Source organism: Paramormyrops kingsleyae, chromosome 20 (genome assembly GCF_048594095.1).
Source record: "Paramormyrops kingsleyae isolate MSU_618 chromosome 20, PKINGS_0.4, whole genome shotgun sequence".
NCBI classification, from domain to species: Eukaryota; Metazoa; Chordata; class Actinopteri; order Osteoglossiformes; family Mormyridae; genus Paramormyrops; species Paramormyrops kingsleyae.
Genome location: NC_132816.1, coordinates 8,221,197 through 8,365,007, shown reverse-complemented (window position 1 = coordinate 8,365,007; position 143,811 = coordinate 8,221,197). Strand labels below are relative to the sequence as shown.

Genomic DNA, 143,811 nt, shown 5'->3' with positions numbered 1-143,811 from the left:
TATACTTTTCTTTACTTTTCCAGTTATGCAAGTTAAACAAATTGGCCCATAGTTTGCAGGATTACTTCTATCCCCTTTTTTGAATATGGGGGTTAAATTAGCATGCTTCCTGTCAGAAGGTACCACAGCAGCAGATAAGCATTTCTGAAATAGTTTAGTTAAAGGTTAGCTAATAATCTCCCTTATCTCCTTTAAAACTATAGGTAAGATGCCATCAGGGCCCTGCGGTTTATTTATTTTGAGCTTAGCTAGGCTTTGTACCACATCAGCCTGAGTTATACGTATATTGGTCATAGACAACGCTGTATATGTACTAAATGGTGGTAAGTTACTTGTGTAAAATAATCATTAAACTCATTTACTCCAGGAAATTAGTGATTTCAGCTTTTAGAGCTCTTTTGGAGTTAAAATATTGGAAGAAACTTTTATTGTCATCCTTAGCCTCCAATGCAATTTTTCTTTCTACATTCCCCTTGGAGAGTCTGATGTTATTTTTTTAACTCAACCTGTAGACTTAGATACTCCTGCTTAATTTTGAAATCATTAGTTTTTTTCCATTTGTGGGAGGGAGCCCTTTTCCTCCTGACCGTATTAACTCTCTCCTCTTTAATTTTAACCAGCTGAAGTTTATGTAAGGATCCAGACGGGCAACCAGAAAGGAGGGCATTACAGTAGTCCAGTCTGGAAGTTATAAAGGCATGTATTAATTTTTCTGCATCATTAAGGGAGACCATCTTCCAAAGCTTGGCTATGTTCTGTAGATGATAAAACGCAGTTCTAGTAATGCTTCTTATGTGAGCATCGAAACATAGATTTTAATCAACTAGAAGACCAAGATTTCTGACCACTGTGTTAAGTTGTGTAGGAAGGCCACCGATGTTGAGGTGGTGAAACGTATTTCGTGCATCCTTGGGACCAATTACCAGAACTTCTGTTATAATTTTACAGTGCACACTTTTAATATTAATTGGAGCTCCTCCCACCTATATTCTTCATTAACCTCCCTGCCCCCCCCAGTCCCTAGTTTAAACATTCCTCAGCTACTCTACACATACGCCTCCCCAATAAACTGGTTCCCCTCTGGTTCAGATGCAGCCTGTCTGGCTTGAACTGGTCCCACCTGTTCCAGAAGGTCTTCCAGTGCCCCATAAACCTAAACCCCAACATGCACCACGACCACTGGATCCACCCCATCGCTCAGGGCCAAAAACCTGTGCACATGATTCAGAAGGTCCCCTACCTGGGCACCAGGCAGGCAAGACACCGTACGGGACCCTCTATCACAGGTGCACACATAACTGTCTACACCTCTACTACCACAAACTCCCTCTTCCTGGGGGGAGGGGCCTCCTCATTGCCTAAGAGTCCACCTGCCTCCCCAGTCTCTTCCGGCTCTAAAGCTGGAAGCACCTGAAAGCGGTTAGACACAGTCACTTCAGGTGATGCCGCCTCTGTAAACTGTGTACGCCCCTTTTCTACGTCTATGACCTACGTTCACCCAGCTCTCTTGACCTATCTGTTCATCATTCTCCCCCCTCCCCGCTTGTGACGTACACAGTCTCCCTAGAAGCCGTAGTAACTCTGTCCTCTAACTCAGTGTTTTGTCGGATGAGAGCCTTGACGACGATTGAGTCCACTAACTTATATTGCTGGCAGATGAAGTCCGAAAGCAGAGCAGAGTTTAGCAGAGACCGCTGGGCTTTAGCATTAAAGTGTTTAAGTGCTCCGGCTTACAACAATATTTCTTGCTGGAGATAATGAAGTGTACATCGCTCAGGCACACCCACACTGCCTGGTAAGGGATGGTGGTCTTCAGTGTGTGGTTTATGCACATTTTAGCACTGACAACCAGCTCACATTGGTGATTTTGTCATATTAAGTATGTTCAGTGTTTTTTTTTGTAGAATACATAGTAGGCCAATTTGTTCCAATAGTCTGGAAACACAGAAATATTTTCTTATTTTTCCTTTTTCTATAATTATCCACACTTGGGAAAACACAAAAATCAAATTCCATACTTTTCCCATACTAAGTAGGAACCCTGTCCTTGGTTAAAAAAAAAAAAAAATCCCATTATGCTTAGTATTATATAAAAATTTAAATTCATATATTTGTATAACTGGCCAGTTGTCCAGTATGTTCATTACCATGACAACCAGACCTTTGAGAATAGGGAGGGGCTTCAGCGATGAAGATTTCTTAAGCTGATAACATTTTAGAAGGACCAGGCTCCGTGACATTTTCATCATCAACTTTGGGTAAATGTGGAATTACATATTCTGCAATGATCATCTCCATAAATCGGTCTTAACTGAAATGGGTCAATTCTGAAACTTGAGCAGAACAAAAAAAAATTCTTATTCATTATGAAGTGTTACTTTGTAACAAAAGCGAACACAAATGATTGTGTACTGGACAGCGGGGGAAGTGCATGAAGCAAGTGTAGGCTTTGTTAGTCTTATGGGGTGCTGGTATAGCTTTGGTTCATGTCCGGTGAGGGACTATATCTCACCCAAGGTCCTCAGACAGGCCGCAGACTCATAACAACCGTGCCTTGGATAACCAGTAATGGAAAATGGATGGGCAAGGTAAATGCCAATAGCCATTATGATTTGCCAAGTTTATTTATAAATGTCTGTGGTGAAGGACTTCTGCCTGATCTAGAATCCCCCAGCATGACAGCAGATAATGGGGCATTTCCATAACCATTAATTCAGTACAGGGTTACAGTAAACATGGTACCTATGCCAAGAATCACAGGGCGCACAATGTACTCTCGATAATTTCAAAACACTGATTCATCTAGTGGTATATTTTTGAACTATGAGAGGGAATGGGAAGCACCCAAAGGCAGGAGTGCCACTACAGATTTTGGGCCCCCAACCTAGATCAATATAATTATATTCCAAATATTTTAGGGCCCCTGTCATTCAAAGATGCTTGAACTGTACTAACTTTCCCACCATTTCTGGAGCCCCTGTCAAATATTTTCTATTTATGTTTTATACAACTTTTACACAGCTTTTTTTTCCAATAGTTTATTTTTATCATTCATTATGTCAGTTTATTCAACAGCAATCTGAAATGTAAACTGTAGGGTGGTTCATTGTATAATAGTGATTATCATTTGTATATAATAAAAAAATATAAAATACATGTCACAAAGCATATGCTCAATAAACAGTACAAAATTTAAAACTGGAAGGGTTTAAGTTTTATGGTGTTTACAAGGTTATGAGAAAACAGTACTTGTTAGATTACTACAGTAACTTACCTAATTAAACACTGAATATAATTGAAATTAGTAAAAAGATGTTGCTTACAAATATTACCTAGACTAAATAATACAAGAGAAAATAAGTCTGACGGAAAATAAGTCTGATCCGCTTGTTCAAATTTTATTTGTGTTATAATAGAAATTACTGTCACAACTATTACTGCAACTAATACAGCAAAACAAGAAAACATAAAACACAAACATCTCGTTCTCCTAATCCTGTTGGTTCATCTATAAGTTTTGTTTTGAGTAACATGGAAAAGTCACTAGATCTGTACATTTTAACATGGTGAACTAAGAATGAGCAATTTTTGGTGTGACATGACATTAAGTCCCTAAATATACCATGCAGGCATACAAGGCAGGAGTTTTGTGCAAATGAGGCATCTGTGTTTGCATTTGTTGCTTTACATCCTCTGTGGTAAATGACTACATAGTCACATTTTTAAACCCATAGACACCTCCTCTTGTCCATCTCTGAATATATCATTCTAGGGTTCAGCAGTGTCACTGGACATGTTTACATTGGCAATGGATGTGACAGTATCACAGGATATAGCATGAGATGGGCTTGGTTTGGGAGGTAGGATGTGTGTGTGCTGGAGCGCATGGCGTTCCAGTAGGGTTCGGTGAGTGAAGGCTCGATGGCAGACATCGCAGGAGAAGGTGCGCTCTACCCGATGCGTACGCATGTGAACGTTAAGCGAACTTTTCTGAGTAAAACGCTTCCCACAGACCGAGCACTGGAATGCCCGAACGCCAGTGTGCACCACCATGTGCTTGAGCAGGTAGTCTCGAAGGGAGAACGAACGCCAGCAAATGCTGCACTGGTGAGGCTTCTGACCTGCAACAGAAACAGAGAGATGCAATCTCACTAATAAATTGTAACAATTACAAAAACAATCCCATTCTGGCATTCATAAGTCACTTGCATCCAAGTTCATTACTCCATTGTAAATATTACCACTTATATACAAAGAAATAGTGTGAAAAAAAGTTGAGTACACAGATGAAACATGAGCCTATGTATCTGTGAAACCAGCTGAAGTGTTTCAGTTCTCAAGCTTGAAACCCCCAAATCAGATGAGCACTCATTTATTTCACCTCATTCCCTTTCATTAGATACTGAGCTTTACTCTTTGCTGCCCTAAGTAAACCCACATGGCCCATGATGCCCAACACCACGCCCAGTTCCAGCAGTTACACACCCTGATTTTTTTTCTCTTTGCATGCAAAGTCCCTTATTCCTTCCTCTGTTCCCCACATAATATCCTCTGTTCACATTCACACTTGATGCATGAACAGGCCTCTGACGACTGCCCGTCAGGATTACACAATACACTGCATAACTATCTCCAACCTTTTACTAAAACATCTTGCCCCTTCATCATTCTCATCAGTAAATTAATGACAGAATTTTGACCGGGGCGCCCTTCAAGGGCCACTTTCATTTTTGGGGTGGCTGCACCACACTATGCCACGTATTTACACCCAACACCCCCAAGATGCACCCCTGAGTACATAAGCTGTAATACATCATACTATTATAATATTGCAACAGATATATGTAGCACATTTTTCACACATTTATCTGCAAGAAGTTTGCTTGAAGTTGTAGTCAATTTTTTTAAGTATTTCAATGACTGGTGAAAAATATGGAGAGAGATGATAATATGTCTACACATTACTCATCTCATTTCATTGAGAAAATATGGGATCAGCAAAAGTCTTGTTTCTCACACAAACATACAATTTAAAGTAAGAGACACATCCTGAGAGAACTATGCTGAAAATATTTCTGAACCTATGTTCACCCATAATGACCCCCATGCTGTAATTGGTGCAGTGGTGGCCTAACGGTTAGGGATGTGCATTTGTAATTGAAAGATTGCTGGTTCAAATCCCTGACCAGCAAGGCACCGCCCCCAAGCACTGGTCCCCAGGTGCTGAATTAGCTGCCCCCCCCTGCTATGCCAGATATGGGTTAAATGCAGAGGACACAATTCGTCGTGGTGCACAGTGTGCTGTGCTGTCAACACTGATCATCTAATTCTAATAATTCCATATATAATAAGTATATCAAATCTACTATGAAAAACTATCAATATAGCTGCATTCACACCATATTCAAGAATAACACATACTATAGTGATCAGAGAACAAAAGATATTCATACCAATATTTTGCAATATACAGTACATGTCAAAATATCTCATGTAGAGAGACGGGGACAGGAAACAGGCACCGGTGACCCAGCCTCAACAAGCAGTAAACATCTTCACAAAACTGCAATTTATAGCATTTAGAGCATTCTTAAACCACATGCATCTAAGCTTAACCCATTCATAACCTAGTGAAATAAGCACAACACCTGAAACCCTGAACAACAGAAAAAGTAATATAATCTCAAGAGTCACTCTTTTTCCCACATCCAGACAGGTTTCCATGTGACGCCTAAAACCCACAGTGTCTGTTGGATTGGGAAGCCATCCTGGCATTAGGTCTGATGATGCTCTCTAAGTTTGTTTTATGGCTTAGGGTCATTTTTCAGGACCTATTCCCTGACACTAAGAAAATAAAGCCCCTTATATTCTGCTAAACAAATTCAAGAGTGCTTTCATGAAAACCAGGATGAAGTAAAATGTTGAATGAAGAATGTTCCAGTATTCCACTATGCAGTTTAGGGTTGGTATATGACAACATTTCAAGGTCTGAAGCAGTACTGCAGGGTGGCTGTACTCTACATCAGATCTGAGATATTAATATATTAAGTGCTTCTGTTACATTGCATCTTATACAATTATCCATACAGTGGGTGAACACTGTAGATGCCCAATAAAATAGACACACTGGCAGATCCAGTAAACACAAACAGGATGGTAAATAGGCATGCATACCAGAGTGTATGAACATATGTTTGCTGTAATTTTTTCTGGAACGTAAACTCTTCCCACAATGAGAGCAATCGAAAGATGTTTCAGAGCCTTGAGAGGACGGGGAGGGGCCTGTTGCACAGGAAGAGGATGCCAATGTAGCAGGAGTAATTGGAGTTGTTGATGGAATTTGCAGGTTTGGTTCTGCCTTGCTGTCAATCATCATAGGTCCACGCACAAAGTATGTTGGTGATTGAGGCTGGCCCATTTGGTACTGGAAAAGCATCTGAAATTGAGATTTAAAACTGAATTAGTAAAAGGTGATAAAACCAGCACATAAAGTTCAAGGTCAAGGTCACCAGGGCTTGTTATTCAAAGGCAATCTGATCGGATTTGGGATAATGGATTGGATCAAATCTTGAAAAAGGGTTGTTCAAAAGTAAAAAATGGATTCTGAAATATTGTGTGCAGGTTTGGTCACCATACCTTAAAAAGGACATTGCTGCCTTGGAAAGGGTGCAACATAGGGCTACAAGAATGATTCCTGGTCTTAGACGAATGTCTTATGAGGAGAGGTTAGCTGAGCTGAATCTGTTTAGCCTCAAGCAAAGGAGACTAAGGGGGGACATGATCCAGGTATATAAGTTCTAACAGGTCTGGATGCTGTTCAGCCAAATGGCTACTTCAATATTAGTTTAAATACTAGAACTCGTGGTTATATGTGGAAATTAGTGGAAAAACATTTTTAAATAGATCTGAGAAAGCACTTCTTTACACAGCGTGTAGTTAGAGTATGCAATAGTTCCTTTAAATCAGAGCTAGGTAAGATTTTAACAACTCTGAGCTATTAGTTAAGTTCTCCCCAAACGAGTTTGATGGGCCTCCTCTTGTTTGTAAATTCCTTATGTTCTTATGAATTGTCATTCATCACTGCATGTAAATAAATGACACAATCATCAGAACAACCAGTCACACGTAGTCTACGATAACATGATTTCTTATTGTTAACTATTAGGCACACTGGCTATTCTGCCTGTTGTTTGTTACATAGTAGGTAGCCTACATTGGGATATATAGTCCAATTTAAAACACTGGTAGTTTAACATCCAGATTTGGTAATCTTGAAAAGCTGGTATCAGCTTCCGCGTAATCCAGTCCAATTTTGCTTTGAAAAACCAGGACAAAAGTAAGATAGATTACATGATCCCGGATGCCAAATTAAGGGATTACAAAATTTGAATCTTTTGGAACAACCAGGCCCAAGTGATCATTTTGGGCCACTATTAGGCCACTGCTCCAGGGACCACAGATAAATAGCTGACCCACAATTGCCACAGTTTCCTCTTATCTAAGGCTTCTTCAGACCCAGGGCACTCAATTTCAGAGGCCTAGAGGGCCATGGCAAATGCAAAAGGCCCCTGGTTTGCTGACAATAAAATTTGCTGGGGGGAGGTTCCATATTGCGGGGTTTTCTTATTCAGAACCATGGCATTTTCAGAACTTTGTCTGTAAGTAACACGATTCATATATCATTTTACACTATGTAAGACAAGAATTTAGTTTTGAAATAATCGGATGTAAGCTGTAAGTTCTGAATGTTAAGTTGTTCTGAATAAATTTATGAGATTTTCAGTTTCACAACAAAATTAAAACGGTAAAAATCAAGAAGACTTAAGCCTTGCTTTATATTAGAGACTGACTAGTTGTTTACTAGCTGTCTAGATTTGCGCCAAAAAAGATGCAGGACATGCATCTCTGTCAATAAGTTTACTTTTGTCAAGGTATTAGATGAGGAAAAAAATTAAAGGCGCACAACCAGTTTTCACACAGCTGGGTACAGGGTATAGACTAATAATAAAATATTCAGGATCAGGCATGTTGGGGACCACAAAATAAACCCTCGCAGGCCACATTTGAGTACCAAGGCCTTATATATCTGCCACGTATGAGTGCAAACTGAGCAGGTTTACAGTACAACCCAAACACTTCTTTATAGATCTGACTGTTTAATGGGTTAACTTATAACCCAGTTACTTACTCATTTGAATCTACCTCCAAAATTAAGAGTTAAAGAGTATGGAGCGTTTTAATAGCGATACTGCAAACATTTACATTATTAAAATGAACTGAAGATCCAACTAACCTGATTGTTAATTGGTTGTGTAGAGGATGAGGGAGACACTGTCTTGCATACTCTGGAGTTAAATGGTATATTTTCGGAAGGATACTCAGACTCCTGCTCTGTTTGTGGCCAGAAATGCTCAGAAAACATGGACCCCTCTTCATAGTATGGTCCTTCCTGCCAAGTCCAAAGAAAATGACAGATATGCTTTATTACACTGAATACTTATCACACTCAGCAGAAAATCCAAAATAAGAAAGATTATCATCAGTGCAACACATGACATGAAAAAACCAAAAAATTTAAATAACTAGATGAATCTTGAGTGGACTGTATGTTACCATAGGCTCTTGTGTAGCCTCATGCCCTTTCCTTTCCTCCTCATATGTAAGCACTCCTCCATTACTCTCTACCCATCCTTCATCTTTCACCATTACATCCTCTCCTCCGATAACCTGAGAAAGAAAGAGTTTGCTGAGGCTGAAACAACTGTAGGGGCCATTCACATACTATTCTATGAAAATATGTTTGATTTAAACATTTACTGCAGCAACAGCTGATAGAATTAAGAAAGAACAACATGTATGGTTAAGAAAAGGTCATGAAAAGGTCACAATTGCAATTGACAGGAAGTGACTGGAGAAGTACAAAAATCACAGACACATCAAATATGAGACCCTAGATGTTCATAACAAGCATCGATCTGAATTAATGCAGTAGTGGATTTCCAACTGCGCAGTTCCTCCTTTAGCCATCTGTCCTTAAATCTGTATTTTTAAGGTCTATTACTAAGTGTAACTCTTCTGCATAAACAGACACAGGCACAGAATCTCAGAGAAAACTAGTGCAGGCAGTGTTTAATAAGAATACCGTAGACATTAAGCTACATTAAATGCAAACTGACAAGCGAATTACTGTATGTTCCATTTCTAGTGATAAGACTAAAGGATCAGAGCATATAACAACATTAAGTGCTTTCAAAACGAGACAAATATTTCTTAATGAATCTGGCAAACTCACAGAATGCAGAATACTACCAAAGTACAGACGCTCCTCTACTTACGACTGAAATGTTCGTAAGTCGTTATTCAACACCATTTTAAGGGTATACGCAAGTACAAAGAACTAGGATGCTGGGAGTACGCACGCTACGCTGCTGCACGGCGGGAGTAGCGGGCAGAAGTCGTACAAGGCGGAATTGGTGCTCAGAAATAAAAAAAATGATGTTGCGGACAGGAAACGGGAGCCCAAGGAACACAATTTGGACTTACAGTCCTGTTCATTTGTATGTCTGAAAGTTCGTAAGTAGAAAGTTCTTAAGTAGAGGAGCGTCTGTATGTGTAAAGTATGTGTGCATTAATAAATTCTAAATTAACTGGGATTTGTTGTCCATGTTTTCAAACTGGGAAGTCTACTGTTCCTCTGACATTTTTACATTCCAACATCCAGGCCTTTGGGTTAGGAACAGGCTATTCTTTTACATTCTTCTACTAGTCAAGTGCAATATCTGTGAAATTTCAGATAATTCTTATGTTTATAATAAAAATCTGTCAGTATCTTTTGTAATCCAGAATAGTTTGATCATTTAGAACGTGCACCATATACCCAAAAGGACAATTCAGATGACATATCTGAGCAAAGGCCAATTTTCATTTGTTCGGCAGAGGCCTAAGGTCCCAGCTCATTAATATTCATGACAAAGCCACACCCCCCAACAAAGAAATTTCCCCTCTTCTTACCTGTAACCTCAGCGGTTGTCTCTGCTTGCGACTGTGCCCTCCACCACGTTCTTTATCCCGATCTCGCTCTCTCTCTCTTCCTTCCACGTCCTCCTCATTGTATTTCTCCATTCCTGGGACAGTTTCCTCATTGTCTACTTCCAAAAGGGTCCCCTGCATATTTTCTCCACTAATTTCATCACTGTTAGAACCAGTGTTGACATGTACACTGCTATTACTGTTGTTAATCTCTAAAAAGTCTCTTAATTTGTATCTGACATCTTGAGCACAACCAGATTCTGGTTTCAACTGAGCTGGACTGGCTTCAGAGCTCAAATTTCCTGATTCGCACACAGAATTAAGTTGAATTTCTCCAAACTGTCTAGCCTGTTCAAGATTACTGGCCCCATTCTTGTTCACATTAACATTGTGACTGTTGCTTATGGTGAGGTTTCCTGATGCGGAGTCTTCAGTTCCGTAATTTGAGAAATTTTGGAAACCTCCTCCTTTTTCCCTAACTTTTGATCTTTTTTCCTCATGCTTAGGTAGAACCCCTGCAGCACCAGACACAATCCCCCCAGCTTTCTGGGAAATAATCTGGGTGCACTCGTCAATGACTGTTTTAATTTGCAAAATACTTGCAGCAGTTAGTATGCAGAGTGCTTGAGACTGCAGTACCACCAGTGAACCACTGTACATAAAATCCACAAGCTGCTTAATGGTTTCTGCTGGCACCAGGGGGGGCACTGAGATCTCTGAGTGACCTAAAAGCAGTTTGTCTTGGAAAAAGGGACTCCCAGCTGCCAGAACACAAGCATGTGCCCGTAGAGATGCATCATGGATACGTACTGTTACATCACAGAAAAGACCTTCCTGGCGCTGTGACCGTAAAGCCTCTAAAACAGACTGGCTTGAGTTATGTAAGTGAATGTAATGCACGGCTTCTGTACTGGAAGACATGGCAGGACTGGTGATATGAGTCTGTCTCTCTTTCTCTCTCTCACTCACTCTAGCTACGGTACAGTATAATCACATAGTGTTAAGCACTGTGAAGGTACTACTAAAGAAATTCTTTCCTTACTCTTGCCGTTTCAAATTTCTTATTTTCCTGTAAGAGATACAAAAAGGTAAACAATATTCAATATTTATTTAAACAAATAATTCCAGATGCCAAAAACTGTACATAGCTCAATTCAATAAAAAGTTGAGCTAAATAATTTTGTGTACTTAAACACAACAAACTGGAGACACAGACTTTATTTGTCACCTCAATCTACAGCCACATGGTGCTTCTCTGGGTGGGGACTCTGTGCCTGTGGGCAATTTCAGTACAAAAAAATTGAATTGTTACTCCACGCCCTTCACCGTTTAATGTAGCAAAAAAATGCAATTTGCAAAATTAACCTTGAACTTGAAAAAAGAAACAGACTTATGTAAAAGTTGAACCTGACACCTCATAATAAAAATTCTGAAGTATCATTTTTTGCTACCCACACTGTAGAAAGGTGCTACATCTTAAAGTAAATGTTTAAAATACAAATAACATCTCTGAGCTCTGGATAGCATATACATCTGTATGTGTAATTCATATGCCACATTTAATCAAAATCAAAAATGATGATGCAAAAACTTTTTTTGCTAATTATTTTAATTAAAACGGAATAACTCCTGTACTGTTCAGTATATATATATTTATTTGTTTACAATTTACACTAGGTGTTTTAATAATAACAATAAAAAATTAATGTTCTGAGATTATATTTTCTTTGTATTCCATTAATTGTGTGCAATTAAGATTCCTGATTGTCATATTTGTCATTTCCATTTTAGGTGAAGTTCAAAGTTTGCATTTAAGTTCTAAATAATGGATTGATCAAATGGACTTGTGGTAGAAATTCAAGATTTCTGATGCATCAAATCGTTCCCTAAATAATCGTAATTAAGCCAACCAATTACACCCCTACCCTGTTACCAATACAAAAGCCAAATCATAAACTTCCTAAGAAAATGTGGTTTATATGATCCCATATCATAAAATTGTGTTTTTATGCTCTTTAGACTGGATGCTTAAATGACAACTTCAGATCCTGTCAAGTACCACTGAACAATTCTCAAACAATTCAATTTTGATTAAAAAGGTATTTTTTAAAGCCGTTATGGATTGAAGCAATCAAGATATGATGCATTTATGCATAAGGGAAAGAATCATTTTGTCAAGTACTGATATGGGTATTAAATGTATAATCAGATTGCAATGTGAGAAATGCTTAAAGAAATACAGACCATAGGGTCAGTTTGCATTGTAAAATTCATCACTTGGAATCTTTTAAAAGGATTATGTACAACTACATGACAATATTTTTCATTGTAAAATGTGTCACAATGTTTTTCCATTGCTCCTTCATCCTTTGAGGGATATAAAAAGCACGATTTTCATTGCTCCGTCCTTGATACGCAACATTTTTTCATTCCTATTGTCTATTGGCTAAAACGTCAGAATCCCTTTCATTTGGGAGTGAGTGCAGTACTATATAATAATGTACAGTGTACTTTATTATTACTGAATTTGATGGTGGTAATTACTTACTGTGCATAATTAATCAAATTAAACTTTACTATATGTACTGAAAAATCACATTACACATGGGGTGCGTGGATAGTTTGCTATTATCTGCGGTTTTTCAGCCATCTGTGGAAAGTCTTGGGATGTATCACCTGCGCATACAGGGCGATTACTGTATCTTCTTGTAGCAGTACAATATGCTGTCTGCGCATTTCTGCACAGATTCTGTCGGACTCACGCAATATCCACGTATAAATATAACCCACTTTGTAATATTCATAAGGCCCAATGCATAATACGGATGTACAAGATAACATTTACTGTGTCATAAGTCTTTTTTTCCTCCATTACAAATAACATCGCACAATTGTAAATAACTGTACACATCAGCTCTAAACTGTTAATATTCTTTTTCGGTACCTATTTATATTATTTCATACATTTTTATACCTCTTTCCTTGTTGTAATTGTTTTTAATGCTCTTTATACCTGCTGCTGGTCCAAACAAATTAATGTTTGGACAATGAAGTCAATTCTGAAGTTCCTATTTGTGATGATAAGGGTGCTTACATTGTTTTAGATTTATTTTGTAAAGTAGTTTCAGAAATGCGTTTTTTTTCACGGTCCTTGGACACATTTTTCATTGGACAGCGATGAAATGTACAGATAGTGTCGTATCCCGATTCTTGAGATACCTCCAAAATATGTATCATGGATAGAATTGTGACTAGCCATGATTATGTATAATTCTTTGTAAATAGTTAGAGTTGAAGAGCATTTCAGGTCTACATTTAAAGTAAGAGCAAGAGCTGTAACGGTATACGTATTCATTGTGTGCTGTTCAATGCAGCCAATGAATACATTTCTTGACCAGAGAAACATAAATTCACAAGCAGTTATTCAACATGGAAATCATTACACTAATTGTGGCTGAGTTGGTTACAGCTAGTGCTGGAGAGGTCAAAGACCCCCCCCCCCCACACACACACCCCATCACTTAAATCAGAGTAGTTTGGGAAAATTTTGGTTTCCAAGTAAATTACACCATCACTAGAGAGTTAGTAGCTGTTAAGACCGGACGGACTGACTTTTCTAGGGGCCCTAGCCTGACATGGGTAGGGGGCCATGTTTGCTCGCGCCATAAGAGAAACAAAAGGGAAGTAAAAACAATGGAACATTAATAATATGCTAATCAAAGTGCAGAGTACCAGTGGAAAAACTTACCAATCAGGGTATGAGCAGGAGTACTGCTGGTTAAATTCACCGATCAGGGTGTGTGAGAGGGGGATTGATCAGCCAAATTGAATAGGTTCCTCTCCCTCTTTTGCCATGGCCCTATGCTGTACCCTAGGATAGCCCATGCCTTACTCTCCCCCTGGGACTTTTTATTGTGCTCTCTCCTCCTCAGTTCACATTCTGTCTGCCACTCTACCGGGACAGCGCCAAAGGTAAAGGAGATGTAATGTCAATCTTCTATCTTTGTGCCATTTTGCTTGGCAGTGAAACAACTGGTAGCTCACCACTAGACTCCAGTGTCTAAAGAAAGCTGGGTAGCGTGGACTCTCTCTACAATCGCCTTATGGAAAGTCCAGCCCTGGATAAGACCAAGACTGTCTGCCGGCTGTGTCATACCGAACTCGCATATGTTGCCGGCAAGACATCCAACATGCTAACTTATTTGAGATGTAAGGAAAAGTCGTAAAGTCGTAAGAGGTTCTTGGTTGATCATTTGGATACAGACAGTGTTAGCAATTTATGATCATGGGGGAAGTCAGGGAGAGAATGGGGGTTCTGGTCGGCACCACTAGGGTGATAAGGAAGTGACTGAATTACAATGATCATAAAAGTCTCCATCCTGTCCTGCCCCATCCCTGCCCCAGGCTCCTCACAGGCCAGGGGGGGTCACTCTTTATATGTAAATTCACTCACAACACCAACACACAGCACCTTGGCGGGGAGGGTCTTTTGGGGTATAAAGGGGGGTGAAGAGCTGCCCTTAATTTGTATTTGAGCTGCCTTTCAGTACCCGGTGTATGTCTACACTGTATTACATTATATTATTTTTACTGTTCAATAAACCACCATTTTGCTGAAACTGCGGAGACTCTGCAAGTGGATTCCTTACAGAGACATCATTTGAGTGTGTGTACAATCGGAAGTTAGTCTCCCTGTGGCATTTAATGTGCTTTTGCCAGGAAATTCTAACCAGGCTAAAATAAATAACTAAGGCTACAGGATATTTATCACCACAGTTATGTAACCATACTTAGTAGTACAGGACACAGGATTTGGTTCAATATGATTGTCCAGTAAAATCCCGTTATAATGGACTTCTAGGGACCTGGCAAAAAAGTCCGTTACATCCAAAGTCCGTTATATCCAGAGTTGCTGTATGCCCAGAACACAACTACAGGACACCATTTACTCATGCCACACCCCAGCAGACACACGTGTGGTATAGATTATTATATTGTACATGTAGTAATCCAATGTTACCTGATCAGATGCGTGACTATTAATAATCCCGACTACGTACGTATCTGCGCTGGATATCACCGACACGCCACACGCCTTGTAGGCGTAACTGCGCATGTTCGTTGTAGCCGAACAAAACTACAGCTAAAAGCGGCCCTGGGGATCAAATTGTTTGTCTGTTATAAGCGAAATTCCGTTATAAGTCCGCTATATCCAATTTATATTATTTGCGATTAATTTAATCAATGGCAAATTTAATACTAATTATTTGATGTGTATTAATATTTGTATCTACCTAAGAAAAAGCTGATGTACTAAACTTTTCAAATAAGGGGAAATGTAATGGTCTACAAATAATGATTCTTTTTTGCACATTGGCTATGTTAATACTTGCTTATCGATGTCTTTGTCAGTCTTGAAATGTTAAATGAAATTCAAAGTTGCCATCATTGTGTCAGGTCATTTCTGCTCGGTGTTTTGCAGACTGCTGTCTTTCTGTCACCTACCTAAAATTTGTGTCACCAAAGTTTCACATTTTTGGGGCTGGGTTACGCACTGATATGTGCATACTGTGGCGTGTTGTGGCTTCTGTTACACAGCATTTTTGATGTTCTAATCAGATCAGCCAGAGTTACAATTGTGGAGCTGGTGGCGATAGGGGGAAAACCAGATTGGAAAGTAATATTAATTGTAGTGCTACAATGTGTGACTTTACAAGTCATTTATAATAAGACTAAGTCAAGTCGAGTCTTTTTCATAAATTATTAAGCAAGTCTCAAGTCATCCAACTCGAGTCACCAACCTCTGACAAACGGGTACATATTAATTCATATACAGTCAGACCTCGGACATTCGCGAGGTTAGGTTCCAGAACCCATCACAAATGAGGAGGATTCGCGGATGTTTGGTAGAGTCATTAAAAATGGTAATATGTGCTTATTTATATAGTTTAAATCCTAAATATGACCCAAGTCATGCTCCCAAAACACTTCAATTTCATTTAAAAGTTAGCTTAATACATTACCTTTTAAAAAAAAACAAATGTTTGATGTAAAAATAGAGTACAGTATCGCCTAACAGATATTTGTCACACTAGCACATTTACAGTACAGTATACTAATGTTACCCCTACTAATTCATAGAACACGGCATTGGCTGCCGTTTTCTTTTGCATTCACGGTAAGGTAAAATGAGTAAATGAACAGGACTGTAAAGTTATTGACAGAGGTCATATACGTAACCAAGGTACAATTCAATAAAATACGTAAAGGAAACATGTACAGGGTACAAGTATTCAATCAATTAAAAATTATGTAAAGACGTACAGAAATAATAAGTTGTAAAAAAACTGTGCGCTAACCACGAAAAAGAGAGAGAACAAAAATACATACATGCATTAAAAAAAATGAATAAAAATCAGTAGAATGATATTTTCGCGGATCTGTGAATACGCAAATCACGAAGTGCGAATGCACGAGGGCTGACTGTACCAAAATCTGAAAAATGTCATTCAAAATTTCAGTGAAATCTAATGAAATTTCCATCTGCTGACCATTATGCTTATTAGTATTTATAAAACAGAGCCACAGGTAACGTAAGCTTTTTCCTGAAAATTATTCAAATATTATCGGAATTTAGTTATGCGGTTTTAAAAATTAGCATTCTGTTTTTAGCATTCTAGAATTATATCAATTTACATTGGGATTAACATAATAAGATATATCTTACTGAATACAAATGAAGTTAATGTTAATTGGTTACTACTTTAACAAAAAAAAACATATTGCTTACGAGGTATGGCCTCACAATAATCAAAATGATATATTCCAGGTACTCTGGCTTCCTTCCACAGACTAATTGGTGTCAGCAAATTTCCCACATTGTATGAGTGTGCGTGAGTGTTACTATGCCGAGTTTCCATCTCGGCTGCACCCGTGCCTTTGCCCTCTCTGCATGGGACATGTTCCAGGCCACCCTGTGGATGGATGGATGGATGGATGGATGGAAGGAAGGAAGAGTGCAAGAATGGAATGGTGGTCCTAGCAGTGGGTTAGATGAGAAATAAGTTTGAAATATATCTGATTTGTCTGTCTAGGTCCACATACAGGTAAACACTGTATTTTGTTAAAAGTGTGGATTTTTGGAAGCATCATATGATTATGAAGATTATTGTATTATATTATCATATTTATATTATATTATATTATAAAGTCATATTAATAAAGTTATTGTAGAAAAAAACTTACTGAAATTAAGATTACTGATGGAATTGATAATCAAAAATGAAAAACAGATGCTGCACACACCCACTATAAATCATCCATCCAGCCATCCATCCATCCATCCATTCATCCATCCATCCATCCATCCATCTTCCAACCATCTTTATCCTGATCTGGATTACAAAGAGCCACTATAAGTTTCAATCATAAACACCACAAGGTGGTAAACATGAAACTTTCAGTTAAACATGTTAGTTAACAAGCAATAGTAGCAGAATGCTCAATGCTTTCAATGAATAAAAAGAGCAGCACATTCCTCGATCATCATAACCATAAAATAATAAATATCACTATTTATTCCTATTAAGTTTAATTATCAGGTTAGCGCATTTTTCCTAAAAAAATAAAATAAAAACCTAAAAACGACATTTAAAAAAATTGTCTACAGAATTTAATTATGCTATACGCAGTTAAGCAGATACTTAAAGCAGTCATAAAATCCGCAACAACTGAAGGACAATTATAGATTTCATTATTTCAATACGTTTTCCATACTCACATCACTGGTCACCAGTTAAGTGGGTGGACGTTTCTCTCAACTGCACACGACGCAACATACTATTCTGTGTCACAGAACATAAGCAGGCACTACCAGATTAACTGAGTAATGAGAATTATTGATATATGTACTTGTTAATTATTTATTGCATACACAACAAGGTGATCCTAAGTGAAATCGTATCGGAACTAAGATCGAAATCCGACTCTTACAGAAGCCATTTTGGGGGTTCATAAAGCGAAGATGTAAATACAACTAGAGGCCAGTAGCGTCCCAATAGAAACTACTTCCTTTCTGTGCTATAGCGAGACAGTCGATGCATATCCGGGATATGTCATAAGCGCTCATAGATATCATTATACATATAGATGCCGCACTGGGGTTGTCGGCATGCGTAAATTCCATCGCCATCTTGTGACGGGGTTATAACCAGTACTAGTATACACCACAAACGGAAGATGCCGGACATTTTCGTTGCTTATGGATGTTCTAATGAAGGTAATGATCAAACTAAACAGGGAATAACATTTCACTTCATTTTTTATTACATACAAATTATAAACAAAACTACACCATGGTTTTACATGCAGAAACAAAATATAATTTCCTTAGAAAAAAATAGTAAGTTCATGTGGAATAGAAGTACACACATCTACATTAGATTATAAATATGAAAAATATGCATTTTTATTTGACCAAGTATTCTAATTATTTGACATTCGTAACAAACCAAGCCGCTTCAAAATCGGTTGAAACGTCGACGATTTATGATGATTTTAATTGTGGATAAACCTTTTATCCACAATTACAGACGAACGTGCATTAAGAAGGAGCGGCTACCCCGTATCAAGATGGCAGCCGCATTTACGCATCGCTCCAATGAACAGCACTGACCAAGGCGGCATCTATTCTGTGTATGATATCTATGATAAGCGTTGAGGTCCACTTTTACATTACGAAGCTTCCGGTTTCAAATTTTCATAATAAAGGTCCAGATAATATGGTAACAGTAAAATCCCATTGTCTGTATTAGACGTTGGTTAGGGAAGTGCAGTTGTAATTAAAAGATTGCTGATTTTAATCCCCGACCAGCACGGCACCACTGAGGTACCCTGAGCAAGGTAGCGCCCCCAAGCACTGCTCCCTGCTATGTCACGATGTGACATATTGGTTAAATGCAGAGGACACGTTTCGTTGTTATGGGCTGTGGTGTTTCAACAATGACCACTGATCTCTAAAGTCTAAATTCATCAATCCGTCTTCCAGCCGCTTATCTAGTACAGGTCGCTGTTTCTTCGCCCAAAGTGCATATTTAGCCTAAGTGCACGTAAAACTCAGATTTAAGTCAATGGGAGAATGCGTTTAAGTGAAAAAAGCGCGCCGCTATGAACATTTTTTTTAAACTAAGCCATTGGAAGCTAGAATCTACCACATTATGCATTATTACAAATATTTTAGAAAATGCATTTACCGTTTATCGGTCAACGTTCTTACTGTTATGTCACAGAAAATGATGGTCATACTACAAAAGAGAAATAAAATATAAATATATTAACATTAAAAAAATACAAATAATATAAATGATATTCAAACATGGACATTAAAACAAAGATTCTGCAAATTGTCATATAGATGGAATGTGTAATCAATGAATAAGTATTCTTTCTGGCCTACACATTGGAGGCCTGGCACGTGTCAGCATATCCTGGCAGGCTCACCGGCAATGTAAATAGCCCCTGTCTGTAATTGTAAGTAACCTTTGTATTGTTGTTATGGTTATAGTTGCCTTCCTGATTGTGGCATCCTCGCATGTTCTTAGCTTGTAGAACTCTCCCACCATGTGTGCACCTTACAGTTCGTCATCTGACCACCTTGTGTTTCTGCTGTGTGTATTCATGGGTTCAGCCTCATTGGGTGCCTGTTACAGTCTTGTTCAATGCCTCGCTTTGCTCTGCGCTACATTACAGTGGCCCTGAAAGCCCAGAACACGTCAACATTAACACAACGCAAAAATATGAAGGCACAAAAACATGTTATGTGTTCTTAATGTGTTGTGTTCTCTTAATGTATTTTCTTAATGTGTTGTTTTCTTAATGTGTTGTGTTCTCTTAATGCAGGTGTGTCAACCTCGACTCCTGGAGGGCCGGAGCCCGTTGTAGCTTAGTTCTTTCCTTGTTCTACCACAAATGATTCAGTTCAGGAGCTGTGAGGTAATTAGCACAAGGAGGTGCAAGGACTCATTTTGTTAAATGAGGGGAAACCCAAAAATGTGCAGGGATCTGGCATACCTTTGACACCCCTGTCTTAATGTATTTGTAATTGCATTTTCTTAATGTGTTGCGGTTTTCAAAACGAAAGTGCTCTGTGCCAATAGGGGCAGCATTCGACCCACTGATCAAGGTTGTATTCAGCTAGAGAATACAAGACAGACTGTTAGGTCCCAGTGGTATATTGATACATTTTCAAAACAAGATCTAGAATGTGGCATGGTGGTGTAGAGCTTGCATGTTCTCCCCATGTTGTTGTGGTGTTTCCTCTGGGTACTCCACTATTCCCCCCACAAAAAAAAACTTACTGAGGCCTATTGGAGTTACCGAATTGCCTGTAGGTCTGCAAGTGAGTGAATGGCATGTGAGTGTGCTCTGCGGTGGGTTGGTGCCCCATCCTGGGTTGCTTACTTCCTTGTGCCCATAGGCTCCAGACCCCCTGCAACCCTGAATAAAAAATGGTTGGATGGATGCAATGCTATGGATATTTCTACAATTTGGCAATTAACCTTTTGTGATTTTAAGAGGTGATACATTGAAACATGAAAATATTTTCTTTCTCATCAAAGAATGTTTTTGAGTTTGCTATCATGATAAATGAGATAAGTAATAACTAATTAATGTTAACAAATGTCCTGTATTAACTTCTTTTTCTCTCATTGTTAAAAATCATTATACACTATATTTCCATAAGTATCAGGACACCTGCCTTTACACACATGAACTTTAATGACGTCCCATTCTTAATACATAGGCTTTAATATGGAGTTGGCCCACCTTTTGCAGCTATAACAGCTTCAACTCTTCTGGGAAGACTGTCCACAACATTTAGGAGTGTGTTTATGGGAATTTTTGACCATTCTTCCAGGAGAGCATTTGTGAGATCAGGCACTGATGTTCGATGAGAAGGCCTGGCTCGCAGTCTCCGCACTAATCCATCCCAAACAGGTGGAGGTCAGGACTCGCTCATCCATGCCCTTATGGGCCTTGCTATGTGCACTGGTGTGCAGTCATGTTGGAACAGGAAGGGGCCATCCCCAAACTGTTCCCACAAAGTTGGGAGCATGAAATTGTCCAAAATGGCTCTGAATGCTGCAGCATTAAGAGTTCCTTTCACTGGAACTAAGGGGCCAAGCCCAACCCCTGAAAAACAACCCACACCATAATCCCCCCTCCATAAAACTGTACACTTGGCACAATGCAGTCGCCTGACTGCAGTACCGTTCTCCTGGCAACCGCCAAACCCAGAGTCATCCATTGGATTGCGAGACAGAGAAGCGTGATTCGTCACTCACAAGAACATGTCTCCACTGCTCTAGAGTCCAGTGGCCGAGTGCTTTACAACACTGCATCCGACGCTTTGCATTGCACTAGGTGATGTAAGGCTTGGATGCCTATTCTATCAAGTTCTCTACGCACTGTGCTTGAGCTAATCTGAAGGCCACACGAAGTTTGGAGGTCTGTAGCTATTGACAGTTTGTGACTTCAGCACACTGTGCACCTCAGCATCTGTTGTGCTCGCTATGTGATTTTATGTAGCCTACCACTTCGTGCCTGAGTTGCAGTTGTTCCCAATTGCTTCCACTTTGTTATAATATCACTAACAGTTTACCGTGGAATATTTAGTAGCGAGGAAATTTCACGAATGGATTTATTGCACAGGTAGCATCCTATCACGGTACCACACTTGAATTCACTGAGCTCCTGAGAGTGACCCATTCTTTCTCAAATGTTTGTAGAAGCAGTCTGCATGCCTAGGTGCTTATTTTATACACCTGTGGCTATAGAAGTGATTGGAACACCTAAATTCAATGATGAATAGTGGGTGCTACACCACTGTGCATATATATCCAAGGGCCGCCTTGGCGAATTCAGCTGAAATATCCTTATATCTTTTAAAACCTTCAAAGAATTGTCACCTTTCTCTTCAACTGAGCCAATGTTTTGAATTGCCTTTCACTTTGCTGCCATTTGACTCATAGAAAATGATCAGATTTCATTTATATTTCAGCCTGTGCATAATGCAGTATTTTGAATGTTTTAATAAACTGGCCAGTAGGTGGAGTCAGTGCTCTATTTCATTAATGCCATTCAATACCTTAAGACCTCCTCCAGATTGCCTGTTTGTTTTACAGTTACTTATGTATATGTTACATGGTGTTTAAAATAATTATTAAATAATAATCACAACTTCCTCAGAATGTACCTGTTGTGTACCATGTTTTCCATGAAGTCCTTCAAAATGTACACAGCACAGCTGCTCCTGAGGATTGGGTTTTATACTTTTTACTTCTAGTGGTAATTTCCCACATCACAGTATTTACTAGTATTACTAAATGTAGGACTACAAATGCATACATTGGCTGCTTTGGCTAATGGAAATAGTCAACCTGCAACACCGGCTGAATGCATATAGCAGGCTAGTATTTAATCAGCTATTTACTTCATGGTCAACTATCATTACATTCCAAAGGGTCTTTTTCATAGATGTTTGTCATGGCATTGAGATGCTTGTCATCCATGCAATATTTCACTGCCTGCTGGACCAGCCATGGTTGACAATTACTCCCAATTTTATAGGTATGCTCATCATTGTTAACCATAACAACAATAATACTAATCATCATCATCTTTATTATTATTGATGAGAGGCAAACCAGAAAACACATTATAGACAGCTGAAAAATGGAACAGATTATATTTGTCTTGCAGAGACATTTACGCTTGTCATTGTCTGAGGCTCATGAAGTACGTCTGAGTGACAACAGTTATGACAGAATAACTGACATACTATTTCAAATGAGGGGCTAAAATCATGTCTAGATGAACAGTCTACAAGAGGGGTGCCCAACTCCAGTCCTGGAGCCCTGTGTAACTTAGTTCTTTCCCAGTTCCACCATAAATGATTCAGCTTAAGAGCTGTGTGGTAATTAACACACAGAGTTTAATCAGGTGTGTTAAATGAGGGGAAACCCAAAAATGTGTAGGGCTATGGCCCTCCAGGACTGGAGTTGGGCACCCCTGGTCTACAAGAAGAACAAAGTATGACTGTTGTGCTGTTTTATGGAGCACTCCCCCAACAGAGCAATGCTGTTCTGAATATGCAACAAATTCTAAGTTTACACACCCAGCAGAGGTGGAAATTTCAGGTCCAGAAAGTACAAATCCAGACCATGATTTAGTTTCAACCAACCAGTTGAGCATAAAGAGTCATAGTTACAGAGTACTCCACTGGTTGGTTGAAACAAAATCCTGGTCTGGATTCGTACTTTCTGGACCTGAAATTTCCACCTCTGACACCCAGCATAAACAAAACTTAATCTATAAGATCTAGACCTACCACATTAGGTAGGAAGCTGTTTATTTCTTCATACTTCTCAGACTATCTGACCCAAGCCAGACATTCAATGGAGGGGAGGCCCTACAACACAGGTTTCTATATACTGTCCTATATCTCCTGACCTGTTAGGCCTAGACTTGAAAATCTCCATCCTGTCCCAGGAATATTTACTACTGCCTGACTTTTTAAAACACTGGCCACCAGTGAGAGTTAGTATTCCATTTTCCATCAGTCCTCATATACTGTTTCTATGCCGCATATGACATTCTGACGCTTTGTTCCCTTGAGTCACTGCTTGCAGTTACTAGCTGTTATTAGTTCTATTGCTGGTTCATTGGGCCAATTCTCACCTGCCATGTGGAAAACTGGGTTACCTTTCCCTTGTTGTAAAATGCTTTGGATAAAAGCATCTGCCAAATGAATAAATGCATATTATTGTATTCATATTATTTATCATTATTGTACCAGCCAGGTTTGCATTGCTCTAAACATCTGTCATGCAGCTATAACACATCTACCCTTCCGGCCATTTTCCGTACCCATTTGTTCTATTCAGGGTTGCAGGGGGCCTGGAGCCTATTGCAGAAGCTACGGGCACAGGGCCCATCATAATAGTTTATAGAAAAGACATAAAAACTACAAAATACATATACTGTAAGTAAACCGAAATACTTAATATTTTTAATACTATATTTAGCATAACACAATCAAACCGTGCTGTCATACCAGCAACATTATTCATTTAATGCAAACGCAGAGACTTCATTCTCAGATTGCTCAAAGCAAGACTAGAACCCACTAGGTGTCTCCCTATGCTTGAAATAAGAGGTTCAAAGAAGAGAAACACATTCTGAAAAATACGAGGAGCATCTCAAAAGCTTCATGAAGCTTCATCAACCCAGCACTACTAGTCATTTCTGCCTTCAGTAGAATTAAACACTCCTACTATTGAGGCATAATGGCACCTAACACCCTCCAGCATTGCATGGAAACATCTGCAACAGTGAAATTAGGCCCAGTCGAGTCCAAGGTTAAACCTATTTGGTATGGTGAACATGGAGTTTATAGGCCTTTGGGCATGACTGATTTAACTGGACACAAGGCAAAGGACATCAGCTAATTGGGTGTGTGTTTGAATAGATGAATTAGTCCTTATTCAGCCTTTCTTGGGGGACTTAAAGGGTGGCAGGAATTACACATTGCCACCACTGGTTTGGTAGGAGAGGATCGAAGGGTGTACATTGAACGTAAAAACCTGCTGTATTTGTAGTTGGGTAAGAGTGATTTGTACCTATGCCCTGTGTTTTGGTTTCTCCTTTAAGAAGTCACTTGTAGGCTGGATAGTAAAATACGTGATTTCCAAATCGGGATTGTTTTGATACAGATTAAACTTTTTCTGTTTGCAGGAGAAGGGTGTATTCAAGGCGGATATATGTAATAAAACTGCCTGGGCAAAAAGGCTGCATTTTAATATTTTGTAGGACTGCCTTTAGCTTTGATTATACTGCACATTCATCAGTGCATTGTTTCCATGTGCGCATGCAACATCTGAACATTTATTTTCGTCCACATTTGCGTTCATTTCTCATTGAGATTTTGTATTGATGATAGGTGAATTATTTTTTTAATTGATAATTTATTGATTCCCATGGGGATATTTTTTATGCCCCCTCCCCCCCAGCTTGCCCTGTAGGCGAGAGCAAGCTGTCCACAAAGGGGAGCCACCTGTTGCGGCATCTGGGGAGCTGGGGGTTAGAGGCCTTGAGGTCATGTCTACTTTATCACTGAAATGGTTCAAGTGCCAAATATAAATGAATTTGTATTACAATACAAATGTTTTATTTTTTGACCAATTTTGAAGTCTTATTACATTTTCTTCCTGAAATCCATCCTTCAGCTGGGATCAGGGTAATGCTATTTTTTTTTCATATCCTACTAAAATTTTTTTTGAACAAACAGAAATGGTTTGACCCAGATCAAAACAAAGACTGCATTACATGATCTAATCTGATTTCATTTTTTTTCTTTTGAACAAGCCATTTCCAAAAATATATCCAATCTGTTACCCGAAACCTGATCAGATTACTTCTGAATCAGCCCGTACAGATTTTACCTGGATCAGGAGGGGGTTCTAATCCAGTGCTGCTCAGAAAAACAGACAAGATAGCAAGATACATTACCTGATCCTGGATAGCAAAGCATGGCATTTCCAAATCCGGTTAAATCTGATGCAGATCAAATTACCAGTTACTTTACCCTTCCAGAAAGTGACAGGAACTGCATAATTCATTTTCTAATCATTACCTATTTGCATTCATTCAAAATATAACTGGAGCATAGGGCTATGATTTAAGAGTATGAAGCCTGCAACAGACAGGTATTCTGTCCAGGGTGTGCCCAGAATCAGATGCGGTCAGGGAACAGATGCATTCGCAGTGGGTGCTACTGTGGCATCACATACCCCTGCTGTATATTCTCTGCAGTCGGCACATCAAGTATGTTTTCACCGGTGACCTAAAGGCACACAGGCTAAGCAGTGTCTTCATTCTCAACAGAATGACTGTGTAAGTGCTCAATGTGACACACTGGCATCGCTTTTACAGAACTCCGGCCGCACCGGAGACAAGCTCCAGGGCCCTTCGCAACACTTCTCAGGGTCCGGTGTTAGAGGTTGGCTGGATAGATGCATTAGCACTAAGGCTATATCTACTGAATGCTATTTAATAATAAAAAAAAAAATCAGTTAAAAGGTAAAGAATATTTTAAAAGCATGTTGAAGCATTTGGTAACCGTTCACTTATATAGCCCAACAGTACCTCAAAGCAGTCACACCTGTGTGAAATTATCCACCATCTTTGCTGGGTCGACTGAAAATGGGTGTGACCAGATAATACAGTATACCGTGATAGTCTGGGTATACCGCCAAATTTTCATCAATGAATATACTGTTGCTTTTGAAAATACCACATGGCATGACAAGAAAAAAGCTACTTAGCAATATGTTAAACAGGGAATTACTGGTACATAAGTATATATTAGCAGTATAAATGAATGAATGAAGTGGTAATTTCTTGTAACAATTTCTGGTGGTCTCACAGGTTATTAAACAATAAACCACCATAATGCAGATAAAAGAAATATCCTCCTCCACTACACTTCTGTGAAACTGAGGGGTGAATCCCATCCATGCCACGCCGGATTAGTTTAGCAACACAAAATCACAAGTCAATGTTCATTTATATGGACTCGGTGAAAATGGACCAGTAAGTCACTACGCTGCTGGAAGCAAATTTTCTGCCTATCATGAATCGAACTAAATGAGGCAAATATTTCTTCAGGCTAGTGTGAAGACACCTTAAGGTACCATTGTAACATGTAAACTCAAGTCAGTAGGCCAAAGGGGAGAATGCCTTGAAAGTAACAGGTGCTTTTTATTGGAATCTTAAATCAGACTGTCCAGGGAAAATATTGTAATTATGCAATACTGCCAGCATTGGAGGCAATTCTGGGCCAAAGGTCAGCACACTCCTTGGCAACAGGCCCTGTGATGGCTGAACCTAAAGAGAGGGAGAAACGTTAAATAAATGAGACAGGGCATCATTTTCCAAAAATGCACTGCAGTGCAACTTCACCTGGAAAGTAACCCAGAAATGAAACCATGTTCAATCCCTATCCACAGATCCCCCAAAATCTGAGTTTGTACATTTCAGCACTGGGAAAGTTTTATGCTGTATTCCAGCAGCTTACTTGTGGCCACTCAAGTTCTACAGTCTAACAGCAGCACACACACACAGACGCACACAAAAATACTTAAGAGTCTGGAAAACCACCATGGTAAGAATCACATTAAGACTACCATCTAATAACATACTAATCAAATTCAAGTTTCCACTCATTGGTGCTCATCGTCATACTGACAAAATAGCATTTCCTTACAATCATACCACAAAATCAATATAGAGGCAATCTAGTATGTGAAACTTTTAAAGATGCTATTCATTTTAACAAGACCTCTACCAAGGCCTACATAGACTTGCATAGTGGTGCAATCCCATAGTACAAAAACCAAATAGTGATGCGACTCAACTGAACTGTGCAATTATCGTAAACTGTGAGTGAAGTCTACTATAAAACACATACAATACAAATTACATTCAAAGCTGCCCACGAAAACACACAGGACATTGCAACTGGTACATTAAGATTAAATGACACATCTTGCACAGCTGGGTGTCGCATGCACACATTACCCACTTTGCACATCGTGCTATAATTAAATTATACTGCAGGTGTTTATGGCTAACAGTTCGACCATTGACAGCTATGGGCAGATTAGCTGCACTACGTTCAACTACTTTGGGCAACGTGAAGAATGGTCAAACATACAAGACACACAACTTTGAACGTGCATTCTATAAAATTATTATCCATTCAATAACACGAATAAGGAAATACAAACTAATATCTGTTGCAGCCAAAGCATAAATTTTTCACCCATAAATGAAGATTTACCATTTCACGTGTGTACACACACACACACACACACACACACACACACACACACACCAGTTTGAGTGACACACAATGAAAACTATTTATACGGGATCATCTACATTGGGCACTGCCTGAAGATTTTAGTATTAAAAAAAACGAGGATTTTAAAAAAAAAATAATGTATTTTAATCTAACCTTTCATCTCTCCTTTATTGTTCACTATGACTCCAGCATTGTCTTCAAAGTACAGGAACACTCCATCCTTTCTTCTGTAAGATTTCCGTTGCCTTATCACAACAGCAGGATGCACTAGGAGAGAAAATGAGAAATTTAGGAATATTATCTAGCAACACATATGTAATCAACTTAAGACCAAACACTTCTTCCCCAACTGTAGCTACATTCCATTTTTCTGACAGAAAAGCTGCAAGAAGAAGCTCATGTATATCATGTGGAAATAAACTCAGCCAAAAATTCAAGCAGCGCACAATTGCACAACAGTATATACAAATGAAAAATATTTGTTAAACGGGGGCGATTCAAGCAAAGTAGACAATAAGGCTACCCATATAAAGAGTTTATGAATGGTTTATAATCTGGTTATTAATTAGGTTATAACACTTTGCAAATTATTAATTGTAAAGTGGTACCAAGCAGACCTCTGACGACTTATTGCAATGAACACCAATGAGCAGTTACAGAGACTGCAAATGTGTGGTGGAGGAGTAACAGGAGCAGAACACAGCTAATGAGAACCAAAGAGCTGAAATTTACAGTTTTGTACCTAAAATTTGGATGGAATAATTAGTTTCACAAAAAGATGAACTACTGACCCTTTTTCCTCAGTTCTGGTTTTCCTTTTTTGACTGTAGCCATGACCATGTCTCCCACCCCAGCAGCTGGAAGCCGGTTGAGTCGCCCCTTGATTCCCTTCACAGAGATTATATAAAGATTCTTCGCACCTGGAAAAGGAAAGATATGGGAATAGTAAAACAGTAAATGCAGTCCTTAGGAAGGCATTTAGACAAGAAAGACACTCAGACTTTAAAATTACATCACAGGAACCGCTGAACCATACATTTTTAACCATTTTCCCCACTTAAGTGCATAATTGAGTGTTTACGTAAAACTACTACTATAATCAAAAATCCAAAGCTAATATTTTATAAGCATTATACACTTGAATAGGATGCTGAGCTATTTTCACAAGATTTATTCTTAGGTTAACTTTGTTTCTCTAGGCTCAGAATACAGAAATTACAAAGACTATTACAGTTGGGTGAGCAAGCCTAAAGCCTTCTTCCAGCAAACACATATCATGCAAAAAAAATTTTTTAGTCTTCTGAGAACATTTGGGTTGAGCTACAGTTGTACTTTCTGATACAGACTGGCTCAAAACCACAGGATAACGGGAAAACAGCAACAAATTTGGCATCATGTGAATAAGCAGCCTATATAGGCCGCAGCAATATTAGCAACAATGCATAATCCATTCTCATCACAACTGCCTCCCTCATACTGGAGATAAACGAGAAAAAATACATCAGAACTGCAGACAACACAACTGCTGGAACAGAAGTGGGTACTACACAATTACTGAACCATGCTTTCAGAGAAAATCGTAATTTGTGAACTTTGAGTTGCCTGTTCTTAGCAGACAAGGGTATGGTCTGGTGACTGTGGCTCAGTAGCCCAAGGGTCTGTGTTTGAGATCGGAAGGTTGCCAGTTCAAATCCTGGGTTAGCAGACCGATTTAACCACTGGGCCCCTGAACCACCCCCAACTGCTCCAGGGACAGGCTACCCATGTTCTCAGCTGTATGTCTCTTAGGACAAAAGCATCTACTAAATAAATAAATGTAAATGATCATGCTTTAAAGATATTTTGTTGGGAGCTTAGGCTCCACTTACCAGTGTTATCAGCACAGTTGATAACAGCTCCTACTGGGAGGCCCAGTGAGATGCGGAACTTTGCACCTGATGAACCACCACGTCCTGAAGAGAATCGTAAAATAACATGAGCGTACAAGCTTCAAGTGTATTTCAGGGCCCAAATACACTATACAATCCACACCACTTGTGTAGCCCTTCCATGGCTGCAATCCTAAGCACGGCGAAAGCTGCTGTAAACTGATCTCGTCACTACAGTTTCAAATGAATGAATTGGCTGCACAAACTGCACATTTCATGTTCAAGAACACTGAACTGCACAAAAAAAAGCATCTGACAAAAATAAATTATGAAACCCCAAAAAAAAAAATCTAGCTACTGTTAAACTGACTCTCTGCTGTGAAGTTACAACACGAAAAGCGGTTTATTTACTAGCACGTCATCGTTCACGGCGTTTTTTTGCTTAATACTAGCCTTAGTGTTTAAAATTCACAGTATTAGCTGTACCCTACAATTTCACGTTGCGAACACATTCGTGTTAGTACGTACACGTGAAAGACAATCAATTATTAGAAACAAGAAAGCGTCTGGGGCATGAGACCCATCTCGGAGGGCAGGCTGGAGTGTGGAGACGTACCTTATGGCACCCTGCGCGTGAAATAAAACAACTTAATTTTACAAAATAAGCGACGCGTCGACTAAGGATATTGATGTCGACATTTTTTTTTTGCGTCGACTGCGTCGCCTAATCGCGGTACATAAACCTAGTAACATCAGCGAAATATCGAGACTAGTGAAGAGGAGAGAAAATACCATAAACACATAATATGTTGAAGTATTTTGCAACACTTGTAACTAAAGGATGTTTCAAGATTCACGTGCAAGCACTCCGCCACTCACCCCTCTTCGACATTTTGCTTGGGCCTGGAAAAAGAAAGACCGAAAAGGATATTGGGAACTAAAAGGACGTATTTCGACGTCAAGCCGTAATCACGTGATTTTACAAACCAATCCAAGTACTTTCCCTCGAACACCCGGAAAAATAGGCAGCCATTATACTATGGGGCTCCATTGGTGCCAAAAATGCGTCGATATGCATTAATCGTGCTCAGTCGACGCAGTGTACTAATGACATGTTTTGGGCACAAATGCATATCGACGCATTTTTGGCACTAATGGAACCCCATATATTTAGCGAATTTTTAGACTCTAGCGACTCGTTTTCAAAAAAGCGCCTAGCTACAAATCTAGCGACTTTTTCTGATGCTATTGGAGTCACACAATGTTAGTGGCTGACTGGAATACACAAGTGCGTGTAATATCCAAACATTACAGACGTCATTTCTCGAGTACAAAGACATGGATTCGTATCTGACCGCTGTAGTTTCATTCTACTCTTCCATTATGGCAATGACAGCTGTCAGTGAATAAGGAGTACTACATCAAAATGTTGTACTCTTTTCTAAGGCGACTGTTGTCCCTCTTAAGTTATGTGTGTAATGAAGAAACTGCACACACCCAATGGTCTGTATAGGACTACAAATACACACATGTATACATACAAGGGATAATGATTTATTATAAATTGTTTTGGGGTTTCATTATTTTCTTTTTATTTTGTTAATGTTTTTTTATTATTATTGTTCTTTTTTTCCCTATATATGGCGAAGTGTACCATATGGCACAATGACCACAGGGTACATAACATCCTTTACCAAGCAATACACACTAACTGCATATGCCACTACAGGGGTGGACAATCTTATACAGAAAGGGCCGGTGTGTTTGCAGGTTTTTTTTTTGGGATAACCAACTTAGCGACTCCTCTAGCGACTCGTTTTCAAAAAAGCGACTAGCGACAAATCTAGTGACTTTTTCTGATGCTATTGGAGACTTTTGTAGACTATAACGTGAAAGCACGTATCGTTCTTACTGTTCTCACCGAGCAGCGTGTGCTGCCGTGGGCTCCTCTCCGTCCCAAAGCAGTCACACGCGGCCAGTCGTCGCGCAGAAGCCCCGCTCAGCTGCAGTCAGACTAGGAGATGTTCACCTCAGTGTCCGGCCGCTGGCTGATCCTGCCCTGGCTGTCAAAAAGAACTCCGCCAGAGCAATCAAGACATAACTTATAAACGCAAAACACTTTATATTGAAAGATGGATTGCTAGTGGTTTTATTTTAGTTAGTCAATTGTTGGATTAAGATGGTCTGTTGTTTACATATGAGAGGTTTTTGTCCGAGTATAAGGTTCCTGTTTCTCCTAAAGAATATTGTATGGTTTTTGACGCGATACCTAGTGGGGCAGTCTTCCTGCTATCGATCATCGGCTGTAAAGGGCAGAAACTGCACTCTCCCTCACCTAGCTCCCGAGGATTTGTTTATAGGCAATATGTGTCCTCTTCTGAGCAAAGAAGCGACCAACAAACGCATTAGAAATATAATATATAGAGTAATAATGACAGGTTAAATCAACCCAGAAGGTTCTCCGTTTGTTATGGGGATCGAACCAACAACTTTCGCATTATAAGGCGATAGCTTAAACCACTGTACCACCATACTAAGCGCCTGTAATAGTTACGTAACTTATGCATTTATTCTGTCTGCAATTCATTGCCAAGCCAATTCCCTGGCTGTGTTTATGGCCACAGTATTGCCTTTTTAACGATTACATCTTTGTATTTTTCATACAGCTCCATCAGCAGCGTTTATTCTGCAGTGGAAAGGAACACCGCTCTCCTTTTACAGGCTTTCCGACTCATTTGGTCGATCATCCATTTATCTGGGCTTCTTCAATATCGCGGGTGTGCGCACTAAATGAGACTATGTAAGTCTGTCTTGAATGAACCTTGATTAATTAAAACTGAACTGCGTTCGTGGAACGACGTGAGGCTAAGTTTAGAGATGGAGGTAGGTTGAGTCTGACTTTTTCGGGAAAGTCTGCGTTTTTTTAGCTACTTTCATGGAATACCCCCCAGGTGGCACGTCAAGAGAAAGAGATGCGTATACTGACCTTGAGATTCTATCAGCCTTTGATAGTACCACCCTCCCCTGTAATGATCTCTTTTCCGTGTCTAAAACTGCGAACAGCCGACCCCTACTTCTAAAAATCTCCTGATCCAAGAACATACATTTTTCCATAAGAAAGGTTTTTCCTTTTCTTTCTTTCCCTCTGCCTTTTTTCTATATTTTAATCAATACAAGTATTACTATTTTCACTCAGCCTTAAGAATACACACTGAAAATGGAAAGTTTTTATTCAAAGCATTTTCATTTTTGGATTTACAGAAATGATAGAATACATGTTGCTTTTGGGGTGTTACCAGTGCTAGAGCACCACCTTGACTTGTACCCACCCACGTGACCCACCTTACTCGTGTGTTATAGCTGTGTTACACAAGAGAAGAATTATACTAAATAAATCAACTGCATAGGTGTAATGGTGACTCTACCATTTTTCATCTCTCAAGACTCATAATTACGGTGGCCCCTAGAGACAAAACACACACAAAAGAAAAAGCAGAAACAAAATGAAAATGCGCAGCAAATTAAAAAAACACACAAAAGAAAAAGCAGAAACAAAATGAAAATGCGCAGCAAATTAAAAAAACACACGCAAAAGAAAAAGCAGAAACAAAATGAAAATGCGCAGCAAATTAAAAAAACACACACAAAAGAAAAAGCAGAAACAAAATGAAAATGCGCAGCAAATTAAAAAAACACACGCAAAAGAAAAAGCAGAAACAAAATGAAAATGCGCAGCAAGTTAAAAAAACACACGCAAAAGAAAAAGCAGAAACAAAATGAAAATGCGCTGCAAATTAAAAAACACACACAAAAGAAAAAGCAGAAACAAAATGAAAATGCGCAGCAAATTAAAAAAACACACGCAAAAGAAAAAGCAGAAACAAAATGAAAATGCGCAGCAAGTTAAAAAAACACACGCAAAAGAAAAAGCAGAAACAAAATGAAAATGCGCAGCAAATTAAAAAAACACACGCAAAAGAAAAAGCAGAAACAAAATGAAAATGCGCAGCAAGTTAAAAAAACACACGCAAAAGAAAAAGCAGAAACAAAATGAAAATGCGCAGCAAGTTAAAAAAACACACGCAAAAGAAAAAGCAGAAACAAAATGAAAATGCGCAGCAAGTAGACAATCCCAAACCGGAAGTGCTCCACCACGCTAAGGGGCGCGGTGAGCTCATGTGGCACAGTCGCTACACAGTAGTGATGGGAAGTTCGACTGAATTAACTGATTTGATTCTTTCGAGCTGTCCGTTGTAATGAATCGATTCTAAAATCGATTCTGTGATTCACTTTTTTTTCCGTCTTTTTTGCGCCTGACCGTATGAGTCAACGAATCATGGGATCGGATAATAAATCAAACGGTGTCTCAAGGTTACGTTATTTGATTGAAAGATGGGGCTGGTGTTCAACAAAAATGTTTAGCTTGACTATTCACAATAAAAAAAACAATATATAAAAAGCAGAAAGGGTGTCGATGCTGAATAAACACGCGTGTATATATAGTTCTTATTTTCTTGACTTTAGCCAAATTCATGTGCATGAGTATCAAGGACTACATCACAGTTAACAACTGCAATATTACCAATACAATCACACACACATACAATGAGCATGAGTAAACTTGCATACGTTGTTGTGTAAACGTCAAAGTTAATAAATATCTTTGGTTTTTGATGAAAGGTTTTATTATGCAGAAATGCAATAATTTACTGTTGTGAACGCCGCAATGGCTCTTGGGATCGGTTCGCAAACCATCCGTTTGAGTCGCCGACGGAGTGTCCGAGAGTCCGTTCGATGAACAAATCGAACTTACGGTTTTCGGACACTCGGTCGGTGACTAAAACGAATGGTTTGCGAACCGATCCCAAGAGCCCTCGCCGCCTCGCGGCATTTGCTGCGGAAATGCAGTTACGCTGTTGAAAGGAATAAAATTAACGCAGCTGTTCACAGGGCTGTCAACTTTGGTCAGCCGGTTGGCCAGAGATTTTCCATTTCAGACAAGTCCGCACACGCATTTACACCTTTGTGACAGTTTTATTCCCTTGTAAATGGTCTGTAGGGTTTGCAAACTACCCCAACGCTTTTGCTGCAGCTAATTTTAGGTTTATAATGTAATAATATAAATTTGCAGTAAGATTTCTTGCACGAGCGTGAGAATCCGAAAGCGTGAGTGTCACGCCAGATGCGTGAGAGTTGGCAGCCCTGTGTTCATTTATCACAACAGTAAATTATTGCATTTCTGCATAATAAAACCATATGTCTTTCATCAAAAACCAAAGATATTTATTAACTTTGACGTTTACACAACAACGTATGCAAGTTTACTCATGCTCATTGTATGTGTGTGTGATTGTATTGGTAATATTGCAGTTGTTAACTGTGATGTAGTCCTTGATACTCATGCACATGAATTTGGCTAAAGTCAAGAAAATAAGAACTATATACAGTATACACGCGTGTTTATTCAGCATCGACACCCTTTCTGCTTTTTATATATTGTTTTTTTTATTGTGAATAGTCAAGCTGAACATTTTTGTTTAACACCAGCCCCATCTTTCAGTCAAATAACGTAACCTTGAGACACCGTTTGATTTATTATCCGATCCCATGATTCGTTGACTCATACGGTCAGGCGCAAAAAAGACGGAAAAAAAAGTGAATCACAGAATCGATTTTAGAATCGATTCATTACAACGGACAGCTCGAAAGAATCAAATCAGTTAATTCAGTCGAACTTCCCATCACTACTGTGTAGCGACTGTGCCACATGAGCTCACCGCGCCCCCTAGCGTGGTGGAGCACTTCCGGCTTGGGATTGTCTACTTGCTGCGCATTTTCATTTTGTTTCTGCTTTTTCTTTTGCGTGTGTTTTTTTAACTTGCTGCGCATTTTCATTTTGTTTCTGCTTTTTCTTTTGCGTGTGTTTTTTTAACTTGCAGCGCATTTTCATTTTGTTTCTGCTTTTTCTTTTGCGTGTGTTTTTTTAACTTTCTGCGCATTTTCATTTTGTTTCTGCTTTTTCTTTTGCGTGTGTTTTTTTAACTTGCTGCGCATTTTCATTTTGTTTCTGCTTTTTCTTTTGCGTGTTTTTTAATTTGCTGCGCATTTTCATTTTGTTTCTGCTTTTTCTTTTGTGTGTGTTTTTTAATTTGCTGCGCATTTTCATTTTGTTTCTGCTTTTTCTTTTGCGTGTGTTTTTTTAATTTGCTGCGCATTTTCATTTTGTTTCTGCTTTTTCTTTTGTGTGTTTTTTTAATTTGCTGCGCATTTTCATTTTGTTTCTGCTTTTTCTTTTGTGTGTGTTTTGTCTCTAGGGGCCACCGTACATAATAAACACTGAAAACAATGTGCTGAATTGGCCCATTTAATTTGTTCATATCAGAAAATACAGATTTTGGCAAAGTACTTAATTGAAAAACATGTTAGGTCAATCTAACATTCTTAGTCAAGATATGATAGGATCTGAAAAATATCCATCTGCTTTTTATGTAGCAGCAGAAAAAAACCTAAACCTACAGAAGTGGTGTTTTTAGATTTTAGCATACTGGTTATACCTCAGTCAAAGAAATGCTTCATTATTGGCCATGAGTAATTAAACCACAACTGCTTTGGAAAAGGTTTAGCGCCACCTCCAGTTAAGGTAGAAATGGTAACCAAAGGTATACACCTGCAGTGGCATTACACTTGAATATCCCCTTTTAGCACAGACCGTATTTGTATTATTCATAAAAATAACTAAATTCAATAAGTACTGCACTTCACTGAAGACATTTAGTAAGTTAAAAAAAGACTAAAACTGGGTTTCAAATGTTATGAAGGGTGGGAATTCCATCCACAATTACAAACTGATATGGAATTGTGACTGACAATATACAACAATCTTATCGAGAAGAAAAAAAAAGCGAAAGGTGGTATTGATGAGGGTGTTCATGAGGTAACTGTTTGGGACCTTTATATATGAATAATTACATTGGTTATATACTAAAGCAGGTCTTAGTTCAGGCATGTTATCTCTTCATGAAATTCTTCTCAAGGGCAGCTGGGGTCCGTTGGAGAGAGTGAATGTTCCTCTTCACCCGATCCTCCAGAGAAGAGGCAGCACTTTCCAGCTTCATGTCACTGCCAAGCAGGGAATAGTCATGTGGTTAGCGCACAAGTCTCATTCCAATATTTTAAACATGGCTGGTATAACGACCAAAAAGATGCCCCTTTACACTAAACACATACCTCTTTCCCACTAGTGCCATGCTGATGCTAACTGGGAGCTGATTCTCAGGTGATGCCGAAGTGGCCCAACCCAAGAACCGGACCACATTTCTACTGGTTAAAAGCAAAAGGTCTATTGTCCCATCTGGTGTTTATGTATAATAAAAAAAAAGTGCTGAAAAAGTTACACGCTTTTAAGCATATTCTCCCCTCATCAGCATGGTCATGCCCACCGTGCTTAACCTGAAATCGAAGGCATGGCTTTGCAAGAAGCATAATTCAGAAAACAAGAAATAGGGAATTATTCCCTCAATGACTGTGGCAACAAGGAAAATGTGGAACATGGATTGTTTAATTTACATTGTGATTCTAACTGAAATCTGCAGGAACCCATTTATTTTGAAAATGAAAGCATGGTAGTAGCCTACGATGTTTCTATTTGGTCACTCATGAATATAGGAATCCGTTGACAAAAACAAGATGCCACAGTTGCCACAGTAAAATACAGTGTCTGAAATTTGTGCAGAGTGATGCTGGAATGTTTTTTGATCATGTGTAGGCTAATGCTAATTAAGCGCCTATTCTTAAGAATGCATGAATCAAAACCTTTTCATGGAACATTAGTTAACCACATTACAAAGCATTACTAATTAACATTTATAACTATTTGCTGCATTTTTGCTGTGTAGATTTTGCAGTTGTGGACAAGACAGGCATCACTGGGCATATCCACAAAAAAGCCACTGATTGATCACAGTAGTCCCTGGGTTCAAAATGGACACAGTTCATCCAAAAGCTCCATTTCACCAGTGTCAATCGATTACCTGTATCACCGTCTCTAACATATACTTGGGAAAGCAAGCACCAATCTTCGATTGCAGGGTTGCCAATTCTCACGCATCTAACGGAACATTTACACTTTCAAACTCTCATGCAAGAAATCTTATGGCAAATCTATATTAAATTAGCTAGAAACACCTGGAAGTAATGCACAAACCCTACAGATTATTTACAAGGTAATAAAACTTACATGCGTGTAAATATGTGTACATATTTGCCTCAAACTAAAAATCTCATGGTAGCCAGCTGACCAAAGTTGGCAACCCTGTGATTATGTGTACCCATAAAGAAACATGTTGCAATCACACTTTAGAAGCTGTCTGCCAACAACGAATATAGAATATTGGAGCACTTTCAAGCTTTTTCTGTCCCATGCCACTTTGAGAGATTTTTTCTTGTAGTTTTGGTAGTCTTGTTTTACTTTAATTTTCACCTAATGCTAAGACCAAACATGATCAATCACTGGAAATAAATCCTGTTCTGCTAAAGTTTACAGCGCATGTCCCCATGCACCAAAGACATGGGTTTGCAGTGTCATACCAGCAATTGTATGGCACCAGGTAATCAACACTGGAATAGCGTGGACCCGACCCAGTTCTAAATTAGGCATCGACTGGTAGAAAAGGGCTAACAGATGCACAAACCATTGTAAAGTCAACTTCGAATGTTCAGAAACAAGGTAAGACTCACTGTATGAAGCCAACGTGGCGATCTTGTATCCCATCACGTTCCTTTTCCTCTTCATCTTGACGCAGGTATTTCTGTACATTGCCAATTCTCTCCTTATCACGTTGCCGTGCAAAATCCAGCATCTCGTCTCGCTTCCTCCTCTTCTCCTCCGATGACATCCTGAACACAAAGGAGTAAATGAATAAATGATGATGTTTGTCTGTGAGAGGTAGGGAATAACTTGGATACAAAAGGGTATTAACAAGCTATACTGACGTACTTGGGTCGGATTGTGCCATAGCGTTTGTAAGCACGCTCCCTGTCCTGAGCACTGTTCCTTTGCGCTTGTGCAGGATCACTGGAACATGTAGTATGATTTTTCTGTTCTGCTTTTGGAGAAACAGGGGACTGGCTTGACTTGCCACTAAAAGACTTTCCCTGGTGACAGTCTGTATGATGGCGACTGTTGGCTGGAAACTGGAATAAAAAGGAAAAAAATATTTTTAAATTTAAAGGCCAGTGGAAGAAATATTAAATAACACTTCTCTCTGTGTTTTCATTCAATAATTGCTTTTATGTTCAGTCCCTTCCCGGCCAATTTCAGGTCTGCGTTTACAGTGGTGCCTGCGGTTCACGAACACAATCCGTTCCAAGAAAGTGGTCGTGAACCAATTTGTATGTGAACCAAGGCAATTTTACCCCATAAAAAAAGCATTGAAATTTGATTAATTTGTTGATTAAGCCTACCAAATAATAACTTTTGTTAATTAATATTCTGGTTTTTATAGTAAAAATTTTAAAGAAAAACACAATATAGTGTGGCGACGGGCGGACCGAGGCATCATGGGAGCAGAGAGACATGGAGACTTGCTTGCAGGGGAAATCACGCTCTTTATTAACGGTCCCTAACCCTTGTATTGTTGTTGTTAATGTTAAGCAAAAAAAAAAGCCTCCTGAGATCAAAGGGGGAAAAATATATATTACATATGCATACGTTTGTTTTTTTATATAAATTAACTGGTGGAATGATAAATAGCACACTCCCACATCCTAAAGCCCAAACTGTCCTCATTGAGGAACAACAGGATTTAACAGAGTGGCATGTACAGCACAAGATTTAAACAAAAACAATGCCCTTCACACAGAACAAAATGAATTATTAAAACTCAGGAAAATATAGAAACACTTGTCCTGATTAGGATAAAAACTTGTTTATATCAATTTTTACCTGGTCATAAACTCAGATTACAGTATTTTTAGATAAAAAATGCTACATGCTGTGACACAATGCAGTCATTGTTATTCACTCTGGCAAGTAGTTCTAATCACATGCCACTAACCTGTAGTCCATATCCAGATCTGTGAGTGGAGGAGCTGGCAGGATTTTCCATGTCTCTGTGCAGAGACCTAAACCACAAAAATATATTTTTTTCCTGTTAAGATTTGCAGCAGGTACCACAATCTAACAGGCTAATAATCAATAATATTCAAATGCAGACAACATAACACTTAAAATGCATAATATTCAGAGAACATGTAAACTCCACAGAGAGAGATACAATATATTGCCAAAGGTATTGGGACACCCCTCCAAATCATTGAATTCAGGTGTTCCAATCACTTCCATAGGCACAGGTGTATAAAATCAAGCACCTAGGCATGCAGACTGCTTCTACACACATTTGTGAAAGAATGGGTCACTCTCTGGAGCTCAGAGAATTCAAGCGTGGTACCGTGATAGGATGCCACCTGTGCAATAAGTCCATTCATGAAACTTAACAACAGCAACTCAACAAAGTCGTAGGTCACGTAAAATCCCAGGGCGGGGACAACGCATGCTGAGGCACACAGTGTGCAGACGTTGCCAACTGTCTGCAGTCTCAATAGCTACAGACCTCCAAACTGTGTGGCCTTCAGATTACGCACTGTTCTTGAGCTAGAGAACTTCATGGAATGGGTTTCCATGGCCGAGCAGCTGCATCCAAGCCTTACATCACCAAGCGCAATGCAAAGCGTCGGATGCAGTGGTGTAAAGCACATTGCCACTGGATTCTAGAGCAGTGGAGACATGTTCTCTGCTGTGACAAATCATGCTTCTCTGACTGGCAATCCGACGGACAAGTCTAGGTTTGGTGGTTTCCAGGAGAACAGTACTTGACTGATTGCATTGTGCCAAGTATTAAGTTTGGTGGAGGGGGGATTATGGTGTGGGTTGTTTTTCAAGGGTTGGGCTTGGGTCCTTAGTTCCAGTGAAAGGAACTCTTAATGTTACAAAATTCAAAGCCACTTGGGACAGTTTCATTAGAGACTGTGAGCAAGGCCTTCTCGTCAAACATCAGTGCCTGACTTCACAAATGCTCTCCTGGAAGAATGGTAAAAAATTCCCATAAACACACTCCTAAACTTTGTGGACAGCCTCCCCACTCCATATTAAAGCCTATGTATTAAGAATGGGACGTCATTGAAGTTCATGTGTGTAAAGGCAGGTGTCCCAATACTTTTGGCAATATAGTGTAGCAACTGAAGTTCAACCCTGAAAGTGGAAGGCATTGCGACACACTGAGCAGCCAACAAGCACTGCTACTGTTACCACTAATAATCCAAAACTCAACAATCTATTAGATAATGGACTACAGTACAATAGCCATACTTATGCTGCTTGTGCTTTGACTTTTCCTCAGAGCCAGAGTACTCATCACTTGTGCTGTGTTTCTTGTACTTTTCTTTCCTCTTTTCTTTCTTTTCCTTCTTTCTCTTCTTTTTCTTCTCCTTCTCCAAATTCTGGCGCAGCTTTGAGAAGATAAAAAAATATATATATGCAGTAAGTTTGACAATACGTGTACCATGAATTTCAAAAGCACAACTTGTAAGGCAACTGAAAATGCAAAAAAAGAACAGTAATTTTCATATAATACACACTGCCTCAGCTCAGCTTATTTCTAATATCCATGAAACACATTACATATGCATCCATCCGATTTTCCACTTGTCATCATGACAACTCTGGGTCTACAAAATGTCTGAAAAATAAGGATGTGCTTTAAAAGAGGTCTAAAATTCCACATATTCATGGATGCATTCCTTAAAAAAAAAACTTTTAAAGTTTTAAAACTTTTAAAATTTTTCAGATGTAGTTTTAGAAAATTTAATAATAATGAATCTAAGTTGAGCACAGGTGAAACTCAACCTAAACTGTGACTGTGGTTGTTTGTGTGTACCTACATTTGTATTGTATTTTCACAATAGTTCCATGTGCCTTCCATGCAATTCAGAAAATCTATATCAGTCTAATTGCATTTGCCGGATATGCTTTTTTGGGTTAAAATATTTCACCTTGAGCTGACTTTGCAAAACACAATAATTTTCTGAAAAAACTGTAAAGTGCCATTGACTTACCATTTTTTTGATCATCTTCATTTTAACTGGGTTGGTAAGAATATTTCTTTTTTTCTCCTCCTCTCGTTTCCTTTAAGTATTTCAAAGAACATTTTCACATGCTAAGACAATCAGATTAGCAATAAAGCAATAATAAAGAATTATCTCCCTTGGATCACTTGGCCGTTTGGCTTTATTTTGTGGAATTACATACTGGCTGCTAGCTGGTTTGAACTAACTGGCAGTTAAAAACACATTGAGCTATAAACACATTAATAAAAAGATATAATGAAGCATGCACGGGAACATTCACTTGGTCACAACTGTTTAATTTGTATAACTGAAAAACAACTCTGTAAAACCAAGTATAAATGTTTTTTTTCCTCAGTGAAAAACAACTGAATAGCACAGAAGAATCAATGACTAAGCAAATGACATACCGAATAACAAAGAGTGGGTCCTCCCTGATCTTGGCAGCTAAGTCAAGGGTGGAAGCGGGGAGAGTGGGATTGAAGATGGAGCCTGGCAAAAGGCCAGTCTGGGCACATGGACCACTCTCTTGTTCCTCGTACTGTTGGGTAATTTGCTTGTCAATTGGTCGCCCCAGCAAGTACTCCTCTCTGGACACTTGACCCCCTGGCCCCTGGTACATCCAGTCCAAGCGGTCATCTTTCTTTCTGAAAGTGAACACATGACTGTTAAACCAGGGAATACACTAAACAAGAAATGACTATGAACCTTTTTTCAGAAATTCAGGGGCCTACTGACAAAGATCAAAGGTGAAGCCTTTCACCGAATAAAGATATAAACATTAGCAGGTACCTAAGAGCACCCGTCTCCTGTGCATATCTAGTTATCTCCTCCCGAGCTCTCTCCTCTCGCAGCTCCTTCTGCAGCTCTTCAATCTTCTTGCGCTCTGCTTCATGTTGTTGCTCAGCCTTCCACACACGCTCGATATTCTTCAGAGTTTGTGGATGCCAGCTCTTTTTCAAGTTCTGAAAGAAAACGGATAACAGAACCTGGATTAATGCTAACTGAATTAACAGGCCATTTCAGCATTTTCCTTCCCTTTTAAAATTTGCGCTCAGAATCAGAAAAATGCACAAAAACATAAGCTGTCTAGTAAGTCAGCAACTCCGGAGAAGATGGCACTCTAGGTCACCTAATGGCTTGACCAGCCCTGTATTTGGTAGACTAGAGAGTAGGGTTAGCCAGTGTCCCTAGAGCAATTAGAGTTAAGGGCCTTGCTTAAGGGCCCAATGGCACAATCATTCAGCCAGCCAAAAGAATTGAACCGTGATGTTCCAGTTACAGGCACACTAACCTGTGAAAAGTCCATTTGAAAATCAAAGTAATTTCTGTGCATTTGTACAAATGATAAAAAGTATTATTATATCCAGGGGTGCACATAACTGGTACGCAAGTACGCATTCACCTTTAAGAACTATACGTGCGACAATCGATTGTTTGTGAAAGTGCAAATGCATACTTATTTTATGTGAATTTTCGCTGCTATGACAAGAAAATATCTTACATTTTAACCTGTATACCGTAAATGAAGTAGATTTAGCATATAAAGATTACAATACATTATATTTGTATATTTTGTTTTCATAGCAGCGCAAATGCACATAAAATAAGTACGCATTTGCGCTTTTACAAACAATCGACTGTCGCACATATCGTTCTTAAAGGTGAATGTGTACTTGCGTACCAGTTATGCGCACCCCTGATTATATTATTTTCACCAGTTGCTGGCAATACTGTTTAAAAAAAGAATCACATGTAACCATCTCCGTTACTATGAATCTGCACATACATACATCCACAGGTGTATAAATCTAAAAAACTCTCACAACGCATCACGAAGGAGTTAGTGGACTCTACGATTGTGTTAGGCCTATTACTTGCTGTCAGATAAATTTGTATAAAGAACAAAAAAGGTAAGTGCAATGGAACTGTTTGTTCCACAGTCCTCCAAATTTCTAATTTCTTTACACGGTTGAGTATGCCGACCATCAAGCAATTATATTTCCGGTCATTTTGCCCAACATTACCATCAAAGAGTTATCCAGTTGATTAGTGCTGGTCGAAATTAAATATCTGGCAGACTTTCGAAAACCATCGCTCATGAATTTAATTCTAGCATATACGTCTATTTATAAGCGTATATTAAAAAGTGTATAACCGTAACGTTGTGCAAACAGGACATTCCGTTGTCGTGTTCCAATATAGGCTGTTCAAATCACGGGCAAAATACCGGATATTTTCGAGAATATAGGCATGTTTTTTAAAGAAGAAACAAACCTTTATAGGGCAGGTATTACTGCCAGCATATTTCTGAGAATTACGATCAGGTTGAAGCAATGTTGGGTTAAGTAACCTTCAGCAATTTTGTAAAAAAGACCACTCAACTCGGACTCCCTGAAGACAAATACGGTTTATATGTAACAAAATATCATATTTTGATAAGAAAATATAACAATATTAGATACTTACTAAGTCTCCACCTCCCATGGTAAAACAAATCCTTGCTGACTTGATCCAGAAAATGAAGATTTTTCTAGTACTTCCGTTTTCCCTACTTCTGTTTGCAAGCAAGCAGGGGGAGACTTCCGGTCGCTATTTCCGCTTATTGTGTCAAAATAAAGGTTTGGTTTTCATACGCGATTAATGCATTTAATTGTAAAATATATGCAAGAATATGCTGTGATATATATACGTCGCCAAATTTTATCATAAATAAAAGTAAATGTATTAATAGATCAAGAAAATTGTATATTTAGCTTATTTTATACCTAAATATTAAAAAAATGTTTTTTTTATTATACAATTTCCTTACTTTAAATACGTGTTAAATACCCTAAATGAAAACGTATGAGAACTGCACAAAAATTTACAGCAAATTTTGTTTCATAAAGGTGACAAAGGGAAAAAAGGGTAAAAGGGAACAGAATATTGGATAGTACCACCTTCTCCTCAGCCCTCAAAAAAGTCTGTTTAAAACTTTAATAATCTTAATTATTTAATAATTAAGATTATTATTTAATAATAGTACAGTACTGTACTATTTAGTACAGTATATGCTTTTCTTGTTTTGTCTGGTTCATTTTGTGTTTAAATGCTAAAAAAACATATTTCAGTGTAAAATATGGAACAGAACTTCTGTAAGACTTGTCTAAAGTGTCAATATCTGGTATTGGTAACATAACCACACATGCTAGGTACCAATGTGAATAACTAAATTATGAATTCAATTTATTTTTATATAGCACTTTTCACGAGAGAGTTATCCCAAGGCACGTTACAGGAATGTGTTGCGAAACATTACATTAGAGAGAGTAGTAGAGAATGGGGAAGAGGAAAGAAAGAAATGAAATAAAGAAAGCCAGATGACAATGGAAGAGAGGAACCAAAGACAGAAAAAAAATGAGGTCAAATGGCTGCCCAACCAATGTTAACATTATTAAAAACAGAAAAGAGTGGACTGGCTTGCTAAAAGCAAGGTCTAAGCTGTGATTGAGGCCAAGTCCATCAATGAGTCTGTTCTCCACATTGGCCTGTGTATTATCTGACACCGATCAACATATTGATAAGAATTAGTCAAATACGATTTAAACCACTTTGACACCGTTTTACACAACCCAACCTCAAATTTAAGTCTTTGTAATAGGACAGAATGGTCAACCGTGTCAGAAGCAGAACAACCCAACCTCAAATTTAAGTCTTTGTAAATAGGACAGAATGGTCAACCGTGTCAGAAGCTGCACTGAGGTCCAGAAGCATTAACACAATTGCGCTGTCAGAATCAGTTGCCGTTGTTATGTCATATACGACTTTAGTCAAGGCAGTTTCAGTGCTGTGATCCGGGCAGAAGCCAGACTGGAAACAATCCAGTATGTTGTATCTCCCCAAGTATGAATGAAGTTGAGCAGCAACTATCTTCTCCAGAGCTTTTGACAAAAATGGTACGTTAGAGATAGGTCTGTAATTGCTGAGGTCCTGTGGATCTAAACTTGGCTTCTTCAGTGGTGGCTTGATTACTGTTACTTTAAGTTGGTCAGGCCCATCACCTGATAATAAGGACGTATTCATTATGGCAGTTATGGTCTTGCCAGAACTCCCAGGGATTCTTTAGGAAGCTTAACAGGGTTTGGGTCCAGTGGACCAGTGGTTGGTTTAATCTTAATTATAATAGTTTTTAGCTCTTGTTCATTAATCAATTCAAAGACATTAAGGGTGTGTTCTGCCTTGAACTGAAGTTAATTGTGAGCCATTGAAACATGTTTGAAGTCTAATGTTTGTAATTTTATCATTAAAGAAGTTCATAAAATGTCAAAAAACACGGTATCCGAAGGGGCGAGCAAAGAGAGTAGTCAGGACCTAAGCAAGAGTTCAAAACCAGAAGACAAACAAAGTACGAAAAGGGGCAAAGCAGAAAATCAGAAACCGGGAAACCAAACAGTCATACACAAGAGTCAATCAGAAAACAGCAAACCAACACCGCAAGAGCTCGAGCTAGATGCGATCAGCAGGCTTTATCCTTGTCGACCGGAATACAGGGCCAGGTCAGAAGGCGCAAGAGGCGTGGCTGGGAATCGAGAGGCGGGCTGATGCTGCAGCAGACGAGTGGAGCGAGTAGAACATGGGGCAGAAGACTGAAGTGTCCTGTACACCTTCCCAAAGTACTTACGGCATGTAACAATATCTACAATGATATATTACATTTGGAATGTGTCTTGTCTCACATTGTCCCACAACGATATTAAAATAGTGTAGTAATAATAGCTACTTTATTGATTCCTGTGGGGAAATTGTCTTTATGCCTCCCTCAACTTGCTCTTTTTTTTGCAGAGTTGTTTGTGAAGGGCAGCAACCTGTAGCAGTGCCCAGGGAGCTGGGGGTTAAAGGCCTTGCTCAAGGACCAGCAGATGTGCTGAGGCTGGGTTTGAACCGGTGGCCTCCTGATTACAGGCACACCGTTTCACCGTTTCAAAAGTGTTCAACTTTCATGCAGGCCTATGATGTTAGGCTACCTTTGGTGACATTCCCTGTCATAGCTTTTAATCATTCTACAAATAAAACCAAATTCCAGTGAAGTCTTGTGTGATTAGGCTGTTTTTTTTTTTTTTGCGGGGGGGGGCATGGGCACTGTTTATGCATAGGGCCCAGAATTTGGTGCTACGCTCCTGGCAGTAATACAGTCTCACAAGTTCTCATCAATGGAACAGCTGCTGTTCTCCCTCTACTGGTAAGTCAGGGAAGTGAATTGGCTACACTGCCAAAGAATTCTCCAAAAAACAGCTGCCTATGGACAACCAAGCAGTCACTCTCATAGAGCCTTCACATACACATTTATAACATCCTAGAATGGAAGTTGTAGGACTGTCGGGACAGCTTATTTATAATAACTTGTATATTATGTACATTTTTTAAACTGAGAATAATTGGAGGAAAATAAGCGACTTGGAGGAAATTAATTGTTTTCATATATTTGTAATTTAAAAAGTCCTTACAACAGTGGATATGATAATGTTTAGAAATAGGTTAAATGTTCCAATGCAGAGTCGTGATGGCAGCCCATCCCTCTGTGGCCTAGTGGGCCTTCGGAGTCCGTCATTTTGTTTGATCTTTCCACATAGCCACCGGATTTCCTTCAATAGCAGGGAGAAAGCCCCCAGTGGGTAGAGGGCAAAGGTCGGGGTAGGGCAAATGCATTTCATAGGCTTATAACATATACACAAGCCATGCTGGTAGATTTTTATGCAAGGCACCTAATAATATTAATAATCGTCATCATCACCACTTAAGTTTAAAAATTATTTGCATGTATTAATATTTCTAATTTGTACTCACTTGTACTGGTAAGTATTTTAAAGGAACAAAGCAGGAGGCCTCTAGAAGCTGGAACTGGTGAGTCGCTGTCCTTAACCAAAATGAGATCTGACTTTAATTAGAGAAAAATTAATGAATTTCCCCAATAAAAATATCAAGTTTTGTGCATATGTAAGACGTTATATTAAGTATGTGGTGTAATATGACATAATGAAATATTCAGAGTGGCAATTTTTCTGACTTTGGTACTGCTGGTATGTTTCAGAGTGTGAACAGATGTTGCTATTCTTTACAGATGTTTTGTGTGATACTCATAGATCCTTGGTCTATGATTTATGAAGACATTTATGAAGACATTATGAAATGGCATTTGCTGTTGCTGTTGCCAAATCATTCTTGTGGCAAATCTCATAAGAGCTGGTTTATGTTCCAGTACAAGGAGAAATATGAAATACTGGACAGCTCATGTTTCAGCCTTGGTCTGAATAGAAACACTTGTTTTTCCAGATTTTCTGGTTTGAGATTATTAAAATACCCTATTTATCTTTATACATAAATAGTGGGAGCAGGAAAAGTACTCCTTTAGTGTCTATGACAAATTCAAGCATCCTGCTATAAGATCACTGTGATTATTTCTATAATTTATGAGCAGATATCAGTCCCGCATTGCTTAAAATACTCACAAGACCAGGTCAGTACTCTAGGTTTACACACCTGTCTTTGCAACTATGTGCCAGTCAAGTGAATACAAAACGTCTTGTGTAAGAATTCACTGCAGTAAACTACTGACTGCTTAGTTTAATCATCACACATTGGACTGTTTTGGATGTTTATTTTAGAGTTTTTCCCGTTGTGCTGGAAGAAAGACATAATAGGCCTACGACCAAATTTTGACCGAGCTGTTTCAAACATCCACTCACTGCTTCTAAATGAAAACAAACCAACCAAAACAATATTTCATGTCATCATTTGTATCATATTTTAAATGCAAAATATGGATTTATTTTGGAGCTATGTGTCAGGTAAGGAGAGAAGCACAGATCCAGTAATGCGAGAATTGCTGAACTTTAATACAAGCAGTGACAGAACAGAGAGAAAGCTTCCCGCTACCCCGGTTAAAGGAAGCGCCGCCTTCCTAGGAAGAGGAACGACTGTGTCGAGCAAGGGAACTTCTCTCCGGGGGGGAGCCGTGGAGAACAAAACCAGAATCGTAGGGCGAGAATCGAAGTCGGTAAACAGGCGGGGAGGTCAGCAGCCAGGGAGTCAGTCCGACGGAGATTCACAGGACGGCGGGACACGAGGAGAGCAGGACACAGGGAGCCGGACTCAGCAGGACAGGTAAGTCAGGGACGGGTTCTGGGCTGTGGAGGGAAGGCACAAGAGGTAGAGGTCCAACAACAGGTAACTGGGAAAGGTACAGGAGATTGGGGAGACGGAAGACAAGTAATCGCTCAGCACGGCTTCTTTTCATCGGCTCAAAACTTCGCATTTGCATGCTGACAGTTCTCCCCTTTTAACTGATCCTTCATCCGTGGAGAAGGAGCTACACCAGTCCGGTCCCGCCCCCCGTGGGCGTGACACTATGGAGTTATTTTCATGGACATATTTACATGGAAGCTAATTTGATGAATACATGTGTCTGCCACCCCTCCATAGATTTAGCTGATCAGGGGGCGGAAGCAAATTTCATGAGGGTTCAAACTAGTAATTTTACTACCAGGCTCTGTGGCTTGATGGTAGAGACATTTTTTTCACTATGTGTTACTGTGGGCCTGATGATGTCTGTGGAACCTGGCCTCGATTCAGTCACAAAGGCTGGGTCATTTTCTGCATCAATGTCCCTCAATCCTGGTCATTGGGACAGTTTGCTGCTTGTCCAGATGCTTCAGTTACACAAAAAAAAACACTGTTTTTTTTCAAGGAGTGAAACATGTTTAGACATTTATTCTCATTGTACTTATTCCTAGGAATGATTTAACTCATTTAATAAATTATTGTTACACATAGTAACATATTCAGTTTTTACCATATACCTATGCACAATACCTCAATCACCCCCGATTCATTTGGACAGAGGCGGACATTTCAGGTCCAGAAAGTAAAAAATCCAGACCAGGATTTTGTTTCAACCAACCAGTTGAGTACTCTGTGACTGCGACCCTTTATGGTCAACTGGTTGGTTGAAACAAAATCCTGGTTTGGATTTTTACTTTCTGGACCTGAAATGTCCAAATCTGAATATGTATGTCAGATGAATTTAACAATTTAAATGAGTTCAACATTTTACATGGTGGGACTTGATGAACTGATAATTTAATTTCAGCTTAACCATTCAATGGGACCTGCCATTCCATGTGTGAAAATCTACATCACACCGTTGGTAGCTCTAAATCTGTTGTTTAGATTCTTGTGCTGGGGAGGCAACCAGACCAGACGATAGTCAATGAGAAGCTCATTTAGCTTGGGAAACCTGCCATTTGACCATGCTAGACACAGGTGGCCCTCAGATGCCATTTCCTTAATGGATTTTAAAGAAGCTAATTGGACTGCATAACAAACCTTATTGCTTGCAGACTAATAACAGGACATACTTCCAATTCAAGCAACAAATGTTCATGTTTAAAAATACAAGGTAGTAATTATTGTTCTACTTATACGTATATATACATATACATATAGAGCAGCATATTTATAGATTACACTTTCCTGGAAAAATATTAGCAGTCTATTATTTTATTAAACTGCTAAATGATACTTTCTGGGTCGGGTGTCAGTTTTTGGAAGTAGACATACAGGTACTGAGGGAATAAACTCCGAAGAGACAGAAACTGAGTTTGAGGTGTCCACTGGGCCACATCTGGCGCTGTTACCTTAGAGACCCACTTTAGTAATGTGACCATTCCTATCCAATGCCTGGCAGGTTCAGCTCCATCATCTGTAAATTTTTGGCTTGTGGGAGTTTTACTTACACAAAAATGTTCTGAGGGTAGAACAAAAAATATATATATATTGGTTCAGAGCAATAACCAATCAAATTGCAGAGGAGGTGGGTCCAAGCAACTAATGGAGGCAGGACCAACCAATCAGATGTCTTAGTCTCGCCTCCTCCAGTTGCTTAGAGCAAGTTTTTTGGATGTGTCTGCAACTGAAAGGTATAACTATAAGATGTAATCTGTGTATTTAATTTTTTGAAACTTATTTTGGATTAATGTTTTTATATTTTGTCATAAATGATACTTAAATGACAATGGTGAATAATAATGGGTTCCTACACTTAAGTAAAGACTGTTTCAAAGTTCAAGGTTACTTTATTGTCATCAGCAGCTTCATACCTGTACAAAGAGTGATGAAACAGCGTTTCTCCGTGGCCCCAGTACAACATATAGTAACATACAGTACACTTAACATCATAGTAACAGGGCATGCAAGGTGCAGTAAATAAATAGTGCAGAGATGTAAACTTCGTATGATCTGTGCAGTTGCGCAAGGCAGTTGGCAGTTTGAGAAGCTTGCACTGATGTTTGTACTATTCATGGTGAAATGGCAGCCTGTTCTGAGTGATACTGATGGGGCCTTATGGTCAGAATGGGGATATGAGTCTTATACACCATTATGAGTCTTGTCCTGTCTGCACGTGGGGTTAGCTTACACTGGTGCCTGTGAGGTCACATGCGAGCTGATTTAAAGACTCTTTTTATGGATGCATTTAACCCATCTGTTATTCCTGAGTAAACCATAAACTGGAGCCCCACCAAACAGGTTTAGGTGACAGTCTGTGACAGAGTGCATATTTTCCAGTGTCACACTATCTTTAAATTATTACAGTGTCATTCTTTAAGCTATTTATGCGATTGTAAAGTTATTAGCTTCACATCAGTATGCCTGCTGGACAGCTGGTAAAAATAATTTGGCCGTGTCTGAGACAGCAACATAACAACATATCTGAACCTAAGGGGATTAAATATGTCATGCATAGACTTTACAAAGGTGTACCTTATTATATTGTTGATAGAGGGCTTTTTGTGTTGAAGGGTGCTTATGGAAGTAGTTTTGTTTGTAAATTAAATAGTGCCTTACCTGGGAATTCCCACTTTGGATCCCAGTTGTGCATTTCATAGCTTACAAAGTATGCCCATAAAACTTGATTTACCACTGTTCATTCTCCTGTTCAATGTGAGACGGGGACATCCTTGAAACCTCTCTCCAGACACCAAAGTATGCAGGAACAGCAGGCTGCTAATAAATCCAAGGCTCATATTTGTATCATTAGCTTTGCCAGATGTCCCAATATCCGGTGATAAGAGTAAATTTTAAACGTGACCCTGAAAATATATCAAACCGTGTTTCTCAACGTGTCCTAGTAGATGGAGTGTTTAATGAACAGGGAAAATCTAGTGTACAGCTAAGGAGTATGTGCTAGGAGTTAGCAGGCTGCTTTGTACTGTGTTCAGCCACAGTGTGTAATTTGAAAATAATTACCATGGTTTTTATTGCCCAAAGGATGCATTTCATGCTTGTTCTTCAGTGATATAAGAAACTGTTTTTGAATTTATTAGATGTGGGGCATCTACACACCTACACACATTTATAGATGTAGGCCTCAGGCGAGACCGTGTGTTGGTGCATCAGCTGTAGGCCAGTGTCTGCCTGACTCTGGGTTGATGTTCTAACATGTCAGGACTTCACAATGCTTCCAGCAGTACCTTCCCAACAGCAATACAGAATGAATAAACGAAGGATTGACCCAAAGACTTCCATGTTCTCAGAACTTTTGGTGAGAAAAAAACACTATGTAACACAAAAAGTTTATGCGTGGCCATTACCTCTGTTCAGATCATGAAGGGTTAACCATGAAAATCACACCGAAGCTGATAATCATGTACCTGGTTCTTCCACAAGTTGTCACTGAATTAAGTTTTTTTTCTGGTGTCACCTACAATACTTATTCTGTTTTGATATTGTTATTATGTTGAGTATTTTAAAACTAGATTTTTGTTAGGAAGGGGAGAGGTCAGATTTTATTGCTGCTTTGGTGTAAGAAGGAGTAAAAAAAATGTCCACTGCAGTAAGTGAACGCAGTGTGATGTGAATGCAGTGTGATGTGAATGCAGTGTGATGTGAATGCAGTGTGATGTGGGGAACTGGCTTTAAAGCCTCCCTGGGTAATTTGAAAGCCATAAAAATGTGAGAGATGGACAGAAAGTTTGAAGGCGCTCGCTAGGCCCTTCATGTCAAACAAGGAGCGCTAATCACAGCAGAAAGACTCAAGTGCTGTTGTTTTTAGGGCATGCATGCATTTCAGAATCGACCAGGGGAAAAGGGGGGAAGTCAGGCCATTGGTGAAAAAGCACGTGTGTAGACAAACAGTCAGGCGGTGGCCACGAGACCTAGCATGCTGGGCTACACACCTTTAGCATGCTCAGACAGAGACAGGAAGGCCTCCAAACCCAGGCGAAACACGTAGTAACTGTTTTCTTGGTTAATGATGCGTCGGAATTGGAAAAAAAGTAAAATGATTAAATGCGAAAATATATATACGTGATGTAATGATAGCATTGTCTAAATACCCAAAGCTTAAGACTTTCACAGCACGTGTGAAGAAGTAGTTGTATTTCCTACATCAGAATTCCCCGTCCCACTCTGTGTTCCGGTGTCCCAAGTCCCGTATTTCTTCAGATTGACAGTAACATCCCTACTCCTACTAATAGTAATTGTTCTATTACCAGTGTATTTTATTCTAATTAATTCAATGTGCTACCTGTGAAAGTTTATTCCTTTGCTCTTTTGACACCTGATTCAAAACAATGCGTCTGCAAATCGGTCCTTGTTTAATGATGTCATGGGTAGGAGTCCATATTGTTGAAATCACAACGTAGAGACTCGACTTGTCTGTCTTTTACAGATTGTTGGTCTTTGAAGACATTATTAGTATGGAATTTCAACTGCAAAGTGTACTTTAATTAATAATAAGCACTTTCTGAGTATCTGCAATATTAATATTTATTTAGTATGAATGTTTTGTAAAGAAAGCCAAATAATGTGGGGCCCCATAGGATGGGAAATCACATTTTAGCTGGTTTTAGTAGCATATTTCCTACTTTGCGATAGCCTTTTGTTCCACCATACGGCCCCACATCAGGATTAGGTTTAGGCTAGGGTTAGGAAAAAGTATGGCAGTTCCAGGAATCAAAATGTGTTTTTGTGATAGATCTGGGGCCCCATAGGACGGGAAATCACACTTTAGCTGGCTTTAGTAGCATATTTCCTACTTTGCAATAGCCTTTTGTTTCACCGTAAGGCCCAAAAATAAGGTTAAGGTTAGGGTTAGGCTAGGGTTATGGTTAGAAAACGTATGGCATTTCCAGGCATCAAAATGTGTTTTTATGTTAGATCTGCGGTCCTAATCACACTTTAGCTGGCTTTTGTAGCATATTTCCTGCTTTGCAACAGCCTGTTGTTTCACCCTAAGGATCCAAATTAGGGTTAGGGTTAGTGCTATCAATTAGCACTACGGTAGCATAACTTGACAAAGTAGCTCAAATCGTCAGAACACCGGCTTGGCATCGGGCATAGGAATTTTTCTGATAGGCTGATGGGCAAAGGCGCACAGATTTTTTTGAGGGGCAGGTGCTCGAACAGGGGGCATGGCCAATCGGTTTTTACGCGATGGAGGGGAGGGGCACACTTCGATGAATATTCGCGACGGGGTGGGGGGGGGGTTTCTCGGTACGTTGTGCTTTTATAGAAAAAGGGCACTTGGAACATCACGGGAGAATATCTCTCTTCCCCCACCACCGTGCACTTGCCTGCTGTTGGATATGTGGGTTGGCAAAATTTTACCATGGGAGCCCATCATCCAGGACCTATTTTTGATCCCAGTCCCGCGCCGATGACATTTTTTCCTCTTTATCTAGATTTTATTTGTGTGCGCGTCAGTGTATGGTAATACTTCGTTTTCATTTAATGTAGAATCGGTGTGTTTTTACCGAATACATTTCTTGGGTATCGAGCTGGCTGTCCCTCTAGTTTTTTTTTAATGTATTTTTAGTTACTAACCTTGATGCACCACATTCATGTATTTAGTTTAGGTGGGAAATACAGTGAATAAACCTTAAAGTCCTGTTATTCCCATATTTGACCATTAGATGGGGTAGTAAACACGAGTAAAAGCATAACACCGCTCAAAACGACACAGCATTAGCTACACTGTTGTGCAATATTAACGATCTAAGCATTAGTAATCTGACCAAAAAACACAACGCTAACAAATGAAATTATTAATCAATATATAGATATTTTAACTTAAGACACGTTGTTCTTTTGAATACTGTATTTATATTTTAAAAACACCCTACTCTAAAACACTTTACTTTGTTTCAGCCTCAAATTTCGTGTAAATCTGCCAGTAAATTTCATTACCCGCATAGCCAACACGGCTCGACCTTTTCTTAGGCTATTAAATTTACATCTTGTTGTGTGTAAGATTTAATTTCAGGGTCATAAGCAGTTCTGGAGATATAAGGCAGGAAGAGTGGATGAGCCCCTGCTTATAGATACTGTATTGAGGAAGAGTTTTGGGAAATGTTTATGAAGACACAGCGAGGACATTTTTGGGAGGATGTACGGTCACAGTTGAGGAGAATACTAGGATATAATTTGCCCAAGACTTTTGAATCATTATATTTGGGAAATTTGAACAGAGAGGTGGTTTCTGGCAATAACATATACTTGAAAATTTTACTAAAAGCGGCCAAAAAGTCAGCCACCAGGAGATGGTGTAAAGAAGAGCCTCCCACCGTGGATAACTGGAAGGACACTGTCGAGGAGATATTTGACTTTGAAAGACTTACGCACAAAGTAAGGATTCAACAAACGGTTTTTGTGGAAAAATGGGCCAAGGGGACCACATGTAATTCTCTTCTCGGAGGCACCATTGGGGATATGGAAATCTAATGTTCAGAGTTGTATGCTCGATTTATGCGTGACACTGGTATGATTACTTGTTTTTGTCTTTGACTTATTTGTTTGTATTGTTTGGAAAATTAATAAAAAATTTAAGTTATATAAATAAATAAAAACAAACTACAGCGAGGGGCGGATGTCTGAGGGTGCAGCTCCCAGTGCGGCCCGTTAGATAGCGGGTCTTAGATAGTGGGTCTTAGATAGCGGGTCTTAGATAGCGGGTCTTAGATAGCAGGTCTTAGATAGCAGGTCTTAGACTTCACTGTGCCCTTGATATTTTAGTGATGTTGATGAATATGATCCCGAGATCTGGGAAGTCGGAGTCTGGTTTTCCGTCGCCGCGAGTTACGGACCCCGAAGGGCATTCGGTGATGATGTCAGCAACAAGGCAGCCAGGCAGTTATTAGTTCAAGGAGGGCCCGGGGTGGGATGGGGTTGGAGCACCACAAATGGGATCTGGAGACATAGTTGGAAAGCATGGAAGACACCCCCTTGCCTGGTGGGGTGGGGGGGGGGGGGGGGCTGCCAAGGAACAGTCCAGGTCAGAGTGGCAACGGCACGGCTGCCAGGGTGACAGAGAAGTTGAAGATATGCAGTGATACAAAAGCAGAAATAACCATCTCCGTGTCATTTAGCAGGGGATTGGGGTCAGACCAGAAAGGAGGCAATTAAAAAACAGTTTCACAGGGTTCCAGTACCTTCCATTTTGTGTTTACAGGATCATGAATAAACAGGTAGTATGTTTACAAAAGAGCTTCTGAGAAACACGTGCAGAACAGGCACAGCTACCAAACACATGCAGCGGCACCACCTGCCCAGTCAATCCCAGCAGTCAGACAGGGATGAGGCCAAGGAAGCAGGAAAAGGGATTAGACTCACCCCCACATGGCACGTAACTAAAGCTGGGGATCCTGGGAGACGGCGGAGGTGGAGCGGGCCGGTAAAGGAAGCCGAGGTGGTGGGGATCGAGGCAAACGGAAACGAACGTGGATCATGTTGATTCACGGCCTCTTATTGACTCCAGCAAACCGCAGACACTGAATCCAGCCAGTGGAATCACAGATCTGAGATGGCAGGTTTAAAAGGATGGGCAACCAAATGCGTGCAATTACTGGAAATTTAGTCCATCTCGGCATGTACATACCAGACCAGGGCTGTGTCCATGTGGCGCCCAAGGCTAGTTTCACCCACGGGAACCCCCCCCCCCCCCCCCACCCCAAACAAAGTGGTCTTGGCTTGCTAATCCACACCCCTTTACTCCCACCTTTGTCGCCCAATGGTTTGACCCACCCTGTACTGGACTTTGATGCTGAGATCTGATATTTTTGTATTTTCCCTCTGGGTGGCATAATGATTAAGGAACTGGGCTAACTCACAGGCATGGCACTACCACCTTAAAACACACAATGCATAAATAACCATGATTATTGTATTTCAAATTAATTTATGAACCTGTAAAATAAATAAAGCATTTGTTCAGGAAATAAATTATGGTATTAATAATGGTGATGAGGCACAGGGAGACAAGGCAAGGCTGATGATGGAGATGATGAATCGTTTGAATGAAGAAACTGGAGTAATCAATACAAATTTTGAAAATACATTTGCAGCTAGAGGGTAAGCGCATGTGAAAATTCTGATATATGGATGTTAGATGGAAAATAAAAGAGGATTTATTTTTGGACCTCTTTAACTGGGTGGGTATCAAGACTTTGCAGTTGCCAGATTAGAAAAGTACACTAATTTTTGACTACTAGGTATCATCCACGATTCGTGGGCCAGAAATTAGACGTATTACGGTATCCGAATTAAATATTATTCTTGATAATCAAAATTAGTTTAATTTACAACGCGAAACCCAGCACTAAGAACGAGATATATTTTCAGAAATTAACAACAAAGACATTGTCACAGGTGTTATACTACCGATCTTCCACGGTCCCGCGCTGTTTCCCAAGTAAATGCAATATGAATCGATTGTTTCTTGATGACATAATGGTCCTGATGTAGTTAGTGTCGCCGCCTGCTGGACAGTATGTTACATCTTTCAATTACGTCAGATAAAGGTCCGGTTTATTTGAGGTACCAAACGATAATAAAAACGTGTGATATAAATATATGTTAGAGTTGCACAAGACTCAGCGTAAATGCCTTTACAGATTGCACTTGCCCTTCACGTTTAGCCTTTGATTTACAATTCAAAAGCTGTTGGTAGGGATAGTACTGAGAGACATAATGTAATGAAAGACAGTGTATATATCGGCGAATTAAAACGATGGTAATAGTAAAATGTGAATGCTTTGGGTACAGTTCATAACCATAAAAACGTTTTGTAATTTTATTGCTACCACATGCCATCCAAGCAGGTGTTTTATATTGAATAAAGTAAGTCATATTATAAATATTAAATTATCCAAATTGCATTTCAATCTTTGGCTTGACAGACGTTGAAACCACAGTGTGCTGTAGTTTTTTATTTTAAAGTCACATATAACAACAGTTCGATTTTATATGTTTTAATCTGGTATTGAAAACCTCTAATTTGTCTTTACAATCTAATTAAAGACGATTGGCGTTTGTGTGAATATATAACATTGTAGCAGCCACACTGAATAAACCATACACCGCTGTCCGTGGTCCTGGATCAGTCGTATCCGGTGTCGTCATTCGTACAATGTTGTATCAGCTCTGGCAGAAATAGAGCACAATGTTTTCTCCCTTAGAAAACGAATGTGACTGAACATAATGTACTTTCCAGAAACGCTAACTTTTTTTTTCTTGAGGCATTGTTTTCTTATATCAATAGATTTTTTTTTAATCATAGCCTAAGATTAATTCATTCACTTTTAAAACAATTGCTTGACTGTGTGTGTGTGTATGTATGTATGTATGTATGTATGTATATATATATATATATATATATATATATATATATATATACACACACACATACATATATATATAAATAAAATCTTCCTTCTGCATTTAAATGAACTTTTTTCACTTGGAACTGCCTTGCGGAATGACAGTATCTATGCAGGTCTTCTGTATTAGACAATCATCGGCCAACTTCATACCCAATATAAAGACACAGGGGACTTGGAGTGTATCCCAACTAGTAGAGTGGTACACCCTGGACGCCATTCCAAGTCAACGCAGGACACAAACTATGGGAAACCTAAAGCTGCGAGTTCGCCTAATAGCATGCTTTTGGACTGCTGGAGAGAACCTCATAGAGATCATGCAAGCGCTACACGCGCGTAGCGGAGGTGGGCTTTGAACCCCCAACCCTACAGGTACAAAGCAGCGGCAGTCCTACCCGCAGAGACACCGTTCCACCCTTTGTAGCCTCCTGTTTGTTAATTTAAGCATATGCCTGTTTCTCTTTGAAACACCCACGGTATTCACGGGGGTACTGGAAGAGAGAATGGGAGAAATATTCACTGCACACGGTTTATCAACAAGTGACGGACCAAATCCTCTAAATTCACAGTGACCGCTGGCTGCGAACATCGCGCCGATCGTTGTCAGGGTCGTTATTATAAAACGCCTATAAAGCGAAATCTGAAGCCGTCCATCACGGCGGCTCCTGGCGAGCGTCTTCAATGAATGGGGAGAGCGGCGAATTGGCAGACGGGGACGCGCGTACGAGAGAGATGGGCTCGTACTTTCATCAGTGTCTGTGCCCCCGTGCACGAGCCCGGAGGGAGAGGTGTGCGCGGCGTGTATAGAGGGGAGGCGCGCTACCAGCCCGCTGAAATAAGGGAAGGGAGAGACACGGCGATCACATACGGTGAGACCCCATTCTCAAATGAGTAAGCGCGCCTCCGTTCGGGGGAAGGTACGCGCTTGAGGGGCTGCGGTCCCATTGACTGTTCCGTCTCCCAGGCAGCAGGCAGCATCATCAGCAGCAGCGCGGAAGGAGAACTGCACGGTCTCCGCCTTAACCATCAGCCAGCGACCGAGCCCGAACACGGAGAAAGGGACAGCGCCGATCAGCCAACCCGATCAGGGCTCCCTCAAGCCTATATATCATCTCCTGGCGCTGAGATGCGCTGCCAGTAACTTGAGGTGGAGGGGAGAGGCGGACAGGCGGGGGGTGGGGGGGTGAGAGAGAGAAGAGAGAAAAGCCGAATAGAAACCAAAGCACGGCCGTGGGTGCCCGCAACCATGAAAGGCTTGCACTATACCAGAGAGCTGCGGCTCTGCCCGTGGACTATGTCGTGAGGAGTGCCTTTCGACGCTCGGCTTTTGGTCACGAAAACGACACGCCAAGGAGGGGTAAAAAATGTCCGCCTCTGTGGGGCCCCAAGGCGGCCCTCGCCCACCCACCGCGCCGATGAGCATGCCCGATATTCCGGACCTCAGTCACCTCACGGAGGAGGAAAGGAAAATAATAATGGCAGTGATGGTTCGACAGAAGGAGGAAGAGGAAAAAGAAGATGCCATGTTAAAGTAAGGGGAAGTCATTTCCGTTCGCACTGCCATTCAAAAACTGTTGTGTCTCTGTCCAAAAGGCAGGTTAGTTCCCATCCGCCATCATCTGAGCTATTTCTCCAGTTTGTTAACAATTTCACCTGATTTCCTCTGTGCCGATTACAACACAATCTTTGCTGTAACGATGGTCTGCTCAGACGCACGGTGCATAGCGTGAGCCGGTAACTTCCCAGGCTTTAAGATTTCCGTAATGATTCAGTTAAATTAATGCGAACACACAAGCCGGCTCAGCTCTGTGATTTGCGCGATCGGAGGAGCCCCATGGTGACCCCTGGAAGGATTCCCTCGATTGTTAAATGCATCGCCGAACAGGGGTAAAGCGACACATGCGTGCACTTTAAATCCAGCCCCGACATACGTTTCACGGAGAAAGGCAAAGGCTCCGCTTGGTTGAGAAGGAGCGAGCTTTTGCCTGAAATGAAGAGAGTCGGATACAGTTACAGGTGTAACTTGGGTATATCTGAAAAGAAGGGGTGTGACAGGGAAGGGGGAATGACCAAAAACAACAACAACAACAACAAAACATCAGCAAACAATCAATAACAATCGATGCATTTGTCCCCCTCGATTACACTAATGGTTAGATTTCGCTACACCTCTTCATTCCCCCTGTATCCGACACGGAGCATGATGATCGTCGCGTCCTCTCTCATTACATCTCAGCACCGCTCCCCGAAGCAGCAGGTCTATCAATGTAGGGAAAATCCCCACAAATAGCGTTTCAAAATAAAAGGGGCGGCTTTGTTTAGGCCACTACGTCCCAAATCGTTTTGTTCTGCTGCACGGATATAGTGCATTTTTGTAATCAAATGCCCCGAAGTGGATGCCGTTTTCCTCCATCAAGGAGCGGGGTGTGGCTGATCGTTTCAGTCCGCCGTAGGCCAGCACTTCTCCGGTTAAACATGTGGAAAAGAGCACTTAAAATGTCATTTAGACAATACCCACCCGTTTCATTTTTCAAAGGATGATTTGATTTGGGATCGTTTCGAAAGCTTTTTTTTGTGATCGGTTTGTGTCAGTGGCCGTTGTCCCCATCGTCGTGTTATACACACTCACCGTCTGGTGTCTTCCCATCAGAAGCGGAAAATCGTTTGACTTGGCATCGTGACCGAATGTAAAACTGCATTTAAACTCCTGGCATACGTTTCCCAATAAATACAGCAGAACAAAACGCATTTATTCAGCTGTCAAACAAAGCACACCGTTCAGGTGGTAAAGCATATGATAGACTAACATTTATACAGATCCGATGTGTTTTGCGTCGATTTTCAGACAGGAATGAAGTACTACGGTTCACTATCGAATCAATATTTTAAACGGGTTTAACCATTTAATGTTAATCAAGAGATTCAATTAAAATTTCGCTGAATTAATTTTCTTGGCAGTCATACCTTTGTATAGGTAAAACTTCCCATCTTATTTAGCTCGACGTGCAATAGCGTCACCAGCAGGAAATACCGTATTACTCCCATGGCTGAGCAACAGGATGTCAACTCGAACATATTGTTCTGTAAATATTATCTCTACACGTACACGTCGCAAATGATTAATAAGAACGATGCTAGTGTCGCGTTAAATACGCGTTATCTGCTGGATGCGATTGTACGTCCTTTATAAGGCATAATTATAATGCCTCTCGGATTGGTAATCGGCTTCATTAAGAGACGAGGAAGGAAGGTGATTTTAAAGCATCGTGCTCCCTGCATGCAACAGAACATAGACTTCAATATATAGTACTATGAGAGGGCATAATGGAATTTATGCAATTTCCTGTGGCCACACTGCTGGCACCCGTTGGTGTGAGGGCCGGAGGTGGGATGTGCTTGAGTGTTACTCATCACGGCCCTCAAAAGTGTAGCTAACCGCGACTGCCCCGATAACCGCATGGCACGGGCGTCCGTGGTGTGGTCAAGGTTAAATTTGACTCCGGGCTGTTCGTGACCAGCCGGTCAGTACGAAAGTCTTTCCTCAGCTGTCTTCAAGTAGCTTAAGTATTCCGACATTCATGTATTGAATACGAGGCGATGTTTGTTTTTTTTTTGTTGTATTTATTCAGCCCTTGGCCCTTTTGCCTGATCTGTGCTATGGCTGCGTTCACTGTATACTCAGGGATGACACCCTCGTGCCGGCGTCCTGGGTGTCTGCGGAGCCGGCCCCTCACACGGGCACTCAGCGCAGAGCGTTGGCGGCTTCTGAGCCACTGCCAGTGGACGGGCGGGCGTCCGGGGGAGAGTTGTCCATTCCGGCTGTCGGCATACGTTAAGGGGTTTCTTCTGGCATCTGTGAAGACGCCTATCATCTTCCGATTGCCGGGGAGCAGAGCGGACAAGTTCGAATGTATAAATGGGAAGCTTGAGACACTGATCGGGGAGGGGGCGTCTTCAAAGAAGCACCCCCTCTGTCCTCTGAGTGGCTGGGAAGACCAAGCAGCTGCTTCTGGGAGCTGGGAGGCTGGTCCTGATAAGTCATCTCACTTCCCTTTTATCTCCTCCCCTTAAGAGCATAGGCAGTTCTCCAGAGCTATTACCTGGCCCAGGTCCTGGGAGTGGGGTTAATGATTACCTGAACAGGAAGCTGAGGGGACCAGGCCCCAGCCAGCCTGGCCTCTCTCCTTGCCTGGCCCCAAAGCACAGTGGTGCTTCTTCTCCCTTCACTTGGCTTCTGCAAAAGGTTCCATCCTTACTGGGAGCTGGGAGGGAGCAAAAACATGGACCGACTGTGGATCCCCAAGGACCGGATTGGGATACATTTCTCTAATACACTATCTGAGACAAAAATGAGAGGGAACTCCTGGTTTCCAGGTAGACTCCCCTATCAAACATCATGTCACATATATAATTATGAGCAAATGTTACTTTAGGCTATCTGCTCATGTCTGGTAGAAAGCTGGTGATGTTCTGCTGTACCTCATCCCTACAGCATTAGTGATAACCAGGGCTGGGTTGGTTACCTTCTAATTCTGCATTCCTGGTTCTGTGTTGAGAGCCACACGGTTCCAATATGAATCCTACGTTTGCGTATTTTGTAGGTACCCATGTGCTAACTGGCAAGTTCCGTGGCTTTTGCCCGTGTTTGATTTGCAAGCATAGTGGCAGGAGCTTATACAGAGGTGGGACTCCAAGGGCACTGCCCCCAGCTGAAAGCTGATTGGCCCCCTCCCCTGTCACTCACGGATGTAAATCCTATAATTGGCTAATGATAGGGTTGGCGACTCTGTATAAATTGTTGCCCCTATCATGCCCCTCACCTGAAAAAATCCTAGAATCATCCCTAGCAGAGCTTTTGAGACAAAGTACAGCGAGTGTGAGAGCTGAGTGCCTGGATAAGGGCATTTGGAAGGCCTTGGATGTTCAGTGGCTTCTCCTTGCGACTCAGGGAAAGGCTGCAGATTTAATTGCAGGGCTACCCCTGTCTGTGAAGAAGGAGCTGGCGGGAGCAGCGGGGGATGTCCGGGGGAGTTCTCTGTGCCTCGTGAACCGGGGTGTCATTGTCACACGGATGGGGCGGGGGCCGAGGGGGGGGGGGGGAGGTGAGAAAGCTCCAGCATGCGTGCCAATGCACCGAGCCAGCAGCCCCCAGCACCTGCCTCCCCAGGTTCCAGAAGCAGGTGGCGGCTGACAGCACCCCCCACAGGCTAAGAGGGGCATGTCCTGTCCTGTCAGAGGACGGCCACGGAAGGAAGGGCTCCGAACAGCATCAATACTGGCGGTGATGGCCAGCTCCCCACCTGAAACGGTAGAGGTGACCAGTCAATGGAGGCTGTCCAGTACAGCCCAAACCGCCCCCCCGCCATGAACACCACACCCCTGTCCAGCAGTTCAGGAAGGTTGTTGGCATTTGTCTAGTGACATGAATGACTAGAGAGAAGAGCCAACAAGCAGGATGATGGGGGCAAAATGCTGAGCTGCCTGCCACACTTAAGGAAGTTACAGGAATCACTTCGCCAGACGCCCCCGTGTCGGGCGGGTGCCTGCTCTGTTGTTGGCATGAAGATGAGCACCAGCGGGCAGGTCCCCCCCCCCCCACCCCCACCAAACGCACTACCTCTTCCATTACTCTAGGTCAGACTGGCAAAGCAGGGCTGGACATCGATAATGAAGACTGTGACTTCATGTTTGAGTTCCCCTTAGGGGCATGGGGGGACAGGATAGGTTGGGGGCGGTGCTTATTATAGGGGGCGGAGCCAGTAATCAAATGAGGAAGAGTGGCCCTTGGTGTGTGTTCCCCAGTTCCACAGCATGCCAGGAACCCGTCCAGCAGCACTTCGTCAGGGCCCTGGGTGGTCAGAGCTGTTAGGGGGCCGTGTTATGGGATAAAAAGGCTCCTAATTTAATAGGCACTGTTTCCTCAGGGGTTTCGCACAGACATTCCCCCCTAACACCCCTGCATTAATGAACAAGTCCGAGTCCCCTTCAGCCAGGCTCCGGACTTCTGAGGCAGATTGGAGTCAGAGTCAGCTGGGACTCGACGGGGGGGGTTAGAGGGATTACGTAGCTCTTTTTGTGACTCGTAGAAACCCGCCTGTGAATGATCCGTAAAGCTGTCTCACCTGCAAGGCGGCCTTAAAACGGAGCTTCTGTTGTAATTACTCGCAGTGTCATCATGTGAGACATTGCTGGTGTTTATTCTGTGGCTTCGCATTGATCGATGACTTCAGGGTTACTTTTGTAACAGGTTCTCCACAAACCAAAACAAAAAGCTGAAGTACTTTGAATTTCAATCTTGCAAACACAAAAATGCTCTCTCGATGGCGGTACTCACACCGTCTCCAGTATCTGTTTGTGCTTTTATGACTTTTGATCAGTGATTCTGGCTTAGAGAAGACACTGAGGCATTTATGGACGCTCTGTAATTTTGTTTTATGACGCAAAAAGGGTCTCCTCATGGAAGACATCCCTGCCCTGTCCTGTGACACACAGTCTGGTTCCTTGTGCTCTGTGCCTCCTTGGATCTCAGTGAGACCCAGTGATTTCTCCCTCGTGAGATCTACTTCTCACATGCTTAGTTGACCTCATCCTCTGTACACTCGCCTGAGTTACCCACGCAAACCATTCTGGTCGTGTATTTATGGGCAACATCCGAATCACCAAAATGGCTCCATTCTGTTCTCCTGTGAGCCGTCTACTCCTACTGTCATCATGAAGCTCATATCCTTCCGTTCTGCGTAAACTCCGGTCCTCCCTGTGTTCCAGCAGAGGAGCACCGCGGTGACATTAAGGTTCTGCTTGTGGACCCCTCACCAGGTTGAGGAGTGGCCTCTATTGAGACCCCGCCCCTTATTGGTTCTCGTGTACCGCCTGCTCTAGTCACATGTTGGTGGCTGATGGATCCTTCCCTGCTCCCTGTTTCTACATGAAGGTGCAGAACATCAGCGCTCTGCCATGGGGGATCCATCCTGCTACCGTAAAAGCACCAGACCATCTGCAGGTCCTGAGGACAGGCCCAAGAGCTCACTTACTCTCACCAGGGGCCCACTTGGCTTCCACTCAGGGGTCCGGGTGTGTAGGGGTCGGACACAGTGGGCTTTAGAAAGGCGCGGAATTAGAGACGGGGCTGTCGATGGCCCCCCAGGGGCTGCTGGGATAGCCCATGCGAGTCTGAGCTTCGCACAGCAGAGGGGCTGTCGGCAGGTAGGGAGCTCCAATCACCTCCACTGTCTATCACCCCTCCCCCCCAATATTGTCATCCAGGGAGCATCATTAGGAAGGTGTCTCCTGAAAATGCTTCCTACGTCTGGGAAGCACCCCCCACCTACTTCAGTTAAAGGTCAGGAACCCCCTTTGGGGCCAGGCTCGTGCTGAGCCCCATGGTCCTGGGTCAGAAACACCTCTCTTACACTGGCTGCTTGGGAAGCTCTTTATTTGCAAACACTATTCTACCAACGAAAAAGTAGGTCTGTTCCCAGAGCAGCATAGCAGGACACAAGAGGGGAGCCTGACTGAGGCTGGCGTGTGAGGCTGAGAAATTCACAGAGTCGCGCGCGAGATCTGCCGGGCCGACCTGATGCAAGAGGGCAAACCCAGTATAGCTGTAATTCACGTTTAGATGCCAGGTCACGTTAGCTGTGTGCTTTCTGCTCCGTTTCCATGGCACTGAAACGCTTTCCTGGATATGTTCAGAATGCAGAGGGGAGGAATGATACTCGCGCACACACACACACACACAGAGGTTTGTAATTAGACCTTTGTGAGGACTCTTCATTCATTTCTATGGGGAAAACTCTAATCCCAACAATGATGACCTTAACCCCTACCCAGCTTTAACCTTAACCACAAGTAACCAAACAAAATACGAGACTTTTGGCATTTTTAGTTTTTTGATTGCATTTACAGATCTTTGTGGGAACCTGAAAAATGGTCCCCACAACGTCAAAATAACAGGCTTTTATCACATTCTGGGGGCCATGTGGTCCTCACGACGTAATATAAACATAATCCATATACACACACACAGATTAGGTATCTCTATCTTTGTGGAGACGTTTCATTCATTTCTTTGGGAAAAACCTTTTTCCCAACATTTTGACCTCAACTCCTACCAGCCCTTTCCTCCTGTTCCTCTATGTTATCACATTGTGGGGACAGATGCACAGGCACACGCACTGCTTTCGATGGGGTCCCAGGCCTTGTGTTTCTGCATGGAGGGCAGTGACGTAGAGGCACCTGCTACTCTGACACGAGTAGACATCTGGGACTCTTTGTCTATTGGAGAGTACATGCCTTAATATGGAGAACTGTGAACCAGCTTCAAAACAGAGGCGTGAACCAAGCATCTGTCTGCAGATCTGGACAGGCTGTCCTATTTCCCTATTGCGCCAAACCAGCCAAGCTAGCAAAATAAAAAAAAATGCCTGCTTGCATCATCCTGGGGGTGGGGGTCTTAGCGTGGTTGGGCAGGGCTTTGGGTGTGGCCTGTGACTGGGTGTGGGCCATGACTGGGTGTGGTTTGTGACTGGGTGTGGCCTGTGACTGGGTGTGGCTTGTGACTGGGTGTGGCCTGTGACTGGGTGTGGCTTGTGACTGGGTGTGGCCTGTGAATGGGTGTGGCTTGTGACTGGGTGTGGACCCACCAGTTGCTGGACGCACTGCTATATTGCACCTCTTGGATTTTCTCAAGCTGGTTAAGCTGCTTTTTGCCAGTTGGGCCCAGTAAATACCACCACAGGCCTAAGTCACTGTGGTGCCACGTCGCACCCAGCAGCAGCCTAAAAACACCCCCTGGCAGTACATAGGTGCCCGCTAGTAGCCCTTAGACATCTACTAAGAGGGACGTCAGAGGGGCATAGATGCCCCGGCAGATTCAAGGGACCCAGCACTGCATAGAGGCCTTGAAATCTCCTCACAGGGGCCCCTTGTGTGGCAAAATATTCCAAGGGGACCTCATTTTGCCAGAGGGCCCTGAATTTCTAGCTAGCGATCCTGATAGCAGTCCAAAAACGTCCACTTGTAGCCCTCAAAGATCTACTAGCTGGCCTAGAGGGTCTTTAAGCTGCCCTTAAACAGCTGCTAGCCATGCAAGAACATTCATCCTCCGCCCGGAAATGAGCGTTAAAAAAACACTGCCGCTGCATGTGGCTGTGGTCTCGGACCCCCCCCCTCCAAGGGCTTACATGGAAGAAGGCAGACAATATCAGGAAAATGACGTTATGCTCAGCTCCCCGGGAGGGCGGGGGGGTGGGGGGGGGTTAGGCACGCTCTCCCACAGAAGCTCCCAGCCCAGAACAGCTACATCACCTGCACCTGTTACTATCTTTAGAGTCAGTCAGGTGCAGCTTCACCTTCAGGCCCTGGAGACGCTGCAGCTCGGAGTCGCAACGTTTCCCTCGGACGCAGTGCGCCGCTTCCGTGCGCCGGCAAATATTTATGTGGGGTGTCTGTCAGCACAGATAAACAGGGCCCCTCCGGCAGAGCTGGGGGCTTCAAGGTTTCAGGGAGGCAACAACAAAAAAAAAATTAACGCTGAATTATGGATCAGGGCTGAAAATAGATTCACACTCCGAAGCAGTTCCTGAAATATTTAAATGTACAGTTTGCTGGCTCCTGTTGACGTTCCATTTCTATTTTAAATTCATTCCAGCCCCCTTTTTTGGCTGTTAAATTGCAATCTGTTAATTAGAAATCCCTATCAGTATCTCGGCAGCGTGTGTGTGTGTGTGTGTCTGCCTTTGAGTCTTTGAGTGCCTCTAAATGGGCATTGTAGTCACAGGGGAAGTGGATTTGTTTCTGTTTGAGGTTCAGAATCTGGATGAAGTGAGGATTCAGTCTTTTCGCCCCACAGAGGGATGCAGAGTTTCTCTGTGAGTGCAGCCAGAGACAGGCTCTGTGTTGCAGGGCTGAATGTGAATATCCCCAGTTTGCTGTGCTGTATTTAAAAGGCGATTTGGTTGTTTATAATATTACAGTTACGCAGCCGGGTGTGTCTGAAGCATCTGGAGGAGAAGTTTGCTCTCCGTACGGAGCGCTCCGCCCAAACCCCTCCCCCCAGGAAAGCAGGAGAGTCCCACCTGTCGTTCCAGCCCCGCTTTGGCCGCCTCCCGCCTTCATTCTTGTACCCTCTACTTTGAAAAGTTTCTCTTTCCCTTCAGTTTTTTTTCACGTGTGACTTTTGGATGGCGCTGGAGCACGTGACGGATTGCTCACGAGTACGCCTCCGCCTGTGTGGGTGAATGCTGGTGCTGCCATTTGTCAGGATCACCCCCCCACAAGACCCTGATCAGGGGCAATTCAAGGCTATTTTGTGGTGGGGGGCATAAGAGGGGCCATAATACATACAGAGGGCCCAACCTTATCATTAGCCAATGATATGTTTTGAATTGGTGAGTGACAAGGGAGGGGCACTCCAGCGACCAATCAGCTTTCAGCTGGGGGCAGGGGGCAGTGCCCCAGTGGCCCCGCCTCTGAGTCTGTGACATGTGACTCTGCTGCTATACCCAGCCTGTGCTGAGTCCCCCCCCCCCCCACCCGCTGACTCCTCTCTCACTTATTTGTTTAAACGTTTCAGGTTTAATGTTGAATTATTGCCATTGTCACCATCACTAGCGAGTGGCTCTAATTGGTCAGTCAGATCGTTAGGACACACACTTCACAACAATCACTGTTGGTGTTTAAACACTTTGCCCTCCGTGATGGATTTACCCAGGTGCTACCCTGGGGAGGGGGGCTACCAGGGTTCGAATTGTGTCAGACGGCTCTGGGGGCAGTCAGACTATGACCTGAAATTACAACAAGGACATGGGTCTTCTATCTTTTTTACAGTGGGACCTACTTCTCATGGGGGGTGCCTGGGCCCCTGGGGGGGGGTCCCAGGACAATTCATTAATACAAGTCAGTAATGGTTGGCTAAATTTGTTATGTCTCGGTTGGGTGGGTAGACAACACGTTTGGATCTGCAGCACCCCCCCCCCCCCCCCCGCCCATCCATAGGCCCGCGTGGTCTTATCACATCCCCACTGGCTTGCGGAAGATGGAGGCGGAGCCTCAGACCTGGGCGTGGCCCAGGACGCAGTGGGTGTGGGATTACTGCATATCAGGAGGAGCTGAAGGAGATCACTGCATATCAGGAGGAGCTGACGGAGATCACTGCATATCAGGAGGAGCTGAAGGAGATCTCCGAGAGCTCGCCAGATTGAAATTCGGCGTTGGGCTCGTATTGTCTAAAAATATCTAATTTTTAAGAAGTGGGAGATATCTAGGTCACCGTCTGAGAGACACGGTACTCCTCCTCATGCGCATGATGAATACTGAAAAGGGGGGGGGGACGGTAATGTGGGGTGGGGGGCGTGGGAAGGAGGAAGTGATGTGGGGGGTTTCACTTTTGTGTGTGTGTGTGTGTGCTTGTGTGTGTGTGTGCGTGCACTGGGGAAACTAGGGCAGAGCGCCCCCTACAGGGGACCGGTGACGCACACCTGGGCGTGGCGGCTAGGAAAAGGCCAGTGGACCCCGTGCGGTCGGCAGCGTGTCCGGCCCTCCCCGGTGACGCTATTTATAGACGCGCTTGGCCACACATGACCGCGTCCTGCCTGCAGACGCCCACACGCCGCCACCCAAACACACAGATGTTTTTTACCCTTCTCCATCTTTATTTCACCTTATTTATTTTTCCCGGCTCCCCTGTGTCCACTTCAGCTAGAGAGGATAAGACTAAAGAACAGTGAGGATTTACATGGTGTGGGACATAGGGAGCGGGGGGGGGGATTCCTCATAACCCCCCCAATCCTGATCCCAGTGTCCAGGGCCACCAGTGGGAGGAGTCTGCTTTGGGCCAATCAGAGAAGGCAGGATGCAAGGTTGGGGTGGGGCTAAAAGGCAGGGATTCAGATAGTATCTGACACATGTGGAGGCTGCGACTGAAGCATGTCGGGGGTGGGGTGCAAGCAGCCATCACAGCCCAGTGGAAACATCAAGGAAAGCCTCCCCTGACCAGTGTCCCTCCTTTACTGGGCAGTCCGCAGCACTTGTGAGACATGATGAGAGCTGATGGTAAAATTTCAGCTCTTGTGAGTCTGTGTCATCGGCGGCCTTGAGTTCATTAAGCTGACACTGTCGTAGAGAGAAGGAGAAGGGTGAGAGAGAGAGGGAGGAAAGAAAGGGAGGAGAAGGAAAGGAGGAGAGAAAGAGGGGGAGAGGAAATGGGGAAGGAGAAAGGGAGAAAGTGGGAGGATAAGAGAAAGGAGGAAAGAGAGGGAGAGGAGGAGAGTGATGAGAGAGAGAGGAGAGATAAAGGGGTAGAGAGAGATAGGGAGGAAAGAGAAGGAGGAGAGGGGGAGAGAGGGAGAGAGAAGATAGTTATTAGAGGGTGGAGTCCAACCTAGAGAGAAGGGGAATGTGTGAGATGGAGGATGAGTGAAGTGGTGAGAGAAAAAGGGAGTGAAGGAGAGAAAACGAGTGTGAGTGAGGTGGAGAGAGACGCTGGAGAGGTTGTTTAGCACTTTGGGAAGCCAGCAGCATGAAAGTTTAATGAGCAGGCGCTTGCTTGGGCAACCTGGGACCCAGATGTTTGTGTGTGTGTGTGTGTGTTGTAGTGTGTGAGTGTGTGCGTGTGTGTAGGGGTGTGTCTGACGCTGCTGTGAGTGTGTGTTATAGTGTGTGAGTGTGTGTGTGTGTGAGTGTGTGCATGTGTGTAGGGGTGTGAGTGTGTGTAGGGGTGTGTCTGACGCTGCTGTGAGTGTGTGTTATAGTGTGTGTGTGTGTGTGTGAGTGTGTGTAGGGGTGTGTCTGACGCTGCTGTGAGTGTGTGTTATAGTGTGTGAGTGTGTGTGTGTGTGAGTGTGTGCATGTGTGTAGGGGTGTGAGTGTGTGTAGGGGTGTGTCTGACGCTGCTGTGAGTGTGTGTTATAGTGTGTGTGTGTGTGTGAGTGTGTGTAGGGGTGTGTCTGACGCTGCTGTGAGTGTGTGTTATAGTGTGTGAGTGTGTGTGAGTGTGTGTAGGGGTGTGTCTGACGCTGCTGTGTGTGTGTGTGTGTGTGTGTCTGTGTTGTAGTGCGTAGGGGTTTCTCAGATGCTGCTGTAAGTGTGTTATAGTGTTTGTGTGTGTAGGAGTGTGTAGCTGTGAGTGTGTGTGTTATAGTGTGTGAGTGTGTGTGTGACTGTTTGCATGTGTGTAGGGGTGTGATTGTGTGTAGGGGTGTGAGTGTGTCTGTGGGGGGGGGCACACTGGGTGGATGAGTGGACGCTAATGGAGGCTTCCATGGAACGGAAGTCAGGGGGTGTGTAAGAGCTCTCGGCTCCAGGGGAAACGCATGAACACGCGGCACAAACGGTCTCAGCTTCAGTGGGGGGGGGGGGGCCTGTCTCTGCCAGCCATCCTGGGCCCTTTTACCGGACGGAAAATGCCGGTCTGTAAAGGCACCAATGGCACACTGATCAGACCGTCCTGCCTGGCTGCCATTCGCTGCCTCCCTGAGGTCCCGCCCCCGACGTGGACCCGCTGCCGGACGTCGTTTGTTCACATCATTGTGACATCGTTCGCTCTGTGAATGATGTCACAATGACACTCTCTTTCTGGCACATGCCCTTGGGCTCTGTGTCAGCCTGTCTGTGCTACCTACGTGCGTTGTGAGGCATTTCAGTCTGTGATTGCATTACCTCCCCGATACAGGGGGGTCCCTGCCGGTGCCGCTTTGGGGGGGTAACCGGAGACTGGAGATGGGCCTGCTGCCATCTCCATAATGGTGGGGGAGGGACAGCTTCCGGAGATCTCCGGAAATGCCATAGCCGTGCTTTTATGACCCACCTCTTTTTTCCAGAATATCTAACTGAAGCATCGTAGTCCGTCTTCCAGGCCATGGCATCCTGGAACGGCAGAAGACCCACCCCCAGTGCTGGGTAGCTGTGTTATCCACCTTAATACAACGTGTCCCGACAAATGCCATTTATTTCTTCGCTTCTGACTTGCCCCATTCCCTCACACCTTTCCCTAATTCCCTCATGCAATCGCTGCCCTCTCTGTCTTCCCCGTAACCCCCCCCCGGAGAACGCGACGTGCTCGGAGGGCACCACGTGCCCTGTCTCATCTCAGCCCCCGTACCCTCCACTCACGACATGGCCTGCTGCCGGAACACGCTGAAGCTGAAGGCTTCTGGAACGTGCCGCTACGCTACAAGACAGGATCTTAAACATGGGTGATGGTTGTGAATAATCAGCCCGGAGATGGATTTAATAAACGACGGGCGTTTGACGGATGGAAGCACAATGGGAAAATAAATGATACATTCAGCTCTTGCAGGATCCATGATGCTTTTTAAAGTAAGCTGAAAATATCGAAAGTAATTATTAATTTCTCTTGTAGTTTCTGTAACATGCTTAAGGATAATGGATTAGGCTGGATATTATTGGATTGGTCGAGATACTAGGACATCACGAAGAACAGGCCCAATCAAATGGATTAGATTAGATTACATTATGTTGGATTGGATTGGGCTGGAACGGATTGGACGGGAATGGATCAGCTACTGATGTGGCGGTTTATCTGTCTGCCTGGTAGGGCTCTACCCGTTCCTGTTTTTCAGCAGATCTGGGAAGAATAGATCTGAACCGGACCTTGCAGAACATTGTGTCTGTGTAATTACAGTCGGTGGCACACACCGCACACCGTGGGGGGGGGGGGGGGCGTGCAAGGGCACATATTCCCCGCTGGGAGAGCCGGGGGGGTCAGGTGCAGCAGTGGAAGGTTCCAGAAGGCGCGGGCAGGGGCTGTAACAGCACTAGGGTCCGATTTCATTTTCATGTTCCGGGGGGGGGAGTGGAGAAGGAAGAGTGGGAGTAGATGCTGGCTGGTGGGGGGGGGGCATGTGAAGGAGCTCCAGCAGTACCCAAGAGGGGGGGGGAACCTGCTGGTGTCAGCGTGCTGGGCTGGAGATCCAGGTGTAGGAATTACTGTCACGCACAGATATGTGGAGCGATTAGCCAAACTGGGCAGCGTGCATCTAAGGTGGGAATGAGACTCCTCCCTCGGCCCCCAATCCCAGCCTCCGGGCGGGGGGGGGGCGCTCGTTCTCACTCTCCGATCCTTTCACTCCCACAGAGCCGGTGCCGCTTGCAGCCCTCGGGGGGCTGGGTGGGTATTTATAGACCCCCCTCTGTGCATCAGCTCTGCAGCCAGTTTGACGGCCCACACGGGCATTTCAGAAGGCTGCTCCAGTGGACGCCGGGGCCCACTGGCTGAAACAATGGCGCCCATGTATGTGTGTGTGGGGGGGTGGTCCATGAGCACGAGCGGCCGGTAAGATCCAGGGCACGACGCCAACGGGACACGTCCGATTGCACTGGCGCCGCCCGGCCAGGTCCCTGGTCATTTGAGGTCATGAATATGGCCTCAGCTCACCTCTGATTGGAGGGAGGATCATAAACACCGTCGCGTTTCTGTTAAAAGTGCAAGGCTCAGTTAGTGCTCAGCAGAGAACGGCAGATGGAAAAGGAGAGGCAGGGAAATCGGGCAATCAGGGCAATCGGGCAATCGGGGCAATCGGGGCAATCAGGCAACGTCTGGAAAGTTTGGAGAACGGAGGCGAAATGACGGCGAGATTCAGCATTAGGAGAAGGATGGCAGAGTGATAGTAGGTTAGATGGACTGGGGACATGTGGACAGGGGGTGGGGGGGGGGACACACACTGGGGAGCAGGACCGTGGTCCTTATAGGGACCGACTCCTCAGAGCTGGAAGAGGAGGCTGATAATGAAGACGGTACAGTGTTAAATGTCAGCTGGCTGGGGGGAGGGGGACGTCACTGTCATTTAGGAGGGGACTTTCCTCTTTACTCTCCATGGACACCATTGTCACTCGTTACCTGTCATTTCCTGAATCAGGACACGGCGTTCGATGAAGAGCCTTGGTCTGCAAGGGGCACTGCTCCCTCCAGGTGGCAATTTGAGGATTTTCTTAAGGTGGGGCGGCCATAATTACTACAGAGGGTCCAACCTTTTCATTAGCCATCATATATTTTGAATCGGTGAGTGACAGGAGAAGGCGTACATCAAGGACCAATCGGCTTTTTGGGCCCCTGGCTCTTGCTGTGCCCCACCTCTTAATTGCCGGGACAGATGTCGACCTGGGGCTCAGAAGATGGACCCCAAACCCTTGACTACATGCACTGTTATGGCGTCAGTGGGGCCTCAGTTGGGTAAATAGCCCATCTCATTAACACAGGCTGTCACAGGCTAATCCATTAGCTGCCATTTGCTAGTTAACCAAGCCCGTATATTAACAGCAGGACTCAATGAGAGAGGCACCATTTGGTGAAGGACAGGTCATCTGGCTGGGGAGTTATGGTGAAAAAGGCATTCGCCGGCACACAGAGGATATCAGCAAAGACCCGTCCGCCATTTTTATTTTTACTTAAAGTCAAATATGGCAGAGTGAGAGCCAGGAGAGGGCGCCATGAGGGAAATAAGTGAATGATTTTATGATAAAAGCCCATTAGCAAATAATCTCCAGTGCCCCACAATCAGCCCGGGCTGGTGTGGTACTCCATCCTCCAGTCCACAGCATAACACACCCCTAATTCCACCAAGCTCAGCTCCATCCATTATTTATTTCGTCTGCCGCTGGCTTAGCCGCACTGAAGGATTCTGGGAAATCCGTCTTTGGGACCGGGTAGCTCTGCTGTCCAACAGCCTGGGGCCCGAATTAAAACATTTACCCCCAGTTTGTGATTGTTGCCGTGTTCGAGGCCTTCCGAGCAGCCGTGAAATCAGAGCGGTTTTCGCCCGGGCCAAACAAAACAGGCGTCTATTTTTACGCGAGCACAGTATCGATCTGATCTGGGCTCAGTGGTGGTGTATTTTTGGCAATCCTACAGAGAGGAAGCAGTTTCAGATTGCAGCGCATGGATGTGAAAATAACCTTTCCTAAAAAGCACTCCCCATCGCTTCGGGTGCTTCCGTTTGGATTTTCGTGGGTCCGATCATTGGGATGGGGCGGGTATGAGCCCCCCCAACCCGTGGGACGTGAGGGATGGATATAGCGCTCTCTCCTGGCAATGTGCTTTTTTAGCCATGCCAATTAGCAGCACACACTGTTGACGGTGTGTGTGTGTGTGCGTGGGTGGGGGGGGGAGCGGTCGTGGTTTGGGAGAAGTGGAACCTCTTCAGACATAGCAGCCGGAGCTCAGGTGACTGTCACGCAAGGCTGGGAGGGTTTTCCAGTGTCCTCAATCTGCTGGGAAAGGCCCTCCCTGTCCCCATGTGACTTCTGCTTGCGTCATGTGACTCTGCAAAATTGCGGGTGTGGTTTCAGTCATGTGACTTGTAGGCCCTGTGGCTCCGTGTGCAGGTAGATCTTTTGCCGAATCACACGGACTCATGTGTGCCCTGCTTTTTGCTCAGGGGTGGGGCTGCTGCTTCTGCCCCTTTAAGATGGGGGCCCCGTGATGGGGGAGGAGGCCAGGGAAACACCTCCCGGCCCTAAGGGATGTCTGTGCCTGTCGCATGGTGGCCTCCTGGCTCGGAATGGAAAGCTCGCAGGTACTCCGGCAGAGGAGTGCCTTAATAAGCCCCCCCTTAATAAGGTATTCCCTCAGAAACGCCGGCCCATTCGGGGGGGGGGGGGGGGTGCGGCTCACACAGCGGATGGCGTCTTAATCACATCAGCTCCGGGAGCGTGCGGCTCTGCTCCTAAATCCGGTCGGCTTTGCCGTGATTCGGAAGTCTCCCGTTACTCCGGGGTCACGTCCTCTAATCCCGGGATAACGCAGAGCAGGCTGGGGGGGCGGCCGGGGTGGGGGCAGCCAGGGAACCGGCATAGCCATTGCCTTCACAAACAGGCCCGACATTAGGGGCTGACTGGGTTAAAACCCAACTTTTCTGCTGGATTTTCGGGGCTTGGTGCTTCGACAGGAGTTATTTTAGGGGGCCAGGTTCAGATTGGCTCCTGGGTAAACCGTCACCCATCTCTGCGGTGCTGAGAGAGCCAGCATCCCCGTCTCCATAGCAGCTAGCATGAAGCGTGACAGTGCCCTGTGTGGCCGAGTGCCGAGAGGTGGATACGTGAACGAGGCGGGCGTCACATGCTCTGCAGGGAGCAGCCTGTCCGTCATGCCGGAGCCGTGCCCATTCAGCGTGCCTCTTTGGGTTACTGTGGCAGCGACTGGCAGGGAACGTGGTGAAGGGGAACGGATTTGGGAAGGGACTCCTCGAGAGAGGGGACTGAAATGGGAGCAGGAGCAGATGGGGCGAGAGGGGAGGGGCGTGTTAGCAGGCTATGGCATGAGGAGAGGGAGGGGCCGAAAGGGGGGGGGGGGGTGCTTACGTTTTGCCTGGAAACAGGACGACACAGAGGGTGGCAGGGCGGGTGGGCAGCTCTGCCCAGGACCGAGTCAGCCAAAGGCAGCTCTTCTTTTCTGTGTGGAGTAGGCGCCATATGCCAGAGCTCAGCGTGGGAGAGAGGCACAGCGAGGCACAGCGCCCCCCAGCTGCCATGTGTACATAAGCGGAAAGAGCCGCGGAAATAGGCCAAGCAGGGCCGGGGCCAAGTTTCTGACCCGGAGAGCTAAGTCCGGCCCAATCCGCTCGGGAACTGGGCGTCCTGGACCCTCCACTCTCTCCCGGCTCGATTTACAGTGAGTGGGGGTGGGGGGGAGTAGTGTGGTCTGGCTCACTGCTGGGCGCGGTGCTGTGGACCCGTGGCCCAGGTGCAGGACAGTCACTAAGCTGGCGATTCTGAGCAACGCGGGGTCCGTGCAGCATGTGATTGGTGAGCACGGCATGGTGCCGCCGAACATGCGACGGACACTGTGGGAAGCGTGCCGAACACACGGACACATGGGCGGCGCCAGGCCAGAGCGGGAAAACAGCTCAGCTGAGCCGGCTCTCCAGGTGCATCCGCTCTGGCCGCACTTCCCAGACCCCCTCACCAGCATGGCGACAGTCTACTTCCTGGCAGATTTGTTGGCTCTCTCTGAATTCCTTGAATTCTAGCTCAGACTCCTGTACCTTTAAATGTCCCCCTTTAAATATCCATTGTACCTTCAGGTGTCTCCTGTACCTTTAAATGTCCCCTTTAACTTTAAGTGTCCTCCTTTAAATGTCCATTGCACCTTTAAGTGTCCTCCTTTAAATGTACATTGCACCTTTAAGTGTCCTCCTTTAAATGTCCATTGCACCTTTAAGTGTCTTCCTTTAAATGTCCATTGTACCTTTAGGTGTCTCCTGTACCTTTAAATGTCCCCGCTACCTTTAAGTGTCCCATGTGCTTTTAAGTGCCTACTGTACCTTTAATTATCCGTTGTACCTTAAGTGATCCCTGTGCCTTTAAATGTCTCCTGTAACATTCATTGTCCCCTGTGCTTCTAAGCATCCATTGAAGCTTCTGTGCCCCTTGAACCTTTAGGTGTGCCCTGTACCTTTAAGTATCCCACATACTTTGATGAGTCTCCTGTACCTTTAAGAGTCCAATGTACCTTTAAGCGTCCATTGTGCCTTTAGGTGTGCCCTGTACCTTTAGGTATCCATTGTACCTTTAAGTGTACCTTGTTTTTTTAGGTATCCCCCATACTTTTAAGAGTCCCTTTTACCTTTAAGAGCTTTTTTTAGTTTCCCCTGTCTTTTTTCCCCGGGGTATGACGTGCTGTTGACCGTTGGTGACTGCTAATCCGTTTGGCACACGCGCTGGCCTGGGCTCTGCTTCCCCACAGGGACACCTGTCCCCAAGGCGTGTGACACCGCAGGAGCTGGTGAACGAGGCCCGGAAGCCCCGCGTCGCCTCGGCTGTCATCCTCGCTGTTGATGGGCCCGTTTGATTAGCAATTAGCGGTGCGTGTAACGGCATGCCGTTACTTAATTAAACATGCCGTCTCGCTGGGAGTCCCTAGGCCATCGCCAAAAACTCAAAAACTCCCCCATGGATCCCCTAACACCCCCTTGGTTTACTCATCCGGTCCAGCTTATCATGATAAAAACAGAACAAAACAAGCAAACAAAGCAAAAACTCAAACGAAAGAAGAGTCGCAGTTAGTCTCCTCATCCCGGGAACAATGAAGCAGGACTTCTCCGCAGCGCTGTGATTCAGGCCAAATGCAGCGATGAATTTCAATCTGGAGATGTATAGGCTGTTATTAAATTAAAGCACGCACTCCTGGCAAGCCCCAACACCCCCCCCGCTCGCTGGCCCTTCCTTACAAAAATGGAGGGCAGTGTTTTATACCTCAGGTCCATTACTACGTTCGTTCTGCATTAGCGTAATTGCGGTTCTTCTGAGTCCTGGCAGCGCCCGTTTGCAGTTTGGCATTCGGTCTTAATTTTCAATTAAGCGCTGGGCGGAGGAGAAGGTGCGGCCGTGCCGTGGCAGTGCCACACGTCACCACCACTGGCCACCAATGAGCCCTGCGGAGGGCGCCGTTCTCTGAAGTCGTCACCGTTGCCAAGGAATCTTTCCCAAGTGGCTGTCGCGGTCCGGCTCCCCCGGGTGGCACTGTGCTTTCGGCGCGCACAGCATGCGGGCTCCGGGCTGTGAGTCTGCCGGACCAGTGCCAGGCACAGATGAATCTGCTCCGCTATTGTTCGTGAAGCTGGGGACACCAGAGACGAAAATCGGCGAGACATGGCTGCCTTTTTACAAGTCAGGTATTTCTCGCCCCACGTCCCTGTCACCCCGGACTTGGGGCTGGCGATCCAGGGTGTCGTTCGCGGGATCAGCTCACCGTGATGAGACTGGACAGTGTTTTAGGAATTGGGATGTTTCTGGGAGGTCGCCGGCTTTGCCCTGTTCGCAGCCATTAGCAAGATTATTTATGAGTTGTCTTTATGGAGAGGTTTCTGTCTTTGGCTGCAATTGCAGACTGTCCCGTCAGGGCGCTCCGGATGCTGTGGGGCCAGGGTGTGGTGTGATGTACCAGCAGTCTGGCCAGATTGGGCAGAGATCGCTTGCAGGATGCCCACGCGAGCGTTGCGGGTGAGGCTTGGCAGCCGGTGTTTTGCCACGGAGAGAATCCCAGCATTCCTGGCCGTCTCTGATTGGTCGGCAGGTGATTCCCAGCATTCCTGGCCATCTCTGATTGGTCGCCAGGTGCTGTACAGCAGCACCACCTAAAAGGCTGCCTTTAAATTTGTGCGTGTGTCTCTCTCTCTCTATATATATATATATACACACACACACACACACACACGTATGTATAAATGCAAACCGAGGCAGTAAGGAGTAAGGTGATGTTAGTGCGGATGCGAGTCGCTGGCATCTCCATCTATCTATGTGGAGATTTTGTCCTGAAGTTAAGGGGTGACTCATAGTGTCTGGAGAGCCAACTCACCGCACCCTGGAAAAGAGCAGATCATTCCTAATCCGGCCTTTTTAGATCGGTGTGGGTCTGATCCAGCGGAGGCACAGGCTCGAGTTTAGAGAAGGTGGGCGGGACTGACTTTAAGTGGTACCTGGTACATCACTGTCAATGGGAGTCAAGCCGTGATATTTATTTAGAAAGGATAGGGGTGTAACACTGTGCTGGATGTAACGCAGTGCTGGATGTAACGCAGTGCTGGGTGTAATGCAGTGCTGTGTGTAATGCAGTGCTGGGTGTAATGCAGTGCTAGGTGTAATGCAGTGCTAGGTGTAACACTGTGCTGGGTGTAATGCAGTGCTGGGTGTAATGCAGTGCTGGGTGTAACACTGTGCTGGGTGTAATACATTGCTAGGTGTAGTGTCTGATTGATCTAGACTCTCCGATTACCCACACAAAGCTGGGGTTGGGACTCGAACCCACAACCACTGTGCCACCAATTTACGATACAACACCCCTTTCAAAAGTGCTCAGCTTAACTCACCCCAGAGCCCTTCCTGTTACCTGTGTTTAGACATGGTGGGGGGGGGGGGGTCCCGGTCAGACCACATCCCCACCGATCTCCTTTCAGTCTGTTGTTATCTGCAGAAAAGACCCATTAAGCAGGGGAGGGAACAGACTGAAACGAGGCCCCAATTAGCAGCTTCCCTTCAAGTTTAATTAAGACACGATGTCAGCCAGGGTGGGGGATCTGAGGTGGGGGTGGGCGGGGGGGGTGATGTCACAGTCAGTAGAGTGCACACGGCCTTTAATCCTCTGAGGACTCACATGGCGTTGGTTTATTAAGGCCAGAACTTAATGTGCCCATTTCATAATCTCGTCATTCTGCTCACTTCATGTCCATGATGAGCTGAAGCTCGTCCAGGAGGATGACAAATGAGGAACGTACCGCTGTGTCTTTAGGTCCTGTGAGGAGCATGATTAGCTCCCCTGGCCTCTGTTTTAAAAGGGCATTGTCCGACAGGAATCTCCATTTCCCCATTGTGCAAGGGACATCCTCTATCAGAACCCTGCACCAGTACAGTGTGGGATCTGTGCCCACAGGCTTGAATATTGATAGATAATGCCATATCACTTTCCTATAACTTTCTCAGCTTCTCCCCATCATGGTAAAACCAAATTTTAAGTTCTGAACTCTGTTGCCAACTATGTTTGATCACTCAGTCTGTAAAGATTACCTGCCTGTATGACAAAAATGTCACTGAGAGAATATTCTCTGTACCTCATTGAAAATGCTGTGGAACGTGGATGGAAACTTGTTTGCATGTGAACATATCTAAAATTTCAGCATTTGCTAAACGTATTCCGATTTCCAAACATCTTTCCGAATTAGCTAGATGTATGCGTTTGAATAAATAAATGACATCAGCAAATCGGATTTTTGCAATGACTATGTCAAGGCATGATCGATGATTCAGCAAGCGAGCTAATTTCGCATGACAACAGGTAGTATCAGGCAGCGTGTGGCATGGTCAAATCACTGACCCAGGTATCATGTCCTGTTTAGCATTTAAAGGGGAGGTTTCATGGTGGCACTCCCCTTTAATGCACACTCACACATTATGCGAGTATGAGGTAATTCTGTCTGTAATGCGACTCTGCGGAGCCCCCTTTCCATGACTCGATTCAGCCCCTCCCCTCGTCCCTCATGTTTATTTTGCTGCAGTTTTTCATTCCCAGTCGTTACCTGATCACACATCCCATCCAACTCGAAGCAATGCCTCAGGTTTAATCTTCCTTGACAAACCTCTGCAGGATGATAGGTGATTACATAAACATGTTTCTTTTTCTCCTGAAGTATTAGACGTGATGACTCCCAAAGTTGCCATGGAAATTCCCTGCCTACTATGAAAGCAACCTGAGCTTACAGCTTGATGTTTCTGCTAACCCTCAAGTATGGGGTGGAGAGGGTTGTTCTTAGGATGCTAGACTGTTGAGTATTAACGGTTTCTGTGGCCACTTGGACACCATTAGACATACTTTTATGTCTTTGAGCACCCGTTGGTCTCCTTAGCTCTCGGCGCGCTCTGATGACATCACTTCCCTTTGATCCCTGATTGGCCCGTTCCACATTCCTCACAGCCTGGTATGACCTACTGCTAAGTGATACTACATTGACATTCCTTTATTCGGCAGATGCTTTTGTTCAAAATGATATGCAATCCGGGAAGACTTGGGGTCAGAGCACAGGGTCAGCCAGCATTCATCACCACTGTGGTGATTGGAGGTTAAGGGTCTTGCTGAAAGGCTCAGCGATATGAGAACTCTGGCAGCCATTGGGATTTGAACCCAAGACCTTCTGGATACGGACACAGGTCCCAGTGAGGCACACAGCAGTCCACAGAGTATAGCAATGCTTCCTTTCATGCTCAGACTTAGGAGATGAAATACACTAACCTGACAGCTCCACTGTGCCCACCCCCGCCCCAACCCCCCGTCCCTCGGGGCAGTCCCGGAGCGATCGATGTCTGCCCTTTGAGCGCCGTGTGAATTTACAGCCCCGCTGGGACGTAAACAAGGGGCCGGGGCTGAGCACATTCCTCCTTGTCGCGCCTTCAGCCTGACAGGAAGCAGAGAGGTTACGTCGCGAGGGCGTTCACGCCGCCTGCAGACAGGGGGCGCCAGTGCGGGGGTAATCACTGCGCCTAGGCAGGTCTCTTCATCTTTTGCATTTCACAGGAATGATATTTTTGTCACAGGAAAACAACCAGCCAGTGGTGAAGGGGGGGGGGGGCACTGGGGGAGGGGGCGGTCTGGAGGGGGGGGGAAAGTTTGGTTTCTCTTGCCCACTTTGGTGTAACTTTGTGTTTCTTAGGCTTTCAACACTCCACTTCAAGTATTTTTAATTGCCACTGTCTGCCAAAGGGCTTTTAATCTGTTAAATGTCTGGCCAGCTACCCCCCCCCTCCCCCCCCCCTGATAAATGGTGTGAAGGTGGCAGCAGTATCGCCTGGCCTGGGCCACACGCCTTTTCCCCCTGTAACGCTGAGCTGGGGTGTGGCGGTGAACGAGCAGTTACACCTGGGTATACTGGGTCAGTCCGACCCCTCAGGTTGTGGTCTGGTCCGGACGGGTCTAGATGAGCTGTGGGTGAGACCCTGCTCCCCAAACTTGGAGTTTTCAGGAACTTTGTTCAGCAGGAACATTGGAGAGAACGATGCTGGCACGGAGCCGCTTAATAACACAGAACATTCTGCCTGTGTGCGGCGTTGGCACCTTTCCCTGGGGCTCTTTGCTGGCCCATCTCCGTTTGGCACGCGCCCCCCTGCTCGGCATGCCCCGGCTCCCCCCCGCGTGCTGGTAAATTGGCACCATCCTGGCCGTCAGAGGGGTCCTTGGGCATGGAGAGCCCTCGGAGGGCAGGTGTCAACGAGAGCAGAGCAGAGGTGACAGTCACGTATCAGGCACGGCGTACCAGACGGTCCGCAGATGGACCTGAGGTGCCAGAGAGGCGTGTCAGTGGGCAGGACAGGCCGAGGAAGGCGCAGGATTCAGGCAGATGGGGGATGACGCTAGGTCACTCGTTCAGCGTGCTGTGGTGACAGTGACACTGGGCAGCCACTGCTGTGTGTGCTTGAGGGTCAGTATCTCTCTGTTTTTCTCTCTCTGTCACCTTCTGTCTTTCTGTCACTGTTTCTCTAAGTCAGTGCCTCTGTCACTGTCTCACTCTTGACCAGTGCCTCTCTCTGTCAGTGCCTCTCTCTGTCAGTGCCTCTCTCTGTCAGTGTCTCTTTCTCAGTCAGTGTCTCTCTCCATCAGTGTCTCTCTTCATCACTGTCTCACTCAGTCACTGTCTCCCTCTCAGTCAGAGTCTCTCTCTGTCAGTGTCTCTCTTCATCACTGTCTCACTCTTGATCAGTGCCTCTCTCTGTCAGTGCCTCTCTCTGTCAGTGTCTCTCTTCATCACTGTCTCATTCAGTCACCGTCTCCCTCTCAGTCAGAGTCTCTCTCTGTCAGTGTCTCTCTTCATCAGTATCTGTCTCTCCATCAGTCTCTCTTTCTGTCACTGTCTCACTCTTAGTCAGTGTCTCCCTGTCAGTGTCTTTGACAGTATCTCACTCTTGGTCAGTGTCTCTCTCTGTCAGTGTCTCTTTCCATCAGTGTCTCTCATTTATTTTTTTGAGCAAGGCTTAATCGCGCATTTGTGTTAATAAAGAGTTTTTCAAAAGTCAAAGTCATCAGTGTCTCTCTCTGTCACTGTCTCATTCTTGGTCAGTGTCTCTCTCTCTCTCTCCTTGAGTTTCTCTCTCCATCATTATCTCTTACCATCAGTCTCTTTTGCTGTCATTGTCTTACTCTTGCTCAGTGTCTCTCTATGTCGGTGTCTCTCTCCGTCAGTTGTCTCTCTCTTTATCCATGTCTCTCTCTGTTTGTGTCTGTGCTGCAGCCCAGTCGTTGACTGACGCCCCCCCCCCCCTGCCCCACGCCCCCCCCCCCCCCTCTCCCCTTGCTATCAGAAGGCTGCACCAGCAGTTCGAGAGCTACAAGGAGCAGGTGCGTCGCATCGGTGCCGACACCCGGCGCCAACAGAGCCTGCACCGGGACGACGCCCCCACCTGCGGCATCTGCCGCAAGACCAAGTTTGCTGACGGCTGTGGCCACCTCTGCTCCTACTGCCAGACCAAGTTCTGCGCTCGCTGTGGAGGCCGGGTCTCCCTGCGCTCCAACAACGTGAGGCCTCGCCCCCTCTCCGCCACGCCCCCGTCTCTGTCTGTCTGCTCCCCCCGCCCACCCCATGACCCTTCCCACATGCTATCCATGTCACCTCTTTCATGGGAATGTTTCTTCATGCGTGTCTCAGAAGCGCCCTGGGCATGTCTCGCCATATGCCACTGTTCACGGTGCTGCCCCCACTATGCCCCCCCAACCTCCAACCCCCCCCAGACACAAGGGACGTGTGACAGAATGGGATGCCAAACTGCGCGGGCACCAGTGTAGCTAACTGTTGATTAGAAAAAGTGTATTGGCTAGAACCCAGAGACAGCAGTGCAGGATTCTAATGAGGGGGCGTGGCCTTCCCATCATGCCCCAGCTGAAACCCCTCCCCGAATGGCAGTTTCGCCGTGTGATTTATGTGGGCATAGATTCACAAAATAAAGCACATATTTAGGTCGGAAAAATTAGCTTTACCTAAACCGTAGCCAAGATGAGCCCTGATTAATCTAACAGCCAGGTGTGTATGGGTTCACACACGCAACCCATGTCATGCACACATGAGTGGTGCCAGACACATATCAGCAGGCACCATGATCCTGGGGGAGGAGGCTGGAGATCTGACCTGAGATCAGTGGGCTCGCCTAAAGCCATTTGACCTTTTGACCTGCTAATTTATGTCAGGCGGTGCAAATGACTCACACAAGGTCAGTGCTAACTGCTAAACAACACCCCCCCCCCCCAAAAAAAAAAGACAAATTAAAATGAGTGTGTGCCTGATAAAAATCGCTTTGCTGCATTTTGAGGCATCGTTAATGAGTGGGCAGGATCTGTGGGGATGCGGGGGCTCGGGTTCGAGGCTCCGAGGATGTGTGTGGGGGGGGGGGTCACCCTACGGTAGCCCTGCTGAGCGCTGGGAAAGGTTAATGAGGTATTAGTCAGGGGGGTTGGCGTGATCACTGAGAGTACTGGGGGTCTTGAAGAGGAGCACGGCAGAGAAGGGGTGGGGGCCACCGCTGCAGAAAATCCCTCAAATGGTGCCCACCCCCCCAGAGTTCCCCTGTGAGACGGCTGCTGCTGGACCCAGTGTCCTAATTAGCGTTTATCAGTAACGAGACGGCACGGGGAGGCAGACAGGAGGGGGGGCCTTGATGTGTGATTCGGGGGGCAGCCGTAGGCAACAAGAGCGGAAAGGGTAACATGGAGCTAATTATCCGGGGCTCCTGAAGGGGGCAGGATGCTGAGAGGACATGGCGGAGCCTGGAGGAGGAGGAGGAGGTCCCTAGCAGGCCCGTTGAGGGCCGGCCGTCGGTAAGAAAGGGGCCCCCTTTCGCGGGAGCCAACCTGGCAGGCAGCTCAGCAGGCCCAGGCCTGCCGAGAGACAAGCTGTCGCGCTTCCGCCAGACCCAGCTGTGCCAGCTGCTGGGGGGGCGGGCCGATGCTGCAGGGGCCCCAGCACCTGGTCTCGGCTGTACAACTTCTATACAGAGCCATGGCATGATGAGGAGCTAGTACTTAAAATGACCAGTGGGGGCAGCAGTGAGCACTGCTGTCTCTGTGCCCAGAAATAATAATAATAATACAAGTGCATGAATAAAAACAGCACACTTAATCAGTGACAGATTACGAGGGTCCATTTGTTTCCTGACAAGCTGCAGTACATCCAGACATCTTCTGTATCCAGGAATCTGCTAGAGGATCATGGTGAATCTGGAGCTTACCCTGGTAAACACGGGGCACAGGCTCCCAGGACACTGCAGGGCACAAGCACACATGCGTGCTATGGCAGCTCACCTAACAGCAGGCCTCTGGACTGCGGGAAGGACCCCAGGCAAACACCCAAACACCACACACTCTGATCCAGTGGCGGGAATCGAACCCACAACCCTGAGGATGAGTTCTTAAAATACAGCAGAATAGCGTGTGTGGTTCATGACCCATTCTGGGATCAGACTTCTCTGTACCTTTCCTGCGGCCAGTGTAAGTCCGCGAGGAGCCTGCTCTGGGAGCGCCAGCCGACCGGAACGATCTAATTAGCACGTACATTTAGTTATATAAACCACCTCCATTGGTTTCCATTGCTGCCCCACCCATTCTGTCTCTTTGGCAAAATTTGAATCCTAACATACCTATTTCTATGGGTTTGTGTCTTCGGCCGATTCACGCATTCATGAGCCCGCCGCATTTCCTGCGACCACAGTGATGTAACTAGCGTGTCGCTGCACGGCGGGGTTTCCGCGTGAGCACAATGCACCGGGTGCGAGTATCTCCCCATACACAGTAAGGAATAAATCTCCTTGCATCCTGAACGCATTCGCTGTCACGTGCGCCGGAGTGCCTCATCCGTCTTGCTTCCCTGCGCTTCCTGTCTGTCGCTTTTAGAAAAAACACCCGTTGTCCTACCCCATCTTTAACCCCACCTTCTAAACCAAAGTGCACAAATGCAGCATGGCTAGCAGACCGTCCACGCCTGGCTCTGGGGGCCATGGGAGGGTGGGCCTGGCTCACCCAATCGTAAGCTTAGCCCCTCCCCTAGAGCCAGACCTGATTCCATCCATCCGTGATCATGCACGCGTGTCCTGTCACTGATCACACGCTGGGTTGCACGCCCCTACACGCCTGTCATCACCTTTTCCCCAAACCCATCTCCATGTGCCTCATACCAGTGGCCTTTAACACTCTCTCTTTCTCCTTCCCTCTCTCTCTCTCTCTCCTTCCCTCTCTCTCTTCCTCCCTGCTTCCTGGGCTGCCTCGCACAAGGAGGACAAAGTGGTTAGCACCTTTTCTCTTCTTATTCTTCATGTCGTGAAACTCCACCCCCACCCCTCCCCCGCCACAGGCATGCATTAAGGTGGTGGTGGTGGGGGGGGAATCATCTTGTTTTCCACATGTCCGGAGCCTCTCTGCAGACGGGGGCGGCCTGTTTAGTCAGCATTTATTGTGGATGATATAGATCCAACAGTAATGCAACGCGTGTGTGTGTGTGTGTGTGTGTCTGTGTGCATGTGTGTGTGACAGGCAGTCTGCAGCCCCCACATGCGCATAAAAAGCCAATGTAATAAATTAATTTGCCGCCTGAGCCAGCTTACGAGGCAGTAACGTGAGTAATGTCAGCGCATCTTAACTTGTGTGTGTTTTCTCCCAAAAGAGGTTTTTGACATGTGACAGGCCGCCGGCGGCAGGGCGTGGGTAAGCTGGGGCTCGTGGGTAATGCGTGACTAACCGGCCACCATTGCTTTGTGTCCCCCCCCACCCCAAAAGTGTCACATAGTGAAGGACAGGGTAAGGCTCTCTCTGCAGATCCTGCATGAGTCACAGCCCCCAGCGGGCGGCTGCATGAGTTTCGTGCCGCCCTCCGGCTGGCTGGGGGTGGGGGGGGGGCTGGGGGGCACGGCTGACCCCCCCCCCTCCCCTGCTCCGCCCCCCCCCCGGGCCCACAGATATGCCCCGTAAATGCATGCTGCCTGCCCCCCCCACACCCCCCCCCCCGGCTTGGGACCGCGATAGGCATGCCACTGGAAAGGGGGGGAGTTTCAGCACACCTTTCCAGAGCAGACTCCCCCCCGTCCACTGTCAGCCCCCCCCCCCCACCCAACTGTCCGTCAAACTTCTGGCCTAACCAAAGGAGCCGGTCCCGTCTTGATTTTTACAGGAGATTTCCAAAAAAAACCTGAAAATAGGAAATTTAGACCGGAGATTTCCTAAAAAAACAAGTCCGTCTTTGTGTCGTTTTCCTGTCTGTGTTTGTTCTGTGCCAAACCTTGCGTGGGTGTGTCCTCAACTGTGCCTTTATGAAAGTCTGGGTTAACTGGAATTAACCTTCCCCCCCCAAAGACCCCCAATCCTCAGTCTGTCTGACACTCGTGTCAGCGGGACACGCTCGCTTTTGTCACCTTCACGTGAGACCGCCCCCCTCCCTCCCCACCCAGTTAACTTGGGAGCCTGACATTCGCTTCTCCAGAGTTTTTAAAAGTGAAATTTCCCATGATCCCTCATTGAGCTCTGCCACGCTGCCAGCGCTCTTCCTAACCGCGGGAGAAGCTGTTCTTGGGGACAAACATGGCCAGTCAGGCTCCCAGAAGGAGACATTGTTCTTTGTCTCTAAAACGAGAAAACGGCATGTCAGTGGACCCTGTAGGTGTGGCTTTGGCCCAGTGATCCTCTCGTTTAAAGGGCTGCCTTTCGCCGCTTAGACATCCTCTGTTTTTCTCACGTGATGCTCGTTCCATTTTCACTGCAGATGCTTCTTTAAAAATCAAAAAGAGCCCGATTTTTTTGCCCTGGAGTCGCGTCACCGCTCTGCAGACGGTGGTACTGGGTGGTACAGCACCCAAAGCACGCCCCTCACTCCTCCTGGCCCACCCGCACACACACCCTAACCCCCAGCTCCCCACCCTGACAGACCCACGGCTTCACCGGAGCTGCCAGCACGGCATATGTTCCAAACGGCCTTACGGCACCTTGGTATCAACCGAGAATCGTCCTGCTTTCAGAGAGGATGGGGGATCTTACGTGCATGTTCTTCTAACCTAAAAGGGGAATTCCACTGAAAACTTGAGGTGCTTAATCACCTGTCTCCCTTGGGTATGGACGCACACCCAGAATATCATTCTTCCATTGTTTTTATCTCTACCTTTCCGTAGCACCACGCATTTTCACGTCAGCCGTGGGAAGGAGAACCTAAACACCACAATGCAGGAAGGGCATCTTTAAAATTCTAGCAGGGTGTCATTGTCTGAGTTCAGAGTGTAAGGAATACATGACCCCCCCCCCCAACTCGCCCCACCCTGGGGACCTGTACAGACACTAATGTGGACAGAATCGTCCCTAACCCGCGCTGAATGACAGCTTCCTTCAGGGATTCAATTTCCTGAAATTTCCTTAAACGACTATCTCGTGCCAGTTAAATGTGACAGATCGCCGTGCAGGTCTTCGCTAAACGAGCATCGTCTCAGCTCTCAGTGGAATTCCCCTGGAAACGACCCCAGCCTGCGGGCCGACGTCCCACTAACAGCCTGTAGTGTCAGACCTGGCGTGGACTCACTGCCCGCACCGTGTCGGGCTCCGGAAGGATGACGGTCAGCCCATGGTGAGAATGGGGAGCCTTTCAGCACCGTGGGCTTACTTTATAAGATATTTTTTGGAGTATTTTATCCAGAATCAGGATGAGCACAGAAGACAGCCCTGTAGCCGTTAGTCCAGCCAAGTTCAATTAATGGAGAAAAATCAGGCAGTGTAAATCACTGTCCTCTATTACCGGACATGTAGCAGTGCCATCCGGTGGCCAAGCCCAGGAGTGCAGCTGGTTAAGGAGCATAAGAGAGAGAGCGGAAAAAAATAACTATTCTGTGTGAAGTTGCTGTCCGTCTAAACATGCCTTTTCTGGGTAAGACCTCCAGCAGCCTGCCCCCCACTAGAGAAATGTGTTGGGTTTTTGGGTGCCAGGCCAGCATGCACACACTGCTGTCGGCTAAGGTATTGACCCACTTAGTTCAGAGGAAACTCATTTGTTTGGAAAAGGGAGCCATCACGGCATTGATCTGCAGACACCATGTCACAGGGAAGCCTACACCCCATTTTTTTTTGGGGGGGAGGGGGAGGGGGGTCTTAGTTTTGTAACATCAGCAGGCACCTGCCGTAAATTCCCAATACTATTGACGTCGAGTCCCACTATTGAAATACTACTATTTCAGCCTGAAATATGAGGGGTCCTTATAAATATCCTGGTGCGGTGGGGGGGGGGCAGCTCAACGGGAGAGGAGGGGTGCAGATCATGAGCCTCGTTAGAGGGAATGGCGGCTGGTTTCATCGTGGCTCTCTCTCCACCTTGGCCAGGATTAATAGTCCTGGGAGGCTTGGCCCGCACACCCCCCCAGCCCCACGGCTCGTTTCACCTGCGCCATCCACGCTGTCGTCCACGATATTTATGCTAAACGACAGCGTTTCGTGCCTCCCTGGTTACAGATCCACTCTCCCCTTGACGGCAGATGGAGCGGATTAGCATAAATGAATAAAGAGTGGTTTAAAAAAAACCCATTGATGAATGACCGGTATCCGGAGCGCTGGATCCCGAGCGGACCGCCGCACCTGGGACTGTCAGCCACGGTAGCCATGCTTTGGGAAGTAGGCCAGGGGCGGGGCTTGTAAACTGCGCCAGGCCGCACTGGGCCTCCCTGCCTGCAGGGGACACTGTGCTCTCCACTGATATTCCCTCCAGGATGGGACTCAATAATGGTCGCTCAGTTCGGCGTGCTTTGCTGAGGCCACAGCGCACAGCTGTTCCCTGTGCAGATTTCACGGTGAATCTGGGGTAAACACAGACTGATCATCATAACACCCAGCATTCTGCACAGCTCCTGACGGCCAGCTGGCTGTGGCAGCCGCACTGACTGAACACGCAGTGGACTGCTGCATAGTATTTCACTGTCACAATCAGCAGTCTGACCTACAGTAGCAGGCAGGCCTACAGCGTGTGTTCAGTAACTCCGCAGTATGCAGGCATATAGAGACTCATTCTTTCACGGAGATAAAACAGATTCGTTTCTGCTCTCGCTCCAGGCCTGTGTAGCATCAGCATAGTCCCACAGATGCCCCCCCCCCCCCCCCCCCCCGTCCTTGAATACCATAGGATCCCACCAGTAACACTTAAATGACAACATGGAGGAACATCACGGACGGCTGACTATACTGGTGATGGTCTCCCTGGTCCCGATCGGTCCTTCTGCAGAGTCATAGATTGACCTCAGTGTCAGAGTCACATGACCAGCTCTGAGGTCACCATAGCCCCCCCCCCCCCCCCAGCTGGTTGCAGGCACTGAGCAGGAATGTATTACTCCCTGTAATAAAGACCTTCATGGTAATGCATGCTAAGGCATGCTAACTCTGTGGTCCGTGTGATTCCGGCGCCCCTACCTAGCCGGTGGGTCACCATGGCGAAGTGCAGCTTGAGCATCAATATTAGTGTCGTAGCTAAACGTCAGCTTGTGACCTCCCCACACACAGGCCCCACCCACATATACACCAAAAGGCCCGCCTTCTTCTAGGTGGATCCGTTATACATACCAAAAAAACGGCACCATGTTGGGTCAACAGAACAACAGAGTGATATTATATGGAGTTTATGATCCCCTAACTGCAGTACAGCGATTTGATCCACGGCAAAACGGCAGCGTGTGTCCCGCCACTTTAAAAGGCATGGCTTCTAGGCGACCAATCACAAATGTCGTCTCATTCTGAAGTTCCAGAACTGTCCAGCACGACTTAGCTCTGGCCAGGAGGAGCACATGGTGCTTTCACTGCCCTAATTCTGTACCCGGTTCCTCCCGCTACCTCTGCTATGAGAATCTCCACACACACCATTAGAAATTAGTTTTTCAGGTTAATATGCTGAGCTACCCACTAAAACAGGCAGAATGATCTCACCCTTCGCCGGATGTATCTGGGCACTTTCCTCCCAAGCAGGCTTCTCTACTCAGCATTCAGGATCGCTGTCCCACAAATTTAATTTGCCCCCCCATCCCGTCGCTCCAACTGTGAGTGTCACTTTAATAAATTAACGCTTCCCTCTTTCCGCTTGAGGTGAGCCTTTAGAAATTGAGCCGATCTCTGTTAATTAGAGAAGTTTTTCGTCCTGGAGAACTTGAGCAGAAGCTTCTCCTCCCAGCACATTTCCAACGCTGGGCTGGTGTATAGAATGATGGCCTCCCTTACTGGGAGGGCCGCTGCAAGTGCCTGACAGCTGGGCACGCTGCAGCTGATTTACTGGAGATTAGCTGTGTTCGGCCCTCGGTGTCCGCAGTCAGGATGTGATGAAGCGGCCTGCCCTCCTGACCCTGGTCATGGCGCCTCAGAGGCACAGCTGTGTACGAGAGCCAGTGCTGAGTCAGAGCCCTTCCCGATGGACTCTTGTTTTGTTTATTTATCTGGTCTCAGTTTGGAGAAGGCAAATTGGATTTAAAAACTCTGGCATCAGATCTGTGGGCAAATCCATTCCCTGTAAATATGCTACCTGGGAATAAGGGGCTTTGGATATCTTCATAAATTTCGGGGCAGCTCCTTTTTGGCTCCACGGCTGAGTTTTTTTGGGGACACCAAGTGAAATTTTGAAGCTGTTACGGGCCACGCAGTACCTCAGTTCCAGGTGCTCTGTGCTGGGCGTATCTGCCTTTGGTTCTATGCTCCAGTATCAGCTTGGCAGCGTTGTGTGGCCCAGCAGGTTGATGATGATGATGCTGTATTTGTATCCGGAAGGTTGTTGGTTCAAATCCCTGGGTCACCAGAGTGATATCACAATTGGATCCCTAAGCAAGACCTGTAACCCCCCCCCCCCTTTTGCTCCTGGGGTCGTCTGACCCTGCCTATCCTTTTGTACTCCACAGACCTGGTAAGACATGCACTGTATAATGTCCCGTCTTCCTTTGACAGAGAGGAATTTTGTTTACATTCCCTGCCCTCTCTCCCATCAGCATCTGGGTCCAGTGTGACTTTGGGGAGAGGTCGGTCCTGGCTGTGCTTCTGGGGGTGGCTCTATATGACCTCATACCAGCTATAAGTGTATTGAGTTTAGACAGTAAGATGTAATACATCTTATACACATGCCACTTTAAATGTTTTAGACTTCAGCTAGCCTGGGAGCTGCTCACAGCTTGAGTAAACCCCCGTACTTCAAAATGACGCCTTTAAAAGATTTCCTGGCACTGCAAGGGCACCAGAAGGCTGCTGCTGAGATCAATTGTTTGGCCTCACAGCTTTCTGGCTGTGGATGCCTTCTGAGCGGGACGCAAACACACACACACGCAGACACGAGTGTTAGTTAAGGGCTTTTAAGGGGCTGGGAGACTGCAGGGCTGCAAATAGTTATGTCGACATCGCCAGCCCCAGAAAGGCGACTTACCACTTTCTGAGGGTGCATGGCAGCCCGAAACAACAAGAGATGTTGTTCAAAACTCATTCCCCTGTGCTTGACGCCAGAAGATCGTTGGTTCCATTCCCGGGGCTGCGTAGGTAGAACTGCATGATTACTGGGTTTATATGCAGCATATAGCCTTTTATAAAAAGATGTGTCGAGGAATTAATAACCAAATAACACTGAATAAAGTTACACTTTACAGACATGTAGAGGTAGGTATTTCACAGAGTGATTAATCTTTCATATCTTCTGACGAATTAGCTAGAACATCTGGGGATTTGAACCAGCAACCTACCGCATCCTTACCCACAACTACACCAAGTGATTACTTGATGCGCAGCCCAGCTACAGACCCTCAGCCAGCATTTTTCATGCCCCCGTTCACCCTCTTCTAAGGGGGCCTTGCTGTTATATTTTACTCTATCTTGTTTTCCAGTGTCCCTGATGTCAGTTGCCATGCTGACAGCTATCTTGAAACATGGCTTTCGAAACGGATCATTTGACCAGCATATAGCTTTCCTCACTTGTTACAACCCGGTGTGCCCCAGATGTTCTTATTTCACCTCTACAGTGCTCCATCTTGAATACATCTAAGCTACATCTGGTCATATTGCTCAGCCACCAAAATAACAAATTACACGTTTAGTCTAGGACAAGGGGTGTCAAACTCCAGTCCTGGAGGGTCGGAGCCCTACACATTTTTGGGTTTCCCCTCATTTAACACACCTGATTCAACAACTTCTGCTAATTGCCACACAGCTCTTGAGCTGAATCGTTTGTGGTGGAACAGGGAAAGAACTAAGCTACACAGGGCTCCGGCCCCCCAGGACTGCAGTTTGACACCCCTGGTCTAGGATGTTCCTAAGACTGCATCTGGTAGCATGGGAATGTGAGAGGATGTCTGCATCCCAGCTTCTGGCCAGAATGTTGGCTGAGATCTCCCTGGAACATTCTTGGGTATCTAGGTTACAGCATCCACAGTCTTTTGCCAAGTGATTGGTGGACCGAAGGTCCGAAGGGTATTTTTATAAATGACGAAATGTGTTTGTATACTAGCATGGAGTAGTGTGCTGATTCTAAGCCTGTACCAAAATAGCAACTCTCTACATCTGGGGCAATGTTTTCTGATAGAAGTTTCTCAAGAGTGGGTATTTTGTTCCCCCTTTTCAGAATAGAGCTGCCCAAAGAATATGCCTGCGTACATTTCGGATCTTTCTTCATGAATTAAATGTGCATCCAGACAGGCATAGTCGCAGTCACCTGATTCTCCACCCCGTCTGTGTGTCCTCCCGTCTCCTCCTCTCCGATTCCTCGCCATAGGTCATGTGGGTGTGCAACCTGTGCCGCAAGCAGCAGGAGATCCTCACCAAGTCGGGGGAGTGGTTCTCGGGGCAGGGGGCCAAGCCCAACGCGTTGGGCGCCGCCCACAGCGACCCGGCCATGTTTGACAAGAAGGTGCGCTCCAGGTCGCAGGCCCCGCTGAACTCGGGCCCCGGGCTAGGCCAGGATGCACTGCCGCCTGCTACGGCTGACCGCCCCAAGGGCCCCGATGCCGGCCAGACGGGGGCCCCCACCTCCCGGTCCCGGAGCGAGCCCCCCAGGGAGAAGTACGTGCTCTCGCCTGTATAGTTATTCTAGTTATCATACCCCAGGTTAGTCCACTAATGAAACAAGTGCTGCTGGTCCTGATACCAGTTTAGTCATGAACCCAGACTAACTAATTATCTATCTATCTATCTATCTATCTATCACCGTTTCCCTATGTGATTCCACGCAGAATATCGCTCCTGACTATTAAAATCAGAAATAAAAAGTTAGTTACTCTTCTTACTCAAAATCCAAAGTGGGGTTGAAAGTTTTAACCTCCAAAAGCCTTTAATTCCTCTGATTCTTCGATGGTTAGTAATGGCTGACAGTCCACTGCGGGGTACTGATGCTCTGAGGCGATTAGCCAGCACGGCTCTCGTTGAGCTTCGTTCCGCTTTGCTCGCTGACGACGCCGACACCTTCCGCATCTGCCGTGTCACCCCAATTCGCAGGAAGAGGCCCGTGTCGCTCCACGAGCCCGTCACCAAGACGGGGCCGCGAGGGGAGAGGCGCAGGGGCCTGGGCAAGTTGCAGTCGCACGCCTCCGAGGACCTGAGCCAGCGACGCGAAGCCCCCCGCCGGCTGGAGAAGGTACGCTCACAGGACTACAGCGTGGGGGGGGAGGCGGGCCGGCCGGAGCCGAGGCCACGGCAGCCGGAGGGCGAGGCGGAGCGGCAGCGGCGGGAAGAGGAGTTTCAGACGCGCTACCGCAGCGACCCCAACCTGGCGCGTTACCCGGTGAAGCCACAGCCCGAGGAGCAGGAGATGCGCATCCACGCCAAGGTGTCCAAGGCACGGCACGAGCGCCGGCACAGCGACGTGGCCATCAACGAGGTGGGGCTGCAGCCGAATGGGGGCCCCAGGGAAGGCAGCCAGGGCCGACTGAGCAGGAGGGCCGTAGGCGAGGGCGAGCGTAAGGCACCTCTGGAGAACCACCGCTCCTACTCTGTAGACAGGACCGTGGGGGGGCCTGCCTCCAAACCCAACCACATCCCCCAGCTCACCCCCGCGCCTCGCACAGGCCCCCAGGGCCCCCAGGGCCCCGCCGGACGGCCTGACCTCAGGAAGAATCACCTGGAGCCCAGCTCGGCCGCCGTGCTGCGCAAGGCCAAACGGGAGAAGATGGAGAGCATGCTCCGCAACGACTCGCTCAGCTCCGACCAATCTGAGTCCCTGCGGCCGCCGCCGCCACGTCCCCACAAGACCAAGCGTGGGGTCAACAAGAGGCAGATGTCCGTCAGCAGCTCGGAAGAAGAGGGCGGCTCCACACCCGAATATACCAGCTGTGAGGACGTGGAGATCGAGAGCGTCAGCGAGAGAGGTACGTGTTAACTGCCCTGCCTCTGCCAACTCCCCGGGACTGATACCGTGCTGTCATTTCTAGTTAACGCTCTCCGGAAATGACGTAACAAACCACGCGCGCTCTTTGGGGCTGTTTCACATGCTGTCAAAGCACGACGGTGCCGTTATGTTTAAATTAATTTTAGGTTTTAAATGGTAGGTGAGCCATAAAATGGAATGGAGTTGCTCATATTCAGCATTAAGCTGCCGCTTATTTTCATTACACTACACTTGTCGCCTCACGGTTTTGTACATTCACACGCGTCAAGCAATCATCAGTTACTGTTGCGCCAGGCATTAAAGACCATGGCTGCCTTTAAAATAAACGAATGTCTGTAATAAATTAACAAACGGAAAAAATAGCTGCGGAGGAAAAGAAGGAAGAGGATGTGGGAGATAGTCTTTGCTGTCTTTAAAAGGGCAGCGTGTTAAGGCGAACGGTGGGCGGAATGTAAATATGGGACGGGGCAGGCTGGATCCCGGCAGACAGGCAGGAGGGTCCAGAACTCAGCGCCCGAAACCCTGGAGAATAAGCTCACCACCTGTTATACCCATCGGTAAGGCAACTCCCAGTTAACTTATTGCTACATTAACTGCACGTCTAAACCATTTTACTAAAACAGCTTATCCTATATGATCTGTTGCTATTTAGAACTGCAAACTGTATCGCTGCGTTTCCATATTGTGATTCGTTTTGATTATGACAGTAAGTGAAAGTGATTAACTATGCCGTGCTGTGTTTGTAACAAAAATGTTATTTTAATAATTGCAAGAAATTGGACTTTAATTAAGATTTTTAAGCTGATTTCTCTCTCGAAGTATTTACAGTTAAGGTACGTCATGTTCTGAATCATTGGACTGTGACAACAGTTTACTGTGCAGAACACCTGGACGGTTGTTTAAATGTGTATATTTTCTTCAGGAAGGATTTATAATTAACTATCATTTGGAAAAGTGGTTTGTTTCCCACTGCAGTCACCGTCTTGCACATGCAGGCATTTTGTGAGGACGTTATTTTTGCATTCGCCGTATGATCATAAGCAATCTGCCACATACCGCAGGCTGTCGCTTCCAAGTTATACAACAGATCTGCGGGTTTTTTTAAGTTCCATTTCCAGGGTCCCAAGGGACCGCTGTGTTTTTTTGCCCCAGCAAAGCGTTGTCATACCTGCATGTGTACTAATCGAGAGCTTGACGATTAGTTCGAGTACAATAACGTGTGTTATACTGGAATAAAAATACGATCCGAATCGGAAAATACTTATCGCGTAAAACGCGGCTACGGTGACAGCTGGAGCTGTGACGTCAATGCACTGTTACTGCGGATTTTAATATTCATTCACCGGCTTTCCATAGCCTCCTATCCAGCACAAGTTTGCATTATTATTATTATTATTATTATTATTATTATTATTAGCAGCGTCACCCACGTGTGCCCTTACTGCTGTTTTGCCCCCTTCCCTTCCGTTTATCTTACACTTTGAAGGCCCTGACTGGCCATTTGCCTGCAGTGTTTAACCTCGCCGGGGTTTTCTGTGCCTTGTTCTTCCCGAAGGATGTTAAGAAGCCCAGTCGGTTTTTCTGGTTTGGGGAGCGGCCAGCTTTTGGGGTTTAGAGCCTGTCCCCTGACACCTGGGCCACATGGCGGACAGGGAGGGAAATGTTATTTATTACTCATCTAAAATCTGTTTTCAGAGGTAGTTTTTAGCACACCGAGTACAGGAACTGGGTCAATAAATCGGTATCCTAATGCCGCCCTGCGCTGGCGGTGATCTGCCCTGGGGCGGTTGATGCCAAGCAGTCGGAGTCGGAGCGATCAATTCCGCTCCCAGTCTTTGACCGATACAAGGAATAATCCACTGAATAAAGGCGAGCTGATAGTCGGCCCCAAAGACTGACAGGAAAGCCGGGTGCCCGGTCCTGTCCCCGCACCATGGAGGGAATCCGCCCCGTGCATACCAGACAGCTTTACCTGTGCGATCAAGTAGGTCAAATGAGATTGTAAAATTTTTACTGTACACAGTATAATACATCGCTGCAGATTAGACAGTTTTAACTAGCAGGACTTATTGGTTTTATTAGAATGAGTGAGCTGAAGCTGTTTATACCCTGAAGGGTGAGCTTCACCGCATGGCACACTGTGTCAGAAGCCTGTAGTACGCGTATGGACCGATTTACACCCGTAACACAGCAGCTGCCAATTTCCCCACTTATTTCAGAAATCTGCGTTGTGCTATTTGTGTGTGTCTATTTATTGTCAGTCAGCTGACACTATATATTCTACCCTTTATGTTGCTACATTATTTATTAATGTTTACATACATAATGCACTGCATGCATGGGTGTAGGAGAGAGTTTGATACTGGGGGTGCATAATTAATAATTCAAATGTAAAGATCTATATTTTTGCCTGGGCAAATGAAACCAAATTAAATATGGGGGGTACATGCCCAGCTTGTTGCCCCTGGTTACCTCGTGGGACTGTATACTTGTTTATGGATGAAACCTGGCTGACATGATTGTTTGTGCATCCAGTCGAAGATGAGGGCCACCCTGTGCAGCGGTCCGTATAGTCCCTCAAGGCCCGTATAGTCTCTCATGGTCCGTATAGTCCCTCATGGTCCGTATAGTCCCTCATGGTCCGTATAGTCCCTCAAGGTCCGTATAGTCCCTCAAGGCCCGTATAGTCTCTCATGGTCCGTATAGTCCCTCATGGTCCGTATAGTCCCTCATGGTCCGTATAGTCCCTCAAGGTCCGTATAGTCCCTCAAGGTCCGTATAGTCTCTCATGGTCCGTATAGTCTCTCATGGTCCGTATAGTCCCTCAAGGCCCGTATAGTCCCTCAAGGCCCGTATAGTCCCTCATGGCCCGTATAGTCTCTCAAGGTCCGTATAGTCTCTCAAGGTCCGTATAGTCCCTCATGGTCCGTATAGTCCCTCATGGTCTGTATAGTCTCTCAAGGTCCGTATAGTCTCTCAAGGTCCGTATAGTCCCTCATGGTCCGTATAGTCCCTCAAGGTCCGTATAGTCCCTCATGGTCCGTATAGTCTCTCAAGGTCCGTATAGTCCCTCAAGGTCCGTATAGTCCCTCATGGTCCGTATAGTCCCTCATGGTCCGTATAGTCCCTCATGGTCCGTATAGTCTCTCATGGTAAATGGTAAATGGTCTGCATTTATATAGCGCTTTTCTACTCCTACAAGCACTCAAAGTGCTTTACAATACATGCCTCACATTCACCATCCACACTCACATTCACACACCGGTGGCGAAGGCTGCCATGCAAGGTGCCAACCTGCACACCGGGAGCAATTTGGGGTTCAGTGTCTTGCTCAAGGACACTTTGATGGGGTCAGGAGGAACCAGGGCTTGAACCTGCAACCCTCTGGTTGCCGAACGATAGCACTACCTCCCGCGCCACCATCACCATCATGGTCCACTGTAGTGTAAGCTCAGCCGAGTCCGGCTGTTTCCTGTCTGCTGTCCCGGTATCGATGCTCTCTGAGGCCACAAACACGTCACGGAAAGCTGCCAGTGCAGGGCCGTCCCTGGGGGCATATGTCACGCCAAGCTGCCAGCCCCTGCACATGGGCGGCTGGGCCTCATAAGAGTGTGCCTAGCGCTGGTCGCTCGCCATCTGATGACCCCCCATACCCACACCACCACCTTCTGGATAATGGGATTGAGCCTCCTGCAGTGCAGAGAGCCTCTTCCAGCACCTCCCCACAACCCCCCCCGGCTTGGAGGCCCTGCTTGCCGGCATTAGGGCTGTAGCAGTGCGTCAGTCCAGTGACTGAGTCCCCAACTGCTGCTGTAAACTCCAGCGCCATTTGCCCTGCGTTAGCGCACCTTCCGTCAGCTGACTGCCCCCCCGCCACCCCCGGCTGACATTCTCCCTCTCCTTTCCAGGTGACTGGGACTGCTATCCCTTGGACCCCACCGTGTGGCACGTGAGTTTTCTGAGGGCGACACCGTCACGACCCCCCCCCCCCAATCCCCCCGCCCCCCCCCATCACATGGCAAGGAGATGCTGGGCCTTTTTAAACACCCGTCTGGGAATGGAAGTGTACTCATCGGGATGACAGTGTTTACTTTAAACGCACTTTCACTTTTCACATGGCCAGTGGCCGGTATATATCAGTAAATATGGTAAAAGCAGGCAGAGGCCCCAGCCTTTTTAGCCTGCAGCATGTCATGTGACATGGGCCGCTCCGGTAAATATTTACATGTGTAATTGTGCAAAGCTCTAAGGTATGCGTGTAGATTTATGGCTGGACTCCTGCTAAGCCACTGTGTAATAGCATGTGAAACTACACCCAGCAGTGTTTAAATAAAAGTGTGAAATGTGTGGGCTTCTTCTGTCACATTTTTATACTGTTTAGATTCAAAATGGTGTCACAGAAGTAAATGGCTGATGTTTCAATAAGCATGAGGTAGGTGGGTTTGGACCCCTCTCCTTCCCTTTAGGGGTGCCGTAGACTCGCCAGGCCTCCTGCATTAGTGTGACTCTTCCGCCCTCTGGAGTCAGTGTGGGGCTCTGCACCTCAGCCTCGTTGTCATAGTAACCATGACAGAGTGAACAACAGGACCACGATTATGCTTTGAATTATATACTAACATAAATGCGGTTGGTGTGTGTGTGTGTGTGTGTGTGTGTGCACACGATCATGCAAGAGTGAATGAGTGTGTCCGGGTTGGTAGCTGCTGGTAGACGTGGCTGAATTCCTGTCCAACCCCCTCCCCAGCATCCTGTCACCTGGCAACCGTCCAAAGAGGGTGACCATCTGATTGGACGGATCACCCTGAGCAAGAGGATAGCCATGACGAAAGAGGCCAGCACCATGCTAGGGTTAAAGGTCAGCAATCAAGCCATCCGATAATTTTACCATCCGCGCCAGCACCCCGGCCAGTCCTCTCCTACGCAGAACCACACGCTGCTGCATTCCAAATATACTTTGACGTTGGTGTGAGAAAATGTTTCCGAATTTATCGAGTGAGCTGACTCTCATCCGACACGATTTACAGAGCTGTCGTGACGAGAAACAATTATGGCAGTAAAGCAAAGTGATACCGTGCAGTTCATTCAGCGTCTGCTATTAGTGCAAGTTATTTACCCAAGTAGGATCTTATTGACATATCGCTCTGTCTGTGTGTTAAATATACTGGATAGAATAACCAATATCTGCTAATAACGTATGTCGCTAATTGCCTGTTTAACTACTTGTCTTGAATGACGTCGCTTTGCATTTTTGCCACGCTGGCCCCGGGGATTGCTTAAGATAAGAGGCTAAATGAAATGAATCATAGATGCTTGCATGTGAAACGCCCACCTGTGACTGACCCGCAGTGTGTCAGAGCTGCCCCTGTGTTAAAAATGTGTTTACATTTCTTCACGACTGACTGGCTAAAGTAATATTAGCTAATAATTTGTGCCACTAATAGCCTGTTGAGCTATTGAATTTTCCGTCATTTTGTGATTGAGTATAGAGGGTCCTTCTTCCAGTATAACTGTAGCTAGAGCATACGCAAGGTTTCCCGTTCATGCCGCACTTGGTGAGATGACGGTGTGACAGGTCAGCTGATCACCGGTCCTGCTTCTTTGGATTCTCAGGTCGTCGGAGGGAAGATGACGGAGACTGGGAGACTTGGGGCTTTCATCACCAAAGTCAAGAAGGGCAGCCTTGCCGATGTTGTAGGTCATTTACGGGCAGGTGAGCGGGAATCCTGGAAAATGGCGGCCCCACCTATCACACTGGCTTCAGCTGCTGTTGCCTGGATTTGGAAGAAAAATTCCAGGAAAATGCTTTATGGGTGCTGTGTTCTTTCTTGCCCCGTGTTCCCGGGGCTTTTAAAAAGGAAGCGGAAGTGTCATCCGTATATCCGTGCAATTTACCGCCCACCTGTGTTCCTAGGTGACGAGGTCCTGCAATGGAATGGGAAGCCGTTGCCCGGAGCAACGAAAAAGGAAGTTTACAATATCATTTTGGATTCTAAATCAGAACCTCAAGTAGAAATAGTGGTTTCAAGGCCAATTAGGTAAGCCAAGTCGCTGAACTGAGCTGAAGTTCAGGGATGTACCCTGGTAGTGTTACTCATGCAAACAGGGGGAGATTTAAAAATTACTTTAAAAGAATTGCTTAAAAATGTGAGGTGTCCTCCTCTAAAAAAACACCCAAGTGATTAATGATTCTGCTTTCCTGAAGGCACAGCCCAATGAATCTAAACACCTTTAACTTCACTTTCTGGATATTTATCTCGAATCTTCTATTCCTGTGCCTCTCCGGTCTCTGATTTGTCTTCCCCATTTGCTTAAAAGAGGTGTCCATCTCTTTCTTTCCAAAAACTTCTTGAGAAAGATCTATAAGGCATGCCAGTAAGTAGAGAGCCCTCAGAAGCTGTGGATTCCCCCCCCCTGCCCCCTCCATCTCTCCTCAACCTGTGCTCCAGTCTCCGAGCTGACGACAGCATGGCAGTGGGCGGGTTTGGTGGTGGTGGGGGGGAGGGGATTAGCGTTCCCACTTCCCCCTCGGAACCTTCCCTGGTGTTTCTCCTTGGGCTTGGGCTGCACCGGAAGCCCTGTGTTGCCTTGGCGATATGCTATGGGCTGGCTGGTGTCCGCTGCTCCCGTTTGTCGTCTCTCTTTCAAATTCGACAGGAGAAAGAGTTTATCTGAGACTAGTGTGTGACGAGAAAAGTGAAAGAGGGTGACTGAAGCCATTTAATACGGAATGTTCTAGAACATCCCCCTCTTCCTCCTGGTGTACGTGCGTTTCCAGTGTCTGTTTATGTGGTAAATATTGCTTTTTTTATCGTTTAGAGATATACCAAGGATTCCAGAAACATCACATCCTCCCTTAGAATCTAGTAAGTTTTAATTATAAGTTTTTTTTTACGTGTAGCAGCATAGCATGAATTTTTGCCTCCATTTGTTTGTAAAATATGCACCTATGAAAAATGCACAAAATTGACATATTCCTCCAAATTTTGATTATTATATTCTGATACGAGGGGGAGCCTTTTCGAAAGAGCGGGGTGGTTCCACTGGGTACTGCACTGTTGGCGTTGACAGGGATGTTGAGAGGTCTGTAGGAAGACTTGTTTCTCTGACATTGTTGTCTCATGGTAGCGGATAACAACCTATTATTGCTCATAGCGACTAGGCCTGGTGTTCCTGTAGGACTTGCCGGAGTCCCCCCCCGTGCCGGAGTCCCCCCCCCCGTGCCGGGTTTACACCGGCCTGATCTCATCTGGCTGCTCAATTCTGGCCTTTTGCGAGCTGAGAATGCGAAGTGCATTCAGGCACATGACATTAAATGCAATTGGTTTAATGCATTTATACACCATAATTCTGTCTTATGCATGAGATAGGAAGCTCCCTTCCACGTATACATGGGGGATGCCCTGCACGCAGGGTTATGCATATGATGGCTCATGTTGGCGCTTTGACGAAAGCATTCCTGTTCTTTCCATTTTGAGCAGGTTCAAGTTCCTTCGAGTCCCAGAAAATGGACCGGCCCTTCATATCCATCATATCTCCCACAAGTCCTGGGACATTGCGAGACATTCCTCAGCTGCTGCCTGGACAGCTTTCAGTGAGTAGGCAATGAATCCACACACACGCCCGCACCTCTCTCTGTCTGTGCACAGTAAGTCCACGTGCATGCCTGCACACTGCTCCCTGTCTGTGCACACCCACACTCTGCTCTGTCTGTGCACAATGAGTCCATGTGCATTCCTGCACACAGCTGTTTGTCACTCACAATGAGTCCATATGCACACATGTACACTGCTATCTGTCTGTGCAAAATGATTCCACATGCACAGCCCCACACTGCCCTCTGTCTGTGTACATTGAGTTTACCTGCAGATCCCCACATGGCTCTCTGCCTGTGCACACTGAGACCACGTGCAACACCCCCACATTCTGTTGTCTGCCTGTGCACATTGACTTCACGTGCACTCTCCCACACTGCTCTCCGCCTGTGCACATTGACTTCATGTGCACGCCCCCACACTGCTCTCTGTCTGTGCACATTGAGTACACGTGCACGCCCCCACACTGCTCTCCGCCTGTGCACATTGACTTCACTTGCACGCCCCCACACTGCTCTCTGTCTGTGCACATTGAGTACACGTGCACGCCCCTACACTGCTCTCTGCCTGTGCACATTGAGTACACGTGCACGCCCCCACACTGCTCTCCGCCTGTGCACATTGACTTCACTTGCACTCCCCCACACTGTTCTCTGTCTGTGCACATTGAGTACTGTACACGTGCACGCCCCCACACTGCTCTCTGTCTGTGCACATTGACTTCACTTGCACTCCCCCACACTGTTCTCTGTCTGTGCACATTGAGTACTGTACACGTGCACGCCCCCACACTGCTCTCTGTCTGTGCACATTGAGTACACGTGCACGCCCCCACACTGCTCTCTGTCTGTGCACATTGAGTACACGTGCACGCCCCCATACTGCTCTCTGTCTGTGCACATTGAGTACACGTGCACGCCCCCACACTGTTCTCTGTCTGTGCACATTGAGTACTGTACACGTGCACGCCCCCACACTGCTCTCTGTCTGTGCACATTGAGTACACGTGCACGCCCCCACACTGCTCTCTGTCTGTGCACATTGAGTACACGTGCACGCCCCCATACTGCTCTCTGTCTGTGCACATTGAGTACACGTGCACGCCCCCACACTGTTCTCTGTCTGTGCACATTGAGTACTGTACACGTGCACGCCCCCACACTGCTCTCTGTCTGTGCACATTGAGTACACGTGCACGCCCCCATACTGTTCTCTGTCTGTGCACATTGAGTACACGTGCACGCCCCCATACTGCTCTCTGTCTGTGCACATTGAGTACACGTGCATGCCCCCACACTACTCTCTGTCTGTGCACATTGAGTACACGTGCACGCCCCCATACTGTTCTCTGTCTGTGCACATTGAGTACACGTGCACGCCCCCATACTGCTCTCTGTCTGTGCACTTTGTGTCCATATGTATGCCCCTACATTGCTCTCCGCCTGTGCACATTGACTTCACGTGCACTCCCCCACACTGCTCTCTGTCTGTGCACATTGTGTCCATGTGTATGCCCAACTGCTCTCTTCCTGGGCACATTGACTTTACCTGCACACCCGCACACTGCTCTCTGCCTGTGCACAGGGACTTTACATGCATGGCCCCACATGGCTCTCTGCCTGTGCACATTGAGTACACGTGCACGCCCCTACACAGCTCTCTGCCTGTGCACATTGAGTACACGTGCACGCCCCTACACTGCTCTCTGCCTGTGCACATTGAGTACACGTGCACGCCCCTACACTGCTCTCTTCCTGGGCACTTTGAGTACACGTGCACGCCCCTACACTGCTCTCTTCCTGGGCACTTTGAGTACACGTGCACGCCCCTACACTGCTCTCTTCCTGGGCACTTTGAGTACACGTGCAACGCCCCCACACAACGCTCTGCCTGTGCACATTGAGTACACGTGTACTCTCCCTAACTGCTGTCTGCCTGTGCACACGCACACTCTGCTCTCTGTCTGATGTTTCATCATATAGCAGTGCAGCATGAAGCCCTTTCATTGGTTGCATGACCGTGTGGTCCCTCCTTCACTGCTGTAGCTAAAGGAGAGCATGTGCCTTGCAGGTGAAGCTTTGGTACGACAAAGTGGGCCATCAGCTGATTGTCAACGTGCTTCAAGCCATAGACCTTCCTCTCCGGATGGATGGGAGGCCCAGGAACCCCTATGTGAAGATGTACTTTCTCCCCGACAGGAGGTACATACCCCTCACCTCCTCCACATACAGCCTTGGTGTATAGAAGTGCACAAGAGCTTGTATTGATCTCCCTCACACTAATAGTGTGTACTACTGAGCGTCAGCTATCTAGCCCCGTCACGCCATTGGCCGAACTTGTGAAGGGGCACGTCTAATAATGGCTTTGCCCCTCCCACCCACACAGTGACAAAAGCAAGCGAAGGACCAAAACAGTGAAGAAGAATCTGGAACCCAAATGGAACCAAACCTTCCTCTACTCGCACGTGCACCGAAGGGACTTCAGGGAGCGCATGCTGGAGATCACCGTATGGGACCAGCCGCGAATCCAGGAGGAGCAGAGTGAATTCCTGGGGGAGGTGTGTGTCTTGCGAGGGTCCTGTGTAGTCGGTGAGCTGTATGAGCAGAGTGCCTGTACCTCTGCAACAGTCGGAGCCCCCTCTGTGCATTTCACTGGAAGACTAAGTACAATTGGGCACTTCATCCGGCAGTGGTAGCTAGTGAGTTGTGTAATGTCTGTTCATGTTATGTTCCTGTAGTGTGTGCTTGGTGGGTATTGGCGCTGTGTGTTTGCAGTGTGCTGTGTGACAGATGTGAAGACGGCGTGTGTGTGTGTGTGTTTGAGCATTTGACCTGACTCGCATGGTCATCCTCTTCCCCCGGTCAGATCCTGATCGAGCTGGAGACGGCCCTGTTGGACGACATGCCACACTGGTACAAGCTGCAGACCCACGACGTGTCCTCGCTGCCTCTGCCCAAGCCCTCGCCCTACCTGCCCCGGCGGCACGGGCACGGGCACGGGGACGGCCCCAGCAAGAAGCTGCAGAGTGAGTGTGGGGCGCCCGCGGTCTTGGGGCATTGCGGGAGTCTGCTGAGCAGCGGGTCCCAGACCTCCGTTTGACCTCGCGCTCCCGCTGAGCGTAAAGGTTCCCATGGGGTTTGTAATGAGTTCAGGCTGAAAACGGTGGAAACGCCAGTTCATGAAGGCGGACCCAAGCTGCCATCCGACAGCTTCGGAAGCAGCTGAAGTGACGGGTTTTAAACTGTGTGGGTCTGTGTGATACTAACATGCTGCTGGAACAGAGTGGTTTGCTGTTTTTACTCATCGGAGTGTCTCTGAACGTGTGTGTGTATTTGTGTGTGTGTGTGTGTGTGTGTGGATTAGGTTTATATTACTTTGTGGGGACCAAATGACCAACTGTTATTTTGGGGACCATTTTTCAGGTCCCCACAAAAATCTGTAAATGCAATCAAAACAGTAAAAAAGCCATTTGTATTTTGTTTGGTTACTTATGATTAAGGTTAGGACTGGGTAGGGGTTAAAGTTGTCATGTTGGGATTAGGGTTTTTCATGAATGGAGAGTCCCCACAAAGACATAATTACAAACCTGTGTGAGTGTGTGTGTGAGTGTGTGTGTGTGTGAGTGTGTGAGTGTGTGTGAGTGTGTGAGTGTGTGTGTGAGTGAGTGTGTGAGTGTGTGTGTGTGAGTATGTGAGTGTGTGTGTGTGTGTGTGTGAGTGTGTGTGTGTGAGTGAGTGAGTGTGTGTGTGAGTGTGTGTGAGTGAGTGTGTGTGTGAGTGTGTGTGTGTGAGTGTGTGTGTGTGAGTGTGTGTGTGAGTGAGTGTGAGTGTGTGTGAGTGTGTGTGTGTGTGTGTGAGTGTGTGTGTGAGTGTGTGTGTGTGAGTGAGTGTGTGTGTGAGTGTGTGTGTGTGTGTGTGTGAGTGTGTGTGAGTGTGTGAGCGCACACAGCACCTCTCTACATGACTGTCTATAACAGGACGTCCCGATTGCCCCTAACCCTAACCCTAACCCTAACCCTAACCTGCCCTTGTGTGTTTACCTGCCGGCCCGTGCGTCCGCGTTCTCATGACCCCGCTGCTGTGTGTGTCTGTCCACCACTGTGCAGGGTCGCAGCGCATCACTGACACAGAGTTTGATGATGGTAATGCCATAGTGGCCACAGGTGGGTGTGGGTGGGGGCTGGGGGGGCATGGATACGCGTCGTGTTGTGTTTGGTAGGCCTTCGGCGCGGGGCGGGGAGAGGAGAGCCGATGCATCCCGGCCTCGATAAAACAGCCCGTTTTTATCCGCTCTGGAGACAGTGCGCTAGGCTCCAGCCCGACCCGTAGCCAAAACGCAGGCAGCCCTTTCCGACACGCCCAACCCCCCCCACCCTCCCTTCAGCCACACGAGGGCCTTTTGTCCAGGAAGCGGGCGGCTTGAAGCAGCTCTCTGTCTCCAGAGCCCCTCTCCCTCCCCCTGCTGGACAGTAGGAGACTTGGTGCCATGGGGTTTTAAACGTTCCTCGTAGACAATCTTTTATTTTTTTGTTTTGCGCATGCCTGCAGTAGAAAGAGAGTCGCCTGCAGTGGTGGGAAAGAAAGGTAGGAAAGGATATTTGGCATTTTAGGAGGACCCCTCCTGTGCGTCTGCCCGGCCTCCCCGGAACGGCTCTGATTGGATGAACCGCCCCGTTCCCCCAAAACCCCCTTCGTACCCCCCTGTTCCCGCTTTCAGCGAGATTGGAAGCAATCGGAAGGCTTTCCCCGGTCGACCCGGCAGACGTACAGGAAGTGGGTGCCAGCTGGTATCCTTTGACCTTTGACCTCTTTCCCTCGGCGTTTCTCCGGCTCGGCGCCGGCACGATGGGATCCGGCGCCTGGAGCCGCGCTGTAGCCCAGAAACGTCACCCAGCATGACCGCGGCGGGGGGGGGAGGGGTGTCCACACGTGGACCGATTTGTCCCCCCACTGACCAGGCTCCTGTTCCCCCACCTCCCTCCCCAATGATGGAGCAGCTGCTTCAGAGAGGAGCTCGCGGGAGAGGGAGCGCTCCACCACGTTGGTGGTGCCTGAGCAGCAGCGCCCCCAGCAGCACCGCTCACGCTCCGTGTCACCGCACCGGGACGAGCAGGGCCGCGGACGCTCCCGCCCCCCCAACGTGCCCATGCAGAGGTGAGTGGGGGTGGGGGTGGCCACTTTGTGGGGAGCTTCACCTCCTGCATGTCAGAGCACATCTCAGCCAGCCTGCCAACGGCTTTCTCTGTCCCTGTCCCTCTTTCACTGTCTCTCACTGTCCCTGTCCCTCTTTCACTGTCTCTCACTGTCCCTGTCCCTCTTTCACTGTCTTTCACTGTCCCTGTCCCTCTTTCACTGTCTCTCACTGTCCCTGTCCCTCTTTCACTGTCTCTCACTGTCCCTGTCCCTCTTTCACTGTCTTTCACTGTCCCTGTCCCTCTTTCACTGTCTCTCACTGTCCCTGTCCCTCTTTCACTGTCTCTCACTGTCCCTGTCCCTCTTTCACTGTCTCTCACTGTCCCTTTCTCCCTTTCACTCTCGCCCGACCCACTGCAGGAGCCTCGATGAGATCCACCACAAGCGCCAGTCCTGGTCCCCGACCCGCTACCGTGACTCCCCCCGTGGCCGCGAAGAGCCAGAGCCCCAGGATTCGGAGCAGGAGTATTCAGAGGACAGGTAGAGTCCAACAGGCCCCAGCTCGGTGGATGGCGGGGCAGGTGTTAGGGACGAGGCATGGCTCTAACACTTGGGCTAATGCCACTCAGCTGTGAATTTGCTGGGTTTGCTCCGCTTTTCCTTCCAGTGAATCTCATACCAGGCTTGACGCAGAGACAGACCTGCAGGGGGCGTCCTGAGCTGAAGTTGTATTGTGTGGCTGTAGAGGCGTGAGGCTTTCTGTGAATCCCCAGTATGGTTTGTGAAGCGAGGGCCAGACCACTGCAGACCTGTACAGTGTGAGGAAGGAGGCCACAGTCTACCTCCTTCCTCTTCCTCAGCGGGTATCCAAAATAACCCCCACCCACAGTGTGTGGCATCCTGTCCGGGTGACGATAGACCCCTCTCTCAAAAACCACTGTCAACCGATGTGGGTTCTCGTCAATTCCGTAACCTCGTAAGCACCACTAGAAGGTGCTGTTGTCGTGCGGATGTCCCTGTAGAGCACACTGGACCCCGTGACCCAGAGAGCTCAGAGTCAAGGCCAGTTTACAGTGCGGGGAATCTGTGATACGTCCTTCCGCCTTTAGGAACTCAGGTTGTAATGTGGTTAGGAAGATCGATCATCTTCACTTTTGGTCAGACAAACAGGAACGTCTCAGACACCAATGCTAACAATAAGCCGCCATTATTATTATTATTATTATTATTATTATTATTATTGGTAGGAGTCCAAACTCCACCAGTGCTGGACCCCTACTGTTATTATTATTCTAATTATTATTATTATCATTTTTATTACTGGTGTAATACTTATAGCCATAGCAAGTGTCGATCTTATGATTTCTTTCTGTTCCCGCATTGCACATCCGCTCACCCATCTATCCATCTTCTTCTTCCTTCCTCTGTGTCCCGGTTCTGTTTTGTCGGGCCGTTGCTCGGCCCGGCTCGCTCATGTGTCACCCAACCATCCCGCTCCCACGGTAAACACAGCGAGGCCCAGGTGACGCGCAGAGCGATCCGGGGCGGGAGCGCCGAGTGCCTGCACACCGACAGGTAAAGCCCGGTCCTCCTGCCATCTCCGCTGATAACTCCCATCCCCCCCCCCCCCCCAAGGCACCAGGCTGAGGGAGACGGCCAGTGCCGTTTCCTCACCCCGTCCAATGCCGCCTCCCCTTCACGGGTCCGTGACCCACTGCTCCGACCTCCTGGTTCTGACACATCTGACGCCTTCATTCTCACCGCTCGTAATGATGCAGTGCTGAGAATACATTGTGAGCAGTGCATTGTGGGTATCATCACACTCTCATCACTCGTGCTTGTGGGATTCTGTCCAGCTGGAAGTGCCTTAATTCCAGTCAGCCTGAGTCAACCAGTTTTTAACACTTAACAAATATATTGGGTTAATTAACTGATCATTCTCTGTGACAACTGCAGTTCCTGTATAACTAACCAGGGATGGTAATGGATGCCTGACTTCTTTAAGGGGCATTAAGGGGCACAGAAATGATGGAATGGTGTTTCTGTTCTTCTGCATGTCTGTTCTCTCTGTGTCTGTGTAATGGTGCTTCGCTTCTCCTTTGATTTCCTGTGCTGTGTCTCAGTAAGCATGAGCTCACTTAGTGCAGTAAGACAGTACTAACCTAAGATGCCCTTGTCAGTTTTGGGTTCCGTAAGGACATCTGCAGGTAAGCAGACGGATGGTCACCTCATAATGGTAAATAACACCCAGCAGGTCACGGGGTGTACCAGGGAGCGGAGGAGGAGCGGAGGAGGAGCTGCATCTTGTGGCCTCTGCTCTGCACGTGCCGGGCACCGGGTGTGCTGGAGCTTGGAGCTTGGGGAAGAGGGGAGTCTGAATGGAGAGTCTGAGTGGGGAGTCTGAGTAGGGAGTCTATGCGGAGAGTGTAAGTGGGGGGTCTGTAGTGAGTCTGAGTGAGGAGTCTGGAGAGTGTGAGCAGGGAGTCTGTATAGTGAGTCTGAGTGGGGAGTCTGGAGAGTGTGAGTGGGGAGTCTGAGAAGGGAGTCTATGCGGAGAGTGTAAATGAGTCTGAGTGAGGAGTCTGGAGAGTCTGAATGAGGAATCTGAGAAGGGAGTCTAAGGGGGGAGTCTGTATAGTGAGTCTGTGTGGGGAGTCTGTATGGAAAGTCTAAGTAGGGAGTCTATGGAGAATTGAGAAATGCAGAGTCTGATTGGGGAGTCTGTATGGAGAGTCTGAGTGAGGAGTGTTTAGGGAGTATGAGTGGAGAATCTGAGCGTGAAAGTCAATATGGGTAGTTTGTAGAGTTTTAGTGGGGAGTCTGTGTGGAGAGTCTGATTTGGGAGTCTGTAGGGAGTATGAGTGAAGAATGTTAGTGTGAAAATATATATGGGTAGTTTGACTGTAGAGTCTGTATGGAGAGTCTCAGTGGGTATTCTGTGGAGAGTCTCAGTGGGGAGTCTGTGGAGAGTCTGTATGGAGAGTCTCAGTGGGGAGTCTGTGGAGAGTCTATACATTGTCTGGATGGGAAGTGTCTAGTGAGCATATGCTGGGTGTCTGGGGGAGTCCCTGCTGCTTCCTTTTTAAAGCTGCGTTCAGACAGAGCTGAATTTCAACAGACGATGATTTACATCATTATCTGTCAGCTCGTTATAAAAAGACGGGAGGATCATTATGGCCGTGTGTACAGCTGGCTGCAGGAGCTCATCAGTCGCCAGCCTGCCTCCATCTAATTAACAGCAATACGTGGCTGTAATTCAGCACAGATAATTTGGCAGTTATGCTGTTTATTCCTTTAAGAAACAGGAAACCACCTTTCTTAAAACAGCAGCCTCTCAGCTGATTATTGTCTATAGACAGCTGTGTCTCTGTGTCTGTCTGAACACAGTCAAATGCAGATCAGAGCTTCTCCACGTCTCCCATCCTCATCTGTCCTGCTCTTCCGTTTCTCTGTGACGTCTGTCACTAACTGGATCGGCCAGACATCCCCCTTGTCAATTACAACTGCTAAAATTCAATCTTTTGTCTCGCAAGGGAGTTTTACTCACACAAAACTGTTCTGAGGGCAGAACGAAAATTGATTGGTTTATAGAGATAACCAATCAGATTGTAGAGGAGGTGGGTCCAGGCAACTAGAGGAAGCAGAACCAAGATATCTGATTGGTTGGTCCCGCCTCCTCTACAGCTCTTTTTTCAAAGGCACATGCGAGATCTCAAAAGTAAAGGCTTATAGTAAGACCTTAATGGCCGATGCCGTTGCCATTATCCGTCACCTCAGTGACACATGGTGGCTTTATGTACTTACATGTCAGAGCATCGCCACATTAGGTCTGCATTAAAATATACAGGCCAAAGTTACATTTTCCGGGGTGGGAAAAAAGCAGTGTGAATGTGAGCTGAAGTCACCGGATAGCCGCGTGAGAAAGCCAGAGGCTGTCGACAGAGATTTCCCTCGTCGGCGTATCCTTTCGGCTTTGATTAGGCTTTCTTTGGATGCTGCCAGACGGGCCGTCTGCTCCAGCTGGTACACAGGCTGGGAAACGGCGCAGGATTCGCACATTTATTCAGCATGCGCCGGCTGGGCCGGATGCAGTCATCCAGAGAACGGGCATGAGTTTTCCAGCTTGTCCACTTCTTGTTTATCTTTTTCATTAGGGTCGGCTGCTGTTTTTGCATGTTCCTATTCTGACTGTGCAATGTGAGTGTCGCCGTGTGTGCGTGTGCTCCAAGCTCCACCCTTCCCGTGTGCCTGGTGTTGCACCAAACAGGGGCAGTTCTGCGTCCTCTCAGAGCACGCCCCCTCCGCCCCGCACTCCCCGACTGACGAGGTCGCGAGTCGCTACGAATCATCCGGAAGGTCTCATTCCTAGAGAGAACGCCTCTTTCAATTTCTAGCTCGAAGCGGGGACAGGGATATCCAATGAAATGTTTGCAGGAAACTTGTTTCCACATCCCAGCGGACCCCTTTATGTACTATTTATGGACATTTTTTATCAGTGCACCAGTCAGTGTTCACAGGCTGCTGACATTGACTCACAACACTGCTAAGATGATAGGAGATACCATTCTGACCCTCCTGGAGGGGGATCTATGCTTATTTGGGCTATCCTCTGCACACGCCAATTGGGAAGACCAAGCAACAGAGCTCACAGGCTCTCCTGAATTTAGCTGCCCCTGAGACTGCCTGTCTGCTTATCGCCTGTTGAGATTAACATGCCCGTTTATGATTTGTTATCTAACATGTTTTTTTTTCCTTTTTTTTCTTTTCTTTTTTTATTTTCCTCTTTCTCGACCTCCATTGGATGCCGCGTTGTGGCCCTAGTGATCTGCAGCCGTCTCTTGACAGGTTTAGAAGTTCTAGTACCAACTGTTTGAGACCAGACACTAGTTTCCATTCACCTGAGCGAGAAAGGTACACAGACAAGACTCTCTGCTTGTTTCCTTTGATGCTCTGCTCTATGTGTGCTGGTTCTGGTCAGCCTTGTGCGTGTGCGTGTGCGTGTGCGTGTGCGCGTGACGCTTTCCTCGTCGCCTCTGCGTGTGCTTCAGTGTGTGTTGGTGTGCGTGTTGGCGAGCTTTCGCCCTGTGTGTACGTGTGTTTGTGTGTGTGTGGGTGTTTACCGTCCAGGTGCTTTGTTTGTGACTTGGTGGTGTTGCTGGTGGTGAGTTTTAGATGTGTGGTCACCTCTTCAGATGTGGAGAACTTTCTCAGAACGCAACACCTTCTGAATAACTAAATAAATGTTCTCTGATAGATTTTTAAACGTCGGTTCTACTCTTACTTCTTGTATCTCTTTTAAAATATAACACAGAGAAATACTGAAGGCGGGTTTAACTTGTCCACCCTCCTACGCAGAAGATATTTCCAGTTTCAGTGTAGCACGTTTCTGAGCTATTTGGAAGGACTGTTTTGCCTTTAGGATTTGCCGTTCACCTCATAGTTTGGTACTTCCATTACTAAAGCAGTAAAACGTGTAGCCAGACTTCATGACCTCTACATACTGGATTAATAATGAGGATCTTTATCAGAGGTGTGATGGCCGAGGGGCTTATTTACTGAACATGTTAGAGTCTCACCATATCCATTCTGCTCATGCATGCATGTGTTTGTATATAAGTGTGTGTGCGTATGTGTGTGTGTGTGTGTGTGTGTAGCAGCGCCCATCAATGTTGCCATGTGACAACAGTCAATTTTATTGTCAGTGATGGGTGTCGTTTGTGATACTCTGAGGCATTTTTATTGTACCCCTGGGGTACCTAAGCGCTTTTGCCCATGAGTCAGCCAGCACACTTAGCTTGTGTTGTCTGCTTATAACCTCCTCCCCCCTGCCCAAATAGAAAGGGCAGCCCTTAGGCTAGCCCCCCCTCCCCCCACCCACCCTTTATGGCATGTCTCCTGCCCTAACTCCACCTGTATCTCTCCTGTCCCACCGCCACCACCCTCAATGGCTGGGGTGGCGCTGTGGGCTGTACCTCAGATGCACCCAGTCTCTGCCCCGCAGACGGCCCTCCAGCCCCCGGATTCTAATCCAGCACGCCTCCCCCGAAGATGACAGGTACTGCCCCCCCCCCCCCCAGGAGCCTGGCACCCGCTGCAGAGTGCCCCCTACTGAGCAGCTGAACTGCCAGCTCATTCCCCTGAATCCCTCTATGCTTCTTGTGAAGTTTCCTGTGCCCTGTAGACGTGGGGGGGGGGGGGGGAAAGAACACTCTAAGAACTTATGGGATCTCTTCCAAAGTTGTTGTTTTTTTCTCTTAAATTGACCTAAGAAGCCTTTGAGCTGGAGCTTACAGTGTTTTTACTGTATGCGGCAGGTTGCCATACATTTCTCTCGAGGCGGAAACAGCACCACCTGCTGGTATTTTATCCTCAGCCCTGCCTGCTGTTTCTGTACTGGGCTAATCGAATTTATCACGTCGTAATTTCCTATCAGACCCTCAGCCCTCCCTGTCAGTCTGGAAGATTCTCTGATAGACCCATGATTTTTTAGAGTGTCATGGCCAGCCCCCTGCTGGCCCCCTCCTGGTGCCCTCCCCCTTACTGCTTCTGCCTCCCAAAATTTGGCTCCGCCTCCATCCTGCCCCCTCTGCAGTGGAGTCAGCATGGCTGCTCTACTGTGCTATAGTCCTCAACCCCCCCCCCCCGCCCCCCCGCACTAATATTTGCATACACACACAAAGATGTGCACTGATTTGACGGAGAAGTGTTGGAAATTACCAGGTCATGTGACCTCCCCTGACACTAAAATTGTCTCCACCATGATGATTGAGTTACCCGCCAGTCACCATGGAGCCATTCTGATACCATTTGGATCAGGGATGCCCACAGACATCACGCATCCCATGTTCTACCGCCCACACAGGGGGGACGCCCCCCCGTGCCGTGTAACCATCCATTGTGTGTGTTTCTGTCCCTGTCCCCCTCCTCATCCTCCCATCTCCGTGCTGATGTCATGGAGCAGCTGGATTCTGGAGCACGTTGTTCCCACAGAGGAGACGGTAAACCATCTCAGTGCCAAGCCAGGGCCCCAGAGGTACCCGCAGGCCCCCTAGGCCTCCACTGGGGGGCGCACTCACAACACACACGCACGGGACGCATATGCAGTCACACTCTGCCTGAGACTGTGACGTTTTCCCTTCCTTTATGGATCCACACAAACAGCTACCGAGTGTTACGGTTTCAAGTCTGATTTATACAAACTCATTTAAAGCATTTAAGCCATTGGCAGTGAGAGTGTGTGATTTGGGTGACATTTTAATTCATGGAATGACTGCGTTGAGTGCGGAGTGACTGGTATGTGTGTGTGCTGTCTGTTCCCTTTTAGGACGAGTCGCTGAGGTCAGTATTTATGGTCCTTCAGTACTGAGTAAAGTTGAAGCCATGCTTCGTTGAGTCGGAGAGGGCCAGGGGCCCCGCTGCTGCCCCCTAGTGGCTGAATGCTTCTCCTCCATCCTGCCGCCGTCATCCTTCACCGTTTGTTTCTGTTTGTTTTCCTTCTGCGTCGCTCCATCTCGCCCCCGGTTCGCAGGCAGCCGAGAACTCTGGGTAGGCCTAACTGTCAGAAAGCCACCAAGAAAAGCTCTGACAGTGACAGGTAAGTGATGTCACCCCCACGCCACATCGCCCTCAGCACCCCCCATCGCATTTTTCACACCCCTCCAGGTGCCATCCTGTCACCGCTGTTTCCTCAAGATTCGACTCGCTGCCATTGGCCATCCCCAAATCATGACCGAGATCCTCACTGCCGCAACGGTGTCAGTGAAATATTCGCTAATCATCGTTTACCGGTTTCCAATGGGCCATTATTTTGTTGAATGGTCTATATTAGACCCTCATTCCTGGACAGCTTTAATGTTATGTTGTTTTCAGGGCTGGTGAGTTGTGTGACAAGTTGAGATCTTCAGACATTCTTATGACTTCTAAAAAGTTAGAATTTTTATTAGCTGAAGTAACCGACATTTGTTTAAGTTCCTGGACTTTTCAGAATTTTACACGTGAATTTTGGATCCAGACAGACTCTTGCCTTTGGTCTCTGGTGACCCGCTGTCTTTAGTGCATGCGGTGGTCTTTAAAGAGACTGGACCGTTTGGCTCTGAGCTCTCAGACTTTCACAGACTGCTTATCGACCCGTTGGACCCGATGCCCATGTGGGGCAGTCCTGAAGTGAGGGTAGCTGGTCTCTGGCATTCTCCCCATAGGTGGAGATCTGTTCTGTCATATTAATATATGTGAGGCCTGCGTGCTTCATTAGTCTGCTAAAGTACCTGGAGGTCTGTCCTAGTCTTTGGTAGGGAGATAGAGAGTTGAGGACTGTGGATGAGTTTCACTGAGTAGTACAGAAAGGGCATAAAGTTATATTGTACTGTGCATCTCAGTGGTCTCTGTGGTCTTCATGCTTGTCATGGTTTCCATGGTCGTCATGGTCTTCATGGTCTCTATGGTTATCATGGTCTTCACAATTTCTGTGGTCGTAGTGGTCTTCATGGTCTTCGTGTTCTTCATTGTCACTGTGGTCCTTGTGGTCTTCATGGTCTTCATGTTCTCCATGATCATTGTAGTCTTTGTGGTCTTCATGGTCTTCATGGTCTTCCTGTTCTCCACGGTCTTTGTGGTCTTCATGGTCTGCCTGTTCTCCATGGTCATTGTGGTCTGTGGTCTCCATGGTCTTCATGTTCTCCATGGTCATTGTGGTCTTTGTGGCCTTCATGTTCTCCGTGGTCATTGTGGTCTTTGTGGCCTTCATGTTCTCCGTGGTCATTGTGGTGTTTGTTGCCTTCATGGTCTTCCTGTTCTCCATGGTCATTGTGGTGTTTGTGGTCTTCATAGTCTTCATGTTCTCCATGGTCATTGTGGTCTTCATGTTCCCCATGGCCGTCATTGTCTACATGGTCTTCATCGTCACAACCATCAAGTAGAATATTTCTTTTCCCTCCTTCTCTAGCCTACATTATTGTGCTTGTAAACAATTCGCCGTCCAAGCAGCATAGCTGCTGGATCCCTAATGTTTTTATATTTGTCCTTCTCTGTTTACCTGTATTGATTTACTGTGCAGTGATGTTTCACTTTTGTTTATATCTTTCTTTTCATATTAAAAATTGCATTTTATTTTATTCACATTTCGAGAATACAGCCCTCGAATATTTTCCGGGGCGGTAGAGGGACCAGTGGGCCGTCAAGGTCTGTTGGATCTTCACAGGTGGTTGGGTCCTGCCCAAATTACCTCAGACAGGACAGATGCTAAACCTGGCCTGATAAACATTGCTTATTCCCTGTTTTCCCCTTCAACCTATCTGAATCATCACCTGTACTATTGCATCACTTCCTGTGTGCCATCTCTTCACTTGGCTGTGCTCGATAGTCAGATTCATCTTCATGACCCTCCGGTTGGCGTGCTGTGTAATTTGTCCCGGCATACCGCACAGGATTCTGTTCGGCAAAGACGCCACATTGATTTGGTGGACTTGCGGTATGGGGTCAGCCTAACCCTAGTTACTGTCTTAAGCCCTTAGCGGATACCTGCTGCTTATCTCTGAAAGCCTTTTGGGTTTTTGTGTAAGAGGTTCTGTCTTGAGGGTTGGGTTTTCTCTTCTGGGTCAAGCTTATGTCTGATGTTACGAACCATAGTTTGCGGTTGGACATACGTTTCATTTTGCATCAATGGAATGTTTCATAATGATATAAACCAAATAAAATGAACTGCCTGGTATCACTGTCAATTTTTGTAATATATGCAGTTTGACTAAGTAGATAAATAGACATTAAAAACTACCTAACTAATAACTTGGAATATTTAAGTATGTCCAAACATGCTATGCTTAGTTCAGGGGTGTCAAACTCCAGTCCTGGGGGGCCGGAGCCCTGCACAGTTTTTGGTTTTCCTTCATTTAACACACCTGATTCGACTCCTTGTGCTAATTACCACAAAGCTCATAAGCTAAATCATTTGTGGTGGAACAGGGAAAGAGCTAAGCTGCACAGGGCTCCGGCCCCCCAGGACTGGAGCTTGACACCCCTGGCTTAGTTGATTCTGAAAGATCTCCGTTGTTTGTAGAAGTAAAATTCGCACGTTAATATGTCCCCCCCCCCCCCCCCCCAGAGCACATGGTCATAGCAATCGCTCACAGTCCCCCCCAGCGACGACCCCCCAAGCAGCCCGTAGGGGGCGACAGCTGCCACAGGTGCCTGTGAAGAACAGTGGGATAGAGCAAGGTACGCCTGCTGGTGCTCATGCCAGTTTCACCTGCCCATGGTTCCTAGCCGGTCTTAAGCGCAACACATCCTGCTGAAAAATACTTCATCGTGTCGCCCTCTAGTGGTGTATTTTATAATATGTCTTTGCAGCACGTGACGTTTGTCTGTGTCTAATGTTCCACACGCCTCTTCTTTGTTTCTCTGCATTGCTTTTTCCCTGCAACCAACTCAACTCTCTGACCCCGAAGGCCATGCTAACTGCAAGTCAGAGGAGAAAGGTAACATGCCAGCGTGCCAGTGCAGTGCGCTTTGTTTGATGGTGTCTGGATCCCTGTCCCCTGTTCACCGACACCTGGGTCTGTGTCCCCAGCATTGGCAGCTCCTTCTATGGCTTAAGACCCAACTGTTTATAGCGACGCCTCAGTTCTTTATTTGCATTAACTTTACAGTCACCATAACTGTGTTAAGATGCATGGTAGTTTTTTCTTTATCCCAGGTACCCAGAGACTGTAGAACTGCCCCTGCTCCCCAGTTTGATATCATGCAGGTCTCTGTCTCCCATTTGTAGAGTTCAGCTGGTTCTCCTGAGGTTCCCTTCGCTCAACCCTTAGCCTTTTCTGTTAGCACTCGCTACATGTCATGCTCAGATGTATACCTCGGCCTACGGTTACCACATTCCCACATTTCTGGTTCACGCCGCTCTGTTCTCCCTGTGCCAGCTCTCGTGGTCACGGCAGAGCGGACACGGCAGGTGCCGGTGAAAGTACATTCCTACAGGACGTCCACCACGTCCAGCTCCAGTCAGGACCTGGAGACCGAGCTCAAGAACAAGCGAGAGGTCAGCATCTCACAGCTGTGGTCCATCAGATCCGTGGTCTTGGCCAACCTTTCCACCGGCTCCTTTTGGCCACCCTTGATGTCGCTTCCTCTTCCCGACTCCAGCTGTACAAAGAGCAGCGGCGAAGCTGCGACAATGTGTCCGCCAAGTCATCGGACAGCGACATCAGCGACGTGTCAGCCATCTCTCGTGCCAGCAGTGCCTCCCGTCTCAGCAGCACCAGCTACATGTCCATACAGTCTGAGCGGCACTGGGGGCGCTTCAGGTGAGCCTGCGCTGCCGGGTTACGCCATCAGATGGCGCCACAACAGGCAGATATCCTCTTATCAGCGCGGTGTTTTCTGAATACATTATACACACATTTTAATAGATTGCCCCCCCAAGCATTCAGTTATAATTGCTTGTGGTACATTAATTAGTGCTTAAAAGATGAGTTTTGGGGTGGCACACTGGTGTAGTGTTCAGCCCGTTGCCTCACACCTCCGGGACCAAGGTTCCAGTCTCTGCTCCGGTGTTTGGAGTCTGCATGTTCTCCCCGTGTCCTTGTGGGGTTCCCTCCGGGTTCTCCGGTCTCCCCCCACAGTCCAAAAACATGCTGAGGCTAATTGGAGTTACCTAATTGCCCGCAGGTGTGTATATGTGTGCGTGAATGGTGTATGAGTGTGCCCTCCGATGGTTTGGCGCTCCATCGTAGGTTGTTCCCTGCCTTGTGCCCATAGTTTTCAGGATAGGGTCTGGACCCCTGTGACCCTGAATGCAGAGGCGGGACTAGAATTTTTTTCTTGGGGGGGGCAGGCAGCGGCACAGACTGTAGAAGGGCTGATGGGCGGATTGGAGTGTAGGAGAGGAGGAAGTGTCACGAGGGCCTCATGTCTCCTTGAAGGTCTGGTCTGACCGGCAAACTGCCAGACAGCGGCTAAGAATGTGGACAGCTGGGCTCAGAATTAAACGTTTACAAACTCACTCGCATGTGATGTAGTTTTACATAATAATAACTGATGACTGCGAGAGTGTCTGTTTGTTAGATTAACATGTAAATGATTGATATGACACCTACAGTAATCTGTTCGGGGAACTGAAGTAGTAAATGGTAACTTTCATGTAATTATCAGCTGATTGGGTGTTTGGTGAGGGTGTGGCTGCACCCTCCTCCCGGTGTCTCCCCCATGGTCCCGGTGTCCCCCCGCTTTGGTACTATGTGCCGATACTCCCTGTTCCCACAGTGCCTATCTGCATCTTCCTAAATCCCCAAACAAGTGTGTCAGATGTATTTTAAATATATCGTGTCAATTCAGTGTAAAACTTTACAGCAATTTTCTGGTTCTGCAGCTTCTACTTGACCAGATATTTTTAATTTCAATTATTGACTAATTAGCTGGCTAGTCAGCCAGTTTTTATAGCTGTGATGTAATTTATCATCATGGCTCACGTAGTTTAGTAGATTTTTTTCTTGCTGATAAATTGTTTTCCTGTAAAAATACCCCAAAGCAAAAAACAACCCAAAAACACTCTGTGACTATCTGAAGCGTAATTTATGAAATATTTATGAAATTCATCACGCCATTTTGTTTTTATTAGTCAGCTAGGTCCATTGGCGTTCACTCGTGGCTGTCATTTGGGAAAATTGCACCGTGGTTTAGCCGTAATTCCCATTCGCTGTTGTTTTTATGTCATCGTTTCTGGCTGGCATTTGACTCCTGATAGCTGAGTCTGTGTTTTGTCGATGGTGATACAGCGGCGGTGTGCCCCCCCCCCCCCCTGCGGAGCAGGACCCTTCTTTCGCTGCTGTTGCTGTACTCTCTCGGGTCCCGGGATGGATAACGCTGTTTAGTCGCGTGTAGCATCAGCAGTGAGCGCTGAGCACGGCAGCCGGGGGGGATCGTCTGTTACAGCTGCTGGGAGCGTAATATGCTGATGCAGGCAGACACATGCCTGCCTGCCTCCCCCCCCAGCCCCCGCTAACTCGTTTACACCACATGTTCCTGTTCTGCATGGTGTGTTTTTGATTTATTAACATCCCTCCTCCCTCTACCTGGTAGCGTCCCCTGCGTGTCCCATCTGTCCTCCGCTGTGTGTCCACTCAGATCGGTTGCATGAGACCGATCGGCACTCATGAGCCGCTCTTTCCTCACACACTCACAGGGGGCAGTAGAGAGGCAGATTGGTGGCTTTGGGGAGGTGCCTCTCTTACAGCACCCAGAATGGCTGTGAGAGCAGTCAGAGGTCAGCTGATCCAGACCCCAGGGGGCGTGGCAGAGCCCTCTACCCTCCCCTGACTCCACGCCAGCCAATCAGAGCGCTGCCTGGTAATCACCATTCAGTCAGATAGATGTGTAAGTGTAGAAGGGCACATCTGGGTTCATCGTCAGCTCGGCGCCTGTGAGGATGCCTCTCCCAGAAGCCCTTTCCTGGCCACATCCGTACAGCAGCCTCGTTAAGGAAGGTGTTATTTATTATCGGTGAGGTTCAGAGCCCAGCTACGGAGACGGAGAGCAGTGCCCAGTGGGCGGCACGGAACGATGCCAGGCCGGGTCAGCGATGGCGAGCCGCTTGCAAGCGGAGACGTGTCACATGAGGAGGTGAAGGATGGTGTGGAGCGCGCAGCGCCCCCTAGAGAGGCAGTACAGTGCTGATGTAAGCATCTTCCTCTAACGCTGGCCATGCCAAGCCCAGAGTCTGGCTTATTATCTCTCCAGAAGAAAATTCTGAGGACTTTATCTGCATTGGATGGTTTGGGCAGATAAGTGTCCAGTGAGTGCTGCTTTCCTCCAGCAGAGGGCGCTCTGGTGTCTCAGCCCCGCTACTCTCTGGTTAACCACTCTCCCATCCCAAACAGGAAGATTCGCGCGGCCGGCCGGAGCATGCTGAAGAGCACCAGCGTGAGCGGCGAGATCTACTCGCACGAGCACAACGACGGCAGCCAGTCGGACACGGCCCTGGGCACGCTGGGCTCCGGCGGCAAGAAGCGGCGCTCCAGTCTGAGCGCCCGTGTGGTCGCCATCGTGGGCTCGCGCCGCAGCCGCAGCACCTCGCAGCTCAGCCAGACGGGTGAGTCTCATGCCCCCCCCCCCCCCACAACCTCCGAGGCCTGGTGTCAGCCGTCCAGCCCCCATCCTCAATCCCTCCCGCAGACCCAAAAGTCTGTGAACTGTTGAAAAATGTGCAAAAATACAGCCTTCTATCTATCTATCTATCTATCTATCTATCTATCTATCTATCTATCTATCTATCTATCTATCAACCAACCAACCATCCACCCACCTATCTATCTATGGGTCTATGTGCTCCCCATAACGGCCCATCTGAGGGCGGGGGCTCGTAGGGGATGTGCTTTTAAACAGACTGGGCCACCACGATTCCCCGACCAATTAGCCGGGCTGATTGGCTGGCGGGATGTGGGTTGGTCACTCTGAGGTGACAGGAGTGTCATGCTCCCCCCTCCTTTATGGGAATGGACGAGAAGCCAGAGGAGAGTGTGTTTCCATGTCTGAAGGGTCGTGTACCTTTATGCTTGGGCTACATGGTGCCTTAAGAGTCCAGACGGCGGTTTTAGGAGGCGATGGCTGAGCATCTGCATTAGTGCCGCGCTCGTGCAGGTCGGATACTGGTGCCACGTTGGGCGTCCTCTTTTAGTGCTCTGCTTTTCGCTGCGAGTGTGGGTCACAGTCCGCTGGCTCGACAGACCCATCCCTCGCTGCCGTGACAAGCTCACCCCCCCTACATTCTCAGAGGGTTGGGTTTCATAGCTGCGAAGTGTGCCGGCTTTATATGGGCCGGGTATTTTTCATCTTGACCCAGTAATGGTCCCTTTGTCACGCCGGCCTTGTGAAGGGGCTGGGATGTAAAACAGCAGGCCTGCCTTCTGGGGGAGGTGGACGGGGCTGTGGGCCAGTGATCAGATTTTTGCGGGAAGCTGAGTTTGCCATGATAGTGTAACGACAGTGTGGCAAACTGTGTGGTTTGTAATCGCCTTAAAAAACGGTGTTTTTAAATATTTGACGTGTTTTTGAGGCTGTGGTTTGGATAAGATCTTGCTGTTGCTGATTTATGCAGCAGCCAATATAACATATATTATCTTTAAACACCTCCTTGTGGAGGAAACAGCAAAATTTATGATGGCTATCTAATATAATTACACACATAACATTAGGACAGGGACAGAAGTGACCCAGCTAAGCCACAGGGAAAGTTCCGGAAGGTACCCGTTTGGGCTTCGGGTAAAACCTTGTGCCGCTTAGGAGCTGAGGAGGGTGTTTTGGTGTAGCTGGATGTGCTCAGCCTCTCACACACTTTACTATTAAATCCGGCCAGCAGATTATTTCCACAGAATAAAAAAGTGATGTGACGTTATTCCGCTAATAAGTGCTGGCCAGTTTCACTTCTGGCACCGGGGATGTTAGACAAACATATATCGGTTATCGATCAAATTCTCTGTTGCACAAATATGGAGACACAACCAGAAAGGTATTCATTAATGAATTAAATTTAATCGTGGCATGAAAATAATTCTCAATTGTACTCCGCTACTTCTATTCACTTTTTCACTATAAGGCCCACCACAGCAGGAACTAAAAAGGTCCTTGTTCCTGAGACTTGGTTCCAGAAAAAAAGTTGTCACTGGTTTGAATCCCATCCTCAGCAGTGTAGCTGCATCTCCTTTAGACCCCTGAATCTGGCCCTTATCCCTGCAAAATCTAATTTCAGAGCAAAGATATCCAGACTGCAGCAGAACTGGGATCAGAAGGGAGCCTGCAGCCATTTTGTGCCGTTTGATTTGGCCACTCCCCAATGTGCTGAAGTGCTCGCTCCTGAACAGACCGTTAGTCTGGTGTTAATTCGCTGCTCACACTTTAGTGCCCTGACTTGAGTGATGACGACTTCACTCTGTCACTCCTGTTTTAAATGACGTTTGGGCAGTCTGCACTAAGGCCGTGATTCACTCTCATTAATAAAATGTTTCTTTTACTATCAGTGACAGAATTCCTCAAGAATAAGTAAGGAAAACTGGGCGACGGTACCGCTATAGATTTACCGCAACTAAAAATGTTGAATTACCGACCGAACGTTGGTGTGTGGAGCAGAAATGGGTGAGAATGAATCTGGATCGTGTCTGGTACTTTTGTTAATAAACAGAAGATGGGAATATGGAGTATGGATAGGTCAATGTGAAACTCCACGGTCTGGAAAGAGAGACATTTGTATACCTAGCAATTACCCAAGGAAATCAATTTATGTGTTCAGTATCGATTTTAGCATTAAAGTGCATCAGGCACAAATGGGGCTAGGAAATCAGACGTAACTTTGGCCTGATGTTACTGCGCATCGGTGTTAAGTAATGGTAAGACTAAACGTGAAAATGGTCATCTGTCTCTTGACACAGCCCTGGCCTTGCCCTGTCTCACACACAGTAATGATCCCGTTGATGTAAAAATGGCACGTTGATGGACGGCCCCTTTTGAGTCCTTTAACCTTTCATCGTGTGACCATTAGGAGGATGTTATCGTGCAGTGTTGAGGCGTCCTCCGAGTGAGACAGTCCTTCATGTTGGAGCCCACTACCTGTCAGTCGTGAAGATGAACTGCCTGGTCTTTATGTTCATTTTATCGGGTATCAGGTGACCCTTGAGCTCAAACGAAGGTCTATTGTAGCAGCCGCCCCCAGACTTCATAAAGCAGAACAAAAAAGACAAGACAGCACCCCATCTTGGGTTTGCAGTAGTGGGTTCTGTCTGCTAAGGGACCGTCAACAAACTCACGGCCCTTTGACGTGGAACAGTGACGTGAAATAAAGTCACCTCTTGATCTTTGAATAAATGGGCTTTATGATATGGAAAAAAACACTCACCGGTTCATTTTCTAGCACCAAAAGCCTGCATGATATTTTAAGAAGTCTGATACGTAAAACGGTGACGTAGTTTGGACGTAAATCAGCTCGTTGAAGCTCCATCTGCTACACATGGCTGAGCTTCTCTGAGCTTTGGTGCACCAAGCTGCTGTCCACCAGCCAGGCCATGGGGAGGGGGGGGGGTGCTGTCAGGCAGCAGGGGGAGGGCTGAGCACGTGAGATGCTAAGAAGTGTTAACGCCGTCCCATTAGACTACCATCCGGGACATTTCTGTCCTCAGACAGAGTCCAGACTCCCTGAATCCTGTACTGATTATGTGGTCATGGATGGATGGATAGATGGAAGGATGGATGGATGGATGGATGGAGTCCTCCATTTCCAGCTAGACTTTGAAACATGCTAAATCTCCTAAATAATGGTAATTCACCCTTTATGAATGTAAGGTTACCTTACAGGCTTTCAGTCTAGAGAGTTTAAATTGAATTGAATGGAGCAAACAGAGGAGTGCCATTGGTTAATTAAACCACTATCACACTGACAAAACGGGCTGCCAAATCATTCCCAATGAATAAATCACTTGTCAATGACGAGGTAGAGGACAGTGCACTGTGGGTAATTCAGGGCCGGTTACAAATACGTGTTACTGCTGTGACCATGTGTGACTCAGACTACAAAATCGAGGCCTTGGATGAGTTGCTCTGCCCCCGGAACTCTCTCCTGGATACTGAACGAGAGATCCAAGAGAGTTATTTTCCTCTTAATTTCAATGACCAATGTTCCGTAGCAGCAGTAGAAGATGTTGGTTAAATTTGCCAAAGTTGGGGAGTGATTAACTGTGTAATGAGGCATATTCATTATTATGCAGATGCAGGTATCCCATCTGGACATTACAGGCATGCAGCCATTGAGACGGCCATGTCCCGCCTTAAACAGGTGCAGATTAAAAGAGGGCACTTGGAGGGGGGGGAACTGTCACTGATGATCTCACTGGCTAAATGCGCTAAGAGGTCAGTGCAAAGAGTATGGTGCTTCTCATTAGTGAAGGGCCCCATGGCGCCCCCTGTTGGCAGCTTAAGAAGAAGGTTGGTGTCATGGTCAGACGAAGTGTTGAGTTACTCAGTTCTTCAGTTTCTCGAGCTTGTGACTTTCTCTGGGGAGGTTCTTCAGATGTTTCAAAGGACAACAATGGATTGTCATACCAAGGAATATTAGCATAGGCGAGCTAGCAGTGGAAGAATCGAAAGAAACTTGGGCTTTGGATAGCAGCCATGGGTCTGTGTGAGGGGGCGAGACCGGACGCCGTGTGTGCCTATTTTCAGTAGGGGGCGCCATTGGCGGCGTGACCCCGTGTAGACCGCTGTCCCTGACGGCCTGCCCTGCTCTGCGCTCCCTTCCAGAGGCGGCCAGCAAGAAGTCAAAGAGCCAGATTCAGCGGAGCCAGGAGACGGGCATGGCGGTGGAGTACCCGCGCAATGCCATGGCGCGGCAGGCCAGCCGCGAGTCCACTAACGGCAGCATGAACAGCTACAACTCCGAGGGCAAGTGAGTGCCCCCCCCCCACCCCCTTACCCCCCCTGTCCTACCTCCTATGAAAGGGAATGACTGCCAGTCAATGGTTTGTGACAATTTTTTTCCAAGATCTGTGAACAGGACTGCAGACAGATCAGTTGTATTTTATTTTATTCTCCCTATCTTTCTTAAGGTGTTAAATATAATGGTTACTATGTTTTCTGAATTTTATTAGCCAATTAAAGAAGACGTTACGTAAGACATAGGTAATATGATCCCCTTGGACACGAATAAAGGTGAATTGCTGAAAAATGTTTAAACACCGACCGATTCGCAAATACTCCTCAGCTCCGTGCCTGGTGACAGTTGCCCTGTGTAGTGCCGCGTGTGAGTAATGGGCGACTGAGAGACCCCCCCCCCACTGGCCAGAGAGGGAGACAGAGCTGTCTCTGAGCTATCTGTTAGATGAACGGATCTGTACACGAACGATTGGAGGCATAGTTTTGTTTTCAGTAATGAGAGAGACACCTAGTGTCCCTCCACCAATGTGGACCCCACCCCCCCCCAGTGCCTCCCCTTCCCGTATAATCACTCCATCTTTCATCGCCGGTGCGCAAGCCCACAGCCCAGAAATAGCAAGCGCGTCCTTTAATCAGGCTGCGAGAGGCACTGACAGGCGTAGTGCCACTCACGCGGGCCGGCCGTGACGCATGGCACAGCAGACGAGGCCTAGAGAATCATTCTGGAAAATTACCGTGATTTACGTGGGGGGGGGGGCAGTGTCCCTGTCTGCTGCTCCTGGGGGGTCACACTTGCGGGCACTCCATGGGCGATCTGATAGCATGTGACTGTGTCGGCCCGGTCACCAACGCGACACGGGGGCCATATGCAGAGCGTGGCGTTCCCGTGCCCCTCCCTCCTTACCTGAGCTGCGCTCTCCGCCGCCCACATAGCCTGATCTTCTCCGGCGTCCGTCTGGGGGCCGACAGCCAGTTCAGCGACTTCCTGGATGGTCTGGGTCCCGCACAGCTGGTGGGCAGGCAGACGCTGGCCACGCCCGCCATCGGTGAGTGCTCTCGCCAAGGACCGCCATCTTTTTCACCTTAATGCTTTCCTATTGGTCTCTCCTCTACTCACTGCCGGCCACTTGAAGTCTCATCCAATCACATCTGCTCTTTTCCTCTGGCTCTTATTTTGAAACAATTTTGCCAACCGCTGCTCATGATTCCCATTGTTTATATTAGAATAGACACAGTTGCCAGTTTGCAACTTGTTAACGTTGCTATTTAGCCAGCTGACATATGCTGTGGCTCTGAATGCGATCTCCTGTGGTTGCTGCTGACGATGCCCCGCCCCTCCAGGTGACATCCAGATTGGCATGATGGACAAGAAGGGCCAGCTGGAGGTGGAGGTCATCCGTGCACGAGGCCTCATTCAGAAGCCCGGGTCGAAGTCCCTCCCCGGTGAGGCCTGTTCTGCACGCGCTCACACCAGGCCCCGCCTCCATGTGACCCCTAAGTGGTCCCATAACTGTTCCCTCTGATGCACGGCTCCGTCTGGTGATGCCACAGCTCACATGCAGCCCTGGACATGCATTAAATGCGAGCTTCAATGATGCATTTTCCTGCAGATTGCCAAGCTTGTCCATGAGAGAGCGTTTCACCCTTTAGAGATAAAGGATGCCGATTCAAGGCTTGTGTGTGGTATTGATTTTCAGTTTCAGAGGTACAGTGGCTGTCTGGGTGTTACTTAACCTCGCAGCTGCCAGGGCCGGGGGCTCGATTCCTGCCCATTTCCACATGGGTTTGCTCTGGGTACTCCGGTTCTTCTAAAAAATATGCAGTTCCATGAATTGGTATCCAATACTGTGTGATGGTGTGAGTGTGTGCCCTGCAGAGGTGGATAGTTCAGGTCCAGTGAATAAAAATCCAGACCAAGATTTTCTTTCAACCAACCAGCTGAGTACTCTGTGACCATGACACTATATGCTCACCTTGTTGGTTGAAACAAAATCTTGGTCTGGATTTTTACTTTCTGGACCTGAACTATCCACCTCTGGTGCCCTATGCTTCTGGGATAGACTCATCATGATCTTGAACTAGATAAACAGTCATGGGCGTGTAGTAGGTAGACATAGCATGTTTATTCACCAGTGTGTTACTGCAAATTGACCTCCCTAATTAGGCAGAATCAGGCCTGATCTGTGCCGGTCAAAAAGGTGGGTATTAACAGGCGAAGGGAACCGTGTACTTCAGGCCCAAGAGATGGTGAAAAATGTCCTCTCTGTGCCACCAGCTCCGTACGTCAAGGTCTACCTGCTGGATAACGGGGCGTATGTAGCCAAAAAGAAGACGAAGATCGCCAGGAAGACGCTGGACCCACTGTACCAGCAAGCGCTGCTGTTTGAAGAGAGTCCGCAGGGCAAAGTTCTACAGGTGAGCGACCCGGTGGGCTGCTGGAGTTGGGGCCCCGTGTCTCATTTCGCAGGCTGTTTGATGCACTCGGTCCTTCTCACAGGTGATAGTCTGGGGCGACTATGGTCGCATGGACCACAAATGCTTCATGGGAGTGGCACAGATCCTGCTGGAGGAGCTGGACCTGTCCAGCACGGTGATCGGCTGGTACAAACTGTTCCCGCCGTCCTCGCTGGTGGACCCGACGCTGGCCTCCGTCACCCGGCGGGCCTCGCAGTCGTCGCTGGAGAGCTCGTCGGGCCCGCCGGGGATCCGCTCCTAGTGCCCCGCGGAAGACTGGAGCGGAGGGAAGACGAGAAGGAACGAGGGATAACAATCAGAAGCAGACTGAGGATCACGATCAAAGCTTTGTTGGAGCCTGACAATCATTCCTGAATCTTCTTTTTTTTTTGGTCTTTTCTCTTAGATCTTTGTTATTTTTTTTCTGTGTGACTTTCCAACAGACAGGGCTGCTGCAAAATATGGGGTAACGTTGCCTTCACAGGAGAGGAACTCCAAATGTCACACAGGCCCAGGTATATCCCGACGCAGAGTGACACCTTAGGGGGGCGGAGCCTGTCCAGCCTGGCTCCGCCTGACTCTCTCTCTCTCTCTCTCGCTGTTTCACTTCCGTTTCCTCATCACCCATCGCCAGCGCTGTGCTTGGGCCCCTTCGTTGCAGTTGCACTGCCACGCTTCTCATCCGTTTCGCATTCGTTTTGTACACTTGGACAGACGTTTGCACGATGGAAGAAAGGGTTCACGTTTCCTGGCGCTTGCATGAATACAGAATAAATCAGGGCGGGGTTCCCTTTCCTTCCTGACCCAGACTCGCTGTTTTCCTCCACCGACTCCAGCCGGCCAGTTTAACCCCCTCCCTATTTGTAGATGTACTGTTGGCCTCTGTCAGGACCCACTGGCACAAGCTGCGGTCAGGGTGCTGTGAACCTTAATGTCGCTGCCGGTCCCTGGGACCCCCCCCCCCCCCAAAGCCCTGCACGTGTTTAAGTTTTTATCTGAGTCCCACCTTCAGTTTACATTGTTTTGATTAATGCAAGCACAACCGCTTGGTTTTTTACCGCAAAAAAAGGTCTTAACTTTTTGGAAGAAAACGAAGAAAAAAAAAAGAAAAGAAAACCGCCAGACGACAGCTTCCTTTCTGTTCCCGCATCACTTCCTCTCTGCCCAGATTCCAGGAGATAGTCGAGTCACACGGAAACCTCTCTGCAAAATCTGCGAATGTGACAGCATCCACCAGGCAGGTCCACACGGACTCCAGTACTTACTCTGCAAAACGCCGCCTCCACCTCCTCCTCTGCCCCCCCCCCCCCCCCCAACACACATTGGGAAGGGGGGGGGGGGGGGCACGGGGTGGAAGGAGGAGCAGCATGACTGTGGAACTGTTCCAAGCTGCATGCACATTTTGTAAAACAAAAAAGCAGACGAAAAAAAAGAAGTAATTGAAATAGATGTGTGTGTTAGTTGCACATACCGTAGGTCAGCTTGTATGTTGCATGCACCTGTACAGTTTGCTCGTACTTAATATAAGGAGATTACAGATGAAACAAAGCCATCCATGTGTAGACGTTTGGCTCGACCCCGCACCGTTTTCTCATTCTGATGCTGAATGTCTAAACGAACGTGTCTTTTTTTTTAGGTCCTTCTCTTGTTTTTCTGCCCTTTGCGGGGTGGGAGGGTGGGGGCAGGAGAGGCTGTGGTAGCCGAGAGCGCCCCCTTTTGTTGAATACATTGGTGCACACCATAATTTTACTGGGACTGGGACTGAAGTTGAAAATATGTATAAAATTGAACTAGATCATTTATGAAGTATAATTATGACATAATTATAAAGAAGCTATAACTAAATATTTCTATATATAGATATATAGAAAAAATATATAAGGACACAGACGGGTGCACACATCTATAGCCACGAATTGTAATTTCGAAACAACCGCAAGGTTGGCAAGCAGGTCAGGTGGGGGGGGGGGGGGGGGGGGGGGCAAAGTCTGGCCCTCTGTGACCCCCAAGCAGGCTCTAGTGCATTATGGGATGCATAGAGACATCATCACCTTCGTCTGACAATATACGAACTCAGCACTGGCTTGACTTTAACAAGTACCTCTCTACTCAAGAGCAGTAGTCAAACTCACCCCCCCACCATACTTTTAACCCCAACTCCAAACTCATGTCATGTAAACATATTTAATAAAGTTTACTTTTCTTGTCCGGTGAGACTGATTTCTTTACTTTTTCAGTATTGCTGAAAAATGCCGATTGTTTACAATCTACGTGTTCCACTGAAATAATGATAGAAAAGATATAAAAAAAAAATCACTGCAGCATTTCTTGTTTGTATAACAGATGTGGCTCAAATGATGTGTATGTTTTATATTAAAAGAGTTCATTTTTATTATTTACAAATTAAAGACTGTGTGGATGAAAATTCATTTGGGCGTCTGCATTGCCTCCCTTGTCCTCGGAAGAAGCACTCGTTTGGCGGCAGTTCCTGACAAACAGCCATCATCCATCACACACTCAGGCCGGTAATTAGCATCATGCCAGCGGGTCACGCCTGCACTCACAAACGGCTCCTTTCCTGGATCCTCTAAGCTTGTGGGAAAACAAATATTATTCTCTGTTCTACAAACTCAACTCGTGATGGCCTCTCTCATAATGCTAGATAGCCATCTTACACAAGCAGTAGTGTGCAGCAGGGACCAAGCAGGGTTTGGGGGGGTATTAGGGAGGCTAGGGTGGGAGACCTTGACAGGAGCAACTGTGGGCTGGGAGATTCTGACATGTCAAATCCAGGGTCATGTTCTCACCATGACTTTCCCAAGTGCGCCACCTAGTGGAGGGAGTCCATTCTGCACTTAGCTTCCCCCCATCAGTGTCAGCATACCGTCCCATTATAGGTTATAGCCTTCGTACTTAAGTACCATCTACCCTTGAGAGAGAAAAACAAATCCATCCAGTCTGCCTCCATTTTAGGTAAGGTATACAGTGCCCAGTGATGTGTTTGTAAGTTGATGACTTTCCTGTAATGGACTTTGAGTGTAATGTGATGCTTGGATACACTGAGTAAGAATATACACAAATGGTCGGTATTAAGACACTGAGATAAGATTACCTTTGGACACCATTTATACACTTGTCCAAAAGGTCAGAGGTTATCCTGTATGTTTTACATCCACATCCACATTTAGGCACATCAAATCAACGCTCGGTAAAAGACGATCTCTCTTGTTTGCCTTTAAGATGACCAGCTTCTTACCACTCAGAATCAACATTTTGCTTTTTAGAAAGACAAGTCTCTCCCTCTCTAATTTCTGCACAGGACATTTAATATACTCATAAGTGGATTCCTGGGTGACAATAGAACAGAGTGTTACCTACCCATATACGTGGCCTGTGGGTAATTAACAACTGAAATAAACACGAGTCAATTAATTGGCATCCGACTGACGACCTCTCCAGCGAGGCATCTCTGTCTGGTTGGGCACTTATGCACAATTTGGTCTGGATTAGTTGGGACGCGTCCCATAACGGCAATGTGAATGGAACCCTCAGTCGCCCTTCTACCCAGCAAACTGGTAAGGATGGTGGTGTCGTGGGGTTAAAGCAGAAGAAGCAGGCTCTCATCTGGCCGTGGGGACAGAGCGAGCTCTGGCGCGGTCCTGTGCTTGGTAAGCATTCCGACATAAACTGTTTACCTCCTCTAACTCTGCCCGGCCATCGTGATGACACAGTAGAACAGGTCCCATCTTCTGTTCTCTCTCCACTAACCCGTTTCCCAACATTGTCTTATTCAGCGAAACAAAAAAAACAATAAAATTGTAGGATTCTGAAATGCCCATGACCCTACATGTCCCAAACGGTCAAAAGCATGAGGTGTGACCCATGAGTCCAGAACATCTTGTTTTGCTCTTAAGATTCAACATTCAAGCAATTTATTGTCATATGTGCAGTGGCTACACGATGAAATTGTCTTTGTTTGTTTACTCCTGCACAAAAAGAAAATGAAAACAAAAATCAATAGAACAGTAGGTAATGATTTAAAATATAAACATCCACCATAAATGGAAATATTCAAGAAATCAATCCATTTTCTGTACCTACTTGTCCTATTCAGGGTCACGGGGGGTCTGGAGTCTACAAGCACAACACAGGGAACAACCCAGGATGGGGCACCAACCCATCACAGAGCACACTCACTCACCATTCACTCACACATTCATACCTAAGGACAATTTGGTAACTCCAATTCACCTCAGCATGTTTTTAAACTGTGGGGGGAAACCAGAGTACCTGGTGGAAACCCCACAAGGACACGGGGAGAACATGCAAACTCCACACACGGGGAGGCAACAGTGCGACCACTGCGCCACCATGCACTGCACTACCAAATGTGCACTGTGCATTATATGATAGGCACAAGAAAGTACTGTGCTGTATTGCAGTACAATCATCCCTGCCTCACACACATCTCCCAGTGTCATTCTCACATCAAAAATCCTACTCCGACAAAAGTTCATTTCGTTGTACAACCCGTCTCTCAGAAGAGAACCCAGTGTTAAATCGGGGACAGTCTGTACGAAACCTATACATATGAAAATAGCAATCAGTGGTAATGCATCACTGTTATTTTGGCCCAGGTGCTGCCAATCTTTCGTGGATTGTGCTGGGGCTTCAGTTCCAGTTCCAGCTCTCTGTGAGGGGACTGCAGGCCCCTCTGCGTGCTCCCGCTTCCTTCCTGGTGCCTTCAAAACGCCCTCAGTGTGATGCACTGCTATCCTGCCCAGTGTTTCCTAGCCAGGCTGCAAGCTTGTCGTGACTCTACCTCGGATACGTCCTTATGGCTCTCGCTCTGAATTAATGATGATGAAAGCTCTGCTTTCTACATACAGGAGTGCTGCTCATTATCAGTGAGGCGTGGTGACGAGCGAAGACATGGCAGGTAGCTGCTGTTCTGCAGAGTAACTTACTACTTATGACTCTGCTGCCGAGGTTTTTCTTAACAAGACATCACTTGTGTGGGCGGTTATGTGGTGTTACACTTCCTGAGCTGAGGGTTTGAATCCTGTCTCTGGTGTCTGTGTGTCTGTGTGTGTGTGTGTGTGTGTGTGTGTGTGTGTATTATATTTATATAACATTGTGAGGACCAAAGGTCCCCTGCAATTTAATAGAAACCTGTTATTTTGATGTTGTGGGGACCATTTGTCAGGTCCCCACAAAGATCCGTGAATGCAATCAAAAAAGTAAAAATGCCAAAAGTCTCATAATTTGTTTGGCTACTTATGGTTAAGGTTAGGGCTGCGTAGGGGTTAAGGTCATCATGTTGGGATTACGGTTATTCCCATATGGGTCCTGGGTATGACGTTAAACTGCATCCGGCCCTGCAAGCGGTCTTCCAACTTGCAGGAAAACACGCTCTGAGGTACGCAGACCAGGGAGTGGTCAGATCTCTGTAGGTGGTCTGTTTGGTCTGGTCACTCTGATGGCTGCCATACTCAGGGAGTAGCTGTTTCTGTACCGGATCGGCTCCTCTGTTCGTTTAGTCATTCCTTTCAATGAGCGTATTATGAGACTCAGGCTAAGGTGCTCCTTGAGTGTCTTGTCTGTTGTCTCAGTGTATGCTCTGACCGCGGTGAGTGATGTCTCGGTGAGGGAGACCTTTTACTTGCAACTTCGCTCTGTGGTTGAAGGGTGCCCATGTGGTGACACTCCTCTGGTCATGGGTGACTTCAATGCGACCACTGGCACTGACAGAGCTGGCTATGATTATTGTGTCGGTCGCCATGGGTCTGGAGACCGTGGTGAAAGTGGCTCCATGTTCCTTGACTTTGCGAAAGGTCAGGAGCTGCAGGTCGCTGGATCTTGGTTCCAACACCCTCCAGGGCAGACACTGGAGGCTCCTGCAGAGCTGTAGGGTCTACAGAAGTGCCCAGTTTGTGAATTGTGACCACAGACTTGTTGTTGCTATTCTGAAGATTCAGTGTAGATCCAGTAGGCTACCACCTACTAGGAGAATGAGGCTGGACTTGTCCAGACTCCAAGATCTAGCTGTTTCTGATGAGTTTGCACGTAAATCGTGTCCCCAAAGTGTGGTAAAACCTGAAACTTCTTTACTTTTGGGAACATTTTTCAGGTCCCCATTTGGATAACCTCAGTTTTATAAAAATCTGTGAATGCAATCAAAAAAGTAAAAATGCCAAAAGTCTCATATTTTGTTTGGTTCCTTATGGTTAAGATTAGGGCTGGGTAGGAGTTAAGGGTGTCATCACTGAGCTTAGAGTTTTTCCCATAGAAATGAATGGAAGGACCCCATTTAGATAGGTACAGTAACATGTGTGTGCATGTGTGCGTGTGCACTTTGCATGCTCTACCCCTGCCTCCTGCAGTCCCACCATAAACCTACTCAGCACTCAAACGGTGAAGACCACTTTACAGCGTCCTTGATTCATATTTTTTGCGTATTGCTGTCTCCTATAATGTCTCACTGCATAACTGTGTTAGTACACCAAAGCTATTACAGTATATGACATAATATAACAAATTGAACTTCATATTGTTGTCGTAATATTGTTGTCGTAATACTTATTTTATAGAATAGCGAGAATTTCAAGAACACGTGTTTAACCCTGTTTTCTAGAAGCCTCATCAACGGGACTTTCAGGGAGTCCATCGTAATGATTCTTGACCATCGCATCAGATCCATCACGATCAATTATTGCTTGTGCGCAGATTATTGTGTCCCAAAAGGGGAGCTTTACAAAAGAACGAAAAACAATTCTCTTGGGACACTGCATGATGATGTCTGAAAGCAGACGGAGTGATTGCAGACAGCATAGCGACGGACAGTAGACCAACATGGAAGATACTAATCAGCAGCTTCCGGGAAGTTCACGTCCAGTTGCCTTTGATAGATTAGTTGTGCAGGACGAATAAATAAACAAATGGTACATATAAACAAAATGATGTTGTCTAACGTTAATATTTGTTTAATGTTTATCATTTTTGAAAGAGCCGTAGTTGGAAAGAGCTCTCATTAAATAAAATGGGTAACACTTTACTCGACGGTGAACAAATACTTAGTAATGACTCAGTTACTACTGATCAGTACAAATCGAGAACAAATATAGTTGCTACTTGAGATAAGATGCATCACGATTCATTAATGAGGAACAAACATGTGATCAGTATTTCACTTGTGTTATTTATTATTGTTCCTTCAGTAGTTCACAAAGGTTTACAGAATTAAAAGATATACTAACAGCTAACGGGCACGGTGTACTTTTGCTGTACAATATCTGAAGCGAATGGTTTTACACTGACCGATTTTACACTGAAACCATGCAGCAGTGTAAGCTCCTTAACGCTTGCATTTTTGTTTTTGAGCGTTTCCTTCAGAACTTTTGAAAAATGACTAACTTCATGGGAATGCAAGTCTGGGTATGTTTTTATATCACTACTGGGTCCATACTCTGGGACTGCTTATCCAGTTAGGGTGACAGCAGTCCAGAGCCGGTCGTGGGAAGTGTGGGTGCTAATTTTGGGTTAAGCTTCACTGTCAAAACACACGCGCAAACAGCAGGTCTTTGAGTTAAAGAAGGAAAACAGAATTTGGAGATAACCCATCTAAATACAGGAATTCAGGCTAGATATCGACCTACTGGCGTGGAAACATAACCAGCTCACCATTACACAGCAGCATAGCCTATATGCTAGCATTTCTGACATTTGCATTTCCATTTGTTTTATTAAGCAGACGCTTTTGTCCAGCGAGACATACAAATGAGACAGAGTAGTACATTAAAAACATACTGCTGTCAACAAGTCAACTAGGCATAAGTGCAGCTAGACTGAGTTTCCAGTAATTGCCATGAAATAAGTATATGTAATTTCAAAGTAAAAACTATGCAGAGAATTTCAGACTTAACACCTTACTGTTTGCTTAAATGAAGAGAGGGCTGTATGAGGTTACTGGTACCTTATTCCAGGTTTGATAAAATGTGAAATAGGCTTACTTATTTTTATGAAATATTTTTCCTGGAAGCACAAGGGAAAGATAAACATCAGTAGGGGGCAAAATTCAGTATTGATCACAAATTGAAACAGAAAAGCCAGTTAGGAGACTATTTGTCAAGCCAATGGGTTGTGTGGCTGTGAAATTGAGTGGATTCAACGCACTCAGAGAGCGATAAGATGGATGGAAGCGGCACTTTCAGAGCACATTGCCTGTCACTGCCGCACCCACCCTAGTGCACCTGGGCCCTCAGAGGGAAGGAGAAGCTTTATACCATCCGGCCCTCTCCCGTGTTTCTTTTCCCTGTTTGGCCAGTAGATCCCACTGGACATTCCATTTGCTGATCCCCTAGTGTGTTTCCTGGGCTGGCAGGTAGTTCAGTGGGTTGAGTGTGAGGCACACAGGCTAACGCTTCTCCTGCCATGAGTTCAGTGTTGACCTGAGGCCTACCTCCCCTTTGTGGTATATTTTGGTTTTATCCCCTGGTGTCTGTATGGTTAACGTGTCTTTTTAACGATTACCTTGCCCATGCCTTGTTTATATTCTGTTTTACTTGTGTTCCTAGTCTCTCCTAGTGTTGATTAGTCCTCAGTGTTTTTCCCTGTTTCCTAGTCTCTTGTGCCTGTTAATTGTAATATACCCCCACCTGTTCCTTGTTGCCCAGAGTCCTTGTGATTGGTTGATTTGATTATGGTTCTCACCTGTCCTGCATCGTTTCTTGTTAGCTGTGTATTTAAATGCTTGTTCTTGTTCTCTTCCTCAGTGGTTTGTTGTGGCTGGTTCTCTGTGTTGCAGTTGAGTCTTAGTTGTAGTTCCCTGCGTCCCTGCGTCCCTGCGTCCCTGCGTCCCTGTTATTCCTGTTATTCCTGTTATTCCTGTTATTCCTGTTATTCCTGTTATTCCTGTTATTCCTGGCCTTAGTTTAGTTTCAGTACTTGTGGTCCCTTTGTTTTCTGTTTCTCCTTTTATGTTCTGTTTTGTTTGTAAAACCCTGGTTAGTTGGAGCTGCTACTTGAATCATCACTTCCTTCGTCATGCTCAGCCAAAGCCACATTCAATCTTCACACCTGAAATAACGGGGCCCCAGTCTTGTATATTTCTTTTAAATATGTCGATCAGTGTTGTGCTGCATAATTTTGTTGAACTTTTAAAATCTTTTATTTTTAAGGTTCTTTTTACTGGTGAAACATTGCACGCAAAACCCAGAAGGACAACAAGTAATCGCTCACAAGGAGATTGAGACCAGTATGCTATTTTAAGACTGAACCATGTGATAAAATTGTGTGTTGTGCAGATGGAAGAAGCGTCCTTTTGCTAACCTCTGACTGTCACGCCGCCTAGGAGCAATTTGGGTCAGCTAACAGCACTGCCACACTCAGAAAAAGGTAAAAATTTGTACCTTTGCTTGTCACTGGGGCTGTACCATTGTAATTATACCCATTTCATGTGTACAGATGAACTCTGAGGAACATCCCAAAGGTACAAATGGCATTAATGTACCATCAATAATACAGAAATGTTCCTCTGTGTCCATTTCTGTACCTTAAAAGGTACAATTATGTACAGCTAAAGGTAAGATTTGCAGACCCTTGAGGCTACAGCCCCAGTGACAAGGTGCACATTTTTGCACTTTTTTACTGAGAGTGCAGCATATTGTATGTCACATTTGGAGTGTGGACGACCAGCCTGGCATGTTGGGGATCTAGCTTCTGCAACAACGAGTCTTTGATGGCTCCTGTGGAGGTAGTTTGGAAGCTCCTCAGATCTCCACCGAGACAGGGATTGCTAACAAGAAATAAAGCCCTACTGTGTACTGAGAGAAAGAATGGGATCACTAGGGTTCCATTTGGGGTGCATGGTGGCCGACCAGCTGGTTGTTTTCATTACACCTATGACAAGTTTTCAGAACGAGAGAAGCTTTTCTGACAGAGTGGACCGCAAGCTGCCTTCCATTCCTCCATACACACCAAGGGACTCGACACACGGTGAGGTGGCCATGCACCAGTCACAGCCCTGGGCTTGCACTCATGTTTTCCATACTTGGAAAAAAATGGGGAATTTCGTTTTAATACAAAAAAAAAAACAAGTCTGCAAAATAAACACAAACCACGAAAAAACATGAGTGCACTTTAATTGTACATAATGTAACTGCACACGTAAAAAATAAATTACTTCTTTTAGTTGATTTTTGTTTTGTCACGAAAGGAACTGTTCTCATAAATCCTAGGGGAATAAATGATAAAAGATATTACAACTGAGACAATGCTGAGTGGAAAATTTTGATTAGTCTACAGTGGGAGTGTATACCAAAAACACATCAAACAGACGTCATTAAACTTGTCACACGAGCATTTAATAACATTTCCTTTATTGCCTAATCTATAAAAGGCAATTAAAACAAATTACATCATTCTGTTGAAATTACTGGCCCTTATAAAAATCTCCACATTTCAGCTGTTTCAGACTGTTGAATTATTTTTATAGTATTAACCACAATGCCTTTTAGATGTTGCACTGATGTTTTGTAGTACTATTTGCAACTCGCGAGTTTTAAGGCAGTGAGATCGGTGCTTCTGGGGTGATGGTGATTGCAGAAGTTTTAACACGACAGTAAAATGAGCTTGTCACGGTTTAGTTTCTTCTGAATACGCTACGGAGCCACGTCTTTCGGACCCTCGATTCCACTAACAGCCGCTTGCATTGCTAAGGTCCTACCACTAGAGGGAGTAGTCTTGCTAAAAGATGATTAAAACAGGACACACGCGACTTCGGTCTGCGATGTTCGGCCGTTATAGGTAAAATATAATAAACACAATCTCCATTTAATTGCTATAATGACAGAAAGTTGTCCAGTAAGACAACTCCATTTCAGCGTCAGGGCTATATAGCGTTTCCAGTATTATAATGCTTGGCAAATATAAGCTAAACACTAATCAATAGTAGAAACCGTAAGCCGTTACAACGCCATAGCAATCTGCCCGTAGTATTTACGTATTCACATTAAAATAAAATACATCGCTAATAAAATGCTCTTCTAGCTGAAGTAATAACCAGTTTTATGAGAGTGCATCAAGTCCAGCACTGACAAAACACTGAGGCAATCTGTGCCGAGAAGTTGCATTAGAGTTATCGCAAGTTAATTGCAGTCAGCGTTCCGCAGGAAAAAAACATCAGCAAGCTGCTGGAACTTAGGAGCAACTCAACAGATTTTTTTTCTTTTGTTTTTCTTGATTTATTAGCACGAGAATGAATTTTGTTTCAGAGAATACTTAATTGGTTTGATCTCGAGTGTGGCAGATGGTACACAATATCTCTTCTTAGAAAGAGATAAAGGGAGCGCAATGGGAATCTGTGATTACATCGTTACTTATACTTAATTGGTTGTCTTCAGGAAGACACTGCATGAGAGCCAGAAAATTCCAAGGAATATACCTGAAGGTGCGATCGTATGGTGACAGTATGGATCTCAGTAGATGATTGGCCCGCCGTGTCTCGTGCCTTTGCTGCCCGGGACAGACTGAAGCGCCCCTTCATCGCGACACTGGATGGGTCTCAAAAGACAAAATGCTACCAGGCCTTGAGGTAAATTTTTTGTATCAAATTATTTTCCATGGATTTTCCAAAATTGAAAAAAAATCTAAAGCAAACCGTTAAATGAACGGAATAAATATTGTCTGTGTGAGGCTGGGACCCAGGCTCAGCAAAACTTCTCTATAATGTAAACTGGTGGACAACGTACAGCTTGGTCATTATAAATAAGTAGTTCTATTTGTTGTCTGCTTGGTGACAAAGAAATGGCGTGTTGTACGATCTTTAGCTGATGTTACCTTAAGGAAATATATCAAAGTGTAACAGAAACGTAATTCGGATTGATATAATCAAGTAACGCTTCACCCTGAAGAATTATTTCTTTGGCATGAGCGGTTTTTGGCATGAGCGGTTACCTGTGTGACATGGTGCGCGCACACCAGGAGCAGGCTGCGGCACTCTGCTTCGCTCTCCTGTGACCTTATAAAATCTCCGTGTCATTTAAGTCGCTGGGGTGTTGCCGGCGTTGCGTTTAGATTTTATCGGATCTGTGGGCAGAAGCAGACGAAGCTGTTTTGGTGCAGTGGGTGAAAAGGAACAAAACAGTTTTCTTTGCAGGAGCACCTGTTCAGAAAAAGAAAAAAAAAACAGTTTCAGCCATGCATGCAGCGCAAAAAGCTTGAGAAACAGGCTGGTGCCTGGTGATCCATCCTTATCTACACTGTGAGGAAAAAAGGGTGCAGCCCTGGTACAAGCAACATTAATGTACCCGCAGGGATACAAAAATGTTCCCCTGCAGAGTCCATTTCTGTACCTAAAATTAGATTAAAAGGTACATTTGCCAACAATTAGGGTACAATTGGCAGACCCTTAAATGCACAGACCCAGGGACAAGTAATTGGTCCTGCTAAATGTACATTCTGGCATAATCGCAGTATACATTTATGTGACACTTTTATATCTGACACCTGAAACCAGGGCTGGACTGGATGGTCAAAAGTGTGCAAATGCTCAACATAGAAAATTATTACAAGACTTATTCAGTCAGACTTAAAACATGCATAATAATATTAGCCTATGGAGTTATGTTACATCTGTGTACAAAACTACAGTTTTGTGCACAAACTGTGTGTGTATGAGAGAGAGAATTGCCTTTATAGCCTTCATTTTTAAATAATGCTTTGAGTAGATTTGGTGTCCAACTTAGTGGTATTTTAGCTTGCCATAAAGTTATAGTTTGCAGGTGTTACAGCTCACAGTTAGTATTATCATGTAATACTAGTAAAACTCTGCTTTGCTGAAATGGGTGATTTATCATTGATAGGTAACCAGAGAAATAACACTAGTGAAATTAACATTCCTGCCTCTCTCTCTCTCTCTCTCTCTCTGTGTTTAGTCAAGCCAGACTGTTGAAATAGGAGTTGAGTCGTCACAGGGCAAAATATATGGGCCATTGGAATTGTGACACTGTGGCCATCTCTCCCAAGATGAATCCCTGAGTAGTGAAAGAGCATATCAATTTTTTAACATAGTTACTCTCTTCCTTGTAGGCTGCTACACTTTATTTTAATTTTTGAAATGACACAATGTACACATATATCCTCTGGTATGTCATGTGCTTTCGCATATCGTATAAATAATCATAGTGGGCCGCCATGACCAAAAAATGCCGGGGCCATTTTTTGGTCCCAGTCCAGCCCTGCCTGAAACTGAGCTTCTAATCTTCTTAAAACAAACTTGATTGATTTGAAAACCTGGATATTTATTAATGAGATGCTGGGAGCTCCCTGCAGGTACAACATTTCCTTGACCAAGATCGTGTGCACTGATGGTCTGACAGTGAGTGATATGTTTCCCAAATCCTGTATTTTTTTTGTTTCTATCATATTAGACTGCTAAAAAAAAAACTGGAAAAAAGAAACACAAAATGACGCCTGAAATGCACCGGACTGTCGAAAGATTCTGTTCTTCAACGACACCTAGTTACTTTGTTATACTTTACAATTACTTGTCACTGGGGCTGTGCCCTTAGGGGTCTGCCAGTTGTACCCAAGCTGTTGGTAAATGTACCTTTTAAGGTAGGGAAAGGGACTCCGAGGGACAGTTTTTCTGTACCTTGGAAATGTACCAGAGCTCTTCTTTCTGACAGTGTAGTTCGGTGTGTCACTATCACCCAAAAGTGGGTTGTCAGACCACTTCCACTGGGTCGCATATAGTGTGTGGTTTGAAAACAAAAAT

The 143,811-nt window shown here is 45.9% G+C and overlaps 4 protein-coding genes across 16 annotated transcripts; 1 reads left to right on the top strand and 3 right to left on the bottom strand.

Annotated features, from left to right (window-relative positions):
• Positions 1 to 3,191: 3,191 nt before the first annotated feature.
• Positions 3,192 to 18,113, bottom strand: zbtb45 (zinc finger and BTB domain containing 45). 6 transcript variants are annotated; one of them, XM_023825066.2, is made up of 8 exons: positions 17,810 to 18,111; positions 11,246 to 11,303; positions 11,072 to 11,098; positions 10,012 to 10,192; positions 8,614 to 8,727; positions 8,294 to 8,449; positions 6,175 to 6,436; positions 3,192 to 4,121 (listed from the first exon to the last, which is right to left on the bottom strand). In XM_023825066.2, exons 4-8 carry the CDS (start codon positions 10,168 to 10,170, stop codon positions 3,769 to 3,771), a joined length of 1,044 nt encoding a protein of 347 aa, XP_023680834.2. In that variant the 5' UTR covers positions 10,171 to 10,192; positions 11,072 to 11,098; positions 11,246 to 11,303; positions 17,810 to 18,111; the 3' UTR covers positions 3,192 to 3,768. The 6 variants fall into 6 exon arrangements, with proteins under 6 accessions (XP_023680834.2, XP_023680833.2, XP_023680830.2 ...); XM_023825065.2 differs by having other exon boundaries at positions 11,258 to 11,303; XM_023825062.2 differs by having other exon boundaries at positions 10,012 to 11,098; positions 17,810 to 18,113.
• Positions 18,114 to 26,827: 8,714 nt separating this feature from the next.
• Positions 26,828 to 30,850, bottom strand: rpl23 (ribosomal protein L23). Its single transcript, XM_023825143.2, has 5 exons — positions 30,700 to 30,850; positions 29,821 to 29,904; positions 28,744 to 28,872; positions 28,106 to 28,219; positions 26,828 to 26,973 (listed from the first exon to the last, which is right to left on the bottom strand). The coding sequence occupies exons 1-5, from the start codon at positions 30,710 to 30,712 to the stop codon at positions 26,891 to 26,893; spliced, it is 423 nt and encodes a 140-aa protein (XP_023680911.1). The 5' UTR covers positions 30,713 to 30,850; the 3' UTR covers positions 26,828 to 26,890.
• Positions 30,851 to 36,168: 5,318 nt separating this feature from the next.
• Positions 36,169 to 44,510, bottom strand: cwc25 (CWC25 spliceosome associated protein homolog). Its single transcript, XM_023825146.2, has 9 exons — positions 44,410 to 44,510; positions 42,733 to 42,905; positions 42,351 to 42,587; positions 41,932 to 42,001; positions 41,186 to 41,325; positions 39,876 to 39,942; positions 38,816 to 39,012; positions 38,557 to 38,715; positions 36,169 to 36,939 (listed from the first exon to the last, which is right to left on the bottom strand). Exons 1-9 carry the CDS (start codon positions 44,425 to 44,427, stop codon positions 36,828 to 36,830), a joined length of 1,173 nt encoding a protein of 390 aa, XP_023680914.2. The 5' UTR covers positions 44,428 to 44,510; the 3' UTR covers positions 36,169 to 36,827.
• Positions 44,511 to 59,805: 15,295 nt separating this feature from the next.
• LOC111850774 (regulating synaptic membrane exocytosis protein 1-like) lies at positions 59,806 to 132,445 on the top strand. Of its 8 annotated transcripts, XM_023825004.2 has the most exons (33): positions 59,806 to 60,162; positions 84,426 to 84,639; positions 87,382 to 87,393; positions 87,883 to 87,903; positions 94,850 to 95,136; positions 95,569 to 96,437; positions 100,366 to 100,406; positions 101,202 to 101,312; positions 102,068 to 102,167; positions 102,369 to 102,492; positions 103,274 to 103,320; positions 103,933 to 104,048; positions 106,120 to 106,250; positions 106,435 to 106,606; positions 106,915 to 107,074; positions 108,155 to 108,211; positions 109,046 to 109,202; positions 109,602 to 109,721; positions 110,694 to 110,756; positions 114,003 to 114,092; positions 115,159 to 115,236; positions 116,143 to 116,214; positions 116,710 to 116,775; positions 119,278 to 119,390; positions 119,621 to 119,650; positions 120,092 to 120,210; positions 120,315 to 120,475; positions 123,047 to 123,258; positions 127,452 to 127,596; positions 128,517 to 128,629; positions 128,925 to 129,026; positions 129,859 to 129,998; positions 130,081 to 132,445. In XM_023825004.2, exons 1-33 carry the CDS (start codon positions 59,996 to 59,998, stop codon positions 130,297 to 130,299), a joined length of 4,629 nt encoding a protein of 1,542 aa, XP_023680772.1. In that variant the 5' UTR covers positions 59,806 to 59,995; the 3' UTR covers positions 130,300 to 132,445. The 8 variants fall into 8 exon arrangements, with proteins under 8 accessions (XP_023680772.1, XP_072559383.1, XP_072559385.1 ...); XM_072703282.1 differs by lacking the exons at positions 87,382 to 87,393; positions 87,883 to 87,903; positions 115,159 to 115,236; positions 116,143 to 116,214 and having other exon boundaries at positions 103,936 to 104,048; XM_023825012.2 differs by lacking the exons at positions 59,806 to 60,162; positions 84,426 to 84,639; positions 87,382 to 87,393; ... (1 more) ...; positions 94,850 to 95,136; positions 95,569 to 96,437 and adding exons at positions 96,506 to 96,613; positions 96,877 to 97,014.
• Positions 132,446 to 143,811: the final 11,366 nt, after the last annotated feature.

Bases quoted from the DNA above. Each gene is read 5' to 3' on its own strand.
- zbtb45 (XM_023825062.2), bottom strand. From the start codon at position 10,950: ATGTCTTCCAGTACAGAAGCCGTGCATTACATTCACTTACATAACTCA. The intron at 8,450-8,613 runs GTAACATACAGT...TGGACTTGGCAG, and splicing joins AGGCTACACAAGAGCCTATG to GAAGGACCATACTATGAAGA. The intron at 6,437-8,293 runs GTTAGTTGGATC...TCTCAATTTCAG, and splicing joins CACAACCAATTAACAATCAG to ATGCTTTTCCAGTACCAAAT.
- rpl23 (XM_023825143.2), bottom strand. The intron at 28,873-29,820 runs GTAAGTGGAGCC...TTCCTTTTCCAG, and splicing joins CAACTGTGCTGATAACACTG to GTGCGAAGAATCTTTATATA. The intron at 26,974-28,105 runs GTTAGATTAAAA...CCCTCTCTTTAG, and splicing joins CAATAAAGGAGAGATGAAAG to GTTCAGCCATCACAGGGCCT.
- cwc25 (XM_023825146.2), bottom strand. The intron at 39,943-41,185 runs GTATGGCTATTG...TTTGTGGTTTAG, and splicing joins TCAAAGCACAAGCAGCATAA to GTCTCTGCACAGAGACATGG. The intron at 38,716-38,815 runs GTACGTCAGTAT...CTTTGTGTTCAG, and splicing joins TATGGCACAATCCGACCCAA to GATGTCATCGGAGGAGAAGA.
- LOC111850774 (XM_023825004.2), top strand. From the start codon at position 59,996: ATGTCCGCCTCTGTGGGGCCCCAAGGCGGCCCTCGCCCACCCACCGCG. The intron at 95,137-95,568 runs GTACGTGCTCTC...CCCAATTCGCAG, and splicing joins AGCGAGCCCCCCAGGGAGAA to GAAGAGGCCCGTGTCGCTCC. The intron at 106,251-106,434 runs GTACATACCCCT...CCACCCACACAG, and splicing joins TACTTTCTCCCCGACAGGAG to TGACAAAAGCAAGCGAAGGA.